At 46.1% G+C, this 104650-nt stretch overlaps 3 protein-coding genes and 2 non-coding genes across 8 annotated transcripts; 4 read left to right on the top strand and 1 right to left on the bottom strand.

Annotated features, from left to right (window-relative positions):
- Positions 1-2556: 2556 nt before the first annotated feature.
- On the top strand, positions 2557-38258 carry FCSK (fucose kinase). 2 transcript variants are annotated; one of them, XR_007950246.1, is made up of 25 exons: positions 2557-3617; positions 5712-5813; positions 8334-8485; positions 11396-11446; positions 12064-12189; positions 12693-12765; positions 13130-13227; positions 13539-13619; positions 14150-14269; positions 15124-15295; positions 17010-17122; positions 18246-18347; positions 19582-19752; positions 21429-21499; positions 21885-22249; positions 23151-23361; positions 24714-24880; positions 25042-25263; positions 26942-27085; positions 29407-29526; positions 30581-30768; positions 30965-31064; positions 31523-31746; positions 31903-32099; positions 36267-38258. XR_007950246.1 is itself a non-coding variant. In XM_051974622.1 (24 exons), the coding sequence occupies exons 2-24, from the start codon at positions 5732-5734 to the stop codon at positions 31987-31989; spliced, it is 3240 nt and encodes a 1079-aa protein (XP_051830582.1). In that variant the 5' UTR covers positions 2557-3617; positions 5712-5731; the 3' UTR covers positions 31990-33205. The 2 variants fall into 2 exon arrangements, 1 of the variants encoding a protein (XP_051830582.1); XM_051974622.1 differs by lacking the exon at positions 36267-38258 and having other exon boundaries at positions 31903-33205.
- On the bottom strand, positions 33372-65017 carry COG4 (component of oligomeric golgi complex 4). 3 transcript variants are annotated; one of them, XM_051974625.1, is made up of 19 exons: positions 64819-65017; positions 62001-62083; positions 59058-59172; positions 56385-56559; positions 55513-55706; positions 52933-53038; positions 51803-51960; positions 50910-50968; positions 48515-48648; positions 47132-47250; positions 45741-45907; positions 44624-44789; positions 41301-41363; positions 38265-38381; positions 35854-35946; positions 35048-35131; positions 34856-34957; positions 34193-34321; positions 33372-34004 (listed from the first exon to the last, which is right to left on the bottom strand). In XM_051974625.1, exons 1-19 carry the CDS (start codon positions 64981-64983, stop codon positions 33870-33872), a joined length of 2364 nt encoding a protein of 787 aa, XP_051830585.1. In that variant the 5' UTR covers positions 64984-65017; the 3' UTR covers positions 33372-33869. The 3 variants fall into 3 exon arrangements, with proteins under 3 accessions (XP_051830585.1, XP_051830583.1, XP_051830584.1); XM_051974623.1 differs by having other exon boundaries at positions 64844-64941; XM_051974624.1 differs by having other exon boundaries at positions 62001-62079; positions 64844-64928.
- Positions 65018-65469: 452 nt separating this feature from the next.
- On the top strand, positions 65470-99555 carry SF3B3 (splicing factor 3b subunit 3). Its single transcript, XM_051974621.1, has 26 exons — positions 65470-65579; positions 66552-66691; positions 67680-68006; positions 71073-71245; positions 71722-71863; positions 74019-74131; positions 74577-74714; positions 75161-75264; positions 76888-77053; positions 78182-78277; positions 79735-79807; positions 85265-85416; positions 85830-85985; positions 86908-87063; positions 87484-87627; positions 88410-88532; positions 88756-88910; positions 91102-91276; positions 91818-92023; positions 92111-92267; positions 94102-94227; positions 94757-94969; positions 95279-95377; positions 97360-97503; positions 98149-98253; positions 98937-99555. Exons 2-26 carry the CDS (start codon positions 66622-66624, stop codon positions 99075-99077), a joined length of 3654 nt encoding a protein of 1217 aa, XP_051830581.1. The 5' UTR covers positions 65470-65579; positions 66552-66621; the 3' UTR covers positions 99078-99555.
- LOC127552686 (small nucleolar RNA SNORD111) lies at positions 68643-68724 on the top strand. The gene has a single exon (XR_007951541.1). It is a non-coding gene; the product is annotated as a small nucleolar RNA SNORD111 (small nucleolar RNA).
- LOC127552687 (small nucleolar RNA SNORD111) lies at positions 74290-74378 on the top strand. Its single transcript, XR_007951542.1, has one exon. It is a non-coding gene; the product is annotated as a small nucleolar RNA SNORD111 (small nucleolar RNA).
- Positions 99556-104650: the final 5095 nt, after the last annotated feature.

Raw genomic sequence — 104650 nt, 5'->3', positions numbered from 1 at the left:
TCCCGGCTCCGCAGACATCTCGGAGAAGAGGAAGTGTCAAGGAAAGGTCGGGCTTCCCCCAACTTCCCGCCCCTTTATTTGTTAATCCAGACACCAGAGCGACCCAAAAGTCTTAATGTTTCCCGAAATACTTCCAGGAAACGGAATTTCCTTCAAGTGCCGACGGTTCGGGCAGTAACCAGAGATAGCCGTAAAGGGCAATTTAAGTTTTGCGAAGCGCTTTGCTTGAGTTATTCCTTTGAACAAACTTTGTAAGTAAACCCCCCAGAGCCCAGGAAAAGGGGACCAAGTAGGCCTCGGGGGTTCTCCTAGGTTTAAAATAAGGTAAAGAGTGTAACCGTGAGTTGCTACAGTAGCAATCCCAGGCTCGCGCCAATCCGTCTGAAATCGATCCAGTCTGGGAACAACAAGAAAGCCCCGGGAGCTCTCAAACCGAGGGGGTGGGGTCTTCCCTGCCGTGCTCTGGGCGGAGGCTAAAGGGCTTTCTGGGAGTTGTAGTCTCTTTGTCTGCTCCCGGGGGCCTTCCTTACCCCTTTACCCTACGGGCAAACTCTGAAGCCCTTTGGGGAGAGGACCCATACAACAAAATATACCTCATTCCCTCTTCTCGCTCCGTCAAAGGCTTCCACTTAAGGCCCTTTGGGAGTCAAGGTCAAGGCCAGGGGTGGAGGAGAACTCCATTTCCCAGAATGCCCCACGCAAAACCTTTTAGGGAAGGGGTTGGACTGCGTTAAAGGGCCATTTTTTCAAAGAGCCTGGCGGTGGGAGGTACGTGCGATGGTAGGGGAAGGGAGGGTACGCCGAGGGAACCCGGGCAGCTGCCGGGGAGCGCCGAGGCAGGGGAGGGGAGGGGATCTACCGCTCGCGTCTCCCTACTCTCCCGTAGGGCAGAACCTGGGCCCCCTGCGTGCTCCAGACCAAAGTTTGCCCCTAAAACAGGAGGGCTGAGGTTGGGACAGGGGGAGTGTCGAGGCTGAGCGAAATGTTAAACCGGGACCTTCTTCTCTGCCCTCTCCCCCTCTGCTCCAGGTCACACCCTGTCTCCTGGGACGGGCTGGGGGTTGGGGCTGAGTGACCCGTCTGCTCGCGTGACACTTCCTGCTTTTCCGGGGCTGGACTTCTGGCCCCTGCGGAGCACGTGAGTTCGAATCTTGACTCTCCCGTGTACTCCCTGGCTGACCTTGGATTCAGAAGCGAAGTCTCCCCAAGCCTCAGTTTCCTCATCTGTAAAATGGGACGGTTAGGCCAGAAGGTAACCTATAAGGTCATTTCCAGGTTCATTGGTGATCCACACCCGGCCTTGTGCTGCAAAATAAATGTAAAATTTATATAATATAATAAATATAAATAAACATAATATAACAAAACATAAATATAACATTAATATTAAATAAATAATATAAATAAATATAAAATTAATAAAATAAAAATGAAATTTAATTTTTAAAAAATCCATCCACTATGTTTTAAAACCTTGTGCTGCAAAACAAACAAGCAAACAACAATCTACTATATCTCAAAGCCTAACATAAGTGACCTCTGGGTTATTCAGTTTTGCATCATCTGCCTCAAAGCACCCGCCTATTATTCATGACTGACATCATACAGCAAGCATTTCAGGGCTCCCACACCATACACATGTCAGCTCATTTGATTATCACAGCAATCTTGGGAGGTAAGTATTATTTTCTCCACTGTACAGTTGAGGAAACTGAGGCAGCAAAATGATCTGTCCAGTTACCGAGATAATAGGTATCTGAGGTCCAATTTGAACTCGAGTCTATTGTGGCCCCAGATCCGGGGTTCTCACCCCCTTTACTAACTCGCCGCACTACTAGTTGTGAGCTCACCCATAGGCGTTAGGGCTGGAATGGATCTCAGGCGTCATCTTATGCACATGTATTCATTTTACAGATGAGGAAACTGAGGCAGCAAAATGATCTGTCCAGTTCCGAGATAGTAAGTATCTGAGGTCCAATTTGAACTCGAGTCTATTGTGGCCCCAGATCTGGGGTTCTCACCCCCTTTACTAACTCGCCGCACTACTAGTTGTGAGCTCACCCATAGGCGTTAGGGCTGGAATGGATCTCAGGCGTCATCTTATGTACATGTACTCATTTTACAGATGAGGAAACTGAGGCCTATGGTGGGGAAGGAGACAGAAGTAACCCAAAAAAATAAAGCTGAGGTCGTCTCCCTTGAGCACTCCTTTTCCTTCTAAAGGCCACTAGGGCTGTTGAGAGCTGCGGAGACGCATTTGGAAAGTCCCGTTAAAAGGGCACACCTAGTATGATTAATAGCCTTAATGCATTCACAGTGCCGCTGTCCAAGGCTAAGTTATAAGCTGTATTAGGCGTGATAGAAAGTCCCGAAGAGAAGCTAATGGCTTCTCTAGCCTGCCTCAGCTTTGACCTTCACGTTCTTTGGGCTTTCTCCAAGCAGTGGCCGGTCTCGGCCTTTCTCCACGGGCTCCCGCTGGGCCTTGTTGAGCGTGTCAGGCCGAGCCTGGGGGAGACCCCCTTCGTCCCCAGAAATCTGGCTCAGCGGGCTCGTTCTCCCGTTTCAGATGAGGAGACCGGCCGGCTTTGTCTTAGTCAAGTTGGGAGGCTCCCAGTCATCCGCTGCTTCCCGAGCTCTTGGAACAAAAGCCGGCTGACCTCGTACTTACTAGATGGGTACGTTTTGTTCTGTTAGCCTGAAGGAGTTCAGTGTGGGATGGGATGGCCAAGAGGAGATCCAGATGTTTCCTACACTCTCAGACTGAGGAGACTCAATTCGGAGAGTGCTGCCTTGGGAGGGATTAAAACAGACGCTTAAGATGGAACCTCTTTGACTTAAGTATTTGTTTAAGGAAGCCAGGAAAAGTTTCCAGTCCAAATTTCCATTGAAAAACAGATGATTGGAGGCAGCTAGGTGGCGCAGTGGTTAGAGCAGCAGCCCTGAAGTCAGGAGGACCTGAGTTCAAATCTGGTCTCAGACACTTTGACACGTCCTGGCTGTGTGACCCTGGGCAAGTCACTTAACCCCGATTGCTTCAGGGAAAAAAAAAAAAGATTGGGTAATTTAAGGAGTTGGGGGGCCCCGGGTCCGGAAAGGCTTCAGGCACTGCCGGGCACAGACTGGGGCTGCTTTCCCAGGACCCGCCTCACGGCATTTGGAAAGGCTAATTACCAGAAGGCTGAGCTGCTGATGAGAAAAGCTGCCAATGTGCCTGAAGAATCCATTTGCTGCTACAAGAACTTTGCTTGACTATGTGTTGATTGGCCTCCCGCTCTGCTCTCCCAGCAGGGGACCCCCCCTGAAACCCCCCCCCCCCACTGGCACAAACATTTCCAAATAACATCCCTTTTTACTAAAAATGACAAGATGATCACTTACAGCCATATACCCTAGGCACCTTGGGAACAGCTAGGAGGCATAGTAGAGAGCCAGGAATCGGGAATATCCGAGTTCAAATGCAACCTCACTTAATGGCCGGGTGACCCTGGACAAGTCACTTCAGCCTGTCTGCCTCAGTTTCCTCATCTGTAAAATGAGCTGGAGAAGGAAATGGCCAACCCACCAGTCAGAAAGAGTCAGGACTGAAAAATGACTGAACGCCCAGAACAATATTCTAGGTAGGTTTCTTAACTGGGAGTCTGATTTTGTTTATGTCTATATGCTTTTTTTGTTTGTTTTTTGCTGAGGCATTGGGGTTAAGTGACTTGCCCAGGGTCACACAGCTAGGAAGGCTAAGTGTCTGAGGTCAGATTTGAACTCGGGTCCTCCTGACTTCGGGGCTCCATCCCCTACGCCCCCCAGCTGCTCCTGTGGACACGGTTTTAAACATAATTCCGACGACTTGGTTTCCTTTGTAACACCATGCATTTTACCCTGCATTTAAGGGACATTTTTCTGTCTGAGGAGGGATCTTCCTCGATTGCTAGAGGAAGCCCCGGGAAAGTCTGAGCCCGGCCCGACAGCGGGGGAGGGCCTTGGTGAGCATCAGTCCACTTGTGATTTGCCCTGAAAGGGCTCTCAGAGGCGCTTGGCCCGCGCCCACCAGGAGCCAGTCGTGTGAGGGATGAGGCAGAGGGAGGCCCACATCGGGGGCGAGTTGGACTAGATGAGGCGGCTCCGTTTCTGGGCTCCACAAGGGCCCGGGAGGCGAAGAGACCTCATGTCACAGCCGGAAGGAGCCTGTGGTCCCCGCCCCCCCCCCCCCCCCGGGGTGTTCCTGAAGCAAAAACAAAGCCCACGGGGGCATACAAGCGCCCCTCCCCGCTTGGGTGGCGGCAGCTCGGCCCGAACATCCCACGCACATTTACCTCAGCCCCTGCATCTCGTTGGGCCGTGTGTACACGTGACACGCACGCGGCGCCTCGATTAGGCGGGGGGCCACCGGGCACGTGTGTCAGGCGCATCCACACGAGGGGCCCTGACCTCCTGGCGCTCCTGCAGAAGGCGGCATTGGAGTGGAACCGCACGGGGGCTTGGGGGGCATTTAGGGCTCAGACCTTGTTCTCTGGGGGGTTTCCCTGCAGCTGCCACCGGCCAGTGCCCAGACCCCTCACCCGCCCCCCCCTCGCTGCCTCTTGCGCCCCCTCTCCCCGCCCTGTCCCCGGCCGTCTTTGGCTGGGGCAGGTCGTGTTCCTGCCCTCCCCCCGCTCCCCCCTCTCCCCCCCCCAGCCCGGGCACTGTGCCAAGGGAGAAGCCTGAAGAGCTCCCAGAGAAGCAGCCAGTCCTTAGGAGCCTCGAGTGGGTGTTACCTCGCGCTTCCCTCTGACATTTCTCAATGTTTCCCTCCAGGGAAACAGGAGAGATTCCATTCCTGAGGGAGACAGCTCCGGGAACTGTGGGGAGGGGGGGGGGAGCTGGTAATTTCCACCCTAACCATAGGTGGGATGGAGAGGAACAATATAATAAGAGGAAGCTGCCGCCGCCAGTCACTGTCTCCCCTTGGCTCCTGGCCAGAGGCAGACAGGTGGATGGCCTCTCCATGCCTTGGTCAGGGTTCCTTCTCCTCTCCCGTCTTCTCCTCCTCTTCCTCCCCTTCTCCTCCTCCTCTTCCCCTTCTCCTCCTCCTCTTCCCCTTCTCTTCCTCCTCCTCCTTCTCCTCCTCTTCCTCCCTTCTCCTCCTCTCTTCTTCTCCTCCTCTCTTCTTCTCCTCCTCTCTTCTTCTCCTCCTCCCCCTCTTTTCCTCCTCCTTCCCTTTTTCTCCCCCTCCCCCTCTTTTCCTCCTCCTCCTCCCCCCCCCCCCTCCTCCTCCTCCTGATTCTCAGCTCCTAACCAGAGCTACAAGGACAGGACTTGTATTAGAGGTGGGGGGCAGAGGGGGAGGAGTAGTGATCTCAGTGTCCTTATCCAAACCCCGGAGAAGGCCCTAGAACCGTATCCCCCCAGCAGATGGGTGACGCAGGTGGAAACAGAACTTTAGGGCAGGGCCGCCCCCCAGGACAGCGGGACATTTGCAAGTTGTCCGAGAGGCAGAGAACAGGAGGAGTTTGGCCTCCCGGGCGTTTGCTTGGCACTGAGGAAGCTGAGCGCCGTGCCCGGGCCCTGCAGGAGGTTTATCATTTGATTCTGGCTTCTTCCTCTTGGTGGATTTTTCCCTCTACCTCCCTCCCTTCTCTCTGAGGCCCCAGGAGGCCTCGGGCACAGTGACCGAGAGCCAGTGAGACTTCAGCCACGAGCATTTCATTCCCTTCTCTGAGCGTCTCTTCTTCCCCCAGGTCAGGCCGCCGGGGCCGGGATGGAGCGTCAGCAGGGAGTGGATTGGACGGTCATCGTCCTGACGTGTCAATACAAGAACAGCGTCTACGCCTTTCAGAGAGGTAGGTGGTCGTCCCCACCCCCCCACCCCACCCCGGTTTGTGCAGGGAGCGGGCCCTTGGTAGGGCCAGGGGGAGAGAAAGCCCCCAGACACTTCTGTCTCCACAAGGATCAGACACCCACGAGCAGCTAGCTCCGTCATGGGAGAGACACTCGTGGCTGCAGGCACACATGCAGAGCCCCGTCCTAGGGGCTGCGGGGAATCAATAACCATTAAGTAAGCCCTGCTATGTTCTGGGTACTGTAGGGTTACAGAAAGAGGCAGACTTCCCCTGCCCTCAAAAAGCTCACATCTAATGATTGTAATGAATCTAATGCTCCATCCCATCCCATCCCATCCATCCCATCCCATCCCATCCATCCCATCCCATCCCATCCCATCCCATCCCATCCATCCCATCCCATCCCATCCCATCCCATCCATCCCATCCCATCCCATCCCATCCCATCCATCCCATCCCATCCCATCCATCCCATCCCATCCCATCCCATCCCATCCATCCCATCCCATCCCATCCATCCCATCCCATCCCATCCCATCCCATCCCATCCATCCCATCCCATCCCATCCCATCCATCCCATCCCATCCCATCCATCCCATCCCATCCCATCCCACCCCATCCCATCCCATCCCATCCATCCCCTTCATCCCATCCCATCCATCCCCTCCATCCCATCCCATCCCACCCATCCCATCCAATCCCCTCCATCCCATCCCATCCCATCCATCCCATCCCATCCCATCCCATCCCACCCCATCCCATCCCATCCCATCCCATCCCATCCCATCCATCCCCTTCATCCCATCCCATCCAATCCCATCCATCCCATCCCACCCATCCCATACATCCCATCCACCCCATCCCATCCCATCCCATCCCATCCCATCCCATCCCCTCCATCCCATCCCATCCCATCCATCCATCCCATCCCATCCCACCCCATCCCATCCCATCCCATCCCATCCCATCCATCCCCTTCATCCCATCCCATCCAATCCCATCCATCCCATCCCACCCATCCCATCCATCCCATCCACCCCATCCCATCCCATCCCATCCCATCCAATCCCCTCCATCCCATCCCATCCATCCCCTCCATCCCATCCCATCCCATCCAATCCATCCCATCCCATCCCATCCCATCCCATCCATCCCATCCCATCCCATCCCATCCCATCCATCCCATCCTATCCCATCCCATCCATCCCATCCCATCCCATCCATCCCATCCCATCCCATCCCACCCCATCCCATCCCATCCCATCCATCCCCTTCATCCCATCCCATCCATCCCCTCCATCCCATCCCATCCCACCCATCCCATCCCATCCAATCCCCTCCATCCCATCCCATCCCATCCATCCCATCCCATCCCATCCCATCCCATCCCATCCCATACCATCCCATCCCATCCCATCCATCCCCTTCATCCCATCCCATCCAATCCCATCCATCCCATCCCACCCATCCCATACATCCCATCCACCCCATCCCATCCCATCCCATCCCATCCCATCCCATCCCCTCCATCCCATCCCATCCCATCCCATCCATCCATCCCATCCCATCCCATCCCATCCCATCCCACCCCATCCCATCCCATCCCATCCCATCCCATCCATCCCCTTCATCCCATCCCATCCAATCCCATCCATCCCATCCCACCCATCCCATCCATCCCATCCACCCCATCCCATCCCATCCCATCCCATCCAATCCCCTCCATCCCATCCCATCCATCCCACCCATCCCATCCCATCCCACCCATCCCATCCCATCCAATCCCCTCCATCCCATCCCATCCCATCCATCCCATCCCATCCCATCCCATCCCATCCCACCCCATCCCATCCCATCCCACACCATCCCATCCCATCCCATACCATCCCATCCCATCCCATCCATCCCATCCCATCCCATCCCATCCCATCCCATCCCATCCCATCCCATCCCATCCATCCCATCCCATCCCATCCCATCCCATCCCATCCCATCCCATCCCATCCCATCCCATCCCATCCCATCCCACCCCATCCCATCCCATCCCACCCCATCCCATCCCATCCCATACCATCCCATCCCATCCCATCCATCCCCTTCATCCCATCCCATCCAATCCCATCCATCCCATCCCACCCATCCCATACATCCCATCCACCCCATCCCATCCCATCCATCCCATCCCACCCATCCCATACATCCCATCCACCCCATCCCATCCCATCCCATCCCATCCCATCCCATCCCATCCCATCCCATCCATCCTTTATGTTAATGAGGTCTGGGCAGAGAACTTAGTCCTTTAGTTGTTCTTCATCAATATTCCTTCTGCTTCTGTCATAAACCCAAAGATGTTCCCCTCCAGACCAGATCCTCCTTCAGGGGATGGTGACCCTGGTAGACCTTTGGTGAAGGTTGCGCTCGGTGCATTTTTTGCGGCCAGATTGTGGGTCTGGAGCAACCCGGGGCTGGGGGCGGCCAGGGGAGGATGGGGCGATGATGCCTTGGACTGGTTGCAGAGCTGGAGGTGCGCAAGAAGCGGGAGCAGGTGCCTCAGAGGACCATCCTGCTCACGGTGGAGGATCCTGACGCCCAAGTGGGCAGTGGAGGAGCCACGCTAAATGCCCTTCTGGTGGCCGCGGAGCACCTGAGTGCCCAGGCGGGCTACACGGTGAGTCCGATGCAGCCTCCCTCCTCCATGATGGTCTGATGGGAGAAATCTTGGGCCCAAATTCAGAGAATGGGTTCTGGTTCTGGTACCTCCACTTAATCTACGGAGACCGTGAACAAGACCAGTTCACTAGTCTTGGATCTCAGTTTCCTTATCTGTAAAATGGATATGACAATCCATATGCTACTTACCTAATGGAGATGTGAATCTCAGTGAAGTGGGAGCAGCCCAGAAGTCAGGGGGCACAAATCTCAGGGGTCATTCTTGTAGGGGAAGAAGTACAAGCCATGGATCCAGGAGGCTGCGGGTGAGTCCCAGCTCTGTCACTTAAGTAGCAGTGTGACTAGGCAAGTCACTTAAACTCTAGACCCTCATCTATGAGATGGCGATAATAATAATTCCTAGAACCTCCCCATGGAGTTGTTTTAGCATGTATGTGTGAAGGACAAACTATTTTGGTTTTTGCTGGTTCATTTGTATTCAATTCAACAAACATTTATTAGGCACCTGTTGTATATAAAGTACCGCGCTTGGCAGGCGCTGAGAAGACAAAAACAAGAAGGAAACAGACTCAGGCTTTAGGGATCCCCCACTCTATGGAGAGATGCAATGCGTACTTATATGAGTATGTAAGAAGAAATATAAGATGGGAGGGAGGGAAAGAGGGGAAGACACTCACAGACATAGAGACAGAGAGGGAGAGAGAAAGGAAAAAGGAGAGGGAAGGACATGACACAGAGAGAGAGAGAGACAGAGAGACACACACACAGAGACAGAGACAGAGACAGAGATGGAGAGTGAGATCCATACACAGAGATACAGATGGGAGGGAGGAAAGGAAGGGGAGAGACACAGAGACAGAGAGACACACCCACAGAGACAGAGACAGAGAAGAGGGAGAGAGAAAGGAAAAAGGAGAGGGAAGGACATGACACAGAGAGAGACAGAGAGACACACACACAGACAGGGAGAGACAGAGACAGAGATGGAGAGCGAGATCCATACACAGAGACACAGATGGGAGGGAGGAAAGGAAGGGGAGAGACACAGAGACAGAGACAGAGAAGAGGGAGAGAGAAAGGAAAAAGGAGAGGGAAGGACATGACACAGAGAGAGAGAGAGACAGAGAGACACACACACAGAGACAGAGACAGAGACAGAGATGGAGAGTGAGATCCATACACAGAGATACAGATGGGAGGGAGGAAAGGAAGGGGAAAGACACAGAGACAGAGAGACACACCCACAGAGACAGAGACAGAGAAGAGGGAGAGAGAAAGGAAAAAGGAGAGGGAAGGACATGACAGAGAGAGAGTCAGAGAGACACACACACAGAGACAGAGACAGAGACAGAGATGGAGAGTGAGATCCATACACAGAGACACAGATGGGAGGGAGGAAAGGAAGGGGAGAGACACAGAGACAGAGAGACACACCCACAGAGACAGAGACAGAGAAGAGGGAGAGAGAAAGGAAAAAGGAGAGGGAGAGATGTACACACAGAGAGACAGAGAGACACACTCATCTGTGAATGGACAGAGATGGACAGAGACAGAGACAGAGGGAGAGATAGAGAGATGGAGAGACAGAGATATAGAAAGACAGAAACTGAGACAAAAAGAGATGGGGATAGAGACACACAGAGACCGAGAGACACACCCAGAAAACAAAAGTACTGCCAATAATGGCAATGGGAGCCCTCAAGAAGGTTCTCAGGTAGAAGGTGGTGACCAGGCCGAATGGAAGCTGGGGCTTCTGTGCAGAGGGAAGAAGGAGGGACGGTCCATCTCGGGGATCCCTCGTACAAGGGCGTGGAGACAAGAGATGGGATACATAGACAACAGCTGGCCGGCTGTCAAGGGAAATAAAAGGAAGAAAGTAAATGGAGGATAATTGTCAGTCCGAGGATTTTAAATACCAGGTTGAAAGATTTAACATTGTCTCCTAGAGAGACTAGGGAGCCACAGAACGTTTCTGAATGAGGATGACACGGTTGGATCCAGTTTAAGACTCCTGACTTGGTGGCTGTGTGAAGGATGGGTTAGACAGAAAAGAGACGGAGGTGGGAAGGCGAATGCGCTAGGCGAGAGATGGGAATCCGAACGAGGGAGGAGGCTCTCAGAGGCAGCGACAGGCAGGCAGGAGGGAGACTGGAGGCAGACCAGGCGGCCCCAGCTGCGGTTTGGGATGGGCGGAGGAGAAGGGCCGTGAAGGGCCAAGAATGAGTCCGGGACTGTGGAACTCCCGGTGGGACTATTCTCAGGAAAGGGCCGACTTTGGAAGGAGGGTCAGTTGGAGACGGAAATGGCTTTAGGACAACGAGGTGATATTCAGCAGGCAGTCAGCAGTGAGGGGCTGGGGTTAGAGAGAGGTTAGGGCCGGATGTGTAGGTTCGGCAGCCATACAGTGGCATTTATAGCACATTTTGAGGTTTGCAAAGCACTTTTACTTACGTGATCTCCTTTGAACCTCACAACAACCCTATGAGGGAAGTTACAGAAAAGGAAACTGGGGCCGAGAAGGTTGAACAATGTGGCTCAGGATACACAGGGAGGGAGGGGTCGGACCTTAGAGTGCCCGACATCCAGGGGGACGCTCCATCCTTGATAGTGGAGCCCGTGGGAGCGACCCCAAGGCTAGCCGGGGAAGAGACCAGAAGCCACTCGGAGAAACCCACCCTTGGCAGACCGGACCAGGGGGAGGACCCGGCCAGAAAGTCAGAGAGGGGGTCAGAGGGCTGGGGGGATGAGAAGAGAGCCGTCTCAGAAGCCAGGGCCAAGCGAGCGTCCCGAGGCCCTCCTTACGCCATTGTGCCGGGGAGCCTCTCGGGGCGCGACGGTCGGGGGAAGGTAGGAAGCCGTCACAGCGAGACCCGAGTCTGAGGCTCCTCGTCGATGTGTTTCCCTGTAGGTGGTCACTTCTGACGTCCTGCACTCTGCCCGGATTCTTATCCTGCACATGGTGAGTGGTGGCGGAGAGAGGGACGGGCTCCTGGAGCCAGCACATGTTCCTGGGAAGTGTCCAGGAGGCCCAAGCCCTTGGGGAGCCGGGGGGAGAATTGCATCTTCGTTCGATATAACTGGTTTCCTTTGTCATCCTGTGTCTGCATTTAAAAGCATAATTGTGAGAAGGGCGTCCAGGGCACAGCTACAGTTCTGAACGGGAGCTATATATGGCCAGTGGTGGGACTGAGGGCTAGGGGGAGGAGGGAGGGAGGGAGAGAGACTGGGGAGAAGAACCCACTGGTGAAGGAGAAAAGAGAGAGATGGAAAAGGGCCAATGTGGAAAATTTGTGAGGGAAAAGGGCTGCAAGTAAATGATCCCAGAGAATTCTGCCCAGGAAGATGGAGAAAGCAGAGGCTCTCCACCAACTGCAGGAAAAATTTGGAATCTTCACCAGAAATCTGGGTCTGAGAAGGGGGACGATGGGGGTAAGGAATTCCCTTTCCCATGAAGAGAAATAGCCCCTCTCTGGGATAGGGATAGGGATAGAGTGGGGAGACCCTTCCTCTTAACCTCCCTTCGGCCTTGCATCCACCCACTGGGCTCAGCCCCGCTTCCCCGCATTTCTTTCCCAGGGCCGAGACTTCCCCTTCGACGACTGCGGCCGAGCTTTCACCTGCCTCCCCTTGGTGGATCCTGCAGCCCAAGTGGAGTCTCTCACCTGTAACCTGGACGCGCTGCTGCACATAATGACCCACAAGGTGAGCCCCGGCTCGGGGGTCGGAAATCTCCCCGTTAACCCCCATCTCCTCCCAGCCCCGACCCTTCCCTGACTCCCACTGCAGCGGGCCTGGGGGAATGGCAGGTTCCCTCTTTGTAAAGGCTTAGAGTCCATGCTAATAAAGGCTGGCCCTCTTCTCCCTCCGTGAGGAGGACCTCAGTTGCTTGAGGATTCCCAGGATGGGAGGGTTGTGGATAATCTGATGCGGCTTCTCTGTATTTCGCTGCATCTCTCTGAAGGCTAGGGCAGCTGGACCACAGGCGGCCCGTTTCCGCTGTCATGGCGATGGAGCCCCTGGGGCAAGATGGTCCCGGTGATATTGGAGAACCTCGTCTATTCTTTTCCCTTCTCCAAGGCCAAAGCTAGGGTGGGCCAGAGCCCGGGGGGGGGCTGCGGGCACCTGGGGCCGGATCGGGACCGGAGGGAAGGGAGCTCTGCGTCCTTTGGGCTTGGCCGGGCCATGAGCTGCGCTCTCTCTTCCAGCTGGGCCGGGGCTGCCCCCCAGGCGTGTGGGTCTGCAGCACAGACATGATCCTCTCTGTTCCAACAAGCCCAGGTAAGGGGGTTCTCAGGACAACCGATCAGCGGTGCTCATTGGACCTCCATAACTTCTCAGGTCTTCCTTCCCTCTGCATCAGTTCGTTCGCGTCTCCTCAGATCTCGCCGAGACTGTCCGTGTCATAGCCCACGGCACAAAAATTACTCCTCTCACCACGTTTTTGGGCCATTCCCCGATAGATGGATTACTATTATTAGACTGGAAACTCCTTGAGGGCAGGGATTTTTTTTGCCTTTCTTTGTATCCCCAGCTCTTACTAGTGCTTAATAAACGAGGGCCGACTGCCTGTTGCTACAAAATAGATCTGTAAGTGTTGGGGAACCGCTGCCCTTACTGACCAGCCAGCTTCCCTCTTCCTTAGAGGTCTGCTGGGATGGCTTTCGGGGAGCCAGGGTGTTCTCTCTGCCTGCGAGCGTGACCTATGCCCGAGACCATGGGATCTACCTCACCGACTCCCAGGTACCCCCTCCCCCACCAGGGTAGTGGGATGGGAGACCCCCAGGGCTCCAGGGGGACTTTTCAGCCCAAGGCCCTCGTTCCTTTTTCTTGGGAGGATTCTCTCTTTTTATCCTCTGCCAGACCCCGGAACTGCCCCTGACTGTACACCTTCTATTCCAGAACTTTTGGGGGGTCTCTGAGAGACCTCATTCTGTGCTCCTCCAGCCGGGGTGATTTGTGGGGGGAGGGGCAGCCTGCCTCTGATTGGAGGCCGGGGTCTGACTGCCCAGCTCCCCCCAGTCACAACTCTGTCCCCTCTTCCGCTGCCGCAGGGCCTGGTCCGTAACATTTTCTACCGGGGCTCGGAGGCGCAGATGCAGCAGTGTGCAAGGCCGGACGGGAAGGTGCCGCTGGTATGAGAGAAGCCCGTCGGGATGGGGAAGGCTCTCGCCTCTGACCCTCAAGAGCCGTGTGACCCCGGGCAACCTACTTCAGTGGCTTATTTCTCTGTAAAATGGGGGCTGCCCCGGGAGTTCGCCAAGGCCTTTTTGTACGTTAGCACAGTGTCACGGCTCCACAGCGGGCCAGCCTGAGTTCAGAGCCAGCCTTCCTAGCTGTGTGACCCTGGGCAAGTCACTTCACCCTGCTTGCCTCGGTCTCCCCATCTGTAAAATGAGCGGGGGGAGGAGATCCAAATCGCTTCAGTATCTTTGCCAAGAAAACCCCGGACGGAGTCACCAAGAGTCCCTCATGATTGACATAATTGCACAGAACAGAGCAGCTTATTTTATTTCACCTTCACAACCACCTCCGGAGGGATGACTGTCCCCATGCTGGAATACTCTGAGGCTCAGAGAGATTATTAGGAGCCAGGGCATCTTCTCTGCCTTCACCTGAGCTCCATCGCCTGGGAGCCGCTCACCAAGCCCCGCTCTGCCTCCAGGTCTCTGGGGTTGTCTTCTTCTCTGTGGAGATTGCTGAGCGCCTCCTGGCCACCCACGTCTCGCCACCCTTGGATGCCTGCACCTACATGGGTCTGGACTCTGGCGCCCGCCCCATCCAGGTGAAGCCCCTGTGCCCCATTCTTCCATCTTTTCCTACTTTCCTCTCTTTCCCTGTCTCTCATCCCCTCCCTCTCTTTTCTTTCTCTCTTTTCTCCCTCTTGCTTCTCTTTCGCTTACCATCTCTCTCTCTCTCTCTCTCTCTCTCTCTCTCTCTCTCTCTCTCTCTCTCCCCCCTCTTTTCTTTCCTGTTTCTTTTCTTTCTCTCTTTTCTCCCTCTTGCTTCTTTCTCTCACCATCTCTCTCTCTCTCTCTCTCTCTCTCTCTCTCCTCTTTTCTTTCCTATTTCTTTTCTCTCTTTTCTCTCCATCTTTCTTTCTCTTTTTCCCTTTTCCTCCCTTTTCTTCATCTCTCTCTGTCTCTCTCACCACGTCATTCTTTCTTTCTCAGTCTCTTTATTTCTCTTTCTCCCCTCTCCTCTTTTTCTCTGCTTCTGTCTTTTCCTTTCTCTTTTTTCCTTTCCCTGTCCCTGTCTGTGTGTCTGTCTCTGCATTTTGGGTGATGAGGCAATGAGATCACAAAAATTGTGCCCACGTGGCTTTTTCTCCCCCCGAATGAGGGGTGTTACTGAGGAGACTACTGAATGGAAGAGTTCAGTGGAAAAAGCTTACTACTGGGAATGTGCTGACACTATTTTGGTTTCACCTACATGTGCCCAGACACTGAGTTGATTATTCTCGCTTCCTAGGGAGCTAAGCTGGGTGGACATGGATGTCATGATCTGGCTGTAGACATTGCTGATACTCAGCAGCCTTTCCCCGTCCCACTCGGGTCTGTGGTGGCTCTAAGCTGAGCCGGGGGGTTGAGGTTCCCCACCCCAGCTCACGTCTTCTCTAACTCCGTGCCTTTCCTTTAGCTCTCCCTCTTCTTTGACATTTTGCTGTGCATGGCTCGGGATATGAACCGTGAGAGCTTTCTGGCTGGTTGTCACCCCGAGATGGGCCAGGGCGACGCGGAACAAGCAGGGGATCGGCGGCGCGCGCGGGCGGTGCTGTGGAAGGGGCTCCGGGACCAGCCTCTGAGCCTTAGTGAGTAACTGAGTCTATTCTGGGGATCAGGAAGCACAGGGAGGGGAGTGAAGTAGGGAGGCAGGAAACCACAGGGTCTCCTTGCTTCCTGTCTTACACACTGCCCTCCTCCATACGCTCTCTGATCCATCTACATCAGACTTCTCGCTAACAGAGACCCTCCATCTCTAGTCTCCATGCCTTTGCCTTGGCTGTGCCGCATGCCTGAACTGCCATCTCTCCTCACCTCCTCCTGTTAATTTCCCTGCATTTCTTCAGGATTCAGCCCAAACCCCCTCCCCTATAGGCGAGCTTGCTTATTTTCCCCAGCTGTTAGTGCCTTCATCTTTATGGTTCCCTACCAGCTCTTCTCTTGTAGTTTGCATGTTATCTCCCCCCTGAGACTGTGAGCCCAGTTTTATTTGTAGTCCCCAGCACTTAGCACAGTGTCGAGGTGCATGCAGTAGGTTCTTAATAAATGCTAGTTATTGACTGGGATACGTAAGCTGGAGGAGACCTCGTCACCTTTAGTCTGACAAGGAGACTTCCCAAGGAATGAAGCCTCCCCTTTCCTTTGCCCATATTCTTTTAGCTGAAAGCCTTCGTTCAGTCGGCAGGCATTTATTAAGTGTCTGCTCTATGCCCTTGTTTGGATGCCTTCTCTCAGAAATCACTGAATTAGGAATTGAACAGCATTTAGACAGTGCTCAGAAGGCAGTACTTTCTGGGCTGTAGTGTTTGGTAGATTCAAACCCCTCCATTTATACTTAGTATTTGGGTGAATACAGGCAAATTGCTTTGCTTTTGAGCCTCAGTTTTGTCACCTGCAAATTGGGCCTGATATTATTTGCAGTAGCTACCTCACTGGGTGGCTGTGAGTCGCCATGTAGATGAAGTGCTCTGCAAGCCCCTCAGCTCTGTAAATGTCAGCTGCCCCGTCAGAACGTACTCCTCGCGAAAAAGCCTCATTTCTCCTCTCCCCGTGAACCAAAGAATCGGCCCAATTCTTTCCTTCCTCGGTGACATCATCATGTTTTGTTTTTGTGGAAGGGGGACTGTGTCTTTGAATCGGCTCAGAGTCTGAATCGGGATAGATTTCTGGGGGTCCACAAACCTGTATAAGAAAAGAAAATCACATCTTTATTTTCACTTACCTTGAGTTTTCATCAATATCCTGCATATTTAATTTATGCATTTTAAAATGTGATTCTGAAAGAGTACATAAACTTCTCTAGATTTTTGCCAAAGGGATCTAGCATTCACCTAAAAAAAGAACTCCTGGTGTAAGCGGAGACAGCAGGTAGCATGGGGCAGGTGGCGTCCCGTGAATAATAATAATAATAGTAGTAATAGTTTATCTGCCATGTTTAACATATATTGGACGACTTGCCATCTAGGAGAAGGAGTGAGGGAAGGGGTGGGGGGGATTTGGAACACAAGGTTTTGCAAGGGCTAGTGGTGAAGAATTGGCCACGCATATGTTTTGAAAAATAAAAAGCTTTAATACAGGGAAAAAAATAAAAAGAAAAAATAGTTTATGTCATTCTTTAAGGTTTATAAAGCGTTTTACGGTATCGTCTCATTTGGTTGCCTTAGCTTTTTATTTACAAGGTCCAGTCATCCAGCTTGCTTCTGTGTTGCCTGGGGCTGCTTTGGGCCCTTAGGGGCAGCGGATGCTACTTTGGGCAAAGGCTGCATTTTTCACCCATTCATACCCGTGGGTCTGTCTCGGCAGCCTACGTCCCAGACGGCACCTACGAGTATATGACCTCGTCGGCCAGCGCTCACCTCCGCAGCCTGACGCTTCCTCGGGACCTCTTTGCGCAGATCGTGCACTCCCAGGTGGAGGTGAGTGGGCCTTCCTTCTCTGCTCATTCCTGGCCACGCAAAGTGACCAGACGGGCATTTACTGACTGCGTTCCCTGTACCCAGTGCAGGGGGTTCTCAGGAAGGTCTGGCTCTAAGGATGTGAGGGCCTGCACACCCCTTTACAGGATTTAGGGTCCACCTGTCACTCAGCTCTGAAGCTGTGGCTCGCACAGTGGCCATTCCCTGGTAAAACTGTCAGGCAGACGGGCTGACCCAGGGTGAGGTCTTGGGTACCTTTCCCAAGCATGTAAAGACTTCCCCAGGTGGAATAGGTGGATGGGAAAATTTGTCCCAACAGCCTCGGAGGCGTGGACACTGCAGGGTTGGTCGGTCACCAAAGACCCTAAGGTCATCCCCCGTATCCTGGGCCATCAAGGTTGTTCTGACTTTTGTCTGGCCACTGAATACTCTGGAAGGGAGACGACTTTGTGTAACCGTCTTGCTTCAGTCCAGTTCATGCACAAGTCAAGATATCCCCTTGAGATGTCACCAGCCTTCAAAAAATGAAGGATGGACAGTAACGACCCTGTCCCTGTGCCCAGCCATCGTGGGGCAGAAGAGACACGGTCCCTGCCCTCAGGGAGCTTGCGTTTTGCTGGGGAGTCGGCTCCCACCCACAAACAAACCCCTTTTATAAGACATAAGGTATTGCTGTGTCAAATGAGTGCTGTGGACTCTGAGAGTCTTGGGAAACCAGAAGAGTTCATTTTTGGCTGCCTCTTAAAGGGCAGTGTCACCTTGGACCTTGGAGACTCTTTGGGTCTCAGTTTCTTGAAGTCTCTCGTGCTTCTGACATCTTATGATGGCCATCAGGAGAGAGATGAGCCTTGAAGGACATTTGGAGAGAGTGGGCAGAGCAGTCTGGCCTGTGAGCGAAGGCTCTGAGATGAGCTGAAAGCCTGGGGTATGTGTGTGGCAGGGAGGGGGAGCTTGATGAGGAGACACGGGAGGAGGTTGTGATGGGAGGAGAGAGGTCAGGTAGGTGTGATTTTGGACCTGACCCTGTTGTGAGCAATAGGGAGCCAGGAGCGGCTTTTGAGCAGGAGAGGGTTTGATGGGAATGGCTTTCCCCGGCCCAGATTTGTTTCCTTCCCTCCTGCAGAAGCCTCAGTTCTTAGAAGCCGGATGCTCTGTGGTTAATAGCCTGTTGGAAGGCGAGGTTCACCTGGGCCCCGGAAGTGTGATTCACCACTGCCATCTCCAGGTAAAAGCCGCTCTAGCTCCACCTCCCTCACCCCAGACCCTGCGGGCCCCTGCATTCAGCAGGTTTGTGGAAATTAGAGGGGATTGAGGAAAGGGGGCCCCCTCTCTCTGCGTCTGCCACTTTGGTGTGCTCAAGCTGTCTGAAGAAAGAGGGAAAAGGAGGAAGGAGACAAAGAAGGACCTAAGAGAGGAGTCAAACAAACAAGCAAAAAATTACTTATTAAGTGAACAATTCATAAGCACTTACTGTATGTATATAAAAGCTGTTTGAACATCCTGAGCATCAGATATTCTGGGTCCTAAAGGACAAGACTGGCTGAACATCACTGAGTTTTTCAGCAAGCATTTATTAAGTGCCTGCTGGGTGCTAGGCACTTGGGATCCAAAACTAAATTGCAATAGTCCTTCCTCTCAAGGAGCTTAGGTGGGGAGGAAGGGGGTAGAAGTAAGGGTGTCCGGGGAGGGTGAAGCCATAAGTACATGGATAGCCACAGGAGAAAAGTTTTGGAGAAGGAGATAGGAAGAACAGCACTATTTGGGGGGACTCGTGCTTGAGCAGAGTCCTGAAAGAAGTTAGGGATTCTGAGAGGGGAAGGTGAGAAGGGAGTTTCTTCCAGACAAAGATGAAGGGGGAAGATGGGCTACCGTATTCACCTAAAGTACCACGTATAATCTGCCTGGAAAGGTGGGCTGGACAAGTACTGTTTCTCGGTTATATTTTTGATTGGCATTATATCCATTGGCTTTGTTATATAAAGATGAGAACCAGAATGTATTTTCACAGTGCAATACTTGTTTAAAATAATAATAAATCTGGAGAGAAAAGGGAAAACTAAAAATCATGTCTTTATTTTAAGAATCCAACAGCTGCCAGTAAATTTTGATCTTGGAATTATCCAATATAAAGTTGGAAAATGTTTTAATGAAGACAAACATAAATTAGGAGAGGGAAAAAGCACTTATAAGTAACTGACTTCAGGATCTTAACTCGTTAAGAGCCTGTAACATAATTTTATTTTTCTCTTGTGTCCCATTCATGGATTTAATTTTTTTTTCCAGTCTTGGTACAGATTTTGTATTATTTAATGTCTGATTAAACATCTGTATTCCTAAAATAATAATAATAATATTGGAAATGTACAATGGCCCCATGTCTCTGACCGCAGTTACCTTGAGGCAGTCCTAGTGAGGAGGATTCCCAGCAGCCCCATCCCAGGTTCTTCTCTCCCAACCAGGGTCCCGTCCACATCGGTCCTGGGTGCCTCCTGCTCGGAATAGACAGAGCTTCCTCCAGCGCCCTCCATGGCTTGCCACTCCATGACCTCATCCTCCAAGGCCATTATATCCAACTGCAGGCCACCTCCGTCCAGGTGTTCACTCTGATTGGGCGCCAGGACTCCTGGCAGGTAGGACCTTGCTGCTGCTGCTGCTGCTTCCTCAGCCCTAAGGGTCATAGTGTTAGCCAGGAGGAAGGATTTCTGTAGATAAAGAAAGTGACCCAGACAGTCACATCACTGGCTTCTGAGGTTAGTAAGTACCAGAGCTGGGATTTGAACCCAGGATTTCATCTAGTTCTTTCTTCTCCAAGGGGGAGGACCCTTTCCTTATTCCAACTTAAAAATCCCATCCTTCTACCTCTCAGGGGCCATTACTGTCACTGAGCTTGGGGAGGGAGCCCAGAAATTGGACTGATATCGGGGGCTGCAGTGAGGACTTGGAGTCAGGAAGACCTGAATTTGAATCCTCCTTCAGACATTCACTAGCTGCGGGACTCTGGGCAAGCCATTTAACCTCTGCTTGCCTCAGTTTACTCATCTGTGAAAATGGGGATAATGACACCCACATCCCAGGTTGTTGTGAAGATCCAGTCAAATAATCTTTGTAAAGTGCTCCGCCGAGCTGAAAATGCTGGGTGGATGCTCTGGGTGAGCGAGGGGAAGTCACAAGACATGTCTGAATGACTCTTTTCTCATCTGAACAATGGGATCACAAGCCCCAGCTCCTGGGTTCGAGGTAACCGAGGTGTAAGGATGGGAGGGCTCCCTTGACTGTCTTCACCGGGAGTGGGGTGGGGGAGGGATGGGGCAGATGGGATTGCCTGCCCTCAGGGGGCTTCTAATCTAAGGGAGAGGCTGCCCCTCCCTCTTCTCCCTCCCCCCACTGTTTTAACAGTAACTAGCAATACAGAGCCAAGAACATGTGGAGTCCAGAAACCTGGAAGGTCCTTTCCAGAATTTCCTCATCCTTGGCTGACTCGGATATGGAACATTTTATGCCGTCCTGGAATGTTAGCTGGAAAGAACATCAGTTAGAAGTGATTTAGTGATGTCCTTTCATTTTATAGATGAGAAAACTGAGCCCTAGAGAGGAGAGGTGATTCGTGGATGAGCCCCAATCTCACTAGTTCCAGTGGCAGATTCTCGGGGGGAGCGAAGGAGGTGCAGAGGGGGAGCAGTTTGGGACTGATTTGCTTGAAAGGATTTTTTTAATTTTTAAAATATAACTTAATTTTTTTCTCAATAGTATTTCATTTCCCAACTATATGTAAAATTTGTTTTCAATATCCATTTTTAGTCCATCTTTTTCTCTCTCCCTTCCTTTACCTCTCCCCAAGATAGCACATAATCTGAAGTTAACTATGTACACATTTTTAAACATATTTCCATTTTTGTCAAGTTGTGCAAGAAAATCAGACCAAAAGGGAAAAAACAAACGAAAAAGGCGAAAACCCTTTGCTTCAGTCCTCCCTCAGCCTCCCTGGTTCTCTCTCTGGGGCGGATGGCTCTCTCCACCCCCAGCCTGCGGGCATTGCCTTGAATCCTTGCGGCTGAGAAGCGCCCCGTCCGTCCCCTGATCATCTCCTAGTCTTGTTGTCGCCGCGTGCAGAGTCTCCTGCTTCTGCCCCTTGAGGTTTTAAGAATGCTCTAGACCTGCGCTGTTTGGGCCCTGCTTCCCGCCTCCTTTCTGCCCCTGACCGGCGCTGACGAGCTCCTCGCCTCCATCCCCTCCGGCCTTTGCCGCCTCCGGTTCCCTCCTCCCACCCCTGCTTGCTGACTGGGTTCTTTTGACCGTTCCTCTCCAGAGCCCGGCCCTGGGGAAGGGCACCTATCTCAACGTGCCCTGGACCGAGTTCTTTCAGAGGACGGGCATCCGGTAAGAGCCGCTGGACCCCCTGAGGCGACCACGAGGCCTGGGGGAGCCCGGTGCCCCCCGGGGAGTCCTCCCATCCCAGGTTCCTGGGGCCCTCGCTCCTCCCCAAACTGTGCCACGAATGGAGGTTCCTGCTCTGCAGGCGGGCCACTGTGCAAACAGTTCCGCTTCCCCTCCGGGTCCCCCGTGCCCCCTTCCCCTGGCACCTGGCCCAGGACGGGGACAGACACTTTCCCCGGCTGGCGGAGGGTGGTGATGGGCCCCGTGCCCGAGCGACGTGCCGTCAGGGGGAATGAGGAGGCTCCCCCCGGCCCCGGGTCTGGCTGAGGGAGCGGGGTTGGGAGCGGCCCCCTGTGCCATCTCGTAACCCCCCCCTCTGCCTCCTCAGGGAAGGCGACCTCTGGGACCTGGACACCGGGCCAGCCGAGCGCTGCCTTCTCACGGCGCGGCTCTTCCCGGTCTTCTTCGCCTCCCGGCCCCCCGGCCCCCAGGATGTGCTGTGGCTGCTGGGCTCCCCGGGAGGAGCCCCCCTGCACGCCTGGAGGGCGGCCTGGCGCATGTCCTGGAAGCAGCTCCAGCTTCACTTGGACCGCGCGGCCGCGCTGGCTTCCCGCCGGGCCCTCTTCTTCCAGCAGGCCCAGGGCAAGGTGCGGCGCGTGCTGGGGGGCCGCCGGGACCTCAGCCTCCTGCCGCTGATCAGGGCCGCCGCCCGCGAGGGGCACCAGGGGCCGCTGCTGGCCACCTTGGACCAAGGTGAATGCTCACGGCCCTCCCCGGCATCGGCCCTCCCCGGCGTTGGCCTCCCCCCCACCCCCCCCGGCATCGGCCCCCCGCAGGGCCGCCCGTCTGTGAACATCCCGGAGCCCCCACCGTGGGCCCGGCGCGGGGGACAGAGGAAGCAGCAGGGCTGCCCTCGAGGGGCTCCCGGCCTAGGGGAGACCAAGCAGCCGAGCCAGAGCAGCCTCAGCAGGAAGAACCGGAAGGAGGGTCAAGGGGGGAGTAAGGGGGGAGGGGGAAACGCTGCCGCAGAGGTCGTCCGGGGTGGAAGCGAGAAAGGGACCGGCCCCTGGGGGACCACCCAGTCAGAGGGCTCTGGGAACTCAGTCCCCTTGGGGAGAGTGGGAATGAGGAGTGGGGCTGGGGAACGTGGTGAACTTGGATGGGGGAAAGTCTGTATTACCGAGAGAAACTGGTAACCCTTTGGTGCACTCACAAGCATGACTCTGAGAAGGGATTACAGACTTCCTCGGCTGCCGGTGAGGTCCAGGACGCCCCTGGCCCGGACGCTCCTTTCCTCCTCCTCCTCCTCCTTGGCAGCCGCGGCCTGGGGAAGAACCTCTCCCTGACAGTCTCTTGCTCCGCATGGAGCTGCCGAGGAAGGGGGGCCCCCATGGGAGTTTGCCCACGTAGCTCAGGGCAGCTGCGGCGTTCCCTGTATTTTTAGCATACGAAAAGGGTCTTCCTTCCCAACCACACCTTCCCCCTCACCGTCACGGTGCCCAAAGTCCCATCACTGGAAATTTATTCCTGCTGGGCTTCAAGCTTTTCTGGAGCCTCCCATTAAAGCTAACTCTTTCTGGGAAGGATGAGAGCCTTTCCAAGCTTCTCCCTGAATACCTGTTGCCTCTCCCCCAGCTCTTGTTCTCTTTTACAGTTGCAGCTGAGGCTGAAGATCTTGGGGTGGCAGCCCGGGCCTTGGCCTGTATAGCGGATGTGCTGGGTTGCATGGCCGGGGGCGAGGGGGGTCTTCGGAGCGGACCAGCAGCTAACCAGGAGTGGGCCCTAGCCTTCCAGTACCTGGAGAGAGGGGACGTGGCGAGGGGCGTGGAAGAGCTTGCCCGTGAGAGGGCCAAGTGGCTGGGCAGGTGAACTTGGGATTGCTGGGAACGAGGAAGGGGAAAGCCGCTCATGGGGATGGGACGATGATGATCAATAATCTTAGTAATGTTGATGATAATGATTTCCCCATTAGAATGTAATCTCCTTGAGGGCAGGACCATCTTTTTTCTTTTATCTCCAGAACTTAGCACGGAGCCTGGCACATAACAAATATTCAACATATGCTCTGTCTTTATAGCTATCTAAGCTTTCTAGCTAGCTTTTATTCTCTTTATTTTTCCGTCATTTGTTATCTAACTCACCTTCTCTGTCATCTGTCTCCCTCTATCTTCTGTCTTTCTCCCTCTATCTTGTTTTCTCTCTTCTTCCCTTTATTTTCTATCTCGGTCATCTATCCATTTATCCATCTATCATCTATCCATCTTTCTATCTATCTGTCCATCCATCTGTCTATTCATCCTCAATCTATCTTCCAATTTGCATTTTTCTCTATGATAATTGATGAAACAATTTTTCTGACCTGTCAATTAATGTTTCTAGTCATTCAGCTAATTGGGCAAATAAATGGTCCAGAGTAGAACCCAGTCACTTAATTTTAGCCAATTCACTTTTTTTTTTTTTTTTTTTTTGCTGAGGCAACTGGGTTTAAGTGACATGCCCAGAGTCACCCAGCTAGGAAATGTGAAGTGTCTGAGACCAGATTTGAACTCAGGTCCTCCTGACTTCAGGGCTGGTGCTGTATCCACTGTACCACCTAGCTGCCCCAATTCACTTTTTTTAGAGGTTTTTTTTCCTAATTAAGTAAAATTTATTTTCTTTCTCTCCCATCTCCATTCTGTTAAAAGAAAAAGAATGAAAGAAAAACTTTTGTAATGATTGCCTATAATCAAGTGAAAAACAAATTTCTGCACTGACCCCATCCCAAAACCGTGTTTGATTTTGAATGTTGAACTCCTTCCCTCCCTGCCTGGAGTGGGTACTCTTCAGTTCTGTGGACATGTAGTTGGTCATCCCATTGAACAGTTCTTAAATCTTACCGAGCTGTCTTTCTAATATTGTTTTTGGAAATTGTTCTCTTGTTCACTTTGCACCATCTCTTTCATCATTTCTTAGGACACAGTAGTATTCCATTACATTTACATTCTATTCCCAAATGATGTAGCTCTCCCCCCACCCCCCTGCCCCCTTTTTTTTTTCATTTTATTTAACCTCTTATCCTATAAAGGAAGAAAAAGCAGAAAGCAAAGTATCTTGGGCCTGGGCCTGCCTGGGCCGGTGACAAATCATCAGGACAATGGGAGGAGGAGGAGGGATGCTAGGTTGCCTTGGGGGTCCCTGACGACCCAAGGATCCTGTGGGCTTTTCCTCCTGTTTCCAGGCCGGCCCTGCTGGTGAGAGCCGCTCGGCATTACGAAGGGGCTGAGCAGATCCTTATCCGCCAGGCAGTGATGTCTGCCTGCCACTTTGTCACCATGGAGCCGGTTGAACCCCCGCCTCATGGGCACTGGGTGGTGGTGGAGTGCCCCTCCCGGGTGGACTTCTCCGGTAAGAACTGTGCCCCAGGGGCTACTCCTGGGGAGGGGGGGTGTTCTCCCTTCCCCCCTTCCGGATCAGTCGACTCACCGGGTCACTCAGCTAGTTGGGCCCATGGTCCAGAGCGGGCTGGCTCCCCGGGCTTCGGTGAGTCCAGGAGGCCTTTGCTGCAGGGGGCTGGAGTGACACGCCACCCATCACCTACGAGCACGGAGGAGCCGTGGTGGACCTGGCCGTCCTGGTGGATGGGCAGAGGCCCATTGGGGCGAAGGCACGTCGGATCATCGAGCCCGAGTTGCGGCTCTCAACCGGGACCTGTTCGGGGGAGGTGTTCACAGAGCTCGTGTGCCGGAGCCTGGAGGACCTGCAGGACTACTGTCAGCCTCACGCCCCAGGTGAGAACCTCTGTTCCACTAACTCCCCTTCCTGTGATCAGAGAGGGCGATGTCTGCAGTCCCTTCCACGCTCCTAGTCCTCCCTGAGAACAGTCGAGGAAACCTTCCTGCAGATCCAGCCTCAGACCCTGACTAGCCGTGGGAGCCTGCCGAGGTCACCTGCCTGAGTCACCTGCCTGAGTCACCTGCCTGAGCCTATTTGTAAGATGGGGAGCGTAACAGCATGTGAGGACAAATGGAGATAATACATGTAAACGCGTAGCATAGTGACCGACGCATAGTAGGTGCTTATAGATGCTCATTTCCTCCCTTTCTCCTCATTAACCAGTGGGGATCAACGGATTAATCAGCAAGCTTTCATTGAGCACCTGCTATATTTCAGACATTGTTCTAGATGCAAAGTCTCCTTATTCCCAAGGAGATTTTATTCTAATGAGGGATACAACGTGGTCTCTCTAGATATATCTGTACAAGACTATAGTCCGGCCCTCCAACAGTCTGAGGGACAGTGAACCGGCCCCTTATTTAAAAAGTTTGAGGACCCCTGGACTGGAGGATGGACCAGAGGCAGGGAGACAAAAGGGCAGTCAATCGGGGCTGAATGGAGAGGAGATGGGCTGTGGATATTTGGAAAGCAGGAACAGGAAGATACGGCAGCCGACTGGATTTGTGGCGAGGGCTCCAGGGATAACTGGCACAGTTTGGCGGATTTGGGAGGACGGTCGTTCCCCTGATAGAAACAGAATATTTTAGAAGAGGAGAGGGTTTGGGAGAAAAGATGAGTTTGGTTTGGCTATTTTGGTTTTGAGCTACCCATGGGACATTTAGTTTGACCATTGTGATGGCTCGGGAGAGAGACTAGGAATCATCTGGATAGACATGGTAATTAAATCATGGGAGACAATGAGATCATCAAGCCAGAGTGCAGGGGGACAAGAGAGGAGAGCCCTGGGGGAATCCGTCAGAGGCAGGGATCACGCTGGCAAGGGGGAGATCAAAAGCGCTGTTTCATGAAAGCCTGAGCCTTTAGGAGAGAGGGTGGTCAGTAGGGTCAAGTAGGACAGAGGCAGAGAACTGAGAAGAGGCTGTCAGGTTTGGCAACTGATCATTAGTCACTTTGAGGGAAATTAGGGAGAGCTTCTGCAACTTCTGCCTTTTCTCCGCCATCTCGTTCGCCCCCTCCCTTGGTCACTTTGGAGAGTTTATTTAGTTGAGTAATGAGGATATAAGCCAGATTTCAAAGGGGTTAAAGAGAATAAGAGAAGCGCTGGAAGGAAGGTGTGCAGAGAGCTTTTTCCAGGAATTTGGCTAAGGAGATTTAAAGCGAAAGCTTGTGAGGGATGAGTTTTTAGGAAGAACTGTTTTTAAGGATGAAGATACCTGTAAAGTAGCCCTTTAGAAATGTGTGTTGGCAAGTTTGTATGTATTTTAGGACTTTCTTGATATATCAGTCAGTTATGCTGACTTTTTTTCTCTAAAAATAAATTCAGTTCCTCTTATGGGATAATTCTTGAAGAGGGAGAGGGATACATGGGATGCTATGGTGATAGAAGAAATTGAAGAAATCCAATGAAAATTGTCTTTGAAGAAAGAAATGTGTGTTGGAGTGGGTCGAGTGTGTCAGTTTGATTTGAGGTGAGAGGCGTTCACTCTCTCCCCTTCCTCTCTTTCCTTTCAGGGGCTCTGCTGAAGGCAGCTTTCATCTGTGCCCAGATTGTGCAGCTTTCCTCCCCAAAGTCCCTGCAGACCCAGCTTCACCATGGCTTTGGGGGTGGCTTTGAGCTGCACACGTGGTCCAACCTGCCTCACGGCTCTGGCCTGGGTGAGTAGCTCCTCAATTAGCAGCACTGCCCTTGTCTGTGCCCAGGCCCCCAAGGACCCCACGGCCCTCATGGCCCCCAAGCCCCCATGGCCCCCTAGCCCCCATGGCCCCCAAGCCCCCTAGTCCCCATGGCCCCCAAGGCCCCCTAGTCCCCATGGCCCCTAAGCCCCCTAGTCTCCATGGCCCCCAAGGCCCCCTAGTCCCCATGGCCCCCATGGCCCCCTAGTCCCCATGGCCCCCAAGCCCCCTAGTCTCCATGGCCCCCAAGGCCCCCTAGTCCCCATGGCCCCCATGGCCCCCTAGTCCCCATGGCCCCCAAGGCCCCCTAGTCCCCATGGCCCCCATGGCCTCCTAGTCCCCATGGCCCCCATGGCCCCCAAGGCCCCCTAGTCCCCATGGCCCCCATGGCCCCCTAGTCCCCATGGCCCCCAAGGCCCCCTAGTCCCCATGGCCCCCATGGCCCCCTAGTCCCCATGGCCCCCATGGCCCCCAAGCCCCCTAGTCCCCATGGCCCCCAAGGCCCCCTAGTCCCCATGGCCCCCATGGCCCCCATGGGCCCCAAGCCCCCATGGCCCCCTAGTCCCCATGGCCCCCATGGCCCCCAAGCCCCCTAGTCCCCATGGCCCCCAAGGCTCCCCTAGTCCCCATGGCCCCCAAGGCCCCCTAGTCCCCATGGCCCCCATGGCCCCCAAGGCCCCCTAGTCCCCATGGCCCCCAAGGCTCCCCTAGTCCCCATGGCCCCCTAGTCCCCATGGCCCCCATGGCCCCCATGGGCCCCAAGCCCCCATGGCCCCCTAGTCCCCATGGCCCCCATGGCCCCCAAGGCCCCCTAGTCCCCATGGCCCCCATGGCCCCCTAGTCCCCATGGCCCCCATGGCCCCCAAGGCCCCCTAGTCCCCATGGCCCCCAAGGCCCCCTAGTCCCCATAGCCCCCATGGCCCCCTAGTCCCCATGGCCCCCAAGGCCCCCTAGTCCCCATGGCCCCCAAGGCTCCCCTAGTCCCCATGGCCCCCAAGGCCCCCTAGTCCCCATGGCCCCCATGGCCCCCTAGTCCCCATGGCCCCCATGGCCCCCAAGGCCCCCTAGTCCCCATGGCCCCCAAGGCTCCCCTAGTCCCCATGGCCCCCTAGTCCCCATGGCCCCCATGGCCCCCATGGGCCCCAAGCCCCCATGGCCCCCTAGTCCCCATGGCCCCCATGGCCCCCAAGGCCCCCTAGTCCCCATGGCCCCCAAGGCTCCCCTAGTCCCCATGGCCCCCAAGGCTCCCCTAGTCCCCATGGCCCCCATGGCCCCCAAGGCCCCCTAGTCCCCATGGCCCCCAAGGCCCCCTAGTCCCCATGGCCCCCATGGCCTCCTAGTCCCCATGGCCCCCATGGCCCCCAAGGCCCCCTAGTCCCCATGGCCCCCAAGGCCCCCTAGTCCCCATGGCCCCCAAGGCCCCCTAGTCCCCATGGCCCCCATGGCCCCCAAGGCCCCCTAGTCCCCATGGCCCCCATGGCCCCCAAGGCCCCCTAGTCCCCATGGCCCCCATGGCCCCCAAGGCCCCCTAGTCCCCATGGCCCCCATGGCCCCCTAGTCCCCATGGCCCCCATGGCCCCCTAGTCCCCATGGCCCCCAAGGCCCCCTAGTCCCCATGGCCCCCAAGGCCCCCTAGTCCCCATGGCCCCCAAGGCCCCCTAGTCCCCATGGCCCCCATGGCCCCCAAGGCCCCCTAGTCCCCATGGCCCCCAAGGCCCCCTAGTCCCCATGGCCCCCATGGCCCCCAAGGCCCCCTAGTCCCCATGGCCCCCAAGGCCCCCTAGTCCCCATGGCCCCCAAGGCCCCCTAGTCCCCATGGCCCCCATGGCCCCCAAGGCCCCCTAGTCCCCATGGCCCCCATGGCCCCCAAGGCCCCCTAGTCCCCATGGCCCCCATGGCCCCCATGGCCCCCTAGTCCCCATGGCCCCCATGGCCCCCTAGTCCCCATGGCCCCCAAGGCCCCCTAGTCCCCATGGCCCCCAAGGCCCCCTAGTCCCCATGGCCCCCAAGGCCCCCTAGTCCCCATGGCCCCCATGGCCCCCAAGGCCCCCTAGTCCCCATGGCCCCCAAGGCCCCCTAGTCCCCATGGCCCCCATGGCCCCCAAGGCCCCCTAGTCCCCATGGCCCCCAAGGCCCCCTAGTCCCCATGGCCCCCAAGGCCCCCTAGTCCCCATGGCCCCCATGGCCCCCAAGGCCCCCTAGTCCCCATGGCCCCCATGGCCCCCTAGTCCCCATGGCCCCAGCCTTCAGTCTTTGCTTCTGCCTGGTAAGGTGCTAAGGAGATGCTTTCTCCGGACCCGCAGGCACAAGCAGCATCCTGGCAGGGGCGGTGCTGGCGGCCTTGCATCGGGCAGCAGGGAGAGCGGTGGGCACTGAAGCCTTGATCCACGCTGTGCTACATTTAGAGCAGATGCTTACCACAGGTATGATGGAGAAAAGCTTGGGGGCTCAGGAAAAGGCGGGGGGGGTGGGGTGTTAGGGGCTCCGCCCTCATAAATGGGCTCCTCTAGAATTTTTCCAAGAGCCGTAAATCACCACTAAGCATTCATTAAGCACCTACTATGTGCCGGACACTGCTATATGCTGGAAATCAAAAGATCAAAAAAAGAAAAGAAATCAAACAGCTTCTGCCCTCAGGGAGCTCACATTCTTATCCCCCGTGGCCCGGGTCCAGCTAGTCTGGGGGGGCCTTGGTCTCACAGCAGGCCCTCTCGCCTCCCTGCGTGCACACCCAGTGGCTCCCCCAGGTCTCTGGGGATGCTGAGGGGCGCAGCCACCTGTGCCGAAGGCGTGGCGCGGCTCTGCCATCCCGGCACTTGGGGGCATGGCCTTTTCTCCTCCTGAGTCTCCCCTGGGCCTCTGCCCCTGTCCCCGGTCAGAAGCTGGAAGCTCCTTGTGTACTTTTGGGGGAAGGCGGTTTCTGCTTCCGAGTTTCCTCGTTGGAAGCTGGAAACGCCTCCTCTTCTGCCGGGGAGTTAATGCCTGTCTTTTGGCATTTGGTCTTTTACTAGTCTGGAATGAGAGGAAGAGTTTGCTTTCCCTCCTAACAACGTCCTCGTTATGCTTTGTATCTGTGGGCAGATGGGCACTCCCGTGTGCTCCGTATCTAATTTGTACAGATTGCATAGATACATACCATTAGCTTATAATCCCCTTGAAGGCAGGGGACAATCTCTTGCCTCTTTTTAATATAAGTTATATTATTTCATTAAGTATTTTCCCAATTCATTTTTTGAAAATTCTGAGCCCCAAACTCTGTCCCGCCCTCCGGCCCCCCCCACCTCCTGAGAAGACGAGCGTATCGGTTGTACGTGTGAAGTCGTGCAAAGCGTGTTTTAGGCCTGTTTTTGTATTCCTAGCCCTCGGCCAGGCCCTGGCACATAGTAGGTACTTAGTACTTCTTGAATGAGTCGCAGGATGAGGACGGGGCTCGGGAGGCGCGGCAGAAGCGGTTTACCAGGGCCTGGGGGCTTGCAGGTGGTGGCTGGCAAGACCAGGTGGGCGGCCTTGTACCGGGCATAAAGATAGGACGCTCCAGGGCCCAGCTGCCCCTGAAGGTGGAGGTGGAAGAGATTTCGGTGCCCCCAGGCTTCGTACAGACCCTCAACGAGCACCTCCTCCTGGTGTACACAGGCAAGACCCGCTTGGCCCGAAACCTGCTCCAGGTGAGCTCTCCCTCCGCTCCCTGACCCGCTCGGTCAGGGCCGGGGGCCTTCTTTCTGCCGAGGGCCTCCGGCTACCGACGCCGTCATTCTCGGGCGGTGGGAGGGGCCGGACCCCCACGCTCTCAGGCTGGGCCCGCGAGCACGTTCTGTGGCCCAACCGGCGTTTCCTTCCTTTCCTTCTGGCCCCCATCCCCAGGATGTCCTGAGGAACTGGTACGCCCGGCTGCCCGCGGTGGTGGACAATGCCCAGGCTTTGGTGAGAAACGCCGAGGAGTGTGCGCAGGCCTTCTGCCAAGGTGAGTCCTCGGGGAGACCGGGCCCTTCCCCACGGCACTCTGGGTCTGGGGGGAGGCAGGAAGGAGGGGACCCAACGCCTCTGCCCCAGTGAGAACGGGGATGCAGGAGATCCGGGGAGACGCCCGCTGGCTGCATCCTCCCCCTCCACACTTCCCCACAAAGGGATAGTCCGGGCCTGGATTTACCAAAGGGCTCCCGAGGCACAGTGAGGAGGACGCCCAGGGGTAGGAGCTGGGAGCAGCGGGACTGAATCGCTCCCTGGCCGGGGTTTGAGTTGGGGTCTGGATCCCTGCTGACCTACCCGAGGTCAGCTTCCCCTTCCCCGCCCGCTCCCGTGTGCTGTCCCGGGCTGCATCCTGGCGCGGCTGCCCTGCCCCGGGAGGATGGGAGGAGATCCGGCGCCTCTGCTAGCTCTGCTGGCCTGTGAGTGCCCAGGGCCGCCTGTTTCCCGCTGCAGGGAGCCTGCCCCTCCTGGGCCGGTGTCTGACTCGATACTGGGGGCAGAAGAAGTGCATGGCTCCTGGCTGTGAGCCCCAGGCCGTGCGGCGCATGATGGAGGCCCTGAGGCCCTACGTGTACGGCCAGAGCCTGGCAGGGGCGGGAGGTGGCGGCTTCCTCTACTTGCTGACTAAAGAGCCCCGGCAGAAAGAGGCCCTTGAGAGAGTCCTGGCCCAGACAGAGGTACACACGGGTCCGAAGGAGGGCTGTCGAAGGAGGGAATGAACCAGGGTCACTGGCTCCCCCAGGTCACCCCCTTTGAGAGGGATGGGCTTGGCCCCGGGCTTTCACGGGGCCTCTCATCTCCTAGAGCTTCTGTCCGCTGCGCTTCCCTCCTAGGGCTTGGACAACTACAGCATCCACCTGGTGGAGGTGGACACCCAGGGCTTCAGCCTGCGGGTGCTGGCCGCTGACACTTCTGCCTGACCGGGCCTAGCCTCCCACGCCCCGTTCCAGCCCCCTTTGGGTGTGATGCCGGGAAGAGCCTGAACTTGGCCCGGGGAGCCCTGGCTTTTCTGCTTTCCTCCCAGGAAGAGGTAAATGTCAGGGTCTCGTGCTTCTTTCTCTGGGCTGAGCAAGAAGTCACTGGGCCTTGAGATGGCAAGCCGAGGGCCTTTGGGGCCTAGAGTGGGCGAGGTGTTTGGGCCTTCCCCCTCCCAGCAGATATGGGCAAGGTCTTGATCTCAGCCACCCTCATCTCTACCTCTCAGCACCCGAGGGGCCTCCAGCACGCCCTGGTCCCTAACCCCACGGCAGATTTAACCAGATTTTGCTTCCAATGGAAGAAGACTGTGGGGGGAGAAGCTGTCATGGAGCTCTCCATGAGAGCAGACCATCCTGTTTCAGAACACTCAGCCATCGTCCCCCGGGCTGTGCTGCTAGTTCTGTCATGACTCATATCTGCAGACAATTACAAGGGCCCAGAATTTGGGGTGGACATCAGCACCACCAGGCCCCCTCCTCCTCTGCCTCCTCCGAGATCCAGAGTTTAAAGGAGGCCTAATGCTCAATGATCCCAGTGTTCTCATCCCTCATGCACAAACGAGCCCAAGTGTCCCCTCCTGCACCTGATTTCTCATCCCAAGAGACCCTGTGAATTGCAGCCTTTTCTTCCCCTCTTCTCCAATGTCCCTTCCCTGGAGGCTGGCTCTGCCTTGAGGACTCTGGGATATAATTCAAACTTCCTGCACACCTTGGCCCAATGGTAGAAAGTCTACTAGGGAGTTTATTTCTCTTCCCTGCAGGGTAAACGAGAGGAAGCCAGGCTTTCCTCTCACCAAGCTTTACAGAACTAGTAATGTCATAGCAACCTGGGTGGCAGGTGAGGGAGCAGAGCTGTGTTCATTTCGGGGGTGGGGGAGTTGGTGGGGGTGGGAGCTGGGACTGGGGTGCCCAGGGGGCTGACTCACTTCATGCCAGCCACAATGAGCATAGTGAGATGCCATCTTCACCCACGCCCAATTCCCTAGCCTCAGGCCAGGAGCTGGAGAGGATCCGGCACAGTCATTGCAAATCCAGGTTTTAATAAATGAATGTTGAGTCATGTGTTTTAAAGGGGACATGGGGACACCTGTACAGGGTACTGCCAGAACCAGGCCTTGCAGCTTGTGGCTTAGTGGCAATAAACCAATCATTCTTCAGAGCTGGTCCTAAAGCTTTCTTCCACCTGTGAGTTAGACTGGGGGGGATCTGGCTTACAGCAATGGGTTCCCACTGGGGTTGCATCGGTCCACACTGTGGCCCTTTTTCTCTAGATTCGGGTACTTTCTTGACCCCTCCTTTGGTCTTTCTCTGAGACTAGACACCCAGCAGTTTTAAAGTCTGTCTTTATTTAGTGTAATCACTAAACATAATGGGACATTCATGATTTTCTCCATTTCCTGAGGATCTCTGTTATTCTCCCGTTGAACCAAAAATCCCCTAAGAGGAAACTGATCAGCTCAGCCAGAGGAGAAATAGAACTGTTTTCTGGAGTGTCTGTTCTCACCCAAAGCAGAAAGATGGCCTGTGTTCTATGTTCTGGTTCTTCCATACTTCTAGCCTCAGTATGGCCTTTCCTCTGCAGGGAATATATTGGGGGGTACCCTTTGTGGGTTTGGTCAAACTTGTGAGGCAGAGAGATGTCCGGGGTGGCGGAAAGGAAACAGGCTGGGCCACCAGCTACCAGTGCCATGAAAGAGATGGTCCGCGTCAAACCTGCCTGGCCTGCAGCAAATCTTAGGCATTTTCAGGCTGATGCTCTCTGGGCCTCAACCACTGAGAGATCCTTCAAAAAGCATGGAAGTTGGACGGACTTGTCCTGCCGGCTACAGTCGAAGCCTCTTAATGTCTTCGCTGCGGAAATCGATGCGCAGGGCCAACACCTGGCGCACCTCAGCGGGGGTCAGGCGCCACGTGAGTGGGCCTGAGTTGGCACCCCAATAATCCAGGATTTCTGTCACCTGCAGTGGAGGGCCAGAGAAGCAAGTCAGCAGGGACAAGGAGCATCCGCACAGACAATCACTGCTGCCACGGGAAGAGTCCCACGGCTCTTGTTCAAGGGGGAGAGGTCTCTGCTGGTTATGGCTCTCCCTAGTGGGATCTGCCCCATGGGATGGCTTGAGTCCCCTCTGTCTCCTGTCTCACTCACCCTTTCCAGATTGAGGATAGTTGCCATCTGAGAAAGCCTAGCAAACTTGTCTCGGATGGTCCAGGTGGTCACTGTGGTGAGGTAAGCGACAAGGGACCTCAGCTCCTTGTCAAACTGCAGGCCACCCAGCTGCAAGAGAGAAAACCCCCCCAGGAGGCCTGGGTCTGCACCTCTGCTCATTTCATCTGAGAAGGGCAGGAGCCATGCAAGGCGCTGGGCTGGGATCCAGCAGGTAGGGCTCCGGGCACAGCCCCACCCTCACGGAAGCCAGCCCAGCAGAGACATAACAGTATTACATCAGGGACGGGCCAGACGTTAGTGGGAGATCCCAGAGGGTCGCTATTCATGAAGCAGAGGACACAATCTGTGGATGATTTGGGTCTGAGCAGCATTTGAGTGGGTAGGAATTAAGCAGGAAAAAAAGGAAAGAGGGCATTCCAGATGTGAGGACCAGGGACAGCAAAGACATGGAAGGAAGCGAGGATGCTTCATGTGAAGGACAAACTGGTCTGGTTTGATAGAAAGCGGAAGGGGCCCAGAAAGGTGAGGTGTCAATGTTAGGCAGAGCACTCTACAGCCAGCAGGAGAAGCAAGCTTCCGCCCCGCGCCCTGGCGAGGGCCCTCCCCTGCAGGCTTGAGGACCCCCTGCCCCAGGTGCCTTACCCTGTTGAAGGTAGATTTCAGAACCACTTTCTCCAATTCAATCGCAATGAGGCTGGTCATGAGGCTGGTGAGGCTATCATAGATGACAGGGGAGAGCCCAGCCTACACACAAGATGAACCCAGCTTAGGGCTGCCCTGCAGGCAGAGGCTGCCCATTGCATGGCACTGGAGGGAACAGCCCCTGATGCTCACCTTGAACTCTGCCATTTGCTGCTCAAGGTTAAGGATGAACTGTTGCACCCACGGATCATTTGCTTCATAGTCATTGAACTCTTCCTGATGTTGGGAGGGAAAACAAAGCTGTTATTTCTGTCTGTTCCAAGGGGAGGCCCACCATTCCCGTGGGGGTCCCCAACATCATTCCCTGCTCCCCTGACTCAACCTGTTGAAAACGAGTTTGGGTTCAAGGCTGATGGAAAGACTGCAACGCTAGTTATTTAACTGAGACACAACTTTTGTCATGTGACTCTTAACTTGGCTCCTGCTCCTACAACTTAGGGAGTTCAGGAACTCCTGGCCATATAACATGCTGGGACCCCAAATACTTGCATTCCTTCCTTATGTGTGCTACAGGACCAAAATTACTGGACTAGGTGCCTGTAAGTCAGGAAAAGGTCAAGAAAAAAACCAAAAGTTTTTTTTTGGTTTTTTAGTAAAAAGGATGAGTCATGGCAATTAAAAGGTTCAATCCATTAAGAATCTAAGAAGCTGCAAAATTCCCTTCAGATATGCCCTCCTAATTAAAACTTCTCTAAGAGCAATCCATATGCAGGGGAGACAAGATGCTTTTTAATGAGTGCTTGGGGATGCGAGAACAAGAGGCAGGCAGAAGCTGTCAGCGATCAAAGCGATTGAGATAGTCCCATGAATGGGTCCAATGCTCTCCAGTCATTGTATCAAATCCTAGTATTTTGTGAAATCCTTTATAATGCTTCAAGCACTACCTAAATGCTGCTATTGTCATTAGCATCACAACTAAGTTTTTGGTACAGAATTACCTCTTCAATGTTGTGGGAGACGGAGAGGAAGATGTTGATCCAAGGCTTCACCTGTGGTTTGATGGCAGTGCTGTTCAGCTCTGTCAGGCCTTCCTGCATGAAGGACAAGGCAGAATGAAATATATCTAACAGAGGATATATCCCCTCCATACCCTCCACAGCCCCTGCCCCATGCTCCTCCTCAGGGACTCTGGGGCATACATGGCTCTCACGTAATGAGTGATGAGTCTGGCATAATGATGAATGGGACCACAAAAAGCTTGTTGGATTTCCAAGCCCATCTGTGCTTTGAGCAGGATTTGATTAAACCCTTTTACAGAAGTCATAGACTTCTGGATGTCTGAAGATGCAAAGCACTTATGACTAAAGGCAAATAGCAAGCCTGATTGAGCTCCTGTTCTGGTTTCTTGTAGGCATTTCTGAGCTTCCTGTTGCCATGTGCCTTCAATACTCTTGGCAAGTTGGAAAAGCCCTGCCCCACAAGAGAATAAGAATGACACACCCTGCAACAAATTAAAATCAATATACAACCTTAATATTAAAGATCTTTCAGTACTACAAAAAAATTGAAAAAGCAGCAAATTATACTTTTCAAAGCTATGAGTGTGAGATGCATTCTTAGCTAAACAATGGACAGAAGTGAGTACAAAAATAGAATAATCTTGATTACAAATTAATGCATCTAGAATAGAAAGGAAATGATCACAATTCTCAAAAGAATTGGGAATTATTAAGAATCATATGAAAGAGCTCAAAAACCACGAATTAAAAAAAAAAAAATGCAAGTCAAAGCAACCCTGAAGTTTCACCTTTCACTCAGCAACTTACCAAAGATGGCAAAAGATAGGAATAGACAATGTTGAAGGGGTTGTGGAAATACAGATACACTAATGCATGGTTAGTAGGCTTGAAAAGTAGTATAACCATTCTGGAAAGTAATCTGGAATTATAAAATTAAAGTGGCTAAAATGGCCATACACTTTTTTGACTCGGAGAATCCCCTGCTAGGCATGTATCTCACAAAGGTCACTGACAAAGAGAAAGGCTGTCCACATACACTAAAATATAGCACTTTTTGTGTTAGCTGTCACTGCAAGCAAAATAGATTCCATAACAACTGAGGAATGGTTAAATGAAATCCTGCAATGCTATAAGAAGCTACAACCCTGATGAATATAGAGAAGCACAGAGGACTTATATGAACTATAGAACTCAACACGTGCAAACTTAACACAATCATTTCAAACTACGTGTCCTGTAGTTCTCTCTAACACACCGTCCAGAACAGAATATATTAAACTTGATACAAAGTAAAATAAAAAGAGCCAATAAAACAAGGTACACAATTGCATAACATAGATGGAAAAGAACCACCACCACAAGAGAATAAAAAATGAGTGTTGTAAAATTATAAAGAACAGTTGTCTGCAAAGAAGAGATATGAGGAGACAGCTCCCATCACTCTTATGCAGAGGTAGGGGACTCCAGAGATGTGAAAGATTCATGTCAGATTTTTTTTTTAATGTATTGACCAGTTTTTGCTAAATTTTTTCATTTCTTCATATTTCTTTCTCTTTTTTAATTCTCTGTTATAAGATATTGTCTCTGGGACAGGGATGTAGAAGGGAATTTAAAGAATATAAAAACAAGATATAAATGCAAATCTATTTTTTAAAAAAGTATTTTGGGGATGCTAGATGGTGAAGTGGATACAGTGCTGGCCCTGAAGTCAGGAGGACCTGAGTTCAAATCCAGCCTCAGAGACTTCAGACTTCCTAGCTATATGACCCTGGGCAAGTCATTTTTAACCCCAATTGCCTCAGCCAAAAAAAAAAAAAAAAACTTATTATTATTATTTTGATACCCTATGGATTGTTTTTACTTAACTTGTTCTCTTTGTTACAAGGATTCATTCTTAGGGTGGGGAATCCAGAAATGTGATATAAAAATAAAAGGAATCGATACTGGGGCCCACATGAGTTCAATGACCATGGTTCCCAGTCAGCCAGGTTAAAAACTGTCAAGTTCCTGAGACAATAAACATTACTATGTGCCAGGCAATGTGTTAAGTGCAAGGGATACAAAAAGGGGTAAAAGGCAGTCCCTGCCCTCCAACAGCCTAGTCTCCTGGGGAATCACCATTCCAACAACTGGGTACAAACAGAAGCTAAGAGAAGGCCCTAGAATTAAGAGGGACCAGGAAAGGCAGATTCAGGAGAAAGGTGAAGGTGAGGTTTTAGGTGGGACTTGAAGCCAGTGGGTAGAGATGAGGAAGGAGAAGTGCAGGCCTGGGTTGGTGTCCTGGCCACCTCCTGCACTTCTCAGCTGGGTGGACGAGGCACCTGAGTTTGAGGGTGTGCTGCTTTCTCAAGGCCGCACCCTTCCATTATGGGGCTGCTTGGGGCACTCACCTGTAGGAGATCACGGAATTTGTTGGATACAGCAGCCAAATCCGAGAGGCAGCTATCGAACTTGGCCTGGGCCTGCTCCCCTCCTATCCCTTGGCTGAACAGCTTGGTACAATCACTCTGGAGGAGAGAAAGAGCCTTCAAGACTACCGAAGGACACATGTAAGTGGAAGGAGTGCCTGACAAACGAGGACAGTGCCCTGCCTCCCCCCTCCCCGCAGTGGCCCTGAAATGGGACTCCAGATTCGGGCGTTTCTCTTCTCCAATCTCCCACTGTGCAATGGGGCTTTTGCTCTCAGCGAGTGAGAGACCAGCGTGGGAGGAGACTGCATTCATGTGCTAAGTGCTCACATGTGTTCCCAGCAAAGTCCTGCTGAAGCAGAGGCGCAGGGGAGCTGCGTGGCAGGCCCACCGTCCCGGCGTACGTGGAGCTGCTCTTACTGCTTGAGAACAGCTCAGATTGATGAAGCATTTTATTCTCGGACGTTCCCAACAACCTTGTGAAACAGGCAGCCTAAGTTTTACGGTCCTTGGTGGCTTGTCTGGGCTCTGAATCCAGAGCCCGGCTGGCTCCCTAGGTGAGGAGTCCCGTCATGTTCCCAGGCCCGTTGTTGTTGGTAAAAGTGAAAGGAACAGGCTTGGAGTTGGTCTAACCTGTGGCTCGATGACCTCTGAAGCCTTTCCTCTGCCAGCACTCCACACCACCAATCTTCTAAAGGCCTTGCAGGAGACTTATTCTCCCGCTCTCACCATTACACTTATCTTCCAATTTCTCCTCTCTTGAGTGGCTCGGAGCTAAATCTGTTACCCTGTTAAATCTGAATTTAGATGATTTCCTGAATGGGTTTATCTTCAAAATACTTTGACAACAGATGGGAAAAGTCAAAAATCCTTAAAGCAGAGCACGATTAGAGGATCTTCTAGATTTCACCAATACATTTAAGGAGGTGCCTCATTTCTTTGGCCACCCCCAACCCCAGTTCTCTCCTGGCCTTCATTCGATCCATCGGCCTGCTCCTTCCCAGTCTCCTTTGCTGTTTCATTATCCAAGTCACAACCACTAACTATAGTTAGATCACTAAGCTTCATCCTGAGACTGTCCATGTCCCCTACAGTGTCACTCGGGGGTGACCTCATTAGCTCACATGAGTTCAAGTGCCATCTCCCTGCAGATGACGACTCCCAGATCTCACATCCAGATCACTCCCACATCACAAACTTCCTTTTGGTCATCCAAGCACAAGTCCAGTAGTTTTCCCCAACTCATTATCGTCCCTCTCTAAGCCCTCTTTTTTTTTTTTTTTAAATAATGGATGATGCAAAGATAATTTTCAATATTCACCTTTGCAAAATCTTGTATTCCAGATTTTTCTCCCCCTTCCTCCTTCCCCATCTCCCTTAGAGAGCAAGTAATCCAATATAGGTTAAACATGTTCAATTCTTCCAAACATTTCCATATTTATCATGCTGACAAGAAAAATCAGATCAAAAAGGGGAAAAAAGAGAAAGAAAAAACAAGCAAACGAGTAAACAACAACAATAACAACAACAAAAAAAGGTGAAAATACTCTGCTGTGCTCCACATTCAGTTCCCAGAGTCCTCTCTCTGGTCTCCCAGCCTTCCTCTTTCCCAAACTTCCTGATTAATGTTGAGGACATCATCACTTTCCTAGGCTGGCAGGTCTGCAGCCTCGGGGTTAACCTTGAATCCTCATCTGTCTCACTCCACCTGTCACTTTTTACCTCACAACATCTCTGGCATCTGCTCCCCACACTCCCTCCCATCCACTTGTTCATCCACCACCTGGTACACCTCTCAGCTGGCCCCCTCCCACTCCTAGCCATTGCACCACCTTCCCCCACACCCCCCATCTGCCACAATAATTTTCCTAAAGCACAGGAGTGAGCACATCAGACATCTACTCAATAAGCTCCAGTGGCAATAAACTCAAATCTTTGGGATAAAATATACATTTCTGTGTATGTGTAAAGCTCTTCACAACCTGGTCCCTTGCCACATCCCCAACCTTTATACACAATTGATCTGGATACACTTCCTTCTCTGTGACTACACTGGCTACCCCTAGGCCAGGAAGGGTCTCCTTCCTCACTCCACATTGTGGAATTCTGGGTTTTGTTCATACTCAAGTAAAGAGCCAGCTCAGTTTCTTTAGCTGTTGGTACAGTCTGCAAATCACCCTGGATTTACTTTCTGGATATTACACACACACACGTGTGTGTGTGTATAAAACAAACAAATATAATAATAATAAACATAATAAATATTATATATTTAATTATATATAATAAACAATAAACACACACACATATACATATATAAATAATCTCTCTCCACTTATGCTGTCTCCCCTGTTAAGACTAAGCAACATTGAGCACACTTTTGTCTCTATCGCCCCACTGGTGGCATTCAGCAGGTGCTTAATAAATGCTTTGTGACTGATTTCAAATCTAGTCCCAAGTCCCCTTGGTCTCAGGGGCACACGCCTGACTTTCATACCAGCACTCAGGCCCCCGACACCCAGATTGCATCACTGGCCCTGGTTTTTCCTGGTCCAGCCGTGTCCTGGGATTATGGGGTAGCCTGCCTTGCATTAGCCTTATGCCAGACACCACTAAGTTTTTCCACTCAGGACTGAGACATGAAGGTCATTCAGGTAATTCTCCTTTACTAATCCCTGACACTTAGTCGGCTAATAAAAATGTTAGCAGCCAGCTTTTTTGAGTTTGGTGAAAAGCGCAGTTTGGCGGGCAGTGCTGGGCTGAAGCACTCTCTGGCTGTATGACCCTGCACAAGTCACAAACTTGTCCTCAGTTTTTTCACCTACAAAATGAAGGGCTGGACTCCATGGTCTACAAGATCCCTTTCAACTCTAAATTTATGATCTGTGATCATCAAGCATTGCCAATAAATAAATGAGTAGTCTCCCTCCCCAGCGTGTCTGGCAGCCTGCCATATGTCAGACAAAGTCCCGGTCCTTACAGTAGGACTGGTTACTGAAAGCTGACAATCCGACATACCTCCAGCGTCGTCTTCAAAGTGGAAATGTTTTCACTGCAGACTTCCACATTATTCAAGGTCACCTGAAATGGGAAAAAAGATGAGTACGGCTGCCTAGGTGTCAGGGCACACAGCTCACCAATTACAAGCGGCAGGACACCTCCCTAATGGGACAAAGTAGAACTTAATGAAGCTAAGAAGGCCCCTCTATTCCCCTCACTGAGAGTGGGTGCTTTGCTGCTAAAAAGATAACACTGTCAGGATGAGTATCTGCCCAGGTCAGGAGGCAAGTTTCGCTCCCACGGCAAGGTCAGCCTGGAGAAGGCCGGACAGGCCCATCTCTGAGGCTGACACTCTCCACATCTCCTTACAAATGGTCTGGGTAAGCCCCGAGATCTGGAAGATCCCCAACTGGGGGTCAGGATTTGTGCTGCTCCATGTATTCACTGGTGCCCCCAAATACAAGGGCCTATATGGGACCCTGGGAGAGACTACAGGATCACCTAGACACCATTCTTGCCCTCCTGAAGCCTGCCACCCAGAAAGAAGACAGGACATGTGCACAATAATTCTCATCATAGTGTCTGCAAGAAGTTCTCATTTTGAAGCTGAGAGTCAAGGGAAGCCCAAATGGAAGTCAGCAGATGATAAAATGATGATAGCAGCACAAAGGAGTCAGGAGAAGGTGATCACTTCTAAGAGAAGATAGCCCAGGGAAGGCTTCACAGAAATGGATACCAGCTGAGCTGCCCCTTTCAAGATGGCTAAAATTATGTTGAATGGAGGGAGAAATCAGGGCCTTCTTGGGAGAGAAAGAACATGCACAAGATACATGGAGAGGACAGTGGTGAGTCCAGAATGATGGGGGTGTGGTCAGGGGAGCAGTAAGATAGAAGCTGGAAATACCCATAGTGCCAGATGGTGGAGGGACTTGAGGTGTCCCTGAAAATTTGTGAATTGTAATGATATGACTAGAGTCGTACTTTAAGAAGATTAATCCAGTGACTGAACGGGATGGATTGGGCCCTGAGAAATAAGGGGAGGGAAAGGGACTGGTGATGGGAAGAGAAGCCGAGGATTACTGACACAGTGCAAGGAAGATCTTTTTGTTCTTGTCAACCATGAAAACCAATGGTGGTGACCTAGGCCTCTGGCACTGCTCCTACTGCATGAATCCCCATGCTTGGTGCAGGGGCACTGGTAGGGATTGGGGGTGGATCACCTTCACTGATCCCGGAGGCTTCAGGGGCTTTGCCCTGGGATCCATCAGCCATGCATCAGGAAGAGCACACTGATAGACAGGCTATGACCTTGTAGGAAACCAAATATTTGGTCAAGATGACTGAAAGAAAATAAGCACAAGATGCTTTCAGGAAGGCCTCTCTGCCAAAGGTAGACTGGTAGAGGGACTACAGACTGGTGCAAACATTTTGGAACAATTTGTCAACAAGTGCCACAAAACTCATCAAAGCTTTTGACCCAGTGATTCCATTGTTTGGAATTTCTAACAACTGGAGAAAAGCTCAATAAACTACAATGTGCTAGTATAACAGAATTCTATGGCGTCATGAAAACAATAAATATGAAACTTTTAAGAAAATATGGATGAAAATCGTTATGAAATGATGCAATAAGAATTGTAGATATAACTGAAACCATATCTTAAAAAGATAAAAAAGAGGAAAACAATGTCAAAAGAATAGATTTTGGACAGGTTTGTCAGGCATACACAAAGCATCTTATTTGCTTGTTAATTATTTTGCTTCTGTCTTATTAAGATCAATTGTTTTGGGTAAGATTTTTCCTCATTTTATTTGTTTATATAATTTTGTTTTTGTTGATAATCATTAAGTTCATAATTTTTTTTAGAAAATCATCCCCTAAAATTATTCAGTTTTCTTAAATGGATGCAGATAATCTGGAAAAAGAATGTGACTAAATTGCCATTTTAAATGCTATTAAAAAAAAAAAAACAACAACAAAATAAATAAATAAATAAATGCTATTAAAAGTTTTTAAAAAACTTGCTATGAAGGAAAAATGCAATTGTTTTCATAAGATACTGACTTCAAAGTTTCTTTTGCAGTGAGAATCCCTGCGAAGGCTTAGCTCATTGGGTTTATCTCTTTGTTCACAATGACTGATATGTCAAGACAATTGGGGGATTTCATCTTGACAGCCAAATGAGACAAGGTGACAAGAGAAATCGAGAGCTGCAGTGGGAGTGAAGACATTTTAAGTATTTTGCTTCAGGATAACTGGAGATCTGTCACTAAGCGTTTAACGCAATAAAACAAATGGTCTCGATCTTCTTCATTTGCTTGTCTTCTGGCTTCTGTCTCATTAAGTCTTTGTGCAAAGATATTAGGGCTCTGCAGCTAAAGCTTAAGCCAGCTTCTGACTATGGATGTTACAAGATATTCTTTCTACATGTAGGAACTTCCAGAAAGGAAACCTATCTGGGACTAATTTCTTTCATGCTAACAGATGGGGAAGCCAGCTTAATATCTACTCACAGAAAAGGGTCCCCTTCCTAGCTTGGGGAGATAAAGGCTAACTAGGGGCTTCCCCGATTAAGAAATGAGGAAGCATCAGCACAGACGTCTATCTCTGTTACAGAGGGAAGTCAGAATCAGAAAAACATGGGTATATAGAGTTAAGACATAAAAGAGAAAACAGCATACTATGTATGACTACAGTAGAGTGAAAACTAGAGACTTGAGTGAAGAATTAGGACTCTGGTTTGACTTTTTTTTTCAGCTGCAGATCAGCTGTTACTTTTTGTAAATCCCTTTCTCCTTCTTGTCAAATGTGGCTAAGATGCCACCTTTGCCACTGAAGGTGCTGTTTTAATAGGACCAAATCTGCAATGGCAGATTGATTGGAAATGAGATCTATAAAAAAGAGTTTGATGTTCAAAGGGATTCAAGAACATATCTACTGTGCCAGGCTCTTCTATCAGAGATCTAGTTGGGTCCTGATTAGTTTCTGGGGACAGAGGCAAAATGAAGACTGTTTACAGGCCCCCATAAAGAGTTCAGAAGGAAGCCTGCAGAGCTCAGAACTGTTGGCAAAGTAAAGGCCCTGCTGTTGTGGTCCAGGTGATCTGAGGACACATTTATGGCCAAGCAAGGCTCTGAGAACCGTGGAGCCACCTGGGGGATGTAGCCTAGGAGCTCATTCTCCAGACAGATGGAAGATTCCTCCATGTCATTTTGCAGGATTTTATAAGAACCGAGTCCTGACTTTCAACCTCTGCCAAGAACATTTCTCTTGCTAAAGGTCCCTTGTCTGCTCTGACCAGAGCCTGGCCACAGCTGAGCTGCAGCTGCACTTTACCTACCAGGAAGGACAGCTTGGCTTCATCTGTGCTCTCAATGCCTTTGGTATCAAACTTGCCCTGCTGCAGGCTGCTGTGCATGATGTTCACAGCACTCGTTACCCCGCGCTGGAAGTCTTGGAAAGTGGTGGCAGGGAAGCCCATCCGCAGCTTGTTACACAGAACCTCCCTAGCAGGCAGAAGAGTACTCCGAGTCAGAGCAGCAGCGAGGGCCCGCAAGCCCCTGCCCAGGCTCTGGGTGTCCCTGCCCACACATCCACGGATGCAGAAGTTTCTGGGGCCACGCTAGGTCTTGGGTGAGCTGGGCTCTTAAATTTCAGAACAAGTACTGATCTATTATGGCTAAGAGAAAAGCAAAGCCCAATCCAAAGCATCAATCAGGGGAAAGGTAACAAAAGGCCTCTCCGGAACAGCTCCCCAGCCACCCAGTCCCAGATGTGGGCCCAGCTTCCCCACTGGCTCCCAGCAGTTGGCCCACCACCAGGGCTATCAGGCTGTGACCATCCAGCAGGGACGCTCTCTGCTTCCCCATGTCCTCTGCCCAGAGCCCATCTCCTGGCTCTGATTCTATTTGTAGGAGTGCTTTAAGTGATGGAAGTCACTTAAAAATAGAAGAGATGGCGAGGATGACCCTTGAAAGAGACTGGCTGGGCTTTTCTCAGTACTTCTTCACTTGCTAGCTACCTTCCTGAAACAATGGTTCTCATAATGGAGGTTTGAAAGAACTCTTCTCCTCTCCCAGTCCCACCTTGAGTACCTTTCTCCCTTTTCCCCCCTAACCAGGCCAGCCCTGACACATCACTGACTTAGAGATAGTAGGACACAGGGCTGCTCATGAGCCATCCACTACCAAGGCAGAGAACGATCAGCAAGGGCTACCTGGCCTTTCTGTGACACTGCAGGACTGAACTGAAGGCATTGGAGAAGGAAGAAAGGGAAGCAGATCACAAATAAACTAAGAACTTAAATCTCAACAAACCCCCCGCCCCCCATCAAAAACGATGGTTCAGGGCTGCCCCCAGTATTCTGACTGACCTAGAGACTTCTTCTCACTTCCCTAGGACAGGAGGCACCCTGCAGCTCCACAAAGTGCGAGAGCCCCTAAGCACTGGGACAGTACCTGAAATCCGATTCCAGCTCTGTGGTGGAGAGGTTGATCATGGCACAGAGGCAGTCGATGCTAGAGCTGGACAAGGCCCGCCCGATACACTTTTTGACGATGTAGAACACGTCATCTACCATGCTGGAAGTCAGCTGGCCCTTCTCATAGGTATCTAGAGCTACTGCCTGCAAGGCAAGAGATCAAGTCAAAGGATTCATAAGGGACCACAGAGCCTGAATACCACTACTTAGGGATGGTCCTGGGGCACCTGACAATGACCCTTCTCCGTGGCTTGTTCAGGATCTTGGGTGCTACGCAGGCCACCTTGGTCTGGCTTTGGGTCACATTTTTCCTTCTCAACTATGATTGCTTTCACATTTATTAATAAACCAAGAAATTAATCATGCTTTCAACTGTAATTGGGGTCTTAGAGCATATTTCAGGGTATTCTACCAACAAACACTAATCAATAGGCATACTTGAGAGGTACTTAATAAAAGTACCTAAATGAACGTGCCTCCTATGTAATAATTCCTACTTTTAAGGACCTTCTCTATCCAGGGAAACAACACGTATGTATGTCTGCACATATATACATGCCTATCTAGATACACCCACGTGAGAGCACTACAGTTGAAGGAATTAGGGAAAATTAGGTAGAAGGAAGTACCTGATCTGCATATTGAAGGAAATGAGGGATTCTGTGAAATGGAAATGAGGAAGTACCGCCTGGGCATGAGGGACAGCTGGTACAAAGGCACCCACGGGATATGGAGTATTGTGTGAGAGGAACAATTCCAGAGTGTGGGAGGGAGTCCTATAGAATGAGTCTGGAAACCAGATTGTAAAGGACTTTAAGAAGCCAAACAGAGGAGTTTCAATTTGATTCTAGAAGTAATGGGAGTTTACTGATTAAGAGACCAATATCATCAGATCAGCACATAAGCAAAGTCATCTGGGTAGCTGTTTGGAGGATAGACTAGAGGGGAAAGGGATTGGAGACAATTCTATTCTAGTTGAACTGGTTGGCCCTTCCCCTCTGGGCCAGTGAGGAGGACTAATGGGGCTCTTCTCCCCTTCTGTCCCTCATGCAGATAATGATCTAGGTGTGATTTAAGCTGACACTTTTCTGCATAGACTATCTGAGATACGTAAAAGATAACTTGATAAAATGAAAAATTTGTGGAGCAAGGGATGATCTGCATTTCCTCACCCAGAATTCCCAGTACCAATGAATGCCTTTCCTAAAAGCTAATTGAAAAAGCATACGTAGGGGATTAGAATGCCAGGGCAAGCTTGCTGCAACATGCTTCCATTGCAGAACCAGAAAACGGTCAGCTGCCCACTAGCTTTCTTTGTCTTGGCTGCTCAGAAAGAGAAGGCTACTCTCTGAAGGCATTGTGGCCTACCTTGTTGACAGTCTCTCGCATGAAATATTCTTCCATGGTGATATAATAGCCAATCAGCTCCTGCATGGTACAGCTTAGGAGGCAGTTGTTAAGGAGTTTGTCCAGACATTTCTGATGCTCTATGGAGATGATCAATAAGGCAGTGACAAAGAAAAATGTGTCTGGGGCTTTGCTATTTAAGAAAGAAAAAGAAAATGCCTCCTCTTCCCAAACTGAAAGCTGATGCAGAGAGCTATGCTGGGAAGTCCTAGGGCCAGGTGGTCTTTCATCAGACTTATATTCAGGCCAAGTGAGGTCCCAAGCTTGCTTTCTGATCCAAATGGTGAGCACTTGGGCTTAGTGAGCTCAAGGTATTCTCTTCCCAGTTAGCTTGCTTATAAAACTTGAGAAAGAATGGTACATGGAGACTAGAAAGGACAGACTCCCTACACAATGCAGCCCAATGGTGGGAAATGAAAGATTCAAGAGTCATAGGGAGAGAAAGGGGGGAACAGGATCAATCACTTTTCTAGGGTAAGCAGAACAGCTGTACTACTTTCTAACACTTCAAATCAGAAGAAACCATAAAGGTCTCTAGAAAAAAGAAGACATTTGAGACTGCATCCTTCATTTTCAAAGAGGACCAATGACATTATTGGGGATGTCTTGACTTGTGCATGAACTGGATTGAGATGAGGCAGAGTTGTACAAACTCATCAGCCATACTCCCTCCCAGAGTTGTCAAAGTTCATGGCAGGATGAAAATCAGGAAGACAGCTGATAGCCCAGGAAGCAGTGGATGACCTTGGGCCTTACATATTTGATGACTGAGCAAGCTCTGAGTGCTCCCCAGAGCCTGCGTCAGCCGCCTTCCTGGCCACTGGAACAAACTATTCTCATTCATCCGCTCCACCAAGGGAAGTTTTCACAAGCTTGAGGTATACACCTCCTAACTCACCAAAGGGCTTGAGGGATAATCCTCAACCTGGGTAAGCCCATCTGCCAAGACAACTTTCCCAGGGTGAGATCCCTGCAGGTGCTACAGCTTCTTGGGGCCACAGCAAGAATGGGGTGACAAGCCCTCCCACCAGAGATGCCAGACCTCCCGGGCCTCCAAAGTAAGAGAACCACTGATGATGAGACTGGGGACACAGCCAAAGACTATGCATGCTAGGTGGAAACAACAGAAACAAACAGGTCCCTTTTCTGCTCTGATTCTGGAAGGCACCAGGACCACAATGATCCTGCCAATGACCCCTCCCCTAGAAAACACAGGGGCTGGATCAGAGCACTCCTACTTCCCCCTTCACCTCCTATCTCCTCTCATCCAGGACTTCTTCCTCAGAGCTTTCTGCCCAGGCCAGCCCAGCTTGTTCCCCTCTTAGCCACCTCAGGGGCTCTTACCTTGCTTCACTTCTTCTGAGGCCATGGAGTCGCCCACCTCGAAATCAGAACTGATCCTTTTTTTTAGAAAGCGCAGGTACAGCTCACTGCGTGCATTCATCAGGGTAACCTCAGTCAGAATAGGATCCAGTTCCCTAAGAAGCAGCAGGAAATGTTATAGCAGCAGGACACCCAACAGAAAAGAGAGAGCACTCCCTCCCCCATGGAGCCCGAGCACTAGAGTCAGCCGGACAGCCGCCACCTTAAGCTCCAGGATCAGTCTGCAGAGTTCCTCAGCCCCCCCAGTATACTAAGATCCCAACAGAAGACTGAATAGAACTGACAAGTTGTCTTTACTTAAGTCATGGAGACAAAAAAATGCTCTCAAGTGTGGCTGCCTTAAAATCATCTAGCTCTGGCTTCTCTGGTCCCATATTTTACAGCAGGAGACTGTAGCCATGTCAGTTCTTCCCGTTTCCCATTGTTTCTTCAGATGCTCCCTATGACCCTGGGGGGAGAGGAGGAAGGAAGGACATAGCTAGGCCAGGAGGGACCAAGGGGCCAAGTGACTTAAGAGTTGATCAGTGGCAGAGTCAGGGTCAAGGAGAGCTCGGGTCTCCCGACTCAGAACCACCAGGTTTCATCTGCAGAGCCTTCTGTTCCATAACTTAGCTCCCTTCTAGAAGGCTTCTTAGGGAGCATCTCGGCCTTTAGGATGAACCACAGATGCACAGCTAAAAAGGGGACCATGATTAGATAGGACTATGCTGACTGGGCAAATGTCTTTCACCCATTTTTGGAAAAGCAGAGTTTTTTTTTTTTTTTTAAATAGCTTTTTATTTACAAATTATATGTATGGGTAATTTTACAGCATTGACAATTGCCAAACCTTTTGTTCCAATTTTTTCCCTCCTTCCCCCCACCCATCCCCCAGATGGCAGGTTGACCAATACATGTTACATATGTTAAAGTATAAATTAAATACAAAAAAAGTATACATGTCCAAACCGTTATTTTGCTGTACAAAAAGAATTGGACTCTGAAATAGTGTACAATTAGCCTGTGAAGGAAATAAAAAATGCAGGCGGGTAAAAATATAGGGATTGGGAACTCTATGTAATGGTTCTCAGTCATCTCCCAGAGTTCTTTCACTGAGTGTAGCTGGTTCAGTTCATTACTGAAGAGCAGAGCTTTTTATGGTATGCCTATATTTTCTACATACCTCTTTTCAGGAAGACATGGAACTTGAAACTCTATTTTGTGTTGTACAAGAGGATCTACATATTAACTTGGAAAATGACCTATTGACATTTTTCTTTAGCATTCTACTGTAATATTTTTTATTTTGTTCACTATTTCCCAATTATTTTTTTAATCTGGGGCCTCTAGGAGTCTGAAGGCTTCTAGCACAATGGATGGAAGCTACCTTTGAAGCAAGAAAGATAGGGCTCAGGTTCTGCCTCTGATACAAATGCATGTGACCATTAGCAGCTCCCTTAACCTGCATAGGGTCATTGTCTTATTAATTACCAAATGCCTTCTCTCATATTCACCTCTCTAAGATCGTAATATGCAAATGAGTGGCTGGTCTACATTAGGGGAAGTTGTCATCACACCAGGAGATTCCTGTACTGAAGACATCTAAGGTCTGGGCCAGTTCCCCTCCCTTCCCAAACCCCCTCACAACCACTGAGTTGTTACCTGGGCAAGACTGCTAAATCTCTAAAGGTTTTTGGTTCTTCCCTTGTAACAATCTGATACAAGGGAATCTGATAATCTGTAAATGGTTGAATCTGATAATCTTTAAAGCCCCTTCTACTTCAGGATCCTGATTCTAAATCACAAGGCAGCAGGGGAATCCCTTCTTTTTTATGTAATATGAAAAACCCGTTTCCCACAACCATTCCTCTACTCTTCCAGTACCTTTCACAGGGTTCCTAGGTCCCATCTTTAAGGGATAGTGAATCAGAGTGTCAGAAAACTGAGAAATTTCCCATCTGCTACATGCAAATAATCCCTGACATCTCATAACCTTTTTTGTTCCAATTGCAATTTTGCAAGCAGAAAAAAGTTCCCCTCATACTGATAAAAGTGATTTTTCATGAAAAGAAAAATAAAGTATGGCAAATGTTTTTTCTATAAAAATGTATGTCCATATAAATAAAAACCAAAGACACATGGGATAGTCTCAAAAATCATATCTCAATAGCAAGAGACATATATTATATTTGGAGAAAGACACAGAGAAATATTATGGTGCTTACCTTCACTGTGCATAAAATAACAATGCTAAGAATAAAAATCACTTCTAAAAGATGGGTTTGAAAAAATAATTTCACATTGTCCTGGGAAAGGTTTTGCATTTTCCTATTGCCTAACGCAGTTCCTATGGACTAAAGATGGGAAGGTTCATTACCTTGGTTCAATTTTCTCCGCTGCAGAACTCCTCATCATGCTATTCTGGACAAGCTGGAACTATAACCACAAGGAGAAAGATGAGGACATCACTAGCAATTCCCACCAGCCTACCCTGTAATAGGCTTGTGTATCATGATAATCTCTGGGTACACCCTGGCTGCCTACCTAGTTCTCTCTTTCTCTAATGACCAACTAGTTAACTAATCGTGGCACTTTGAGATGCCCACAAATTCTCAGATTAATCTTATGCTCAAAATAAAACAGATGAACCAGAAACTGATTTGTGAGTAGTGAATTCCAAGGTCTAGGAAGTCTTCCCTCCAAGTACACTGACACCCAATTCTGAAATAAATGGCATTATTTCTATGATCTTCCTTTTCATTCAATCACATTCACTCCCAAATGAGACTGTTTCAATAGAATTTATGCTAAAAATCCATAGCATCTGTACAGTGTCTGTACACACCAGAGCTCATTGCAAGGACTTATGAGGCCCTGGTGAGGTAGGCTGGGCTGGGCTGGGTCCCCATCTGACAGATGAGGAAGCTGAGGAGGGGTCAGCTGACTTTTCCAAGCTCATACAGTAGTAAAGTGGAGCCAGGTCTAGGTGGGGTTCTAGGCTTTCTAGACTCCAGCAAGGCCACATCAATGCCTGAATACTTTTCATGTCTTTCCTTCTCAGACCTCAGCTAGGGCCCAACATTCTTTCAGACAAACAGATGCAGAACTTTGACTCTTAAAGAGTTGCACAGAGAGGCAGGTCTCTTCCCCTGACCCTCCCCTTCCCACTACCATTAATTCTGTATCTGCCCCAGGCTGGAGTGGAGGGAGAGGGGGAAGCCACTCCTGTGGTACAGCGAGCTTGGCATCTGCTGCCCTCTTGCCCTTTACCTGGCGGTGATAGTCCCTCTGCTTGATGAACTTGTCCACCACCTTCTCCACCTGCCGGTCACACTCCAGCTGCAGGTGTTTGATCAGGGTGTAGAGGCGGCCTGGCCCATAATAGGTCTCCACAATAGGCTGGTGGGTCTCAACGATTCGGGCAATCCCTGCATGAGAGAAAATGAGAGACTGAATTTCTATCACCCCCCAAAAAACCCATCTTCCTTTCATTCACTCAAACTGAAACTCTTTTACCCAAAGCTGACTTAGGCCATAAAGCCAGCAATAACTCAGTTCTTATTCTCTGGTCAAAGTTCTTTGGAGAGCAACATTACTTTTCTTCTGGTAATTTATCTCAGGATTAAATTGTATTAGCTTTTGTTTCTAGTAATTATAGAAAGTCAAAACATCAGATGGGCCTAAGATCTGACTGATGGGAAATAAAGAACCACCCACCAGAAAGGCATCATTTCCTCCAAAAATCAATTTATAAATTCCCTTATTCTTGCTTGGCATAGAGCAAGTTATGCAGATTTGGTCTAAAATAGGATGAATGCTAAACTAGAGAAGCTATAGTTATTATTATGTCAGCTTTAAGAGCTAAATGGAATTTTTAAGAGCAGTTGAGGGCAAGTTTTGTTGTTATTTTTTTTTTATTTATTTTTTCTGTGAAACGGAAAAGAGGAAGTTAAAAGAGTTTAACTCTTTTTAGGAGTTTAGGCTTAAGAGAAACTTTGTGAAGGAAAAACAGGAATAAAAGGGAAATGAGGAAAAATTGTGTTCTTGGGAAAACTTTCAACTTAGTATTTTATGAGGATACACTATGAAGATAATTTTATGAGAAGTTAGAAAAGAAACTCTGTTAGGAGTGATAGCTTGAGAGAAGAGGAAGAGATTATATTCCTGTCCCAAAAAGATATGGTGAAGATGATAGAAAAATGGAAGACAGAGGGAATTTAAGAAACTATTATAACCTTTCTCTTATAAAAAGAACATAAAAGATGTGTGAATAGGAAAAAAAAAAAAAAGGATGAATTCTATTAGAAAAACCAAGTGGAGGAGAAGACATCCCAAAATGCAGGTCTTCAGTAAGATAACAGGAACATCTTCAATGTTTCCGGAAAACAGGAAGAAGTTACCTTCAAATAGAAGGGTGAGAGTGTCTGCAAAAATGACCGCTGCTCTTCTGTCATTCATGTCTGTCCCAAGTACGAGGAGCAGGTTTTCTTCTGCTTTATTTGCCACCTAAAGAAAGCACAAAACAAAAGCCAGAAATCTGTTAGGCCTGTCACCAGCCTAACACCAACCATGTTTTGCCTGAGCTGCTCCTGCTTTGCTCCCTGACACAAAAGCCCCGTGGATCTTTTCCTATTTCACTGTCTCTCTATATCAAGCATTTAATTTGCCTCTACATAGTCTACATCAGTTAAAACAATCCAAGGAAAAAAGGGTCCATCACATGGAAGCAGTTTATCTTAATTTACAGAGGTTAGTATTTTCCAAGTGTGAGTATGCACACATATATCAAAGGATCCACGATTCTGCCCACGTGGGCCTTCCTGCCAGCAGCAGAGATCACGATCCATTTTTTGCTTTCTCATTCTTGATAATGCAACACAAGCCTTTATGCACTTTCTGGGTACAAATGAACACTCAGGAAATCCACTTTCCTTCTCAGACTTTTATTTCCCTGATTTGTATTCATCACTGATTTCTCTATCACTGACACTTCAAAGAGGGTCCAAGAGTCACATGTATAGTATATATATATATTCATACATCAGACAGTATCACTGGGAGAACACTGGTGTTAAAAGGGGATTTTTCTGCTGAAGAACAGCTTGCTCTCTTCCTCCTACTCAGTTCTGGGCCTACCTCATGGTCTATCTGCAATGCCTCTCCAACTTTGGTACTACTGCAGGGTTGATGAAAAAAGATTATAAAAATGCTGACAATCTTCTCCATTGTGTGCCTGTTTACTGCCTGCCAGTTTTCCCTATGAATACTCTTAGTGTAATGCCAGAGAAACTGAGGTGAGATAGAGGTTAGAGAGTTATAATTATTTAATTTATTGGAGAGTAAGTCCATTGACTGGATCGGACTATCATTTCTTAAGTATCTAGTATCGAATGTGGGATATAGAGATTCTTTATAGGGAGTCAGAAACAATAACATAATGGGGAGTGGATATTCTGATGGGGAAGGGTATCTGATATTCTAATAGATTAGGAGAAGCAGCATCTGATATTCTAAAATATAAGATCTTTTATCCTTATCAATTATTCTGATGATCAAGAAGGAAGAGTGATAGGATAGCCTGAAGTTTGGGGCAGAATGACTGAGGTAGAGGCAGTTCAAGAAGACTGTGGCATTCCTGTGGCATTACATTAGGATGATGTGGCTTTGCTGGATCCTACAACAAGTTTTCTGCAGACTTGTTTTTGCCTTCCTTGCTTTTCACTATTTTATAAGATGCTGCTCCTTATCACCTTCTGCAAACCACCTCCAAAATGTGTTCTAAAGTCATGGCATTTGGCTCTCCCATCTCTGCCTAACAAAGAAATCAAGTGTTTGCTATGACAGTTTCTATGCCTTTGGGCATTATCATTGTGTCAATCATTTTATAGCAGTTAAACTTTTATAGGAAATGGTTACATTCAAGGCCAAGATCTTGTCTTTTTTCCATTTCCTGTTTTTCAGCATTAACAGCTTCTCTGAATATGTCAAGTTTGAAGCTGCTACACCCCTATATAGTGCCTCTTCACCTTTTGTCCAATTTCTAATCTGATGTTAATTTTAAACTATAATTAGTTTTCTGAGTTTTTCTATGTTCTGAAAAGATATGTTACAGTTAATTGCTAGGCAAAACATCTCAGTGCTCTTTCTAAATCTTAACTTGTCAAATCCACTCAATTAAAGAGCAAGCAGGGAATCTTTAGTATTAGAAGGAAGTATTTCTAACTGATCAGGGTTCTGTGGAAGCTCTTTGAATTCCAGGTGGTACCAATCCCAGGACACTGATGAAGAACTTCTAATAAGAAGGACTATTCTTGACGATTTATTTTGGCAGAAGCTATAGAACTAGAATTATAATTATAAGATAAACTTTATAAGCTTATCTTGTCCAAACCTTCAATTCAGAGATAAGGAAATCAAGCCTCAAAGGAGTTAAATAACTGGCCCCAGGTCACAAAGACAATAAAAAATACAGGTTGGATCTGAATCCAGCTCTTCTCACTTCAGAACCAGTGCTTTTTTCCCTGGTGGCTTTAGAAACCCACCTTGTCACATCTGGGCTGCTCTGCTTTACTTCTTGTCAAGGAAGTGAAGGAAGGAGAGGGAAATATTCCATATTTGAAAACCTTGCCTTTATTATGGTACCAAAGCTATGGGGCCTGCTTGCTTCACCTATAATCTTGATCTCATTAGGAGCTTTGTGAACCTTAAAACAAGCAGAGAGCTGAGGAGATGACTGTATGTGCTAAAGATGGCTGCCATTATACTAGGGTGGTCTGCCTCTTAGGTTTTCCAACACTTTTTTTTGGCCTATGGAAAGAAGTGGGTCTCAGAAGGTATTGAGAGAATGCATCTCTCCTGTCTTGGAAACTGAGTGAGAGGTGAAGGAAAGGTGAGGTGCAGAAATGCTTCCTAGGAAAATGGAAAAGCCTCAGCCACTAATTTCAGCCCATCCCACCCAACTTCACTGCCTGAGTTCATACCTGCTTGCACAGATATTCTGAAAATTTGCTTAACCCTTCTTCATGTAAACCCAACAAAGGGAAGATCTTGAAGAATCGTTCCACTTGGGGCAGATCCCCTTCCTTGGTGGCAATATCAAACTTCTCTGTCACAATAGCCTTGAGACGCTGCTCGGCCTCCTGAAGTAATTTTAAGTTAGCATCAATCATACTCCCTGTGAAGAAGGTGGAAGAGGATAAATGAGAGAATGAACATAAATACATACCTTATTATCAAGATCTTTAAGAGGCTAGGCTCAATCACCTACTATTATCAAGGATTTACAAAATCCCTAAATGGGAGGAAGGCAGAAAGGTTATGATCATTCTCCATTTCATTTTTACTCTTACATATAGCTTTTCCAGATCTCTCCCTAAAATTGTGTTACTTCCATATTATTGCCTTTCAAGATACTTTATCTTAAATAAAACCTCAGGAAAGCTACATAATTTACTAGGTAAGAGAAAGTATTTTGAGACCTAATCTGAAAGATATTTTATTGGTCCACAAGGGCCATGTGCCTGCTGCCAGTTGAAATGGTATCATAATGGAAGTTTAGTGATTGTATTCCAGAGGTATTAGTTTAGTTTTTAGCTCAAAGGCATGAGAAAAATAACTGGAAAAATCTGACAAAAGGGCCTGCATTTGTATTTCAGCTTTGCTACTTACCAGCTGGGTGACCTTGCTCAGGATAGTGAACTGAATTAGAGAAGCTCTAAAGCCTATAATGTATGACTTCCACTTGTCCTATCCCATCCAATTTCATCCTTGAAGTTCACAGGTGCTCTCTTTATTTAATACTAAGAATTAAACAGTTGTGGACATTACAAATACAATCATGGGGAAAGCTCACCTTCTTTGCCTTGCCGGCTAAGTTCAATGACTGACTTGTCCAGAGACAAGTAGCGGTGGATGTGAGCAGCTGCTTGCTCATAGTCTTCATTCCGTAGAGCTGTCTGAACCCCATCCATACAAAACTTCAAGTCCAGGATATCATCAGCTCTCTGGATGGCTTGATAGAGGCGATTCTATAAAGAGAGCTGGTGTTGGCTACTTGGATGATAACTTTACTGCTCTTGGTAGAGCTGTTAGGTGATGATTGTTTTAAATGCAAATGTCAAGTCTCTTTAGTATTTGGCAACTCTTAAAACTGATTTTTAAATAGTTCTAATCAAATTAGTTAATGTTATATTCAGCATGGGCAGATAATATCAGTGCAAATTGTCATTAGTCCTCTCAGACATATATAATGTGGATAGTGGTCAATCGTGGTATTAATTATTTTCTACTCTAGAAATCTTGGCTTAGATTTTCTTTTGCTAATTGTTAAGTGAAACTGAGCAGTTGATATCTAATAGTGATAATGATTTTCTTACAGAACTGATACCATAGCAATAACACATTAGTCTATTCAGTTCGAAGCAATTCAGAAAATGTGAGAGTTGCACTTTGTACTCCTTGTACATTTCCATCAATAGGAACTATTACCCAAAATTATTTTCCAAAGATTTTCAGAGTAGTTTCAAAATTTGGATCTGTTTACTATTAGCAATCGAGTTGGTCAAATATGGATGAAATTTTGCTTGTAAGATATTACATCACTTTTCAATATCAAAATCTTCCCTATATGAATATACTTTTCATGCACCTCTAATCCTGTATTTCCTTAAAACATCAGTATGTTAAATAAGTTATTGGTATACTTAGGAATTGAAAAAAAAAAAAAACAGTTTTTCTTATGATATCCTGTAAGGATAATAGGACTGCTTCTTTCATTAAGCTGGATATGCCAGATTGAGAGATCTATAAGAGTGCCATCTTTTTTTCTGATCATCCAGCACTAGGCCATGTGTACCTGCTAAAGTTTTAATACTGGTTTGGGAAGGTCAGACACAAAATAGGAATATTTTCCTTCTACCTTAATTTAACTTAAATTATTTAAACTATTGAAAGCTTAGTCACAAGTAGATGAAGAAACTGTTTTGTTTCAAATACTATTGGCCATAGGTTCTTACTACTTCCTTTTCTGCTATCAATGAAAGGAAATGTATTTGTATTGAAGTGATAGCTTCTGAATTCCTTGAATTACTTAGATTCCCTGCATCCTTAAATACCCTATTATCCATATGCACATTAAGTAGGAATTATGAGAATTTAATTATTGGAGAATTAATTTTTCACTATGTATTTGGTTAAAAAAAAAAATGGCTGTGGGTCACAAACAGCCTTTACTTTAGGGATGAGTACTGAATATTCAGCAGTGTATTATCAAATATTCACTGGTAATAAGTTGTCAAATGTCTACTCCCTCTTTGTTTCTAGTAAGACTGATTTTTTTTTTCTGTTAGTTCCTTTAAGAAAACAAAACAAAACAAGACCCACAGAAATTTTTCAAGATTTTCTATGACTTTGAATTTATTTTTAAGTGGAGAGGACAAAAGAACTGGTTATGGTATTTTAAAAATAAAGTCAGTGAATAATATTTTGGAGAATTTTAGGGATCTACAATTAAAATCTTTTCCCTTATGATTTATAGCTACCTACAGTGCCTACCTCACGCAATGCCCATGTGAGGATTACATTTAGTCTACTCTTACAGCCATTTACATGATTAAAAAAAAAATTGCCTTTGTAATAACAATAAAAAATCATCATCTTAAAAAGAGAGAGAGAGAGAGAGAGAGAGAGAGAGAGAGAGAGAGAGATTGGGTATTTAAAAACTATATCCCATGACAGTGAAGACAAACTTCTCCAAAAGATAAGGGTTAAGGGTCTGGGCCAGATGAGGGTGAAGTCATCTTCAGTTCCCAAGTTAAACAGGTGGTAGGTAGTAGGAGGTCAACAAATAGTGTTTTTAATCAATCACAGATAAAGAATCAAATTAATATGGATAATAGCCAATATTACTACTAGGAATCATATTTTACATTTATATGATCAGCTCAATCATTCACTTTGATGGAAGACAACAACAAATATAACACAATAATAATTTAACATGACATGAAATTTTGCATTTACATTAAAATATGTTTCTATCTGGGAACACATATCTGAGGATAATTACCATCACTTCAAACAAAGTAATGACATCATGATGAAGTATGAAGGTAGAGAAAAGGCTGACTCTACTACTAGGTCAGACTCCCAGAGACAGAAGGGACCCATCTCACAGGTCTTCTAGTTCAGTCCCCAGCTGATCAGGAATCCATTTTATCCACAACAACTAGACTGTTGTGAAATGGAACTGACCATTTCCTGAGGCAGCTCCTTCAGTTTTTAGATACCTCTTATTAAATAGTTTTTCCTTATACAGACCCCTCCCCCCATTAGAATGGTTTGAAGGCAAACACCATGTTCAGAAAAGATGAACATGGAATTTGAAAGTATGCTGTAAGAAGAGTTATCACATCACTTATAGGTGGGGAAACAGACTAAGAGCACAAATTTAGGGAAACATCTCCTGACCCTCTAGCTTTTCTTCTAGGCAATGCAATCTCCAACAACAAAAACTCAATTTTATTACCTTGGCCAGGTCAAGCTGACGGACTTTGCTGGAGACATTTTCTGCCAGGCTGCAAGTGAAGGTGATCATTCCAGCCAGCTGCTTGGCATCTCCCTCAATCAGCTGTAGGTTGGGGCTACAAACACATATAAGTAGCAAATATGGAAAAAATTCATAACATTTAAGTTTCAGGGGAGATTTGTCTTCTGAAATTCCTAGTCATCCCCTGCATAGATCTAAACAATACAGTCTGCACCAAGCCAAGACTCTTCTAGAAACCTGATTGGAAGGTTCAAGCTTCCTAGAAAAGTTGTCTACCAAAATTACCAATCAGAAAGATATGACCAAAAAAAAAAAAACCCCAAAAAACCAAAAATTAGGCGATAGAGTTTTCAAATTAACTAAGCAAAGAAATTTAAGAAAATCAAGCTCTCCTATTTGGCACTATGCCCAAAGGGCTATCAAACTGCATAACCTTTTCTCCAGCAGAATTATTACTGGGTCTGTAACCCAAAGAGATTATAAAAAAGGGAAAAGGATCCACATGTGCAAAAATGTTTGTGGCAGCCCTTTTTGTGGAAATAAGTTATGGTACCTGAATGTTACAGCATATTACTGTTCTATAAGAAATGATCAGGATGATTTCAGAGAGGCCTGAGATTTACATGAACTGATGCTATATGAAATGAGCAGAACCAGGAGATCATTGTACACGGCAATAACAAGATCATGTTATGATCAACTCTGATGGACATGGCTCTTTTCAACAATGAAGTAAATCAGGCCAATTTTAAGAGACTTGTGATGGAGAGAGCCATGCACCTCCAAAGAGACAACAATGGAGACTGATTATGGATCAAAGCTTAGTTTTTTTAACCTTTTTTGTGTGCTGTTACTTGTTTTTTTTCTTTCTCATGTTTTTCTTTTCTTTTGATCTGATTTTCCTTGTACAGCATGATAAATATGGAAATATGTTTAGAAGAACTGCACATTTAACCCATATCAAAATAATTTGTTTTCTTGGGGCAGGGGAAAAAGGGGAGAGGGAGAAAAATTTGGAACACTAAGTTTTGCAAAAGTGAATGTTGAAAACCATTTTTGCATGTATTTGGAAAAATAAAATGTTATTTTAAAAAATTTAAAAATTAAAAGAAAAAATCATGCTCTCAAAAAGCAATTTCTGATGATGTAAGCAAATGTAGCACTGGCTCTAAACATAATCGATCTAAACACAACTGCCTTTGCTTTTGTATGACAATCAATTAACAAGCTTTTAATAAGTATCTACTATGTACAGGGACTATGCAAGGCACTGAGGATACAAAGACAGAAAAATTCAATAATCTCAGCTCAAAAAACTCATATTCTATTAGCAGAGACAACATACAACAGAGGTATTAAATACAAGCCCCAAGGCTTCATTGTAATGTCACTGAAATATGTTTGACAAAATAAATAAAAATATAATAGAACACAGATGATGCTAATATATGGTTTTCTGAGTTTATATGCAGGAATCCTTCTGTGTAGTTCAGTGGTCCCTGTCTCTGAATTTGACATCACCAATGTACAAATATAAATATGTATGTATGAATAAGTAGGGAAAAAAAATACAAGGGAGACAGGAAGTACTCTGGGTGAAATATTCTGTTTAGGAGAAGGGGCTTGAACTGAGTCCTAAAGAAGGGAAGAGAGAGTCTATGAGGCAGAGGCAAGGAAAGGGCATATTGGAGTAATGGAGGATGGTTAGTGCAGGAGAGAGGGGAGAAATGCTGTTTTTATGAGGAGATAGAGAAGGCCAGTCTTTGGGGAGTACATGGTTGGGAAAGGGAATAAAGAATAATGAGGTGGGAAAGATAAAGTGTCAAATTTAAATCTTATCCCTGAGGGAACAAGAGTTGGAGTAGTTTATGGAGGAGAAGCATGATTTTGTCTGATCTGTGCTTAAGGAAAAACCCATTCTTACATATATAGATGACAGCCTGTTGCGGGCTGGGGAGAGACAGGAGGGGAGGAGACAGATTGGGGGTGGGGGTGGGGTCACTGCCAGAGCCTGATAGAGGTGAACAAGAGGATGGACACAAAAGAAGATGTGGAGGATTTGATAAGTAACTGAATATGAGCAGAGAGGAAGTGAGATGTGAAGCATAATGTCAGGGTTAATTATGTGTGAGACTGAATAAGGTGTGGGGTCTGACAGAAATAAAGAAGGCTAAGAGGGAGGGATCTGGGGGGAAATTCTGTGATGGACAGATTGAATCTTGAGATATTTCTGAGGCATCTAAACTGAACAGATGAGTATGAAGTAGGAATGGAGCTCAGGAGACAGCCTCAATTAGGTACAGGAATCTGTAAGTCATCTGCATAGATGACAGATCTGAACACAACTAAAAAGTTATAAAAAAGAAACCAATAAAGTTGTTAATTCGTCCTAAGAAAACTATTAGATTCAGATCTTTTGTTGTTGTTCAGTCATTTCAGTTACATCTGACTCTTGGTGATTCCACTTGGGGTTTCCTTGGCAAAGATACTGAAGGGGTTGGCCATTTCCTTCTCCAGCTCATCTGACAGAAGAGGAAACTGAGACTTGTAGGGCCAAGTGACTTGCCCAGTCACACAATAGTATCTGTGACCAGATTTGAACTCAGGTCCCCCTGAATCCAGGGCTGGCTCTCTATCCACTGTACCTCCTAGCTGCCCTTTATATCTCTATCTTTAGTTCAATAAAACTGGTTTGCTTTTTATTTTACATATTTAAAATCATTCTGTGAAGGAGACCATAGATTTCACCAGATATACTGTGACTTCATCTGAACCCTTCATTTTACAGATGAGGGCAGAGAGGCCCACAGAAAAAGGTAAGCTGTCCAGATCCCACAACAGGGAGGGGGATTCCAGAGCCAGGGCTCTTCCACTCCATTCCACTACACTGGGAGCCTCCTCCCTGACCAACCAAGCACTCACCCCATCCGATGCAGGGTGATCATCTTGTTCTCAATTGTGCTTTGCTGCTCCAAAAGGGCATCCAGCTCTTCTTCTACCACTTTCTGAAACAAATAGCAAGTCTCACGTCATGTCCAGGGTTTATACTACTTCCAAAAAGACAAGAGCAGCTCTTCAACACTGCGTCACGCAGCTGGGGGATAAGACGGAACAGAAAGGCACAGCGACTGCAAACTGTATTTTCTAAAAGTCAAAAACTCTGGTTCCATCTAATTCCACTAAAATAGCTGTTTGGTTCCAAGGGAAAACTTCACATGACCAAAGTGTATTTGGTATAGATAAAATAATCATCTATGTTAAAGCTTGTGAAGATGTTTACAAGTCTTGACAAATTCAATGAATGAGGTGAAGTACTAGGTGAAAAGTATCAAACTTGAAAAAACAGGTAACTGTGTTAAAAAAAAACCTTGAGTGAGGTGCAGTGAACTGCTGTAGTTGGTGCTCATTAATGTCTGCTTATCCCCAAAGATATCGATAAAAGAATATGAGAGTTGGTACTAGCCCTTTATACCTAACCTTAAACAGAAGCCTTGGTGGGCACCAATCTGGGAGCTGGGCCAGGAGGCCTGGGCTTGCTGCTTGTGACTTGTGTGTCCTCAGGCAAATGACTGAACTTCTCTAGGACTTGGGTCTCCTTTTCTGTGAAGTGAGGGGATTAAAGTAGGTCTCACGATCTTTTCACTGTTTCCCCTGCAGCTGCCCAATCTAACTGTTGGATCAGAGTAAAGGGCTCTTACTCCTGTAAAAAACAGGACTGACAGTACACAGTGAATTTGGTGCATGGGTTGAGAACAGAAAGCACTGGGTTCAGCCTGAAAGTTCTTGAGCTTCCAATTAATAGGCTCTGGCATTTAATAGAGATCTGAATCAACTCTTCCTGACAAAAGGCCTTTTTAAAAAATTATTTATTTTTATTACACATTGCTTTATGAATCATATTGGGAGAGAAAAATCAAGAGTAAAAGAGAAAAACCATGGGAGAGGAAAAAACACTTTTAAATGAACATAGCATGTGTTGATTTATATTCTGGGTTTTTTTTCAGGATGCAGATGGCATTTTCTGTCTAAAGTCTATTGGGATTGCTTTGGATCACTGAACTACTGAGAAGAACCAAGTCTTTCAGTTGATCAATGCTTGACAAGAGGCCTTAAAGAATTGGAAGATAACCTGGCATTACACAGCAAAAATGACAAAAATAACTATCTTTTTGACTCAATTATCCTATTATTGGGAGTAGACATCCAAAGTATTATAATGAAGTTACAGCTACTTAATATATGTGTATATAAATATATATATATATGTATACACACACACACACACACACATATACCTATATATAAATACATGTGTATATATCAATGTTATTTGTAATTGCAAAGAACTGGAAATATGTCCAACAGTTGGTGAATAGTGTATCAGTCACTCAGTCAGTGAATAGACTATGGTGTATCAATGTAATGGAGTACAATGATGTCATTTAAGTATGAGAAATATAAAGAAATTTGAAAATACTTTTGGGACGTATTAGTATAAAAATAATAAAGACTCTAAGGAGACTACATGAAAAGAAAAACATACACAATGACAAAGGGAAGAAGAAATACGATGACAAAATAATATTACTGTGTGTGGAAATTCATTTCAAGTGTAACTAACTATGAACCCGATTTGTTTTTTAAAAAGCTTGTTATTTTAAAATCAAATAAATTTGCAGATTCCTTCCCTTCCACTGCTAAAAAACTTGAAACTTAAGGCTCTCAGCAGGGTGACAACATCCCCGCCTAAGACAAAGTTTAAGAAAAGGGAATTACTGAGGAGAAACCTGGGGATTGGGGGGTGGGGCAGGTGAGACAGGAAGGAAGAGGGGAGGGTCTTCTAGTCTCCCAGGGTGGGAAAAAAGCTTCAAGGACTCACTTGCTAGTGCTTGGCACAGTGCCTGGCACACAGTAGGCACTTAATAAGTGTTTATCGAATTGAATGAAGTTTGCTTTTTCATATAATAAAACTTCAAATACTTTTAAGTTCTAATTAAGTACGTTTTTTTTTTCTTAGTCAAAACACCACCATGTAGAGTGTGTAGGGGCTGATCCTTAAACTGGGGGTGGGGGTGGGTTCTGAATTCTGTTTCCTTTTTAACATTTGGAAAACTTTTAATATAATTGTTTTCTTTGGTAATTCTTACACATTCTATTTGATGCATTAAAATTAATCGACCTGAGAAAGTCCAGGGGCTTGATTGACAGCCGAATGGGCCCATGACGCTAATCGAGCAATCGATCAGCATTTATGAAGTGCCTACTGTGAGCCGGTGCTGGGGGAGAGGGGAGCAAGAATGACCGGGCCTCCCTGGTCCTCACACTGACGGCTGTTCAATGGCCACTCCTGGAGTCGGTCCGGAGAATGTGGCCCTTGAACAGACTGCAGAGCATGGGGGCGGCTGCGCCCCCCACCCCCAGAACAAGCCTCTAACCATAACAAAGACGTAACGCTAGCGCATGTTAAAAGCGCTTTCAGTACATTATCTAAGAGGAGAGGGAAGAATCTCGTCCCCATTTTACATAAGAGGAAAACTGAGGCCAGGTGAGTTTAAGTGAGAGTCGCGGCAAACGGAGGATCCAAGGCGGCCTAGGACACCGGGATTCCCTGCCTCCCCTTCCCTCACACCCTCCAGGCCTCGCCCCTTCCGAGTGGCCCCTCCTCGAGCCGCTCCAGGGCCCGGAGGCAAAGGAGGCCCGGGACTCTCGGGGAGCGCCGAGGGGGAGGTGGGACCCCCACCTCCTCATTGCAAAGACGCTCGTACACTGCCTCCAGCTCCTGCAGCTCGGTCAGGGAGCGGATGAATTCCGCAGAGAGCTCCGAGCAGCAGCCACCTCCCATGCCCTCAGCCGTCACCGCCGCCGGCCCTCCAGACAACTTGACTGGGGAGCTGCTGTCCGCCATCTTGTTGCCAATACCGCGCTTCCGGCTGCACTGGGGAGGACCCTCTCTTTCTCCCCTTCCCCGCGAGTTTGGCTGCCCCGGTAGATGCCTGTAACAATAGGAATTAAGAAAATGAGTAATTGGGGTTGATCCCAAAGTTCTAATGCACTTTTAAGCTCTTACTGACCGAGATCTGCACTAAGGGACTTAAATAATGATAATAACAAGAACAACAACTGTCATTTTTATAGCGCTTCAAGGTCAGCATTGCTTTGCATATACATAATCCCGGTGTAAATGCCAGACGCTTTCGTCACTGACACATAAAATGTTGCACTTTGATTTCTGAGAATCCGTTCCCTTGTCAGGAGGGAAGAAGGCATTTTCAAAATGGAACGAGGTGGAGGGGTGGGGTGGACGACTGATCAGGCGTAGCATCGGCTACCTTTTTTCCTTTGGCGCGGGACCGAAAGGTCCTCGCGCGGCGCCTGCGCACTTGGCTCGTTTGAACAGCGAATTTAGGAAGCCGGCGGAATGGCGCTGGTAGCAGCTTAGACCCTGTGGCGGGGGTAGCTCTCTATCCGTCGGTTATCTGTGCCATCCTGCCCGCCCGCGGGGTAAGGAGCGGCTTCGCAGGTCCCTTGCATCCCATGGGACAGGAGGGATGAAGGGGAGCTGGTCCCTGCCGACGCTTCGAGGGTTTGGCGGGCTCGGCGGGCTCGGCCTGCGGCAGGGATGGCGATGGGGGGAGGCTGGGCCTAGGCCTCGGGCCCGGGCCTAGGTCGGGGCAGTGGGGAGGAGGCGGCACGTGTGGTCCCCGCGCCTCCGGGAGGCTTTTTTCTGGGCCAAACCGAGCCGGGCGGCTCCGCGGAGGTCGAGGACCCGCGAGGGAATGAGAGGCCTTGGAGTCGCCTGGGGCCAGGGGCGGGCACTGGGCGCGTCGCGTCGCGCACGGAACCCGAGGGGGGACCCGGGCCCGTTATCCAAGTACTGCTGCCTGCTTGTGGCCGGGCTGGGGTGGAGGGTGGGGGGGTTAAGCGTCTCCTTGCCCCATCCCGGTGGACGATTCAACGAGACTCTTCGAGTTCGGACCAGGGGCAAAGCTCTTTACCGCTGCCTGCCTCAGTTTCCTGATCTGTAAAATGGGAAGCACAATAGCTCGCCCTTACAGGGTTGCTACGGAGATTCAAGCAGCCGATATCTGCAAAGGGCACGTGCTAGCCGGGAGACGGTAGATGCCGCTATCCTCCTTTTACAGATGGGAAAACTGAGGTTGCAGGATGGTCAGGGCTCTGCCAGTGAATATCCGACCTTGACTCTGACTCCAGCTTCAGTGTTCTTCTGTCCACTGTTTTCCTGAGGCATTTGATCCAGCTCAAGTTAATCTCTTGAGGAGGGAATGCTTCTTAGTTTGAACAATTTTCGATGTCCTTGGTTTAATACATTTGGGAGGAAATACTAAGCTTGGAAACGGTTGCATTAATTTTTCTTTTAAAATTACTGAAGGGGAAAATAAAATGTTTATTTTATGAACTTACCAAGCCCTCAGGATTTGAAACTATCAGTTTATGTTTTTGCATATCTTTTAGTGCTTCTTGGAGCAGATCTATACAGAAACTTGAATTCAGAGATACTAGGTGACCCTGTTACTTTGTCACCATGTTCCTGTACAACTTGACCTTGCAGCGAGCCACTGGTATCAGCTTTGCTATTCATGGCAACTTCTCAGGTAAGTTCTGTAGTCATGTTTTTTCCAGTTTTAAAAACAAGCTTTTTTTTTTTTTCAGTACTTTACCTGAGGAGACCCAGCACTTTACAAATAAGTTCATCTCATAGCCCCTAAGGTCACCTCAAGGTTATAGTTTCTTGTCTCCCCAGACATTTTAGCAGTCATCAGAAGTTCAACAAACGTTAATTGGTCCCCAAAGTACTGTGGAAGAAAGAAAGATCTAGTGCTTTTGCTGAAGGAAGTCAGTTTAGCTGGAGAGAGAGGATATATGTGTCAGTGAGAATTCAGTGCTTACCGTGTGTTTTAAGTTGATTTGAGAGTAGGGTGGGTTAGGGTTAGAGTCGCGTTAGAAGGTAACTACTAGTTTCCCTCAAGGAGCAGAGAGATATAAAGTAGCATATTTAGAATATATCTACCTTGCAAATGCAGTGGTTGGGGAGAAAGGACACTTGCAGCAGTGGGGATCTAGAGTTAAGTCTTGAAGGAAGCATAGAAATTTAGAGGGGAGATGGAAATAAAAATATATTATTTTTCTTTTCTTTTTCTTATTTTTTTTTTTTTTTTTTTTTTTTTTTTTTGTGCTGAGGTGTTAAGTGTTTGAGGCCAGATTTGAACTTCAGAGCTGGTGCTCTATCCACTGTACCAACTAGCTGACTCTAGAGGTGGAAGTATATTTTTGGGGAAGGGGACACTTATTCCAATGGCATAGATGTATAGAATGATCCCTCCCCACCCCTCCAAGGCGTTTAAATATAGAAGTAATTTGCTTTGGTCTCTAAGCATTCCCCCCCAGGCAATTGGAGTTAAGTGACTTGCTCAGTCACACAGCCAGGAAGTATTAAGTGTCTGAGGATTTGAACTCAGGTCCTCCTGACTTCAGGGCTGGTGCTCTACCCACTCTGCCACCTACCTGCCCGAGCATTTCTTTGTTACTTTTTCAGATAACTCTCGATGATTGTTCACAAACATGTTCCCTTCTTTCCTCCAGGAACCAAACAACAGGAGATTGTTGTTTCTCGAGGGAAGATTTTGGAGCTGCTCCGCCCTGACCCCAACACTGGGAAGGTACATACCCTTTTGACTGTGGAAGTGTTTGGCGTTATCAGATCCCTCATGGCCTTCAGGTTGACAGGTGGTACAAAAGACTACATTGTGGTTGGCAGTGACTCAGGCCGAATTGTCATCCTGGAGTATCAGCCATCCAAGAACATGTTTGAGAAGATCCATCAGGAAACCTTTGGCAAAAGTGGGTGCCGCCGAATTGTGCCTGGACAATTCTTAGCTGTTGATCCCAAAGGCAGAGCTGTCATGATTAGTAAGTGATTTTTGCAACTGGATTTTTTCTAGTTCTGCTTGTACTGATTGCTTAGTTTAAGGAGATTCTATGTGCTAGGAACTCTAGTTTCTGAAACTAGTTTTACCTGCTTAGAAAATGGAGATATTTCTCTTCAGATTGTTAGGGCAAATTTACAATTTGTTGTTTGCTTGTTTCAGTGCTGTCCATATTTTCATGACCCCATTTTGGGGTTAGATACTAGACTGGTTCTTCAGCTTATTTGACAGATGAGGAAACTGAGGCAAACAAAGTTAAGTGAATTGCCCAGGATCACACAGCTGCTAAGTGACCTAGGCCAGATTTGAACTCTGGAACATAAAAGTGTTCCTGATTTCCCACTGTACTACTTAGCTGTCCTATTGGACAATGGCTGTCCATCTCTACAATTACTAATGGGTAAAACGTATTAGAACTAAACAGTAGAGTAGGTTAAAAGTGATTTCTATCTTTTTAAACAATGGGGTCAATATAAAAATCCTTCCCCTGCCTCCTGTAGTTTTCATAGCCATTGTCCCTCTAGAATAAATTTGTCTTATTTGAGATGTGGTAGGGAAAGGGCATGCCTGTTTTGGGGAAGAAACTGGCTTCTTTGGCCTTCAGCATAAATGTTTCCATCAGCCTGAAATGATGATTTACATTCATGTCTCTTCTCTGAGATTTTTTCTGGAGAAAATATTGTGTATAACTGATCAGGCTTTGAGAGGGAAACTAGCTGAGGATCCCTGAAGTAATGGGAATATTTAATCTTAAACTGAAAATAACTTCATTAGGTCCTAAATTTCCTTAAACACTTAAGCACATACAAATCTTTTTTTTTAATAATAGCTTTTTATTTTCAAATTACATGCAAAGATAGTTTTCAATATTCACCCTTGCAAAAAAAAATTGCAGAATGTTCCAAATTTCCCTCCTCTAGATAGCAAGTAATCCAATATATGTTAAACTTGTGCATTTCATCTATATGTATTTCCACGTTTACCATGCTGTAAGAGAAAGATCTGTTCAAAACGAGAAAATGAGAAAGGGAAAAAAAAAGCAAACATCATAAAAGGTGAAAATACTATATTGTGAACCACATTCAGTCCTCTGAGTGCAGGTGGTATTCTTCATCACAAATCTATTGAAATTGGTCTGAATCACTTCATTGTTGAAAAGAGCCAGATCCATGAGAGTTGATCACCTAATCTTGTTGCTGTGTATAAAATTCTTTTGGTTCTACTCATTTCACTTAGCATCAGTTCATGTAAGTCTTTCTAGAAATCATCCTGCTTATCATTTCTTACAGAACAATAATATTCCATAACATTCATGTACCATAATTTATTCAGCCATTCTCCAACTGATGGATATTCATTCAGTTTCCAGTTCCTTGCCACTACAAAAGTCACATTTTTGCATATGTGGGTTCTTTTCTCTTTTTTATGATCTCTTTGGGATACAGACCCAGTAGTAACTTTGCTGGATCAAAGGGTATGCATAGTTTGACAGCCCTTCAGGAATAGTTGCAAATTGCTTTTTATAATGACCGGAGTTTCCAACTCTACCAACAATGTATTAGTGTCTCAGTTTTTCCACATCCCCTTCAACATTTATCATTATCCTTTCCTGTTATCTCAGCCAATCTGAGAGGTGTGAAGTGATACCTCAGAGTTGTCTTTGTCTTAACTTGCATTTCTCTGATAAATAATGACTTGGAGCATCTTTTCATATGGCTAGAAATAGTTTCAATTTCTTCATCTGAAAATTATCTGTTAATGTCCTTTGACCATTTATCAGTTGGAGAATGGCTTGTAGTTTATAAATTTTGAGTTAGTTCTCTATATAGAGGCTTCCTTTGTCAGAAACCTTGGATGTAAAATTTTTTCCTCCAGTTTTCTGCTTCTCCTAATCTTGGCTGCATTGGTTTTGTTTGTACAAAAACTTTTCAATTTAATATAATTTAAAATAATTCATTTTGCATTCCATAGTATACTTTTGTTCTTCTTTGGCCACAAGTTCCTTCTCCATAGATCTGAAACTGTCTTTTGGTCTTCTAATTTGCTTATAGTGTCACTTTTTTGGGGGGAAGGAGAGGGTTAAGGCAGTCGGGGTTAAGCGACTTGCCCAGGATCACACAGCTAGGAAGTGTTAAGTGTCTGAGACCAGTTTTGAACTCCGGTCCTCCTGACTTCAGGGCTAGTGCTTTATGCACTGTACTACTTAGCTGCTCCATATAGTGTTACTCTTTATGACTAAATCATAAATCCATTTCTATCTTATCTTGGTATAAGTTATTAGGTGTTAGTCAATGCCTAGTTTCTGCCATACTTTTTCCTAATAATTTTTGCCAGATAGTGATTTTTTTATCCCAGAAGCTGGTGTCTTTGGGTTTAACAAACACTAGATTACTATAGATATTGACTATTGTGTCTGGTGAACCTGACCTATTCCACTGGTTTCTTAATCAGCACTAAATGGTTTTGATGACTGCTGCTTTATAATACAGTTTTAGGTCTAGGCTACTTTCATTTGCATTTTTTCCATTAATTTCTTTGAAATTCTTGACCTTTTCTTCCAAATGAACTTTGTTATTTTTTCTAGCTCTGTAAAATAATTTCTTGGGAGTTTGATTGGTATGGCATTGAATAAGTAGATTAATTTATGTAGAATTGTAATTTTTATTATATTAGCTCAGCCTACCCATGTGTATTATTTACACAAATCAGTTTTTAAAAGAAGTTAATAAGTACAAATAGAGGTGGAAAATATGGTGTTGTAGATCTGTTGTGGGAGGGACAGTTGTTGCTGGCTCTTGAACTTGAGAGATCATTGGACTTGGTCAGGTCCTTGGGTCAATTCCTGTCTTCGACCCTTAGAAGCTATAATTAGGCAGGTCTCAGTTACTTCATGTGAAGTGAACTATTTGAATTAGTGGAGTTCCAGCTTTAAATCTTGTGATTCTATAATCTTGATGGGGTTGAGCTGTGGGCTTTTTTCTTTTAATTGTTTTCTTCATAATGTGGGTTGCCCATTTTTTTTTTTTTTTTTTTTGGTTACCATCTTCAGGTGCTATTGAAAAGCAGAAATTGGTTTACATTCTCAACAGAGATGCTGCTGCTCGGCTTACCATTTCCTCCCCTTTGGAAGCCCACAAAGCAAATACTTTGGTTTATCATGTGGTGGGAGTAGATGTCGGATTTGAAAATCCCATGTTTGCTTGTCTGGAGATGGATTATGAGGTAAAAGTCACCATAGATTAAGTTTCTTTCTACTTTGCTTCATATTGGGTCAGCATTTTTAAAATAGTGCCTTCTGCTACATGGTTTCTTGTCTCTCTGTTCTCCTGCTGTCTCCGTTCCTACTTTTGGCAGTGGACTGATGGCCCCTCACTCCCACCCCCCTTTTTTTTTACCCTGAAATGTTTAGGAATTGATTTGCACATATTCAATGTCCTGGGCTCTGATTTGAGCTATCTACCCCCATCAGTTATCCAACACAGAGGACACATAGAAAGACAAAAGATGTCCCTGTCTGCACAGAGCTTATAGTTTGATAGGAGATGACAGGCAAAAGACCTGTACAAACAAACTATAGATAGGAGAGATGAAAAGTAATTTTGGTAACCTCAGGATACAAACTCTCCTGACACTGGCTTTCATTCTACCAGGAGATTCAAACCTGATTTTGCTCCTTTCTGCTTTTTGTTTTTTTGCAGGAAGCAGACAATGATCCAACAGGAGAAGCAGCCGCCAATACCCAACAGACACTCACTTTCTATGAGTTGGATTTAGGGTTAAACCATGTGGTCCGAAAATATAGTGAGCCTTTGGAGGAGCATGGCAATTTCCTCATCACAGGTATTTCCTCCTTTAAGCTGCTTCCTCCCCTTCCTCAGGTTACTGCTCATCTCCGGGCCTGGCCTCAGTCAGGCTGGAGTGAGTAAATGAGATTAGGTGTGGGAGTGATCCCAGCAGATGGGGCTGATGAGTTCATTGAAGTCGTGAGTAAAAAAAGGAAGCAAAGCAGAGGGCTCCAGAGTTTGATGGTAGGAGGGAGACACAGGAAAAGAGGTGTTGACAGGAACACCAGGAAGTTCAGTGTCATTGAAACTCAGTGTGGGAAGCATTTCAAGAAAGAATTTATTATTAAAATGAGGAGGAGGGGGAGATAGCAGGACATGAGGGCTGAAGCGCTTGGAATCTTACATTGACAACTGGAGGTCATTGAATCCAACTGCCTTCTACTATAGAGGAGAAAATAATGCCAAGATTATGTAATGATTTCAGTAATGTAAAAGCTAGATTACAGTGTGGTCTGGAGGGGGAATGACTAGACAGAAAGTAGATGGAAAACACTTCAGACGTTATTTGAGTGGAAGAAATTGGAAGTAGTTGGTAGGATCAAGCAGAAGGAGTATGTATGTTGACATAGGAAAACTCTTGATATTTTTAAAGCAGGAGAGGAGGTCATTGGAAATGTTAGGGAAGGGAAATTCATTTCCATGGTAACATGGAAATGAGAGCTGTAGTCTTGGGGTATAAGTGGAAGTTTTAGCACTAGAAAAGAGGAGAAAAGTATTTTAGAGCTGTCAGATATCTTAAAGATCATTTTGTCCATCACCCTTTTCTCCCTAATTTTTTAGATGAGGAAACTTTAAGAACATAAAAAGGGAACTTTTTCCTTGGGAATAAGTTATTGTCCTTTGAAGGACAACAAAGCTTTCTTGAGCACTGTATTATGCAAGACTACTAAGTACTATGAGGGATACAAAGAAGCATGATACAGTTCATATGATTCTTGCCATGGTACTTGCTATCTCTTTTGAATTGGGGAAAAAATGAATTTAAATTGATGTTAGAGCATTTTAATGATTTCAGGCAGACATTTGTAAACCAAGTAATTATATTGGGAGAGTTTTGGGGGACAGGTATATATCATGAGAAATGGTCCCTCACTTTGATCTGATAACACAAAGAGAAGTAGAATCATAGATTTAAAGGTGAACAAGAGACCATAGCCCAAAGCTCTCCTTTCCCAGTGAGAAAAGTAGCTTAGATGCCAGTACAGATGAAAATTTGACTGAAGTTGAGGATTTCACATATCCACATTCTATGCTTCTGTTTTGCCAGCAATTTTTGTTGAATATTGAGTATTTATCCCATAAGCTGGAGTGTTTGGGTTTATCAAACACTAAATTACTATAGTTTTTGTGTCTTGTGAACCTAACCTATTCTACCTATCCACCACTCTGTTTCTTAGTCTGTACCAAAATGATTTTGATGACCTCTTTATAATATAGTTTTAGGTCTGGTTCAGTTAGATCACCTTCATTTGCTTCCTCTCCACTGCCCATTAGTTCCTTGAAATTCTTGAGCTTTTGTTCTTCCAGATGAATTTTGTTGCTATATTTTCTAGCTGTGTAAAATAATTTCTTGGCAGTTTGATTGATACGACACTAAATAAGTAGATTAATTTAGGTTGGATTTTCATTTTTATATGTTAGGCCTACCCATGAGCACATGATATTCTTCTAGTTGGTTAGCTCTAACTTTATTTGTTTTGTAATTGTATTAATATAGTCCTGGCTTGTCTTGGCAAGTAAACTCCCAAATATTTTATGTTATCTACTGGAAGTTTAAATGGAATTTCTCTTTGTATCTCTTGCTGCTAGATTTTATTAGTAACATATTAAAATGCTGATGATTTATGGGGATTTATTTTGTGTACACATTCTATGCTTCAGTGTGTTAGCAGAGCTTTTGCATTTGTGAGGGTTCTGCTCTGCCACAAACTTTGTGCTTGACTCTGTCCCTTATTCAACCATAAAAAGATAAACATTACATTTGGTACATCCCAACAAGCTAGGTAAGATTGAATTTAAAAGCATAACTGGTGAATTTCTCCATTTGGAACGTACTGTTTATATTGAACTATGGTCTGCTTTTGGGAGAGGGAATTGGTAAAATTTTGAGGTTATCCGGCCTTGCTAACATGTATTGCTTCATCCCACAGTGCCAGGAGGCTCAGATGGTCCAAGTGGTGTATTGATCTGTTCCGAAAACTACATCACCTATAAGAACTTTGGTGATCAGCCTGATATCAGATGTCCCATTCCTAGGAGGCGGGTGAGACCTTTGGGGATTAACAGGAGGGAGAAGGGTATTTGGGAATAGAAATAGAGAAGGAACTTGGGTGAGGAGAAAGTAAAGTAAGTGATGGAAAGATAATTGATAGATAGTAATGTCTTGTGTCATAAGCCAGGTGTATGTGAAGACTCTGCTCATTGCCTGAAATGATGATTATTTCATGATTCTTCTCTGAATTTTTTTTTCCCTGAAGACAAAACTTACCTCTCTGAATCTGATCAGGCTCTGAGGCCCCAATAGGGTCAAGACTGGCCATAGTCTTTGTCACTAACATTGTTGAGGCAGCTATTGATGACACAGGTACATAAAGTTATGATTTGGCCCCTTTTGCTGTGACTAAAATGTCAGCCTCTGCTTCAGATCCAGTGATTGTCCTGAAAGGAAAAGTGCCATTTCTAAGATCTTGATGGTTTGCCTTTGTTAGAATGATTTGGATGACCCTGAGAGAGGAATGATTTTTGTCTGCTCTGCCACCCATAAGACCAAGTCTATGTTCTTCTTTTTGGCACAAACTGAGCAAGGAGACATTTTCAAAATCACTTTGGAGACAGATGAAGACATGGTAAGTAGATTAAGAAAGGAGTGAGAGCATTTTTATCTGTTGGAATTAATTAGTGTTTGTGATGCATATGTGTGCTTTCTTGTCACATTCCTCTACGTTTTGATTATATATCTTTTCCTTCTTCAAAGCCTACAGCTAGTTCATTCTCTGTATAGTTGGGAGGTCTTTTCTGGATGGAGGTTGTCATATTGGTGGATGTTAACTGAAGTAGAGGGCTACCTTTCTTTTATATTGGGCAGAAAGAGGGTAATGCCATATAGTATTACCTAGCTTTTTGGGTGTACCATGTAGAATAGCTAGATTGTTTGATTTTCATTTCAACTTCCCAATATTTGGGTGCTTCTGGGAGTTACTTCTTAATGTAAGCTTATCATAAAACCTCCTCTAGTAGTCCCGAAATGTGCTATGCTATTTAATCCATTCTCTGTTCTGTTGTCTGCTTTCAGGTTACTGAAATCCGGCTGAAGTATTTTGATACTGTCCCTGTGGCAGCTGCTATGTGTGTGCTCAAAACAGGCTTCCTCTTTGTGGCATCAGAATTTGGAAATCAGTGAGTAACTCTTAGTACTGTTTCACCAGTTTTAGTCCTAATTGGCCTCTAGTGCACTAAAAAAAAAAGCACAGTGGCTTTTTTTCATTCCTTATCTTTAAAACATTTAATCCTTACAACAGGAGCCTGTGTCCCATGGTGTTGCTCCACCTCTCTTGACAGATGTCCTTATCCTAGTCTCTCTATAGGTCCATTCTTCACGGTTCTGACCTTTAACCTGTCTACTTTTTCTGTGATTTCATATCCTCCTGCACTTTTAGCCTTTGTGCAAATAATTCCCAGATCGCTCTATCCTTTCATCCTAAATTTTATTCCTTCAACTGGATAGCTCATTTTTTCAGTCTTCATTGAATATTTTTACTAAACCTCAGGTATTACTTGACTAAATCAAAGTTTTTTCTTGTTTAAGCCACTTAAGCTCTCCAGTGCTATTTCCTCATCTAGAGGTTGATCTCTAAGTTTTCCAGCTCCAAATTCCATCCTGATTCCTTCCAACATTTCTGTGAATAGTGTGCTAGTTCTCTCCCAGTAACCCTGTCTCCAAACCTCTACTAAAATGCATGTGGTATTAAGAATGAGTTGATAAGTACCTGCCAATTCTTTGTAACATCTCTTGCTTAGATCAACACAGTGTACCCTCTTAATTGTTTTCTTTGTATGTAATTCATCATGAACAGACTTGAAATTATTATCCAAAATAGAAACTTTTCATTAAATCATTCAGTTTAGAGAGTTAAGAAATCTTTGTATGTCATCTTATTGCTTAAACAATAGTCATTAAAAGACCCATTCTGTGCTGAATGTATCCTTTTTCTGGGCATGAACTGGAAGCTTCTTCTTATATACTTGTATTAAGATTTCGGTATCTGGGATCTAACCCAGGCTTTATCTAATTATCTGTTTGATTTGGAGACTTATTTGACTTAGTTGACCTCTTTGCTTATAGATTTAAGAGCATTAAAATTTTGTAGGCTGCAGTTAAAGAATGTTATTAGCAGTTCTAATCTAATGTCATTGCTTTCCCTTTGTTGCTTTGCCCTTGAACCAATATGCCATTAATTAGGCTGGCTGGGTAAGGACAAATCAGTTGTGTTGCTTATTAGCAGTCTTAATTAACTGAATTGTTAAACCAGGTCCATTCCCAACATGTGTAACAATGTAAATTTTAGGACTCCAAAAGTCATTTGTTAGGGAATATGTGGAAGATGATTAGAATGGGAGTTTGGCAATTCTTTGAATTTCTTTTATTCGTTCTATTTCACTAAGAGATTGTATATATCACATTTATGCAAGTTGCGTGCTTGTATCTAAGCAACCTTTAAAATTGTCGGTATTTCCTTTTTTTGGTGTTACTATACCTTTCAAAGATTATTCTGCTGATGTCTGTTCAGTAAATTTCTTTAGCCCTGCTCTCTGCTTAATAATAATGAAGAAAACCAAATGCTGGTAAATAGAATTTCTTGAAATTTTTCTGATTCTGCAGAACAGTCTCTTCTAAAATTAATATAGGGTATTTGTGGAACAATAAGGTAATTTTTATTTTTTGTTCTTCATTCATGACAAGATTCTTCCCATTTCCTGGCAAGTGCTCTAACCAGAGTTTTGATTCTTCTTCCTTCACAGTTACCTGTATCAGATTGCCCACCTTGGTGATGATGATGAAGAACCTGAGTTCTCATCTGCCATGCCCTTAGAAGAAGGAGACACATTCTTCTTCCAGCCTCGGCCTCTCAAAAATTTAGTGTTGGTGGATGAACTGGATAGTCTCTCCCCTATTCTGTTTTGTCAGGTACAGTCCAGTCCTTCTCTTCTGTCCTCGAGTATAATGGGCAAAGCATCAACACCTCACATGGAGACGGGCAATTTTCTGCCCTGGCTAGGTTGGAATGTGCAAGGCTTAAGTCTTTCCTGAGGGAAAAGAATTGTAGGAACTCTTCTAGGGACTATGGCAGTATTTCTGTGAGAGGCTTAAGCAGAATTTTGAGCCTTCCTTTAAATATAACTCGTTAAACTACTGAGGGTGGGGGAATGGGAGGAATAATGTATGTAGAATTCATTATTTCTATTTTTATAGAAGCTACTTGGGGCAGAAAGATGATTTTTCTACCTACTATCTTGTATGTATTAGGCAAATTAATGTGCATTTTTTTTACATTAAATTTTTTAATTCCTTAAAAATAATCATTTCCTCAGGGAGAGAGACACAACATATGGGAATAATTTTGGTTCTTATGGGGCTACATTAAAAGTAGCATTTTTTTTAGCATTTGAAATTAAAATTACAAAAAACAAGATAAACTCTGCAAGAAGATCAGGCATGATCAGTGTTTGCCTGAAACCTTGATTACTTTTTGTGTGTCTCTTCTACAAGAGAATCTGGAAAGTTTCTGATTTTTTATGCTGATTTTTTGTTTGTTTTTTTAATTTAGACTCTTTCCCTCGAGAAAAGAATAGAATTGAGAACAACAGAAAATGAAGCTAGGGGTCCCATTTAGTTAATTAGGTTTGTTTATTTTTACTTCAGTGACTTGGAAAACATAATTGCTCTAAATTTACTTTGGACAATTTTGTAGTTGAAGGAATGGATGAAAACTTAATAAAGAAAGAAAAAAGTATCTTTGTAAAGTGTAGTATCCCCCTAAATTGGAGGAAATTTCCCTAAATCCCAGATATTTGACAATCTCTGAGCAACCTGTCTTCAATTTTATCCTATTAATTTGAAGAATTTTGTGCTGGTTACAAAAATTGAAGACATTTCTTTTGACAGGCTCTCCCCTTTCACTCCATGATTGATACTACCTTTTTTGGAGCTGGGGGAACCATATTACAACAGAGTGAAATGTCAGATTAGCTCCAGCTGAATCAGCTTGATTTTGTTTGGTTTGGGGTGGTAGAGTAACCAAGTTCTTCTGTGCAGATTGCTGATCTGGCCAATGAAGATACCCCACAGCTGTATGTAGCTTGTGGCAGGGGACCACGATCTTCTCTGAGGGTTTTGAGGCATGGACTTGAGGTAAGGTGGATTGCCAGATTACTTCATGGGATCATGGAATAACATTAATGTGATAAAATACACTTTTATTCTGTTGTAGTGGAGGCAGTTAGGATTTGATTTGTTAAGTATTTTTTAAAAATCTACTTTCCAGGAGGACATGCAGCTCTAAACTAAATGATACAAAATGAGGGGGTTTCCTAGGTCAAAGGCCTGGGGTCAATGAGGCAGTGGTATACAAATGTAGTGTATTGGGTACTCAGCACTAACATGATTAAATCCATTCTGAATGCCATAGGAAGAACTCCAATCCATGTCCTTATATGTGTACCTATGTATCTAGAATGCAGCAAGAGCTCCTGGTCTGTAAAACAATGACCCTGGAAAATGTCATCAAGAGCCCAAAGTCATTTAAAGAGTTAGTTGAATTGGTTCTGTTAGAATAGCATCCATATTTCTGTCAAGTTTTGCTTTTTAGTCTTCCAGAAAAATTGAAATATTTTTTGAATTTGTAAAACCCTTCAATAGTCTGCTCATTTTCATTGGCCTTAATGCACAGTCTTCTGTCCTTAACACTTTTCTACCTATCTTTAAGGTCCATGTTTGACATTAGTCCCATCCCTTACTTTGTCACTTCAGGTCATTTCCAACCCTACTATCTTTCTTCTATCCCTAAATTTAAAGCTTAACTTAAGTTTTTTTGTTTGTTTGTTTGTTCGTTTGTTTGGATTTTTTTGACATTGTCTTAGTTGACTTAATTTTGCATTGTCTGCGATGGGGTTGTTATCCTACTGGGCCAAGTCGTTAACTTTGGCATTAAATCTGGTCTTGAACTTAGTCCACTGACTTAATGCTTCTAATGAAATTTGATGACGTGTCATCATCTTGTGGACCATGAGCTACCCCTTTGGCTAGAGATTATATATAAGGATACAAGTTACAGTTCTTCCTATAGCATTCAAAATGGACTTAGTCCTTTTAGTGCTTAGTGGACAATATGGCATCTTTTCATCCCACTGTGTTGTGGCCTTCCTAGATATTTTTTGTGAGTTATTTTTGCCTGGTGACTGAGCTGATGACGATGAACCTCTGAATATAGCAACTTTGGTTTACATCTGATGGACAAAATCCATGGTTAGGCCTGGATTCAGAAGCTTTCTAGTTTAGCTGGTCTTTCAGAATGTGCTATTGATTGGTGGCCTTTTAAAATCTGGGGCTCCCTCTACCTCAGGATGAGGAAGAGAAGCATTATAGTGCTATTTCCCTGCGTTACTTCTGAGCAGTCCGGCATGGAAAGGGTTAATAATGAGTGAGTGCAGACATTAAGCACACTAGGGGAGTCAGACCATTCTTTCTTGGGTTCCCTCCCGACAGTTACAGAGAAGATCCTTGAGAGTTGACCTAAGCTATTTGCTGTCTAGTCAATAGGCAGCAAGGTTGTTCCAGCCAGATTCAGTCTTTGTCTCTTTTTCTGCCAGGTGTCAGAAATGGCTGTCTCTGAGCTGCCCGGTAATCCCAATGCTGTCTGGACTGTCCGCCGGCACATTGAAGGTAGGTAACTTTTTCCCAACAGCCAAATATAATCCCTTGGGCAAAGGCTCATCACCCCAGAGGGATGCAGTTATGAAGCTTTTATAGCCACAGGCTTTTCATATTCTGACTTTTGTTTTGAGGCAGCTTCTCACTTTAATTGGAGATCGCCTAGTCAAGGTGTTCTCTAGTGGCTAAGGAGTGACCATCTTTTACAATATATGGTAGTTTGCAGGCTACATTCCCTGCAGGGATAGATTCCTCAGGTTCCAGTGAGGTACATCACAATATATTTTTCTTCAACTCGAATTTCAGGTCCAAACAATAGTTGCATTTCCTCTTCATTTCTTGTTTTGATAGCCATTATTTGGCCATAAAAGCAAAATGTGCCCAATTAACCTCAGTCATTTGACAGATGGGCAGAGTTTACACAAGTCTGTTCTGCTCTGAAGAATGAATATATCTGAGAAAACCAAATTCTGAGCAGAACATTCTACTAAGACTGAGGAGAGAGCTAGTAGTTTGCCTGAAAACGGAAACCTCTTACAGAAGGTCATCTTCACCATTGCTACTCGGCCAGAATGTGAATAGTAAGGAAGAGAGAGTGGTGTTGACAGGACTTGTTCCTGGGAGTTTATTCCAGGACTAAAACCCAAGTCTTCCTGTTTTCCTTTGTCACCCACTTGTTCTCTCAAGTTGTCCTGAATGGACTCCTCATGGGAGTACTGTCCTGAGGGAACAGTGAGAGAGATCTTTCTGAGCTTGTGGAGGGAGAACTTAGTTGTTAGGGGAGAGAAGAAGCAGGCCGCATCACAGGAACTGGGTGGGGGAGCCTCAGCTTTGCCCTTTGCCCCTCTTGGATTGGGCAAAATGTAGCTTCTTCATCTTTGCACAAGGGATAATGCTGCTTGAACCAATCTACCTCACTGGCTCATCACAAGGAAAAATGCATAAGACACTTAATTAGCCAGAAGGGAGGATGTTTTCCATCTTTGATGTGTAGTTTCTTGGTTACTTAATAAGTTTAGATAAAATGTAGATAAAAGAAATTGCTTGAAATATGACAGCAGCAGACCTGAGTCAATTCTATTAATTTTCAAAGTTTCTAAGAATTTCCAAAACTTTTTTCATTGTGTCTCTGATGTCCCTAGAAGAATATTCAAGCCAACAACAAAATTCATTCCTTTGACATTGTAACTTTCTGGTATTGTAGGTTTTTTGAAAAGTACTATGTGAGAGACTGCACCATCTTTACTTGATCCAGATCAATAAGATATGGAATTTTATGGGAGAAGGGTGTTAGTTATGCTGAATTTGGACAAGACCATGGGTCCTGAGCACTCCCCCAATAAATAATGTGGGAAGTTCTCATTCCTGCCTGTGATAAGGCTAGACCCTGTTTATTCAAGAATTCATTTGTTAAAAAAAAACACGTAGTGTGGATAGTACTTTCTAGTAGGTACCGTGGAAGCTAGAAGCATGAAGGATAATTAGGCCCTACTCTTACTGAACCCAGAATCTACTTGGGGCAAATAAGACATTGCACAGCACAGGGCCATATGTGGTTCCTAGCGTGAGAGGAGTCCCGAGCCTCTGAGGATTCTGAGGCTGAAGAGAACATCAAGGTGTGGGGATCATCATTCTACTCTCTTTTGGTTGAAAACCAAAAATGAAATCAAATTTTATCCACCTCAGCTCTTTTTCTCCTGAAACCCCAGGTGATAGTTGTGTTGCTGTTCAGTGACCTATCCTTCTGTTGCCACATGCTTCAGTCTTCATGGCAAATACTAACCTTGGCTGGTACTTGGTGATACACACTACCAATACCAAGCCTTTTTTTCTCTTCCACAGGTGGCTGGTGGAGGTGCTGATCACCACAGGTGTGTACCTACGGCTAGGGTCTACTGTGGGGTTTCACAGGTTCCCCAGGGAAAGAACATGCAAAAAAGTAATGGGGCTGCCCTGCCAGCAGAGCAACTCCCAGAGAGTGACTTTGCAGCTGGACTTCCGTCTGTGGTCACGATACTTGTGAACCCACCTGCCCAGATCTTCAGTGGTCAGAGGCAGAAATTAGTTCCCTTCTACTGCCCCTTCTTATCCCACAGCTTTTAGGAACCATAACTCATCTGGATCTCTCACTAACCCTAAAAAAAAAATAACATCAGGTTTATTCTTTCTTTGTGATTAGCACAGGTTGAGAGATTTGTCCCCAAAGGAGACATGTTGAGTATGGTTGAGGCAAAGAAAGAAAAAACTGCATAATAGCAAATTTTTTCATTGAAAAGCTCAATGTACAGTTGATATAGATGTCCGAGAAAGAGGGATTTGGGTATTAAACCATCTAGATGGTTATTTCCATTCTTGTCTCCTGTGCTCAGCCTCATCAGCTGGACAGAGGGCAGTCATGAGCATTTCCTGATGGAAGTGTTTCCACAATGGTTAGTTGCTTCTACAGGTCAGAGAAAGATCTAAGTCTTCATTAGCTTGTATGATGGGGTCTCTCCTTCAGCCAGAATCCGGACAGGGAATTGGCAGTTGGCAGATAGTCCCAAATGCCTTATTGTGCTTAAGAATTTTTCCCTTAAGAGTTGCCCCTCTTAAGGTCAGTGACTTAACTTTAGTAAATTATGCTGTGGGAGTTAGGGGGTTAACTAGGTCCATGAATTCTACAGATGATCAGGCTTGTTTGGTCAGTTAATATTAATTCCACCAACCAAGGAAACATAAATATTCATGGTTTCTTGAGCAGCCATTGTGAATGAAACCTGCTCTTTTAAAAATTTTTAATTGTTACTTTGGAGAGCTGAGGTCAGGGGATTGCACTGGCTCTTCCTGACTGTACTTCAGGGTGTGTATGGGCCTCATGACATTCAGTTGCAAAAATGTGAAGGCGGGGGCTTCTTTTGAAGTAGTGGGAAAAGTAGTGGTCTCTGTTTTAATACCAATTAAAAGTCCCAAGTTCACTGAATTTACTGCTGGGACCTTATAAAGGCTTGGCAGTGGCAGTAACACTATCCATCTCATCCTGATCTTCCTGCAGCATGAGACCTTGGGTCATGGAGCCAGGCTTCTGATCCGTGGTTAGCCCTATTGTGCCCTGAGTATGCTTTGTCCCACTGAAACAAAAACTAGTCCCTTTTACTTTTATGGAATGGACTTGTCACATGATTACAAATCCTACTTAATTAGAGCTTTAATTTCTTTCATTTACTTGTACACACTGCTCCTTTTTGATTAACTGCCATTAACTAGGAAAAAGAAAATGTCAATCTTGTTTTTAATTGAGCTATTCCAAGTAGATACCAGATGCCAGGAAGCTCTGACCAGGGGAGAATTCTCAAGGTTTACATGTAATCAGGTTCCTCAAGCATGTGTTGAGAGTTGAATTTTGAATGTGTCCTTTGCTTTTAAAAATAGATTGCAGGAAAATCCTATCCTTATTAGACATTTAGTACTTGGAATAGTTTGGTCTTGTGAAGTTCCATTCAAAGCTCTCGTAGCATTTGGCATCTTTTTCCACTTTTATCAGAGGTACTTAAATGCAGTTATTTGTCCCAAGTATTCACTCTTACCATATTAGAATTAAGCCCGTAGCTTTCTGATCTAACCATAGTCCATACTTTCTGTGAAAGAGACTTCAAATACCGAGTCATTTAATGCAATATTCATAGATTTCTTGTATGAGTAATTTTCCCTCTTTATATACTTATGTGTGTATGAAAACTAAGGTTTTTTTTTTTTAAACTATTAGTCTGTTTGCCAAATAGAAAATTTTAGTTGTATTCATAGAATGTAGAACTGGAAAGGGCCCTAACAGGTATATGGTCCAACTCTCTCGTTTTACAGATGAGGAAGCTGGAGTTCAGAAAAGGTAGAAATTGTCTAATCTCCCACAAATACTGAATAGTAGGACCAAGAAGTTCCCTTTAAATTTCAGGTTCCCCTCAGGACACTAAATTGTCTGTGGAGTAATCTCAGCGCAGATAACATGAACAGAATGTAGGTTTGGTACCCAGTTAACTAACTGCTTGTAGAGAAAAACTGTCCTTTAAGCACAATCCAAATTTCCTAGCTGGCCATCTTGGGAATGTGAGTTGTTGATTACAAAGTAGATTAAACAATAATGTGGATGGTTTAGTTCAGTCCTTCATCACTGATGGAAAAACTGTTGTAAGTATGTGCACTATTAGTTCAAAATGGTCTGAAACTGTTGAACACGTTCTCCTTTAGTTACTAACCAACTATTCTAATGAATTCACCAGAATACTCTTCTGTTATATACCATCCCCCTGCCTCAGTGCTTTCTTTATCTATTGAGAGAATAAGATCCAAAATTTCTTTGTGAAAAAGAAAAAGATCTCAAACTCTTATTTCAAAAGCAAATCTTGTACAGAATTGCTCAGGTTAGGTCTTCTGTGTTTTTAAGTTCTGAAGAGCACAATGTGTGGGAAACCAATAGCCTGTAACTTACTGGATTGCATGGGGGAGCATTCCTTTGGAGTATGTGTGCCTAAAGGTCTCTGACCTAAAAAGTCATTAATGTTTGTTTATCCAACTGCATTTCATTAAAGGAAAATTGGGTCCTGGTAGGCTTGGTCGGAGCAAGTGGGTCATTGGTTTTGTTTTTTTTTTTTTTTTTAATAGTGAAAAATGCTAATTTTATTTCCCAGAGGGGTCAATGACTAACAATACAAACTCTTTCTGGGACCCAAGTCAACCACTGTTGCCATGTCATTCCTACTGGAAGACATTGGTAGTCCTTCCATTATTGAATTGTTCTCTGCCTTTTGGAGCTTGTGTTCTCATGAATACTCTTGTTGGCTTCTATTCTTAACTTCTTAGTTTCTACTTATGGAATAAAAAAGATGAGATAACCTGTTCATTGTATAGGTAGCGGGTTGCTTTACAGTTTCCTTAAACCACAGTTGTTCCTTTTTCTCCTTTCTCCCGAGAACATTATGTCAACATTATGCAGTCAAATGTATGTGTGTTTTTTCCCCCAGGGAATATTTATTTACCTCACATGTGTCCTTTAAACAGGATAAAAATTCCACAGTAATGTAGGGGTAAGGCAGTAGCAGAGTAAAGAGCCCTAATTCTGCTCCTCTTTTTCTTTCTGAGATCTACTAGACCAAGCACACAGTATGTTAATTTACAGGGGTATTGGGGCAATTAGCAATAGATCTCCTGGACTTGGGATGGCTCTGCTCAGATTGAGAAAATTGGGTCACTTTGCAAATAAGCTTCCCCAGATAACTTGACTCTTCAGGCACAGTTTCCATCACTTTGATGATCTGGTTCATCTTGTGCTATTTTATATGTTAATTGTGTGCTGATGACCACAGATACTCAGAGCTCTGCTCTTGACAGGTTGCTGGAAGAGGAGCTCTTTACCTTGCATATGTATTCATTTGGGGTTGCAGGTCTCGTGTGCACCATGCTGACAGGCTGCCCTCTTCCTTCTCCTTGCCTCCTTAGATGAATTCGATGCTTACATCATTGTGTCTTTCGTGAACGCCACCCTGGTCCTTTCTATCGGAGAGACTGTGGAAGAAGTGACAGACTCGGGCTTCCTGGGCACCACTCCTACCCTGTCCTGTTCCTTGTTAGGGGACGATGCTTTGGTGCAGGTGAGGACAGTCGGGCCTGTTTAGTCTGTCCTGTTGCTCTGATTTAGCACTTGCTGGAAAAGTCTAACCCAAGGAGGGGTCATGGATTGATGCTTAAAATTCTTGAGATCTTAATCTCTCCTGTGTAGATTTTGGACCAGGAACTTTTCTCTAGGCCTCAATTATTCTTATCTATTAATTTATCCTCATCTTAGGCGGGCTTTGTAAGAATGTATTGGATAATTAGATTTGAATATCTTAGCTTGGGAATGCGAAATTTAAGCTATTATTTGACATGGCCTCAGTTGGGGCCTGTAAGCACTGTTTTTGTATTTTAAGATATTATTGGCTTCAGTTGGCAGTCTTTGGGTTGGGGCTTGTTTTGGGCGGGGGCCAGAATAACAAGTGTATTTCCCTTTTGTTCCTGCCTCTAGGTATATCCGGATGGCATCCGGCATATCCGAGCAGATAAGAGAGTAAATGAATGGAAGACCCCAGGAAAGAAAACTATTGTGAAGTGTGCTGTAAACCAGCGGCAGGTGGTGATTGCCCTGACAGGAGGAGAATTGGTCTACTTCGAGATGGACCCTGTAGGTTACCTTAACACTGCCATCCACTTTCCCACATAGGACTTAGTGAAGGAGCCCTGACATCAGGGTTGTGGCTGCTTAGGATTGTGGCCACAAGAGAAGAGCTGAAACCCCACTCATACTGGGTCCCTCCTGATTAGGAAGTTTATGCATATGCCTTTCCAGAATCCAAACTAAGATGTGAAGCTTCCATCTGGTTCTGACTAGCTTTAGAAAAGTCAGCCCGTTGAATAGCTTCATGCCATGCTTCTCTTGAGTTTGATTTTTGCCCTCTTCTTTTGTAATGATGCAAATTTAATTTCCATAGACTTGGCCCAGGTTTTTTTTTTTTTTTTTTTTTTTTTTTTTTTTTTTCTTTTTTTTTTTTTTTTTTTTTGCTGAAGCAGTTGGGGTTAAGTGACTTGCCTAGGGTCACACAGAGGCTACATTTAAACTCAAGTCCTGACTTCAGGGCTGGTGTTCTATACCCTGTACCACCTAGTTGCCCCTGGCCCACTTCTTATGATCATGGGTCTATTTACGATTTTCCAGAAGAAAGAAAGTTGGTGATTATTTCCTTTGAGGGCTTCAGTCTGTAGGTATTGTTACTTTGTAGTATATGCTGGGGTTTTTTGCCTCTAAGTCTTTGGATTTTCTTCAAAAATCAAGCCTTACAACTGTTTGTTAGGTCTAAGATTTTTTTTAATTGTCTTTGTGCATACTTGTATATCTCTTTGAGACCTAGAACATTTTCATAAACTATTCAGTATAAGTCAGTGAAAAAGTGTGTCTTTCAAAGGGCTTGAACCTAATGTTAGTGAGTGTCAATAGCACCAAACCTCTATGCTGATTAAATCTTAATTGTGACTATGGTCAAACTAACTCCCCTATCTCTTCATCCCCTTATGCAGACAGTAACATTCCCTTGTTCTTATGTTTGCAGTCAGGACAGCTGAATGAGTATACTGAGCGAAAGGAGATGTCTGCAGATGTAGTATGTATGAGTTTGGCGAATGTGCCTCCTGGGGAGCAACGCTCTCGTTTCCTGGCTGTGGGACTGGTAGACAACACTGTTCGAATCATCTCTTTGGACCCTTCGGTGAGTGACTTCTTTGTCTCAGGAATAGATTGACACTTGACCTAAGGGTCATCCCAAGTCTAAATTTCCCTTAGAGGTACAGACCACCCTGGGATTCATTGTGGAGTGGATCATGGGAATCTGTGTGCTGTTGGTGACATTGGCAAAGAGTTTGTGGCTTCTTTGTTAGTCTAGCCCCATTCTGTTATTTTTGTTTTTAAACAGGTAGCATGGAGCCTTATCTTTGTAGGGAACTAGAAAAGTTGCAAGTTAGCACAGTCATTAAGGAAAAAGAAGCCATGGTTCTCTCGGTCCTGAGGCTCTCCAAGCTGCTGGAGAACCTCAGGCTTTCTCCAGACACAGTCCTTCTTGACAGCATCTTTTCTCAAGGGAGTCATTCCTTGACATTTGGACTTATCCTGTCCTTTCCATCTCTCTTAGGATTGCCTCCAGCCTCTGAGCATGCAGGCCCTCCCAGCTCAGCCAGAATCACTGTGTATTGTCGAGATGGGTGGAGCTGAGAAGCAAGATGAGCTGGGGGAAAGGGGCTCCATTGGCTTCCTCTATCTAAACATTGGGCTGCAGGTAAGGAGCTCGAGGGCTCTGCATTCATATTCTCTTTATTCAATTGTGTCTCCAATGACCCATCACTAGGGGTAATCACCCAGCTGAAGAGGATGGAGAAACTTAGGTCATCCCTTAGGGGAGGGCTCCTTTGTGGATTTCCTGTTCTGCTCTCCAGCCAATCTGCAGGGAATAACTCAGGATGCAGGCTTGCATTCATGGAGTTTGGCGCTCCATTAAAAGAAATCTGTTCTAAAAACATCTACTGAAAATGTTTTTGGGTCAACATTCAGGTCAGAGTAAAAAGACCCAGGGCCCCTTCCAGAGTTCCCACACTAGCTTATGGGGCCAGGACCCCTAGGGTGTAGATGAGCTTATTGTAGAACAAGCTGCCTTGTAGCTGGGTTGTTCAATTAGCAGTTCCCAGAGAGTGTAGCGACTTCTCTGCTCAGGGGACACAGCAGAAGCTCCAGAAGGCATAGTGTTGTGCCCATGTTGGTTTGCATTCTGCACCTTTATTAAGTTACTCAGTGTTTTAAGAATTCATTTGTTGGTTTTATCCTACTTTAACCCAGCCCTTAATCTGTCAGCTAGGCAAGGATGCTTGTGAGCAAGAACAGAGCTGTGTCACCCCACCCCCACAGAGGCTGTCTTCTTGCTTTGAGAACTAACTAAGCAAAGAAACTCCAAGAAGGGGCTGGGATCTACACAGGGATTTTCCCAAAATGAGTTTTGTTGTGTCACCATAAGTCATCTTTCTGTTGTAATCACAAACTGCTCCTTTCCTCTGCTCTTTTGCTCAGAATGGTGTGCTTTTAAGGACTGTTCTAGACCCTGTCACTGGTGATCTGTCTGACACCCGTACAAGATATTTGGGTTCTCGCCCCGTGAAGCTTTTCCGAGTGCGGATGCAGGGCCAGGAAGCAGTAAGTGCCTGTGAAATCCTACCTACACCCTCCCAGAATGCCCCACATCCTGACCTGTGAGCACAGGGCTACTGTCTTTAACAGGCCCTTTCACTTTTGGACATTCTTCAAAATTTTATAAAATGATGTGATACCATCTTCTGCAAGAGCTCCTTGGAAGTTAGGGCAGTTTACCTTGGCATTAAGTTTGCCTGACACTCAAGGGGCATTTTTCTTCATTCAGGTTTTGGCTATGTCGAGTCGCTCGTGGCTAAGTTATTCTTACCAGTCCCGCTTTCATCTGACCCCCCTGTCCTATGAGACTTTGGAGTTTGCATCAGGCTTTGCATCTGAGCAGTGTCCTGAGGGCATTGTGGCCATCTCTACCAATACTTTAAGGTGAGTTTTGCAACCCAGTAGGAGTACTGAAGAAGTCATCTACCGAAATGTTGATACAAAAGTGTGAGAAGAAGGTAATAAGAGTTTTTGTTTTCCAGGGTCTGCTCATGTAGTTGAAAGCCTTAGAGTGTTGGCTCCTCAGAAATTCTAGTGTCATGGAGCCAAGTTTCAATGTTTGGAGTTTCAGCTTTTATTTAGCATCCTGAAGCCAAGTTTTAGTATTAACAAGGCAATCCAGCCCTTCTGGAATCTCATAATGGCTCCCCGTTGCCTGCTGAAGAAAAGCCAAACTCATTAGCTTGGCATTAAAGCCACTCTATGGTCTAGCCATAGCCATCTTTTTAAGCATGTCTATCATTGTACCCCTGTGTAAACACTGATCACCAAAGGTAACATGCCATGCTCTCCAACTTTGTTCACATTGCCCCCCTCTACTGGGAATTTTCTCATCCTCGTTTATTGAAATTCTGCCTATCTCTAAAGGCTCAGCTCAAACTTCCAGATTTCTCTAGCCAGAAAGTCGTCTTCTTCCTGAACTTGTCTAACCATAACTCCATTTTGTGTATGTTTCTCTTTGTTATGAGTGTATGAATCTTTTCCCTATTGGGTCTTAAGCTCTTTGAGGAAAACAATTTCTTAGTTGTATTTAGGTATGCATAATTCTCTTATTTCGCTATTTGTCATGCTGTCTTACATGTATTTGTCCCAAAGCACTTGATACAGATTTTAATGTGTAATTGGCACTTAATTTTTATTGAATGAAAGGTCCCAGAAACTTGACATTAGAAACTGTTAGTAATAGAATTAAAATAGAACGAGCATGGAATTGTTCTTTAAAGCATATGACTGCTTTTGTATTAAGCCCAAAGCTACTGTATTTTCTAAAAGACTGGACTGACAGATCATTGTCATTCCTCCTGTGCCCATTCCTTAGTGGGGGCAAAAGAGCTAAAAATGAGACTGTAAGAAAGTAACAGGGTGACTTTGGGAATTAAGTTGATAGTGCTTTCTTTTTTCATATTCTTAATGTATGTGGTAGTTGAGGTTGAGATCATTAGAAGAAAAAGGGATAGACAAATCGGGAAATTTACTGGATTATGATTCATTGAAATTGTAACAGTTTAAGAAGGACCATGAAGATAAAGTTGCTTAGAGAACAATCAATGGCTTGATGTGAAGAGATTTCTCCATTGTTAATGGGGAAATCTTGTGTATTTTCTTTTTATGTGAGGCTGTCCACCCAGTGAGATTAAATAGGCTCATTTTACAAGATCATGAATATATATGCAGGGTCAGATATGCTCACAATACACACACATATACAACTCAGAAACGGGATTTCCCATTTTTTTTTAAAGAACATCATAGATATCTGTATTACCAGTTTAGTATGGAGCAAAGTTTTGGATATTTGGAGTAGTAAGATTATAGGACTATTTTGAGGTGATGGATAAGTCACCAAACCTGTAGTGATGCCCAATTATACTGACAGGGACTGTGAGGTTGACTTTAGGATAGAGAATCAGCCCAGTTTAAGTCTTGTGCATCAAAGTAATCAGAAAACTTGCCCAAGAGTCAAGTGCCCTTTTTGTCTTTAGGGAGTACAGAATACTAATGGAAAACTAATTCTGTGCTTCCCTTGAACTAATCCTTGCGTTCTAGAATGAATGCTTGCTGTTAAAAGTGTGTCCCTTTGTTCTGCTACTTGTCAAAATGATGGTGGGCTGACCTGCCCACATGTGTCCTTGAAGTTGACAGCTCCCCTGAAGACTGTCTTCTAAAGGTGAAATCATTGGTATTTATTGAAGGACCTGTTCTGATTGTACAAGGAGTTGGGGTCAGCACAAATGCGCCCAGTGTTTTCAGGTCATTTTAATTTCAGAATGTGTCCTTAGTATTCGCAGTGGTGAAGAAAATGTTATTGTTATGATGGCCTTGGGCCCATGGAGCAAAGGCACTGAAGAGGCCACTGCTTGGAGAGGTTCTTTATATAGGAGTCCCTGGATAGCCTTATCTCCCCAATCCAGCATCCTTTATTGGTTTGCTATTTATTGTCAGTGTTAGAGGCAGGTATAAATGGCTGCTGGGCCTCAGCTTTGATAGATCTGGATCTATCCCAACCCCAGTTTCTGAGTGTATATTTCTCTTGAGTAGATCACCCATTCATTAGCTGCCCTGTCTTTCCTTCTAGGATTTTGGCTTTAGAGAAGCTCGGTGCTGTCTTCAACCAGGTAGCTTTCCCTTTGCAGTACACTCCAAGAAAGTTTGTTATCCACCCTGAGAGCAACAACCTTATCATCATTGAGACCGATCACAACGCCTATACTGAGGCCACAAAAGCACAGAGGAAACAGCAGATGGCAGAGGTAATGATCCCTCCTGCCCTTGGAGAGGCCCTGGGATGGAGCACTGACCACCAGATATGGCTGGACCTACTTGCTGTTGGAGGTGCATCTTTAGGCCAGCTGTCTAATGACGGGCCCAAAGAGCTTCACTGATTTGTCCATGATCACCCAAGAGTAAATATATAATAGATCAGAGGGTTCCGATCTAGGACTTGGGCCTTGGAACAACACAATTAACCCCCAAGCAGGCTAAGGCTATTGCTGTGTGGGGGACAGTCGAAATTTGGCCTGATCAAGACAATCAGTTTCCATTTTCCTCAGCACCACTAATACTCTTTCTCCATGGGCAATACTATAGCCAAATAGAACCACGCTGTACCCTGGAATAAAGGCAAAAGCGTTTCATTTAGGGAAGCTGTATTGCCAAAATAAATTCCTTCCCCGTTTCCCAACACAGTTTTGTTTCTTTCCTGATCTTTTATAATATCTTCTTCCTTTCTTCTCCCTCAATTCGACATCTATTCACTTTTTTCTGGTTCTTGCCTTCCATTCTATACTGTAGGAAATGGTAGAAGCAGCTGGGGAAGATGAGAGAGAATTGGCAGCTGAGATGGCTGCTGCCTTCCTGAATGAAAATCTCCCAGAATCCATCTTTGGAGCACCCAAAGCAGGCAATGGACAGTGGGCTTCTGTGGTCCGGGTAATGAATCCCATACAAGGAAACACACTGGATCTTGTCCAGCTGGAACAGAATGAGGCCGCTTTTAGGTAAGGAGCTAAGAGGCTATAGAGTTGCTGGATGGGGCTGAAGAATCCTGCCTTGAGTCTTAACCCTGAGGCCTTCTCTGTCCACAGTGTGGCAGTATGCCGGTTCTCGAATACTGGTGATGATTGGTATGTGCTGGTGGGGGTAGCCAAAGACCTCATTCTGAACCCCCGATCCGTGGCTGGAGGCTTTGTCTATACCTATAAACTTGTGAACAGTGGAGAGAAACTGGAGTTTTTGCACAAGGTAAGAAAGAACCCATCTCAGGAAACTTTTCCCTATTTGAAAAAAATCCTATACTTTGTACTGGCACTCCTTGTTAGTTTAGGACTATTTTAGTGACTGACCAAAGCTCCCTCCTAAGAAGACAGTGTCTGTTAGTCTCTGTGTCATGCGCGCGCGCACACACACGCTACCACCACCCCCAAACCCCGACCCCGCCCTCCCTCAGGAAGTCACCAATGCTGCTGGGAATGAGCTGCCTACGCCAGGGCAAGACAGGTTGAATTGGCCCCTTGTTTATTGGTCTGGCTCATTTCAGCAGTGCCTGACCCAAGACCAAAGACATGGTATTGCCAGACTTCCCCAGACTTGGTGGATGTGATGCCTTTTCTTTATCTTGCGTTTTCTCCTCTATGTGATGTTAACCCTTTTTATAATGGGATTCAATGAATTTCATTTTCAGATAGAAAAGGTCAAACCTAGACAGAGTAGTGAAAGTACCCAGTTTCCTCTAGGTTTTCTGGGGAGATTCTCCTCCCCACTCCCACCTCCCAGCCCAGCACTTTCTGTTATTTGACAGCAGCAGCTGAACTCAACCACGTTGACATTTCCTCTCTAGAAGACTCCTTTGAAATTGAGGTCAGAATTCTCAGATTCTGTTCTTGGTTAGATCATCAATTTCCTTGATGACTCACAAAATATGAAACTTTAGTACCTTTGTTTCCCATTTGCAAAAAAGAATTCTGTGTGATTTAAAGCAGATACTAAGCAAATTCCCCTTTTGGAAAAAATATTTTAGACAAAACCATGACAGTATAGTGATCTATTTCTCAAATTAGCAAAAATTCTAGTTGGCACGCATCTTCATGCCATGTGCTTGGGATACGTAGGAGGATATAAATCTTTGGAACTTAGAGCCAAAGCTCATGACTGGAACTGGACATCTGACAAGAGCTATCAGTCAATTGACAGGAACTAATTAGGTGTCCACTACTGGCAGACATTGTGCTAGGTACTGAGGAGCCAAAGAATGAAAGCCACAGAAACAGAACTATATAGAGACTAACTGCAACTAGATATCTTTGTTTTAAAGAAGTAAAAAAAAGTAGGCAGGGAAAATAGCCTGACAGAGGCAAAAATGGCAGAATTTTCATTAAAAATGTGAGAGGAACCAGGGAGGGAAGTAGTACTTGCATGGCCCCTGGCATTAGGAAGGTAGAAAGGAAGGAGGAAGTGATGGAGGGAAGGAGGGAGAGGGGAGAGAACAAAAGTGAGAAAGTATAAGGGAGTTGAATGCAAAGTTATTTTGCAAGAGTATATTTGTAAGATATGGTTTTCTTACATGGCATGCAGTAAATGCCATGCTCAAATTGTTGTACACATAGGTTATTGGCCTTTGTTTTTTGGGGGGGGGAGCTATGACAAGCCGAGCTGCTGTGATTGTGTACACAAAGCACTTAAAACTGTTTAACAATTCAAATCAGCCTTTATCAAGTACTTACTACGGCCAGCCACTATGCTAAGTGCTGAGGATACAAAAAAAGGGCAATAGAGAGGCTGACTTGGAGAGAATCTACAGGGTGGGAGTGCCAAAAGCAAAAAGGCGCTTCCTTGCAGGAGGTGGGATTTTAGCTGGAGCCTAAAAGAAGCCAGAAAATTCCAAGCTGGGGGACAGTGGATGGGAGTGTCTAGGGAGGGCAGCATCATTGGGTCTCTGAGTATGGGGCAGGGAATGCAATGTAGGAAGGCTGGACAAATGGGAATTCCCAGGAATGAGTCTCAGTTGGGGAATGAGGAAAGGTTTGCTGCTGAAGATGGTACTTGAGAAGTGTGTTTCCTTCTTTTCTTTCTTGTTCAGACACCAGTGGAAGAGGTCCCTGCAGCCATTGCCCCATTCCAGGGCAGAGTATTGATTGGTGTGGGAAAGCTGTTGCGGGTCTATGACCTAGGAAAAAAGAAGTTACTGCGAAAATGTGAGAATAAGGTAAGATGGGGGCTCAGGGTAAGGGGCGGAAAGGATGTGGGTTAGGAATGTTAGGGAGAAAGGTGAGTTTGGGTGGTGGGTGTAAGCACTAGTCCATGGTTCTCTTAAAGGGCTATTCCAAAATGCAATTCCTAGATATTGGGTAAAGGTCTTTCTCGGGAAAGTTAGGAAGGTGGATTCATGTACCAAGAGGAAATAACTTCAGAATCTGTTCACAATCTTGGTAATAGAGTTTAAGATATAGATGTAGTATTTCTAGTTGCAAAAGAGAGGTCAGTCCACCACCACCCAATCATCTGTTAGCAGCCTTAGAGGTGATGTGCTGGAGGACCAAACAGACCTCCACTGGGTACCCTTTTCAGGGCTGTGGAGAGTTCCTAAGCTCTGGTCACTGTGTGCTCAGGACTTCAGGCCTAAGACTTTGTGGGTATCATGGTTGGGGCTGGATTTTAAGCCCTGTACATGCTGCTGTTAGGGAAATCTCTGCTTGAGCTTGGGGATTCACTCCTACCTCTGTCTCCTCTCACAGCACATTGCAAATTACATCTCGGGTATCCAGACTATCGGACATCGGGTTATCGTGTCTGACGTCCAGGAGAGTTTCATCTGGGTCAGATACAAGCGCAACGAAAACCAGCTCATCATCTTTGCCGACGACACCTATCCCCGTTGGGTCACGACGGCCAGCCTCCTGGACTATGACACCGTAGCTGGGGCTGACAAGTTCGGCAACATTTGTGTAGTGAGTCCTCACAGGATGACTTTAGCTGGGCGGGCGACAGGACAGTGAGGCTGAACCTTTGAAATGGGCTCATCCTTGGTTTTTAGTTCAGAAGCATTTTCGTCAACTCCCCTTGCACACCAGTGTTATTTATGCAGTCATAGATTTATTGATCTAATGGCCTGTAGCTCGTACTTGCTGGTTTTGTTAGAATTTTTGCTTTGTCTACATTTGCCTCATTTCTTGAATGTGCACATGCTCAAATTCCTGATGATCTTAGAGCCGGCTTGTAGTGCAGAAGAGATGTCTGAGTGTCCCTTCTCCCGGTAGGTGAGACTCCCACCCAACACCAACGATGAAGTGGATGAAGACCCGACAGGAAACAAGGCCCTGTGGGACCGAGGACTTCTCAATGGAGCCTCCCAAAAGGTGAGGTTCTGCACCCCTCCATATGCGCCCACCTAGGGGTGGGTTTAATTCTTGGCACTCAGAGTGCTCCAGAGCACTTTGTATGGAGGCCAATGAAATAATCTCTCAGTCATGCCAGTTTCCTTGGGGAAGAGGATATGGTTTTCTTAGAGGATCTTTCAGAATGCTGCACATTGGCCTTTATTTCCTGCTCTCTTGCATGATACCACACTTGATACAGAGAGAGAGAGAGTGTGAGTATGTGTCCATGTGTGTGTGTCCGTCCATCCCCAGAACTATGGCTTTATTGGTGTCAGGAATTCCCAGGAATGAGTCTTTTGTGGTTGAGTTAGTCACCTGGCTTCAACTTAGAGTTTTTGCAAATTGTGTGGGGCTCTGAGAGCAGCTTGATGATTAATTATGGCCACATAGCTAATTTGTTTTGAGTTGAGGCTGGAGACTGGCTGTGCAGCCTTTCCCTCCCTGGTTCCCCTCACATTCTTAACTGAAATTCTGCCATTTTTGCCTCTTTGGGACTGTTTTTCCTGCCTATATACGTGTATACCTAGTTGCAGTCGATTTCTATAAAGTTCTGTTTCTGTGGCTTTCATTTCACTTAGTTTGGGTTTTTTGCATAATAACCTTGAGACCAGTAAATGCCATGCTCAAATTGTTGGACACATAGGTTATTGGCCTTTTTTTTTTTTTTTTTTAGCTATTACAAGCAGAGCTGCTGTGATTGTGTACACATAGCACTTTAAACCTTTAAACTATTAAATAACAGTTCAAGTCAGCCTTTATCAAGTACCTACTATGCTAAGTGCTGAGGATACCAAAAAGGGCAATAGAGAGGCTGGCTTGGAGAGAATCTACAGGGTGGGAGTGCCAAAAGCAAAAAGGCGCTTCCTTGCAGGAGGTGGGATTTTAGCTGGAGCCTAAAAGAAGCCAGAAAATTCCAAGCTGGGGGACAGTGGATGGGAGTGTCTAGAGAGGGCAGCATCATTGGGTCTCTGAGTATGGGGCAGGGAATGCATTGTAGGAAGGCTGGACAAGTGGCAAGGGCTCCTTATGAAGGGATTTTGATTCTCTGAACTAATAGAGAGGTACAGGAGAGGAGTGGATGGGAGGGCTAGATGTGGGTAGGTAATGTGGTTACATCTGCACTTTAAGAAGATAAATTTGGATGGACTCAGGTGGGGATAAACCAAAGGTAGAGAAGGGGAAAATTCAGGTGGGGGGCAACCATAGGGGTTGGCCTTATCAGGGAAGAAATGTCTACAGAGGCACACCCTTAGAGCAAAAACAAAAAAAAAAAAAAACAAAACTTTTTTTTTTACACATACGGCATTTTTATATTATTTTATTTTATTTTTTAATTCTTGGAGGCTAGAGCATTTGGAATGGAGTTCTTCAATTTTTTGGACCCTGCTATCTGGCCAAAATCATTCTTCAAAGCTAGCTTTACTAAAAATACAGAAGCCTGTTACCCCCCGGCCTAGGGTAGTTTAAAGTTTTCTTGAAATTTCATTTTTCTGATGATTAGGGAAACTTGGGCATCTTTTCTTTTCTTTTTTTTTTTTTTGCTGAGGCAATTGGGGTTAAGTAACTTGCCCAGGGTCACACAGCTAGACAGTGTCTGAGACCAGATTTGAACTCAGGTCCTCCTGACTTCAGGGCTGGTGCTCTATCCACTGCGCCACCTAGCTGCCCCTTGGGCATCTTTTCATGCTATTGATAGCTTTTTGTTTTTTTCTGTAAATTTTCTTGCCATTTGACCATTGCAGAGTATATATAGTTATCTTGAAGATCTGCATCAATTTGGAATGTCAGGGTTTTTAGCTAATGTAATTTGCTTCAAACATTCCCCATCCTCTTTCATTCGCCAAGAGCCCTTCATTTGAAGAGTAAAGCTCACCTCACCCTCTTGAGAATTGAGACTATTCTCAGTAAGCCAGAAGCAGACTGTAATAAAAGGACATAAATGGGTATGATTCTGTTTGCAGGCAGAAGTAATCATGAATTACCATGTTGGGGAGACAGTGCTTTCCTTACAGAAGACCACGCTGATTCCAGGAGGCTCAGAATCTCTTGTCTATACCACCTTGTCAGGTGGGATTGGGATCCTTGTGCCTTTCACATCCCATGAGGTGAGAATACATGATTGCTTGAGATTTCTTCCTTTGAGGAATTTCCTGAGCTACAGGGAAGCCCCTTCCTAAAAGAATAAGTCTCGTCAGTGGTTCTTTCCCACTTAACAAATCTTTAGACTTCTGTCTCATTTCAACAGCCATGGTCTGTTCACTGGACTATTTGGTAGAGTGGGTGAGATGGCCTGATGAATAAGGTCAGGAAGCTTTCCTAATCTTGGTAAACAGAAGGGTTATATGGATGAGTGCCTCAAGTCTCTATCCCCATTGAGCTTCTACCTAGGTAGAAAAATGAAAAAACCTGAACCCTTGCCCTCACATTGAAAAGAGACCATTAGTCAAGTGATTTTGTGCTTCTTTGTTTGTAGGAACAGTTTGCGCCAAGACCTTAGTTTGTATGCTCATTGAAGCCAGAGGCCTCTCAGTCACAGTGCCTCCTTTCTCAGACTTTTTCGGGAAAATCTAGGCCCTCACTAGGAATTACTCTCCCTGCCCCAAAGAAGCATGTTGCTTTTGGAAGCCAAAGCACATGTATTGAGGACAAAGAGAAACCAGGGCTCATCATCTACTTGTTTTCTCAGCCTCTCTTAATCTAGGATCCTAAATTGTAGGATTCATTTTTCTTGTTTTCTGTTTCTTTCTCAGGATCATGACTTCTTCCAACATGTGGAGATGCACCTGCGGTCTGAGCATCCTCCTCTCTGTGGAAGGGACCATCTCAGCTTCCGCTCTTATTACTTCCCTGTGAAGGTAGGCCTGCACTGAGAAGGAACTCCCTTTTTGTCATCCCTTTTTCTAATTCTATTTGACTTGTGTCCACTTTTCTCTATCATTGAAACAACTTGAATTCTTCTTACTGAATGCTCCTTCCTTTAGGAATCCAAATAATTTTGAATGATTGAATAGAGAAAGGCAGGTATGAACATAGATGTGGTTAGAGAGAGCCTTCTGTGGACATGGGAGTCTACATTCATATCTGTTTAATTAATAAGGTCCTGTCTTCTGGAGAACCATAATCCATAGTTTTACATCATAAGTTTTTTCCTAGCCCAAACTCTATGAAGACTCTGGAGCTTTTTCTCTTCTCTACCCCATACCCAGAAACGATTCTTCTAACTCCATATCCCTTTCCTAGGAAACACTGATCTTGACCATCATTAAGGGCCAACTTAACAGGCCTAGCTGTAGCATGGGATTTTCTAATAACACCTCCAGAACTAGGAGTAACCTCAAAGACCATCTAGTCTGATCTGTTCGTTTTACAGGGGAGCAAACTGAGGGAGGCCTAGAAAAGTTAAACATCTGAGAGCACACAGAGTGATATCAGAGGTGGCATTTGAACCCTCACTATCTTGGATTAAGAACCTTTCTCATCTTCATTTGCCCGGAGCAGTTGTTCAGATGTAGCTGATCTTCTCTTCCTTCTTTTTCAGAATGTGATTGATGGTGACCTTTGTGAACAATTCAATTCAATGGAGCCCAACAAACAGAAGAATGTGTCAGAAGAATTGGATAGGACACCGCCGGAGGTCTCAAAGAAGCTGGAAGACATCCGTACCCGCTACGCCTTCTGAGCCCAACAGTGGACTTGCCCCCAGGCATGTCAAAGACTATGTTTAAAAAGAGTTCTGAGGACTTGCAGGTTATTGTTTACCCCCTCTTCCCTCCTTTTTTGCTTTGTGATCACATCACTTTGATCCCGTGGGACAGGAGGAAGGGGCAGTTACAAAGATCTTGAAACATTTCAAGTGAGAGTGGATTCCATACACTCTGCGGTGATGCGTGGCCCTGGCCTGGCCTGGGATGTCCCCTCAGTCCCAGACATCTTCCCTGCTTGGATTGCCTTCCCCTCCCAGCCGTGCCCTTCATTTTTGTACACACCCTTCATTTTTAACTGGTTTTCTTGTAAATACAGTTTTGTACAATGTTGACTTTAGAAGGGGGTGAATGGGGATTGTTGGAGAGAGCTGAAGTGGGATTGGTTATATAATACAAACACCATGAATTATACCATTCTGGATCATAAGAAATACAAGCCCATTCTTTTTAAAAGCAGTCTCATTGTTTTCCTTGTGGCTTAAAACTGGGGTCCATAGGTAGGGATATATTTCACCCAACAGCAAGATTTTAGCTGCAAGAAGTGAAAAGAATTTTTTCTTTTTTGGTGCCTTATTGCAGTAGTCTTTCCGACTATTCCCTTCTAGGTTTTTCCATACTTTCCTGCCATTAGTGTCTAACGTAGGCCACAAGCTATTTTGCAGTCTACAGATTGAGTGGAGGTTCTAACATACTTATCATTATAAGGCAGATTGAGCAGGCAACATGACGTCTTCCCATTGGTTTATTGAGTTCAAGTTATCTATTAGTTAGATGGATTTCTTGTCTTTTTCCCCATCCTAATTTTCTTCAAACTTTTATAGTTGGGGAAACAAAGTCAACCTGTTCCCTTGACCCTGTACTGAGAAAATGCTCTCCCCACCCGTTCCACCATGGGTCCCCATTAAGATTTCACACACACAGACCACCCCATGATGGCTTTCAGTCCCAGTGCTTGCAAGGTAGCCAGTGACATTGGGTGTGGTGACAAGTCCTGGAAGTCACCGACTTGGAACCAAAAACAAAGCAGAAGGGCTCCTGTTAAAAGGAGCCTAGTACCTTCTCCCCACTGGAGCTGGTCGTCAGCAGCCATGTCATTTCCATTGGATTCTGTGGTCTCCAGATGCAATGAAAAATGGCCCGTCAGGAAGAGGTGCAGAAGAAGGCATCGGGGCGGGACTTGCCACAGGCCTTTTGGAGTCAATGCCATTCTTTCATGGTATTAAGGAATGGTACAGCCGGCTGTCCAGGGTCCCCTCAGCGCCTCTCGTCCCTCCGCTTCTGATTGCAGGGAGGAAGGTAATTTTTTTTTCTGATTTATGGAAAGACCATGGTCCCTACATGGTGTGCGCTGTCATGCGGCTGATGGCCAATGGCCTTTGCTGACGGGCTGGCTGGATTTGGGATTGTTAAGAGAGACTGCCGCACTTTACGGCCAAAAAACGGTTGCTGCCTTGAGTTTTAACATCCCTTCCCATCTGCCATCCTTGATCTAGGGGAACTCATGATGGCCCCAGAAGGAAAGCAGAGCCCAGTTTTCCTCCTCTGGCTGCAGTGCCCCCCCTCTCGTTGAAGTCTTTGTCTCAGGCACATGAGCACTGTCTTCTGCTACCAATCTTTCCTAACTAAGGGTTGACCTCATTCCTCATTTGGTTTTTCCCACTATCAGAAGGGTCATTCGCCTTGTTTGTTTATTAATTATGTATGAAGAGAGGGAACATGTTGCCTCAGCATTGACCTAAGGAACTTGAAATCCTACCCCGTCATTCCCTTCCTCTCCTTGGGGAGGCCATTTCCTCACTTGAGAATTTGGTTTGTATGAATTAGTCGGGTTGATGACTTCAACCTAAAGCATAAATAGTTCTCTCTGGGCCCACACTGCTGCTGTCACTAGGAACGGGACATCCGTCTGGAAGACCAGAATAAGGGAGCAGGGCTAAAGAAGGACCTGGCTTCCCCGTGGGCACTCCTTCAGCAGAGGGGAGCCCTTGTGCGACAGATGCGAGGCCGCTTCCACCCCATTCAGAGGACTGCTGCAGACCCGACTTCTGCCCCTGCTCACAGCTGTTGGGCATTTTACTTTGTGAATATTCCAGCCCGCTCAGTGGATTTGGTCGAGCAAGTTGTCCAACAGCCAAAGCAGGAGCTGTGATTCAGCCCCAAATCTTTCCATTACTCATGCATCCTGTCCTCTTAAAGGAAGCTCTGCTAAGGGTCTTGTCTCTGTTCCATGTGGGGCCCAGCGTTAAGTGAGCAACTTTAATGGGCTCCCAGTGGTGTCAGAAAACTTGAGCTTTCCTCAACCATGAAAATATTCTCATCTATTTGTCCCGTTCCCTTCCTCCAGTAGTCATCTATCTAGAGCACCAAGAAAGTCTCAAAATCAGTCGCGGTTTTTCCTCAGAGCTGGTATTCTTCAGATATTGTTTCTTTATGAAGTTCTTCCAAAAAAAAACTCCTCCACAAGTGGCAATAAAAGTTGGAGCTGTGGGTGCACCTTGTTGATCTTTGAGGTTGGTCCTGAATCAGCCGTCACCGGGGCTGCACAGCTCAGGGCTTGGCTCCAGAGGGCAGAGCTGGGAGCAGCAGGCCCCAGCTGCTAAGGGAACTATGGGTGAAATGACTCCATTTTTGGTCAACCATTTCTTCCATGTCTGGAGCATGATGCTGTTAAAGGATGGATCCTTTGGGGATCTGGCATATGACAGTGCTGAGCTATATCCAAACCTGAACCACTTGAGGAAGGGGCTTAGGTGATGAGAGGGAAGACTGGATCCTCTGTCAGAGGGGATGTAACATGGCCTGGCTTCGAATTTGCAGATGATGATTGTGGCTGAGCAGCGTGAAGGATCCTAGACCATCCCGTTCTCCAAGCAAGGTCCTAAGGGCATCTGGGCCCTCCCTCATCCCCCTGCTCCTTGCAGGCAAATTGAACCAAGAATCATCATAAGCTTCCACCGGATTTGCACTCTGGCCAAAGAAGTCTCCGCTGGTTTCATGCGGGATGCACTGGGTGAAATCTGATCTCCTGGATCTCACCTTTAACCAAAGACTCCACCTTGGAAACAAACCAGTCAGCCCAGCTGCAAATTAGCAAAGTGCCCAGGGCCTGCTGGAGAGGTGTGTGCTCAATCTCATCAGATAACGCCTCTGTTCGGAAAACAGGAGAGGAGCTGCCTAGAGCCAGGGCAAAACAAGCACGGGAGCCAGTGGAAAGTGATGAGCAAGCAGAGAAAGGTGGGCCCGCAGCGAGAAGGTGTTCTCAGACTTGGGAAGGGGAGACAGACCTGGGAAGGGCGTGGTGGGGAGTGAATTGTGGCCCAGGGACCTGGCGGCGGTTGTATGGGAGAAGCAGCCGTGTCATCGGTGCCGGGGTTGGGGATGGGGGGGTTGAGGGGACTGGGAAAGGGTGACCACTGAAGGGGACTCTGCCCTAGTCCTCCTAAACGTTGCTCCTGATAAGTGGCAAACCTGCTGGTTTCAGCTACTGCCTAGCCAGGTAAGCAATATTAGCTTTTTTTTTTTTTTTTCAAAATACAAGCAAAGATGATTTTCAACATTCACTCTTGCAAAACTTTGTGTTCTAAATTTTTTTTTTTGTTAAAAGTTTTATTCATTCACATTACAAATATTTAAAAAGTATATGCATATCAGTATAGTCATTTGCAAATTATTTAATAACATTAATTTTCACTAGCACTTCAACAAATGAATTTTTTTTTTTTTGCTGAGTCAATTGGGGTTAAGTGACTTGGCCAAAGTCACACAGCTAGGAAGTGTTACATTTCTGAAGCTAGATTTGAACTCAGGACTTGGGTCCTGACTTCAATACCGGTGCTCTATCCACTGCAGCACCTAGCTGCCCCTAACAAATGAACTCTTTAAAAAAAGGAACTGTGTTATATAAGCTAGCATAGGACATACACAAATGTAAACTAAATGTGGAAATGACTTTAATAAAAAATGAATTATTATTTAAAATGATATAATAAATACTACAATTTCCCCATATACAGTAAAAGACTTTATGAAAATTCAGCCAATCAACTAACAAATAACTTTTCCTTCTGATAATATAAACAATATATTGGGGGGAAGGGGGAAATTGCGGATTAGTAAAAATGATACCCACTTGATAAAAGTTTCACTTCTAAAAAACAACAAAATCTGATGAAAATTATAAAAATTAATTATACTTTAAAATTTAAAAATATAAAAATAAAAGTCCCAAATCTTATGCTATAAATCACAGTAGCTTGAAAATAAGGTAAAATAAAGCAAATGACCAAACCTTTTATTCCATTTAAAAAAAAATCTCATTGATATTAGTAGATTTCTGATTCTTTTCTTTAGAAATACCTGTAAGAAAGATTATTATAATAGATAATGATATTTTTTAAAGTCTCCAATTAAAAAAGAAGTATATTGCCAAGATCTTTCAAAAATCTGAAATAAGTATTGCACATAATAACTTGGAGTTAACTTGCTATACTTCATCACACTCAAGTTTTAAATCACCTTTTGTGTTCCAAATTTTTCTCTCCTCCTCTCCACTCTGTCCCAAGTAATCCAATATAGGTTAAACATGGACAGTTCTTCTAAACATATTTCTACGTTTTTCATGCTGCACAGAAAAAAAAAACAGATCAAAAAGGGGAAAAAAATGAAAAAAAAAAAATAAAACAAGCAATCAACGGAAAAATGCTATGTTGAATCACATTCAATTCTCACATTTATCTCTCTGGATGCAGATGGCATTCTCCATCACAAGTCCATTGAAATTAGCCTAACTCACCTTGCTGTTGAGAAGAGCCAAGTCCACCAGAGTTGATCACATGATTTTTTTGCTCTGTATAGTCCTAGTTCTTCTTCATGATTCCTTTTTGCCTGCAAATTTGTGTATATGTACATAAAATAGGTATTCAAATCAAACATTTACTCATATTCCCTAAATTTGCAACAGTCCCTTCTCCCCTGCCCCACATTCAGGAGACCCCACGTAGGGTCACAAAGCATTATTTAAGAAACTGAGATTTATGTGATTACTCTGTTTCAGCCATGAGCAGTCCACTCTCATAGGTTACTTGGACTTCCTGATTTTTTCATTCACATTGTCATCGTGTATATTCCCTTCATTCTTATGCCATCAGTTTGTGCAGATCTCCCTTCATTTATACAAATTATTTGTAATTTCTCATCACACAATAATCCAATCCATTCATACATTCTAGTTTTTCCACCATTCACCAATTGCTGATCACTTAATTTTTGTGTCAACAAAGATCTGGAAACAGTTTGTTATGAATATTTTGGTATTTATTAGATCTCTGTCTCTGACTTCCATTTCTGTTGTATCAAGGAACATGAACAATCTAGTTTTCTATAATTTCATAACAATATGCAGAGTAGTTGGGCCATTTCACATTTCATGCAGTCATTTAACCCCAATTTCCTCACATCCACCACCACAACAAAGAAAAAAAGAACAAGTAGGTGGTACAGGGGATAGAGCACCGACCCTGCATTCAGGAGCACTTAGGTTCAAATCTTG

Source organism: Antechinus flavipes, chromosome 2 (genome assembly GCF_016432865.1).
Source record: "Antechinus flavipes isolate AdamAnt ecotype Samford, QLD, Australia chromosome 2, AdamAnt_v2, whole genome shotgun sequence".
Classification (NCBI taxonomy): domain Eukaryota; kingdom Metazoa; phylum Chordata; class Mammalia; order Dasyuromorphia; family Dasyuridae; genus Antechinus; species Antechinus flavipes.
Note: the sequence above shows the minus strand (reverse complement) of the source record. Positions and strands in the feature narration are given on the sequence as shown.

What these genes read in the sequence shown, in the direction of transcription:
- FCSK (XM_051974622.1), top strand. Translation starts at nt 5,732, where the DNA reads ATGGAGCGTCAGCAGGGAGTGGATTGGACGGTCATCGTCCTGACGTGT. An exon ending in GCCTCACGGCTCTGGCCTGG is followed by an intron (nt 27,086 to 29,406) that starts GTGAGTAGCTCC and finishes CCGGACCCGCAG; the next exon opens with GCACAAGCAGCATCCTGGCA. An exon ending in GAGTCCTGGCCCAGACAGAG is followed by an intron (nt 31,747 to 31,902) that starts GTACACACGGGT and finishes CTTCCCTCCTAG; the next exon opens with GGCTTGGACAACTACAGCAT.
- COG4 (XM_051974625.1), bottom strand. Translation starts at nt 64,983, where the DNA reads ATGGCGGACAGCAGCTCCCCAGTCAAGTTGTCTGGAGGGCCGGCGGCG. An exon ending in TGCGAGAGACTGTCAACAAG is followed by an intron (nt 45,908 to 47,131) that starts GTAGGCCACAAT and finishes CTTGCCTTGCAG; the next exon opens with GCAGTAGCTCTAGATACCTA. An exon ending in TCTCCCACAACATTGAAGAG is followed by an intron (nt 35,132 to 35,853) that starts GTAATTCTGTAC and finishes TCCCAACATCAG; the next exon opens with GAAGAGTTCAATGACTATGA.
- SF3B3 (XM_051974621.1), top strand. Translation starts at nt 66,622, where the DNA reads ATGTTCCTGTACAACTTGACCTTGCAGCGAGCCACTGGTATCAGCTTT. An exon ending in TGCCTTTCACATCCCATGAG is followed by an intron (nt 97,504 to 98,148) that starts GTGAGAATACAT and finishes TTTCTTTCTCAG; the next exon opens with GATCATGACTTCTTCCAACA. An exon ending in CTTATTACTTCCCTGTGAAG is followed by an intron (nt 98,254 to 98,936) that starts GTAGGCCTGCAC and finishes CTTCTTTTTCAG; the next exon opens with AATGTGATTGATGGTGACCT.